Source organism: Mesocricetus auratus, unplaced genomic scaffold, assembly GCF_017639785.1.
Source record: "Mesocricetus auratus isolate SY011 unplaced genomic scaffold, BCM_Maur_2.0 Super-Scaffold_100011, whole genome shotgun sequence".
Classification (NCBI taxonomy): domain Eukaryota; kingdom Metazoa; phylum Chordata; class Mammalia; order Rodentia; family Cricetidae; genus Mesocricetus; species Mesocricetus auratus.
The window spans coordinates 13,868,922-14,001,721 of record NW_024429195.1 but is presented as its reverse complement, the minus strand read 5'-3'; the positions used below and the strand labels follow the sequence as shown (position 1 = coordinate 14,001,721).

The 132,800-nt window shown below is 42.9% G+C and overlaps 4 protein-coding genes across 5 annotated transcripts; 2 read left to right on the top strand and 2 right to left on the bottom strand.

Moving 5' to 3' along the window:
• Positions 1–14,418: 14,418 nt before the first annotated feature.
• Positions 14,419–22,036, bottom strand: LOC101828651 (mitochondria localized glutamic acid rich protein). 2 transcript variants are annotated; one of them, XM_040754444.1, is made up of 5 exons: positions 21,954–22,036; positions 21,707–21,774; positions 17,368–17,471; positions 16,977–17,070; positions 14,419–15,372 (listed from the first exon to the last, which is right to left on the bottom strand). In XM_040754444.1, the coding sequence occupies exons 3-5, from the start codon at positions 17,416–17,418 to the stop codon at positions 14,753–14,755; spliced, it is 765 nt and encodes a 254-aa protein (XP_040610378.1). In that variant the 5' UTR covers positions 17,419–17,471; positions 21,707–21,774; positions 21,954–22,036; the 3' UTR covers positions 14,419–14,752. The 2 variants fall into 2 exon arrangements, with proteins under 2 accessions (XP_040610378.1, XP_012974150.2); XM_013118696.3 differs by lacking the exon at positions 21,954–22,036 and having other exon boundaries at positions 21,707–21,934.
• Positions 22,037–28,226: 6,190 nt separating this feature from the next.
• On the bottom strand, positions 28,227–32,309 carry Ndufc1 (NADH:ubiquinone oxidoreductase subunit C1). The gene is made up of 4 exons (XM_040754443.1): positions 32,165–32,309; positions 31,446–31,549; positions 30,451–30,530; positions 28,227–28,384 (listed from the first exon to the last, which is right to left on the bottom strand). Exons 1-3 carry the CDS (start codon positions 32,229–32,231, stop codon positions 30,471–30,473), a joined length of 231 nt encoding a protein of 76 aa, XP_040610377.1. The 5' UTR covers positions 32,232–32,309; the 3' UTR covers positions 28,227–28,384; positions 30,451–30,470.
• Positions 32,310–37,750: 5,441 nt separating this feature from the next.
• Naa15 (N-alpha-acetyltransferase 15, NatA auxiliary subunit) lies at positions 37,751–101,359 on the top strand. Its single transcript, XM_040754441.1, has 20 exons — positions 37,751–38,131; positions 56,795–56,879; positions 59,696–59,800; positions 62,482–62,639; positions 64,718–64,852; positions 66,102–66,255; positions 69,959–70,078; positions 73,264–73,359; positions 73,480–73,586; positions 75,618–75,690; positions 80,822–80,991; positions 82,432–82,584; positions 83,750–83,878; positions 84,834–85,047; positions 87,744–87,937; positions 90,459–90,567; positions 93,357–93,455; positions 95,400–95,543; positions 96,972–97,069; positions 99,000–101,359. Exons 1-20 carry the CDS (start codon positions 38,078–38,080, stop codon positions 99,198–99,200), a joined length of 2,598 nt encoding a protein of 865 aa, XP_040610375.1. The 5' UTR covers positions 37,751–38,077; the 3' UTR covers positions 99,201–101,359.
• Positions 101,360–110,488: 9,129 nt separating this feature from the next.
• Positions 110,489–121,542, top strand: Rab33b (RAB33B, member RAS oncogene family). The gene is made up of 2 exons (XM_005077485.4): positions 110,489–110,836; positions 118,886–121,542. Exons 1-2 carry the CDS (start codon positions 110,588–110,590, stop codon positions 119,324–119,326), a joined length of 690 nt encoding a protein of 229 aa, XP_005077542.1. The 5' UTR covers positions 110,489–110,587; the 3' UTR covers positions 119,327–121,542.
• The last annotated feature ends 11,258 nt before the right edge of the window (positions 121,543–132,800 follow it).

The window sequence follows — 132,800 nt, the reverse complement described above, 5'->3', positions numbered from 1 at the left end:
AAGTAGATTGGCAGCTGTAAGGACCAGAGGCCCAGGAACTGGGGTTCACAGTTCTCTCTCTCTCTCTCTCTCTCTCTCTCTCTCTCTCTCTCTCTCTCTCTCTCTCTCTCTCTCTCTCCCTCCCTCCTGGTTTTTCATGACAGGATTTCTCTGTGTAACAGTCCTGGATGTTGTAGACCAGGCTGGTCTCGAACTCACAAAGAGCCTCCTGCCTCTGCCTCCCGAGTGCTGGGATTAAAGGTGTGCGCCACCACTTCCTGGCACAGCACACGCTCTTGAGGAATCTAATGGAGGGATGAAGATGTCCTAAAAGTGATTTACAGTGATGGTTGCACATGTAAAATTGTAAACATAGAGGTATAAGTCAGTGAATTGTGCAACTCACACGAGTGGACTCCATGCAGTGTCGGTCCAGCCCGGCCTCGAACTCACAGAGATCTGCCTGCCTCTGCCTCCCGAGTGCTGGGATTAAAGTTGCGTGCCACTACCTGGCTCAAAATGTGGTTTGCAGGTGAAATGTTCCCCCAAGGCTTACGTGTTTGAACACTTGGTCCCCAGGTACTGATGAAGTTTGGGAGAGCTGTTTGTAGTTGGGAAACTGTAGTTGGGGCGTTGGCAGACCAAGGACATTACTGGCGTCAGGCCTTGATGTCTTGTAGCCCAAACCCACTTCCCGTTCATTGCTCTACACTGTGATTGCTGATACAATGTGGTGAGCTGGCCTGGTGTGATAGACTGTATCTCTCTGGAACTGTATGCCAAATGAATCCTTTCTCCCTTACATTGCTTTAGTCAGAATATTTTTAATGATGTATGTATGTATGTATGTATGTATGTATGTATGTATGTATGTATAGTGTTCTGTCTGCATGTATGCCTGCAGGCCAGAAGAGGGCGCCAGATCTCATTACAGATGGTTGTGAGCCACCACGTGGTTTCTGGGAATTGAACTCAGGACCTCTGCAAGAGAAGTCAGTGCTCTTAACTGCTAGTCCTCTAGCTAGAATATTTTATTGCAACAACTGAAACCAAGACACAAGAGTATTACTTGTCCAAAATTCAGATCTTTCTTTATCCCTAGCTTATATTTTACGTTCTGATGATTAAACCGGAAATTCAAGGAAATTCCTGGGATGAAAGAGAATACATTTAAATCATTCAAAGGAATGGAATTTTTTAAAGTTAATTAAAGTTGGCCAGAGGAGGAATAGAATCAAGTAATATCTGATTCTTTAAAAAAACTCAAACAAGGAGGGGAAAGGAAATAGTTATGATTCAACTATCCATTCATCATGCCTGGACACCTTGCAGAACTATTTATTATTTGTATCTGGGAGAACAACGGGGCTTCCTCTGGCCTCCTGTGTCCAGGAGACCAATGAGAGGGAAAGCTGATGGCTTCCTGTGGTTTTTATTTTCTTAAGTGATTGAACTTAGAACCCCACGCTTGTGCTTGCTGGGAAAGCACCCGACTACTGAATCATAGCCCTGGCTCTTCATTTGCTTTTCAGTGTGGGTCTGGGTCTTACTAAATTGCTCAGGCTGGCCTTGAACTTGGAATCCTTTGGCCTCAGCCTCCTGAGTAACTGGGTTGGCAGGCGTTGTTCTTCTGTGATCAGGCTGTGGAGTCCACTTTAGCTGTCACATTCTGCTTCCAAATATCCATGCTGACTGGAGGCAGGCCTTACTGCCTTAATCTTTCCCGGATGTGGAGAGTGCAGTCCTGAAGTGTATACCAGGATAGCCTCAGATTTAAAGAGCTCGCTGGGAAGTGGTGACACATGCCTTTAGTTCCAGCACTCAGGAGGCAGAGGCAGTAGGATCTCTGTGAGTTTGAGACCAGTCTGGTCTACAAGACCTAGCTCCAGGACAACCTCCAAAGCCACAGAGAAACTCTGTCTTGGAAAAAACAAAACAAAACAAAAAACACTTTTTAGAGAGCTCTGCCTGACTCTGATGACTGCTGGGATTAAAAACATGGACTACCGCCAGGTGTTGGTGGTGCACGCCTTTAATCCCAGCACTGGGGAGGCAGAGGCAGGTGGATCTCTGTGAGTTCGAGGCCAGCCTGGTCTACAAAGCGAGTGCCAGTACAGCCTCCAAAATAATACAGAGAAACCCTATCTCGAAAAACCAAGGGAAAAAAAAAAGGAAATTTAAGGAAGTGGACTGGAGTTGTAACTTATATGGTAGAACATATATGTAGTGTGTGCAATGCCATGGGTTCAACTTTTTTTTTTTTTTTTTTTTTGGTTTTTCGAGACAGGGTTTCTCTGTATTGTTTTGGAGGCTGTCCTGGAACTCGCTCTGTAGACCAGGCTGGCCTCGAACTCACAGAGATCCGCCTGTCTCTGCCTCCCGAGTGCTGGGATTAAAGGCGTGCGCCACCAACGCCCGGCTGCCATGGGTTCAACTTTTATCACTCTTTTCCCCAAAGGAAACAGAAACACCCATGGGAATTATAGATTGTGGGTCAACAAATAAATGGCTAGTGGAAGCCATTAAGATGGCCATGGAGGGAAACTGCTGAATCCTACACGCATACTCTTCTTCATTTTGCTTTTCAATTCTAATTACACTCATTTATTTGTGTGCGTGCATGCGTGTGTGTGTGTGTGTGTGTGTGTGTGTGTGTGTGTCTGTGTCTGTGTCTGTGTGTGTGTGTGTGTGTGTGTCAGGAGACGCCTTTCAGAAGTTAGTCTTTTTCTCCCACTATGGGGATCCCAGGGGGGTCAAACTCAGGTCTTTAATCGTGGCAAGTGCGCTTCTCTGCTGGGCCATCTCATCGCCTTATATTTTCACCCACGTATTTTTAGGTAGAAAACTCTTCCACGGGGGTGGGGGGGGTGGGGGGTGGGGGGTGCAGACGGTTGAGATGATGGCCACGCTTGAGTGCTGAAAAAGAACGGGAGAGACTCTGCTTCCGATTAATAGGTACAAAGAAACAGGAAATTAACTTTTGGGGAGAAGCAGGAAATACCCTGCATCTGAAAACAGTCAACAGGCAAGTAAGAATGAAGGCAGCCTTAGGAAGCAGGCCTCATTACAGTCCTTACGAAATCCTCTTTTGAAGATGCCTACCATTGGGCAAAAACCAGTGCCCTTGCAAGAACTTACGTAAGTTCTCACGGTAACTTTATTTTACTGATTTTTCTTGAGTTTTAGGATACACTATGACGCAGGGTGTTGGTTCAACATTCAGCTTAGGGGAGAGCTAGTCACCCTGATATGAAGAGTCAGTTTTGAAAATAGCTGGGAACATCTCTTGAGGGACAGTGAGGCTAAACTAATTCGAAGCGGCAGATGCATTCACTCTGGGATGCGCCTGGCCCGAGGCAGCGACAGCTCTTACATAAGCTGATTAGGTTGAGCTGCTTGCTGGACCGTTCAGAGCTCTGCTGAACCCACGCCCTGCATTTGCCCTCTCTGGTTTAGTGAAGAGGCATCAAGGGCAGTGGACTAGGGGGAGAACGAAGTAATAATACATCAAGAAATATCACGCCTCTCGGAAACGAGTGAAAATCCCACTTAGAATAACAAGTGGGCTTTCTACTGAGAGGGAACACATAGGCTCTCTCTTTTTTCTTAAAGACTCATTTCATGTTACTGGTGTTTTGCCTGCATGTGTATATCTGTCTCAGGGTGCTAGATTCCCTAGAGAATTTCCTTAGTTGAGCACCTGTATAATCTGAGGAAAGTTTATCCTGGAAGTTACACTTATTTTAGTGAAGTTACTTTTTTCAAAATTTAACTCTTTCAAATAGGTTGAATGCCATGAAATTTCTGATTTTTTTTTACGTTAAAATTTTCTTTTACCAATCCCAGTTCCCTCTCCCTTCTGTCCTCCCATCCCCCCACCATCTCCCCATCCCATCCCCCATCCACTCCTCAGGGAGGGTGAGGCCTCTCATGGGGGATCATCATTTGGGGTGGTACTAAGGCCCTCCCCTCCTGTATCTAGGCTGAAAGAGCATCCTTCCGTAGGGAATGGACTCCCAAAGCCCATTCCTACACCAGGGATAAATACTGGTTGCCCTGCCAGCAGCCCCATAGACTGATCAGTTCCCCCAACTGACACCCACATTCAGGGGGCCTGAAACTTCTGATTTTGTAGGAAATAAACGATGACATTATTCAGTTTTCTATAGCAGACCAGAATTCTAAATTAAAGTTTTTGTTTTTGTTTTTGTTTTGATTTTCGAGGCAGGGTTTCTCCGAGGCTTTTGGAGGCTGTCCTGGAACTAGCTCTTGTAGACCAGGCTGGCCTCGAACTCACAGAGATCCGCCTGCCTCTGCCTCCCGAGTGCTGGGATTAAAGGCATGCGCCACCAACGTCCGGCTCTAAATTAAAGTTTTATAATTTTATCCAACAAACTTTATTTTCATTTTGAGGTTTTGTTTTTCGTGTTAATTTTGTTGTTTGTTTGTAGACAGAAATCTCACAAAGAAGCTCCTGCTGGCCTCAGACTTGAGTTTTCCTGGGCTGAGATTACAAGTATAGCCATTACGCCCCAATTCAACACACGTTTTTATTTGTGTCTCAGTGTCTGTGTGTCTGTATTCTTACATGTGTGCCATTGCGGATGGAGTTTCCTGTTCTGCCTGGTCCTGCTGCCATTTAGCTCCAAATAAACACACAGAGACTTAACTGATGGCTCAGACTTCTTATTGGCTAGCTCTCTCTTAATTGTTAACCCATTTCTATTAATCTAAGTATACCCACGTAGTTTTATCTTATCAGAGAAGGTCCAGACCTGTTACTCCATCCTGGGCTACAATGCCTCTCTTGAACTGCCTCTCTCTCCCTCCTTCCCCAGAATTCTCCTGGTCTGGTAGCCCTGACTATACTTCCTGCCCTGCTACTGGCCAATCAGTGTTTTATGCATCAACCAATGAGAGGCATATGCCCAGAAGGACGTCCCCCATCACTCTGTGACACATGTGTAGAGGTCAGAGGACAGCTTGAAGCAGTTGGTTCTCTTGTCCCATCGTGTGGACCCCGAGGATGGAACTCAGGCCATTGGGCTTGGAAGCAAGTGGCTTCACCCTGGGAGTCAGGTTACTTGCTCTCAGCCATCATCTCTCAGGGCCTTCCTATAGTCTTTATTCTTGGGCAATTTCCATCTTTTTAAAAGCTTTTTAAAAATATTTTATTTATTGTGTATACAGCCTTCTGCCTGCAGGCCAGCAGAAGGTACCAGATCTCATTCAAGGTGAATGTGAGGCACCATGTGGTTGCTGGGAATTGAACTCAGGACCTCTGGAAGAACAGTCAGTGCTCTTAACCGCTGAGCCATCTCTCCAGCCCGGGCAATTTCCATTTTAATGAAAACCCCAAAATGTGAGTGAGTGCAAAGCAGAATGATGAACGCAGTGGTAGAGACTCACAGTAGGAGATGTGGCAGATTTGGCTGAGGAGAAGGAAGGTTTAGCAGGGCAGACGGTGGCTAGCTGTTTGCTTTCTGTGGCGGCGATAAAACCCTGAACAAAAAGCACCTGGGGAGAAAAGTGTTCATTTAGCCTGCAGGTTGTAGCTCATCGTGAAGGGAAGCCAGCTCAGGAACTCAGGCAAGAACTTTGAGGCACGCCGGGCGTTGGTGGCGCCCGCCTTTAATCCCAGCACTTGGGAGGCAGAGGCAGGCGGATCTCTGTGAGTTCGAGGACAGCCTGGTCTACAAAGCGAGTTCCAGGACAGCCTCCAAGACAATACAGAGAAACCCTGTCTTGAAAAACCAAAAAAAAAAAAAAAAAAAAAAAAAAAGAACTTTGAGGCAGAGACTGAAACTGTAGAGGAGCCCTTCCGGCTTGTTTCCAGGCAGCTGCTTCTCTGTCTCCTTCTTCTACTTTTTTCTTCCTTTTGGCTCTTCAAGACAAGATTTCTCTGCGTAGCCCTAGCTGTCTTGGAACTCATTCTGCATACCAGGCTGACCCTGAACTCAGAGATCTGCCTGCCTCTGCCTCCCGAGTGCCACCAAGTCTGGCTTTCTGCAAGCTTTCTTTTTTTTGTTTTGGTTTGTTGAGACAGGGTTTCTCTGTGTAGCCTTGGCCGTCCCGGAACTCACTCTGTAGAACATCAGCAAGCTTTCTTACTCAGCAGGGGCCTGCCAACTGGAGTGGCTCTACCCACAGTGGCCCGGGCCCTCCCACGTAAATTAGCAATCCAGAAACCATGGGGCAATCTTTCCAGCCCCCACATATGCACAATTGAGTCATAAACAGGGTGTCAGCTTCAGAACTAATGTGAAGTCATTTAGGATGTCTGCATTGTGAGGAAGGAAAACGGCCGAGGACCGCAGGAAAGCACAATAACCGAAATAAGAGGTTTCATTTGCTTGTGTGTGTGTGTGACCCTGCTGAGAGGTGCATGTCGTGTTAACGGGGAGGGGTGAGTGTGTGCGGACCGGAAGACAGCTCGGAGGAGTCCTTCCTGTTCATGGGGAGGGGTGCATGTGTGCAGATAGGAAGACAGCTCGGTGGAGTCATTTCTGTTAACGGGGAGGGGTGCGTGTGTGCGGACCAGAAGACAGCTCGGTGGAGCTTGTTTTTTTTTTTTTTTTTTTTTTGGTATTTATGAGACAGGGTTTCTCTGTATTGTTTTGGAAGCTATCGGTCCAGCCCGGCCTCGAACTCACAGAGATCCGCCTGCCTCTGCCTCCCGAGTGCTGGGATTAAAGGCCGGCGCCACCACCGCCCGGTGGGGAGTCGGTTTTGTTAATGGGGAGGGGGAGGGGGAGGGATGCGTGTGTGTGGACCGGAAGACAGCTTGGCGGAGTCGCTTCTGTCCTACCTTTTCATGGCTTCCTGGTAATGAACTTAGGTCACCAGGCTTGCTCAGCAAGTACATTCACTTAGCTATCTTGCTGGCTCAGATAATATTTCCAGTGCTATTAAATAGGTATGGAGCCCAAAAGCCACGAAATTTTATCATTTCAATCACATAGTATGGAAGGGAAATGAGGTTTTAGCTGGAGATAGATGACCAAATCCACACTTTAGGAAGTATTTGTTGCTTTGATATATAGTCCAAATTTGTTATGTTTTGTTGTTTTTAATTTCTCTTATTTTTGAAACACTCTTATTTACATATCCATACCCCCATTCCCTCACCCTCCCATGCCCCCATGCTTCCCACCGACCCCTCACCCACTTCTCAGGGATAGTGAGGCCCCCCACGGGGGATCGTCAAAGTCCATCACATCATTTGGGGGAGGGGGCCCAGGCCCTCCTTTCCATATCAGGACTGCAATAGTATCCCTCCATAAGGAATGGGTCCAAAGTCCATTTGCAACCTAGGAATAAACACTGGCTCCACTGTTAGAGGTTCCATAGACTGCCTTGGCCTCCTAACTGGTACCCACATTCAAAGGGCCTGGTTCAGTCCAATGCTGGTTCCCCTGCTTTAGGACTAGGTTCTGCATGCTCTCATTAGGTCAGGTCAGCTGTTTCTGTGGGTTTCTCCAGCACTGTCTTAGTTCATTTGCTCATCCCTCCTCCCTCACCACAGCTGGATTCCAGGAGTATGGCTCAGTGGGTGCCTGTTTCAGCTTGGATCAGCTATGGGGTCAAGGCTCTAGGAATGGTAACCAAGGTAGTCATCAATCTCACTACAGGGGAAGAGCACCAAAGGCAGCCTCTAACCACTGCACAGATTCTTAGTTGGGGTCATCCCTGTGGATCCCCAAACATTGCCTCTGTGCCAGACCTGTCTCCAAACCTGCACTGGCTCTCTTTATCAAGGCATCTCCTTTCTTGTCTGTAGAGAGGGAAGCCTTTTCCTTGTCAGCCGATTGGTTTTTCCCCACCAGTCGCCTGGGCTCTGCCATGTTGTTGTCCCCAAATAACACGCAAGAGGCTGTATTAATTATGAAGCTGTTGGCCTTGCTTGTTTCTTACTGGCTAGCTCTAACTTAAGTATTTACCCCATAACTGTTAATCTAAGTATTTCTCTTTCCAGAGCAAAGTTTCCAGGCTTCTTACCCCTATGGGGGTTACATCTTGACTCCCTGTGTTTCTCCTACCCAGAGTCCTCCTCGACTCCTAGTCCCACCTATCTTGCTTCCCTATTGGCCAACAGTGCTTTATTGACATATACACAGGACTTCACCAACACTTGTCCTCCTCTATCTATGTTTTGTCTTTTGAGACAGGGCTTCTCTGTGTAACAGCTCTAGCTGTCCTGGAACTCACAAAGATCGGATCCACCTGCCTCTGCCTCCTGAGTGCTGGGATTACAGGCATGTGCTGTCACCATCATCCGGCTTTTTTTTTTTTTATTAGTTACTTTCCTTGTAGTTGTGACAACATAACAAATGCAACATAAGAAAAAGGGTTTGTTTGGCTTGGGGTTTGAGATTACAGTCTGGCATTTTAGGGAAGTTGGGAAGCCAGAGTTTGAGGTGACTGATCACATTGCATATACAGCCGGGAAGCAGAGCCTGGTGACCAGGAGCAGCCAGGGCTGTCAACTGCGGAGCCATCACCTCTCCAGCCCCGTAAACATCTTAATGACACAACACAGTCACTGAAAGACTGAATCAGTCCCTGCCCATCTTGGCTCAAAACAAATTTAACAATCAGGTTAATTGGTCACGCTAGTTGGTTTCTGCTTGAGATAGATGTGACCACAACCTTAATCAAATTTTCTGTTCTAATGGATGAGTGAAAACATTTCTAACATGTGAAGAGAAGTTCTGGGCAAGTGTGTGTGTGTGTGTGTGTGTGTGTGTGTGTGTTGCAGCACACATGAGGAGATCAGTGATATTTCACAGGAATGTTTGGCTCTATGCCTGACAGTGTGGCTCAGTGATAAGAGACCCAGACTGGCAGAAGTAAAGCTGTGGGTTTGATTGCCAGCACTGCAAATAATAACACAATAATTTGGAACTAGAGAGATGGCTCAGAGCTTAAGAGAACTGGCTACTCTCTGCCAGAAGTGGGTCTCTGGGAATGCGCCTCAGTGGATCTACATTTAAATGCTGCTCTTTATGCAGTGCTGGGGATTGAATGCCACCATCCCCAGCCAAACTCTCATCATTTTACATACCTAGAACCACTTTCACATTTGGCGTTAGCTACAGGCAGGGCCTAAGACAGGGTGATTGACAACAATGGGGGAAGTAGGAACAGAAGGTTTACCACGAATTTACAGTTGGTAAATTGTCACGTAGGGCGTATGAAGTTTTATTACACTCTTGTTTGAGGTTTTTCTACAATAGAGTATTGAAAAGAGAAGTCTGCACTTAAGGTTTGCTTTCTAAGGCAAGAGAACTTCTTTTTGTGACTAGTATCTGTAGCACTTTGGTGATATGTCCTGTGACTATTAGGAAAACTTGCTATGCACAGAGCACTGGCTGGCCTGGAGCTCACTATGTAGCCTAGGCTGAGCTTGAACTCAAAGAGATCCTGTAGCCTCTGTCTCCAAAGTGCTGAGATTAAGGTTGTGCACCACCATGCCTTGCTTGAGAAACATTCTTTCTTTTTTATTTCACTTATTTATTTAATTTGATTTTTTTTTTGAGACAGGATTTCTCTTTGTACCCTTGGCTGTCCTGGAACTCACTTTGTAGATCAGGCTGTTCTCAAACTCATAGAGATTCACCTGCCTCTGCTTCCCAGATGTTGGGACTGAAGGTGAGTGCCACCACCACCCAGCTTTGTATTTTATTGTTTTTGTCTATGTATGTATATGTGTATCTGTATGCATATGAGTGGGGACAGAGGGATCTCAGAGCCCTCAAAGTTGGAGTGGCAGGCAGTTGTGAGCTGCCAAATGTGGGTCCTGGAAATACAGTGAGCTCTTAACCTCTGAACCGTCTCTCCAGTCCGGTGGCAAACGTTCTTGATTGAAAGCCTGATGATAAACATCCCAGCTCTTGATGACTGGTCACAGTTGTGTGATGACAGCCTCTATCCCTGAATCATTGTCAATCAGTGTCTCTCCTTTGCAGCAGAAATTATCCCAAGTAAAATAGTGACAAAGACCTGTGCAGTGGTGGTACACACCTTTAATCCCAGCACCCCGGGGACAGAGGCAGGTGGATCTCTGAATTCAAGGCCAGCTTGGTCTACAGAGTGGATTTCAGGACAGCCAAGGCTACACAGAGAAATCCTGTCTCAAAAAACCAATATAATATAAAATGAAAGAATTAATTACAAAATAAAACAAAGATAGCATCTGTAGTGCCTCTGTGTGAGTGTGTGTGTGAGTGCACTAAGGAATGCATCTCTGTGTGAGTGCACTATGAGTGTATCTGTGTGTGTGTGAGTGCACCATGAGTGTATCTGTGTGTGTGAGTGCACTATGAGTGTATCTGTGTGAGTACACTATGAGTATATCTGTGTGAGTACACTATGAGTGTGTCTGTGTGTGTGAGTGCACTATGAGTGTGTCTGTGTGTGTGAGTGCACTATGAGTGTGTCTGTGTGTGTGAGTGCACTATGAGTGTATCTGTGTGTGTGAGTGCACTATGAGTGTATCTCTGTGTGAGTGCACTATGAGTGTATCCGTGTGTGTGTGAGTGCACTATGAGTGTATCTCTGTGTGTGAGTGCACTATGAGTGTATCCGTGTGTGTGTGAGTGCACTATGAGTGTATCCGTGTGTGAGTACACTATGAGTGTATTATGAGTATATCCGTGTGTGAGTGCACTATGAGTGTGTCTGTGTGTACACAATGAGTGTATCCGTGTGTGAGTGCACTATGAGTGTACCGTGTGGCACTATGAGGTATGTGGTACGTGTGTGTGACACAATGAGTGTATCCGTGTGTGAGTGCACTATGAGTGTATCTCTGTGTGTGAGTGCACTATGAGTGTATCCGTGTGTGAGTGCACTATGAGTGTATCTGTGTGTGAGTGCACTATGAGTGTATCTGTGTGTGAGTGCACTATGAGTGTATCTGTGAGTGCATTATGAGTGTATCTGTGTGTGAGTGCACTATGAGTGTATCTGTGTATGAGTGCACTATGAGTGTATCTGTGTGAGTGCACTATGAGTGTGTCTGTGTGTGTGAGTGCACTATGAGTGTATCTGTGTGAGTACACTATGAGTATATCTGTGTGAGTACACTATGAGTGTGTTGTGTGTGTGAGTGCACTATGAGTGTGTCTGTGTGTGTGAGTGCACTATGAGTGTATCTGTGTGTGTGAGTGCACTATGAGTGTATCTCTGTGTGAGTGCACTATGAGTGTATCTCTGTGTGAGTGCACTATGAGTGTATCCGTGTGTGTGTGAGTGCACTATGAGTGTATCTCTGTGTGTGAGTGCACTATGAGTGTATCCGTGTGTGTGTGAGTGCACTATGAGTGTATTATGAGTATATCCGTGTGTGAGTGCACTATGAGTGTGTCTGTGTGTACACAATGAGTGTATCCGTGTGTGAGTGCACTATGAGTGTATCTCTGTGTGTGAGTGCACTATGAGTGTATCCGTGTGTGAGTGCACTATGAGTGTATCTGTGTGTGAGTGCACTATGAGTGTATCTGTGTGTGAGTGCACTATGAGTGTATCTGTGTATGAGTGCACTATGAGTGTATCTGTGTGAGTGCACTATGAGTGTGTCTGTGTGTGTGAGTGCACTATGAGTGTATCTGTGTGTGTGAGTGCACTATGAGTGTGTCTGTGTGTGAGTGCACTGAGTGTATCCGTGTGTGTGTGAGTGCACTGAGTGTATCTGTGTGTGAGTGCACTATGAGTGTATCTGTGTGAGTATACTATGAGTGTATCTGTGTGAGTGCACTGAGTGTATCCGTGTGTGAGTGCACTATGAGTGTATCTGTGTGTGTGAGTGCACTATGAGTGTATCTGTGTGTGAATGCACTATGAGTGTATCTGTGTGTGAGTGCACTATGAGTGTATCCGTGTGTGAGTACACTATGAGTGTATCCGAGTGTGAGTACACTATGAGTGTATCTCTGTGTGTGAGTACACTATGAGTGTGTCTGTGTGTGAGTGCACTGTGTGTGAGTGCACTATGAGTGTGTCTGTGTGTGAGTACACTATGAGTGTATCTGTGTGTGAGTACACTATGAGTGTAACCGTGTGTGAGTGCACTATGAGTGTATCCGTGTGTGTGGACCAGGAGTGCATCCGTGTATGTGGACCAGGCGTGCCTCTGCTTCGTCCCCAGATGACGCAGCGAATGCACACCTCTCCCAGGTGACGCAGCGAATGCACACCTCTCCTCCATCACAGGTCTTAGACTTAGGGTCTCATGAAGAGTTGATGCTGAGACAAAATACCAGGTGTCTACCCTTCTGTCCCCAGAGTCGTGATTAAGCCCTGCAGTTTCTGTGTCCCTGGCTCTCTAATCCCAGGGCATTAGCTGGTTGGTCGGCCAGCTCCATCCTTCTATTCCTAATTTAGACACGCCCACCGAGGTAAAATTCCCCAGATGCAGAGGTTCCTGAGCACCGTTACTGGAGGAATGGAGAAGGGGGGGGGCAGGAAAGAGCAAGAAAACACGTTAAGCAGGATGTAGTCTCTCCTAGGAACCAGCTTCCATCCTCTGGAGCACTGTACCTGAGCTGGCCCCACCGTCTATGCTCTGGGACGTCAGTCATTGGTTCCGGGCAGCCTGGAGGGAGGGCCAGCCAGGGAGGGGCCTGGGGAAGGACGTGAATAGTCCTAGCAACTGGGAGCAAACGTTGCCAGTTAAGGGGATCAAAACAGAACATCATCCGCGGCCACATTTAACTCTAGTAATGCCCCAAATCTTGCATAACTCTGTGTTATCTAGGCCATCTCCCCCACCCCACCTGCCTTCTCTCTTGAAGCAAGGTTCTTCTATGTATGTGCCTAACGCTGACCTCGAACTCATGGAACTTCCATTCTCAGTCTCCGAGTGCTAGGGTAAACTGCGTCATCAGCGTGCCTGGGTTCACCCACTCCATTCTTCTCGGAGACAACTCCAATTACTCTCCCTTCTTACTCCTCTTCACCCACGCCGGCCACCTCAAAAGTCTGGAATATCCCAACATGCCTTGGCTGCAGATAATTTGTGCTTTTCTGTCCCTCACCTGGCATGACTTCCCCTCCAGAGTCATCAGGTTGTATGAACAGACACCTTCGTAGAAAGACTTGCCCTGGTTGGTTATGGTGGCACACATCTTTAAACGTGGCACTTGGAGAGAAGCTACTGGCCTGATTGGATGCCCTGGACGGAAGCTGGAGCTCTCTGCAATGGGAAGAGCTGATTGGACGCCCTGGACAGATGCTGGAGCTCTCTGCAATGGGAAGGCCTGATTGGACGCCCTGGACGGAAGCTGGGGCTCTCTGCAATGGGAAGAGCTGATTGGACGCCCTGGACAGATGCTGGAGCTCTCTGCAATGGGAAGGCCTGATTGGATGCCCTGGACAGAAGCTGGAGCTCTCTGCAATGGGAAGGCCTGATTGGATGCCCTGGACGGAAGCTGGGGCTCTCTGCAATGGGAAGGCCTGATTGGATGCCCTGGACAGATGCTGGAGCTCTCTGCAATGGGAAGGCCTGATTGGACGCCCTGGATGGAAGCTGGAGCTCTCTGCAATGGGAAGGCCTGATTGGATGCCCTGGACGGAAGCTAGAGCTCTCTGCAATGGGAAGGCCTGATTGGATGCCCTGGACAGATGCTGGAGCTCTCTGCAATGGGAAGGCCTGATTGCACGCCCATTTAAAGGACATACGGAGAGGGCCAGAGTCGCCAGCTGCTGAACAGATGTCAATAAAAGGTTTAGTCTTCCTGTTTAAAACAAAAACAAGCTAGCACTTGGGACACTGAGGCAGGACAATTAGAAGCTGGAGGTTAGCCTTGGGGCTATATAGTGAGTTTGAGGCAAGGGCTGTCTCATAGAATAAAATAAGACTTGTTTTTACTGTCTTATCTAAAATGACAATTTCACTCCCAACTGAAACTTGCAAACCCTACCTGATCCCTGTATCTAATTTTATTTGTCTTGTTATCTAGTCCCTCTCTAAAATATAAACTGAGGATCACTTAAAACAGTGGCTGGTAGGTAGGCTGAGGGCATTCTGTGAATATTTGCTGCATGCATACGCACATGAACGATTCCTGGCAGGAAGTGTAAATCCTCAGTAAACACTGAACTGAACCAGAAAAGCCTGCACCCTCCCTTACATAACAAACAGGGCAAGGGCAGAGCTCTCCAGAGCCCTGCTCTTCCTTCAGTAATACTACAAAGCTTGGTCTCTTCGTGTGAGGATGTATGTATGCATGGAGGTTAATATGTAACATATGTACTTCCTACATGTACATTGTAAGAATAGAAACGCCAGGCCTCATTGCGGCTCACATCTATAAGCTCAAGAGCCAGCAAGGCTGCCAGCCCAGGCTAAGAAGTGAGCTCCAGGTCAGCCTGGGCCATAGATATCCTTATCCTAATCACAAGTCCCCCTCCCCCAACAATAAGGAAGAATAGAAACACTGAAGATCTTCTAATTTTATTTAAATGAGTTCACGTCAAACTCAATTGTCCAGTCTTACATATAACAAAGAGAAAGGCAGAGCAGAAATCAAAGACATACAGGTTGCACAGATAACTCAATTTCTAAAAAGGGAAATTTAAATCCAAAGTTAATACTGTTTAAGCTCTCTACACAGCCTGATCTTAGAGGGTAGAAAACTATTCAGACATGTAAAATATCAAATCCCAACCCAAACATCTGTTAGTAAAAGCCACATTCTTTAAGGTATATTAAATTCTAGAAAGAAGGTCTAAGGCTGCTAAAAATACAAAAGGAACTATGGAATTGTACAGATCAGCCTTGGGGTGAGGCTACCTCTGCTGTGACCTCGGTTTCTTCTTGTGAATCACACTGGGCAGAGGGTTCTGAACCCAAGGGCGGGCTTTCTCCTAGTTCAGCACTCTCTTCGGAGCTCTGCTTCCCGGCGGTACCCTCACCCTCAGCGCTGGAATCAGCCTGGTCCGGAGCTGCAGCGCTCTCCACCTCGGCAGTGGGTTCCGGAGCTGCGTTCTCCACCTCGGCAGTGGGTTCCGGAGCTGCGTTCTCCACCTCGGCAGTGGGTTCGGAAGTTGCGTTCTCCACCTCGGCAGTGGGTTCCGGAGCTGTGTTCTCCACCTCGGCAGTGGGTTCCGAAGCTGCGATCTCCACCTGGGCAGTGGGTTCGGGGACTCCCTCGGTGGTGTCCCCCGGGGAAGCCTCCGTGATCTTCAGCTCAGGCTCCTCCCTCAAGATGGATGTCTCCACTAGGGCAGCCTCGCCAGGGATCAGGGAGGCCACCGAGGCGGGAGACTCTTCTGGAGGCCCAGTGGCCACCTCTGGGACTTCCTCTGCAAGTACCAATTCAGTTTCCTTTCCAGAAATTTCTCCAACTCCTGAACATGCTTTCCCAGCTTCGGCCACATGCTCCTTTTCGCCTTTAAGATTTGGTTCATTAGGCAAAGTATTAATTGGAAGAACATGGGAATAGAGTGGAATAATGCAGTCAATTTATTTTATTTTAATTCGGGGGAAGGGAACATTTTTTGAGACAACATTTAGAAGCAGCCTCGTTTAGCCATGAATCTGCCATGTGACCTGGGCTGACCTTGAACTACTGATCCTCCTGCTCCATTTTTCAAGAGTTGTGATTATCTTTATCCTCCCAAGCCATTATTCTGGCTCTAATTCTCCGTTTCCTAGTGTACTAACAAAAAATTAAAACCGAATGCCTGGCCTTGTGGTGCACACTTGTTCGTTCCAGCACTCCAGAGGGGGAGGCAGCTAGAGTTTTGTGAGACAGACCTACATAGTGAGTCTGTCTCAAAAGAACCAAACCAAACCAAGCCAAAAACCCAAACTACCACAACAAAAAACCTCTTCCCCCCAAACAAAACAAATAAAATCACAAAAGCAAAACCTGACTCCTGAGCTGCCAACATCTCTGTTCCTAGTGACCACAGTAATTGATAGTAACATCATAGCCTAGATAGAAAATAAAATATAATTTAAAGTAATTAGCTGGGCAGTGGTGGCGCATGCCTTTAATCCCAGCACTCTGGAGGCAGAGGCAGGCGGATCTCTGTGAGATCGAGACTACCCTGGTCTACAAGACCTAGTTCCAGGACAACCTCCAAAGCTACAAAGAAACCTTGTCTTGAAAAACAAAACAAAACAAAAAATTTAAAGTAATTAGCTTGGCACTGGAGAGATGGCTCAGTGTTAGGAGCTCGGGGGTGGGGGAAAGGGAGCTGCCCTTACAGAGGACCAGGGTATGCTGCCCAGCACCCACAAGGTGGCTCACAAACATCTATAATTCTGCTCTGGGGGTTCTCTCTTCTGACCTGTGGGGAGAAAGCAGGAGGGTTGCAGAAGGGACAGGACAGGGCACTGTGACAACTGGAGCTTCTGTTCCCACAGTGGCCATTTTCCAGGTCAGGGACTCAGGTTGCCGACTGGTTCAACGCACGTGAAGCACACTTTGAGAAAAACACATGGTGGGGCTGGCCACAAGTGGGAAAAAGTTAGCTTATAGTTTAAAACAATAATGGGGGAAGTGAGAGGTCAGACTGCTGAGACAGATGCTAAAATTATGCAATTGTGCTTGCATGGGTGGGTGTCTGAGTAGGTGAGATAATATTACCATACAGAAGAATGGGCAGTGCCTCCCAGAAAGCAGCACCCAGGGAAACTCGGTTCATTTATCAAATGCTCTCATCCAAAGCTAGCAACTCTAGAGGACTGTGATCTTCCTCCCCGAGTGAATCCCTACACAGAGCAATTCTCGATTAAGTTACTAAAGAAATGAAAGAAAGAACCAGGTGTGGTGGTTCATGTCTGTAATCCCAGCTTGAAAGCTCAGGCGGGAGCACCACCACCAGCGCAGGAGGGAGCACCACCACCAGCGCAGGAGGGAGCACCCCACCAGCGCAGGAGGGAACACCACCACCCGCGCAGGAGGGAGCACCACCGGTGTAGGGTCATCCTGCCTGGGATTCATGAGACCTGCTTCTGAGAAGTAAACAATAAGAAGTCACTTTACCTGGAAGTGGCTGTAAACCCACTTTTGTCTGTTCTCTCACATCTGTGACACGGTCTGTATGTCTGACTTGCTTTGATGTGACAGCCTTGTAAGTCTGAAAAGAAAATGTGTGCTTAGCTTTCTTTCTCCCTCTCTAAGATTCATCATACTCAATCCCCTATGCAACCACCACTAGACGTTTCAAGAACAATTTCAGCATAGCACAGAAGAGAAGTCAATGCCCGCTCACCACTTGGACCAACCCCCTCTTTTGGACACAGACCTGTCTCCACAAGGGCCCTTTGCTGGTCTGGAACCTGGAATGCAGACCATACTGACCGGAGTACTGGATTAAAGCCGTGAGCTAGCAAGCCAGGTACATGAATTCTTGAATAGGTCTTTAAGCACTTACATAATATCCACCAGCACTGACTGTCACACCTACAACCAGGTAATAAATCATATTGGACCCAGATGTTCCAGGGAATTTGCTGGATGACACTCGACGAAGAGATGCTGGGAAGACAAATTTTAAACATGGTTACCTTCACAAGAGTAGAGGCATCTTCAGTAATTACATCTGTTAGGCATTTTTTCCTCAGTGAACACAGTGGATTTTCACTTCAGGGAACACAGCATTAGAGGTGGGGGTAATTCCACCCAACAGCCTCTGGTCTATTTGAAGAGTGATTGTGAACCCTGCCATCTTGATGTTAGACATCAGGAAGGGCAGATGCAGATGAGGAGAAATGACAGAGGAACTAAACAAGCTTAGTGGCCAAATGAGATGCAAAAGAAATACCGTCTCCCATATGTATCCAAAACATACATGATCAGAAATAATTATTTTTCTTTTTTTCTGTTCTTTTTTCAGCTGTCCACTTGAGAAAGAAGGAAATGATAGCTTAAAAAGGTAATTAAAGGCGGGGCAGTGGTGGCGCACTCGGGAGGCAGAGGCAGGTGGATCTCTGTGAGTTTGAGACCAAGCCTGGTCTACCGAGCGAGTTCCAGGACAGGCTCCAAAACAATACAGAGAAACCCTGTCTCAAAAAAACAAACAAACAAACAAACAAAAAAGGTAATTAAGTGCTGGGCAGTGGTGGCACTTTAAGTCCAGCACTAGGGAGGCAGAGGCAGGCGGATCTCTGTGAGTTTGAGACCAGCCTGGTCTACAAGAGCTAGTTCTAGGACAGCCTCCAAAGCCACAGAGAAACCCTGTCTCGAAAAACAAATACAAAAAAGGTAATTAAGCACACTTGCACCTAAAGATAAAATTTGCACTTAATGATGGGTGGAACACATGCTTAGAATGTCCTCAACCCTAAGCTTGTCCAGACGAGATCTTGAAACTTGACTGCAGCCAGTCCAACTCTTGGCTGCTCTCCTGTCTCAGCCCCTGGAACACTGGGATCACGGCCACATGGCTGGTTTGCAGTGAGACTTTCTTCGACTTAGAAGCAACTCTGTGATCTGGATGTGCATGTCGTAAGCCTGGCTGCTGAGGAGGCTGTGGCAGAAGGATGTCTAGAATCTGCCTTTATCCCATAATGAAAGCTCACTTTTTCCTTAACTTAGCATGTGTGAGGAGGTCAGAGGACAACTTGTGGGAGTTACTTTTCTCCTTCTGTGTGGATCCTAGAGATCAGACTCTGGGTCATCAGGTTTGATGATGAGCACATGTATCTGCTGAGCCAACTCACTGACCCAAATCTCATTGATAAAAGAAACACCACCCCCAGCAAGCCCCACCCCACCTATGGTAGAGCATGAGGCCTGAGTTCCATCCCCAGGACCAAAAGTAAATAAATAAAATCAAAACAAAACAAAACAAAACACCTCACAACCTTTTGACACTTGTGTGTAACTATATGTTTCTTATTTGATCCAGGATTTCTTTTTTTAATACCAGGAATCAAACCCAGGGTTTCCTGACTGCTGGGTAAACTATACCCCATGTACTCCAGACAGATCTTATTAAATAGGGAGAAATAAAATTATCAGCAATGGCGTTGTGATGTGGTGGCCCATGACTTTAATCCCAGCATTTGGGAGGCAGAGGCAAGCAGATCTCTGACTTCAAAGCTAGCCTCATCTACAGATGGAGTTCTAGGATAGCTATGGCTACACAGAGAAAATCTGTCTTGAAAAAGGAAAAGAAAACTTCAGAAATACAAGTAGACTTAAAAACTATTTCATCTGAGTTATTTAAAATGGCAATAAGAGAACTTTCCAACAGGAATTAATTAAACATATTTTAGTAGACTTATACAATGTACAGACTAGGATTTGCTTATATGAAAAAATTATCTTTGCAGATTTATTATTTTATGTGCATGAGTGTTTTGCCTCCATGTATGTATATGCATCATGTGTATATGCCTGATGTCCTCGAAGGTCAGGGTAGGCTTCAGTTCCCAGGTACTAGAGTTACAGACTGTTCTGAGCCTCCAGGCGGGTACTGGGAATTGAACCCGGATCCTCTTCAAGAACAAGTGCTTTGGATTGCTGAGACAGCTCTCCAAACTATGAGAAAATTCTGTTCCGCATTACGTGAGAATCCACAGCAACATACCCTGTGGCGGCAGACCTTAGATGTAAGAAGAAAAAGACCCGCAGTTGTTGCCTGTGCTGGCTCACACCATAGCGCCAGTGCTTGGAGGGTGAGGCAGGGGGATTGTTTCATAGCAGTCTGGGTATCTAGACCTTGTTTCTATAAAGCAAAAACAACAAAAATCTCTAGAACTAAGTAGGTTAACCATAAAAATGATGTTTACTGAATGGGAGAATTAGAAGTGATTTATACATTATATTTTGTCCTCCTGGTATTTTCCCAATGAACTATTCTAAGCCTAAACTATTCATTAAAAAGCTATATTTTTGAGAAGCTAAAAAAGTTACATTTTGCAGCAAAAGGCAAAACACAACTTAATGATACTTAAAATGTGTCTTTCAAAAAATATGCACTGAAACAAATCTATTTTTTACCAAAGTAGGAAATACCAATAAAACATTAATCAATGCCCACAAAAGAAGACACCTTTAAGATTCCAGTCAATGCCAGACTGTGGTGCATGCCTTTAATCCCAGCCCTGGGAGGCAGAGGCCAGGGGTCCTCTGAGTTTGAGGCCAACCTGGTCTACAGAGCGAGTGCCAGGGCAGCTAGGGCTACACAGAGAAACCCTGTCTCAAATACAGATAGATAGATAGATAGATAGATAGATAGATAGATAGATAGATAGAAAAATGACTGAACAAATAAAAGTAATTATGGCTGTGGCTGTAGCTCAGTAGTCAATAGAAGCAAGTTTATCTAGTAAAGTGATGGGCCTTAGAGTCAACTCCTAGCACCATAAAAAATGAAAGCAATTAAGTGAAATTCGATCAGTATCTTTGCACCCAGGACTGCAAGTTCAGAATGCTAACACTACCTTTATTCTGATGGGGGATGGGGGGACAGGGGATGCAGAAAGGTGTGGTGCAGATGACAGGACTCTGAGGGGGAAGGTGTCTACAGCCAAGCCTAAAGACCTAGATCAGTCCCTTGGACCCATCATCGACTCTTGCAGGCGCTGGTGTGTGTGTGTGTGTGTGTGTGTGTGTGTGTGTGTGTGTGTATGACCAGTGGATTCATCTTCCTCCTTCTCCGAACATCAGAGTAGCCCCCATCATCTTTATTTAACTTAAACTAAACAGCTTCCTCCTACCTCATCAATGATGAAAATGGTAATCTTACGAGGTATACAGAGAAGGGAGGCTCTTCCAAGTAGCATTTAAGAGCAGGTGGATAGACAGATCTCCCTCTCACCCTCCACCATTAACACAGGCTTAATCAAAGCTGGGGAAACAAGTGGACAAACCAAACCAGAACAAAACCAGAAACCAAAAACCAAACCAAAACAACAACAACAAAAATCCCTGTGGCTCATGAAATTTTCTGTAGGCATTTTTATTCTGCCTCTCGCTTAAATAAATCCTCGTCTGGATGCTGCCTCGGATGCCTCAGGGAGTCGTCGGGTGAAGCACGTTCAAGAGCTGTGCCTCCCAGTGAGAGACGGACAAGGGGTGGGGTGGGGGCTCAGGGCTGGGAACAGGGCTCGGAGAGGAACTGCAAACCTATCCAGACCCACGGACGCGACACCTATTAAGCACCTACTGTGTTCCAGGCGGCATTACTCGGTGCTTTCCTCCCTTCCTCTCGCATTCCCTAATCCAAAGTTGATGAAGCTGTGAGCTTCTCAGCAACGCCAGAACAATGACCCGAGGTCACCCACTTCGGAGGGATGCTCAGGACTGGGAGATGCCAGGGCTCAGCACCACCTGTGTTCACTACACCGGGACCGCGCCTGGAGCCCACCCTGAGGGTGTCCACACCTTTCTTTACCTCTTCCGGGTGCCTAGAGATTCATTGACTAACTGACGCGGGAATCTAGGAGTGAGCCAGACCCTCTTCAAAGTGATTTTTCACTTCACATCTATTAATTACAACTCACAGTCACTGTGGTGCTCACTTAAAAAAAAATGAAGAAACCTTACTTGACGGAGATAAGGGCTGGGACCCAGGAAGTCTAATTTGGATTAAGAGGACAACCTGGAAAGTATCCCAATTCCCAAAGTTTCCAAGGACTTCGGAGCGCTTGCCTGAGCCCCTCCCTCACTGTTCCTTCACCCTGGCCCAGGCTTCTGAGACTGGTGCTGTCGGGTTCGGGGCGCTGGTTCCAGCCTGGAGCCACAGAGCTATGCGGGGCACTCACCGTCCTTCCCCAGTGGCGCAGGGCCGGGGGGCGCCCTCAGGGGCAGCGCCAGAGTCTTGGATACAGCCCTGCGGAGATACATCGTCCGACGTGCAGGGATGCAGCGGCGGAGCAAGCAGCCCAGTCTCAGAGGGTGGAGCCTCAGGAGCGCCCCGCCCCGGGGTGGAGCTCTAGATCCCGTGCCTCTCGGACCCGCGGCACGAGGGAGGGGGGTGTCCGTTAGTCCCCAGCGCCTTGGTCCCCTTACCCGGCTCTAGTAGGGCTGCTTTCCCGCGCCTCCGGCAGCCTCCTTCGGGCAGCGGCTCAAGGCTGCATCTCAGGAGAGGGAGAGGGAATTTAGAACGTGCGTGACCTGCTCTGTTCCATGGAGTAACTCTCCTCCGCAACACGCTGGACGTATTTAGGGAATCGCACCAGATTTAGGATTCAAGTGCAGACACGGTTTACCCTCCGGGCGGAAGGCCACTTTATCCCACTCACTTCGGTAGCTTTTCTAGGAAAAGGTAGCGGGAAGCTTTTACAGGTGACAGGCTTATGCCTAAATTTAGAGTAAGGTTTCCTCCTGGCGATGGCTGAGTTCTAAACTAGCCACGGTTTCCAAGACCTTAAATACAGGGTAAAGTGCTTACCTAGCACGGGATCGATACCCAGCAGCGGGTAAAACCAGGGATGCTGGCGCAAGCAGATAATCCCAGCACTCAGGAGGGGGAGGCAGGGGGACCCGGAGTTCAAGATCTTTGGCAACATAGCAAATTTAAGGAACCCGTGGGCTATTCGAGACCCTGTCTCAAACGAACAAACAAATCACTAAGGGTATTAGGTGGAAAAAAAAATAAAAGCAAACAAAACCACTAATTAGGTAAAGGGCACTCTGTAGCAGCAAGCGCTTTTAAACACCACGCCATCTCTCCAGTCAAAGTTGTGAATCTTAGTTTTCCGAGACAGGGTTTCTCTGTGTAGCTCTGGTTGTCCTGGAACTCGTTCTATAGACCAGACTGGCCTTAAAATCAGAGATCCACCTGCCTCTGCCTGGAATGAAAGATGCGAGCCACAACCCCTGGGTCAGAGTTGTAAATCTTGCCGGACTGAGTGAAGTAACCGAGGAGACGTCGGAAGCACGGTGGACGGGAAATGTGCTCAGCCAGATGGAAGAGGCAGTGCCGGCCTCAAGCTACGATTCCTCCGCACCCTTTCAGTCTGGTGTATGACAATTGGTGGTATTTGCCTCGCCTGGCCACCCCAATTGGGAGAGACAGTAGAGTCAAGTCTCAGGGCAAAGGAGGTTTCTACTTGCTCTTCAACTCTGGTGAGCTTTGGTGGGTTCGTTTCATATTTTAATGAGCTAGTTTGAAAAACCAAAACAGAACAAAAATTCAAAACCCCCATGCCCTTCGGTTGTCAAATGTGCTAAATTTCCAGCCGCTTCCCCAGAACCCCAGCGCAGCATTTTAAAGATAGTTCTTGTTGTGACTGACTGAAGGCTCACACATTTCCCTGCGGCTCGGTTTCTTCACTGCCCTTGAGAGAAGCCTTGACATTTTTCTGGTCTGTTTAGGAAAACATCTAGAGTCAGAGATGATTGGCTTAGCTCAGACGACCTCCAGCGAATCTCTGCTTGTTGGAAAAGATACTAATTTTGAAAACATTGTAAGGGTCCAGGGTCAACAACAGTTAGGATTTCATGGCTTATGTATGAGGTTCATTTTAAAATATTTCAGCTCCCTATGTATTCCAGCACTTGGGAGGTAGAGGTAAGATATTTTCCTGTGAGTTCAAGGCCAGCTTGGTCTAGATGCTACATACCGAGACCCTGTCTCAAAAAGAAAAAAAAATTTTTTTGAAAGAATGCCAGCCAGGCAGATGGGACAACCTTCAGCAGGCAAGCCTGGACTCATGTAAGGGAAGGAAAAGAACTGACTGTGATCCCCATATGCCCACCTATGGCACGTGCACCAAGCACAAACCCCACACCTAAATAAACGTACTTCAGAAAAAAATCACTCCCCTGCTGGGCATTGGTGGCGCTCGCCTTTAATGCCAGCACAGGCAGGCAGATCTCTGTGAGATCGAGGCTAGCTTGGACGACAGAGCGAGTTCCAGGACAGCCTCCAAAGCCACAGAGAAACCTTGGCTCAAAAAAAAAAAAAAAAAAAAAAAAAAAAAAAGAAAAAAAGAAAAAAAAATCATTTCTCAAACAATACAGAATGCTAGAAACGGGTTGGGGAGATGACTTAATGGATAAGAGTGTTGTTGCTCTTCCCGAGGATTAGAGGATGGTTCCCAGAACCCATCGGGTTGCTTATAACCTCTTTAACTCCTGAACACATACACACACAGAGAAACACATAAACATTAAAAAAAAAAGCTAGAAACAATTGAAAAGATTTTTGGAAGGAGGGAAAGGATTTTTTTCCTTTTCTTTTTTGAGACCAGGTGTCTGAAACCACAATATGGGTAGAACCATAATAGATCTGCTAGTTTCTGCTAGTTTCTGATGTCTCCCAGTAACTTTTGGCTTCAAGAAGGCCATTATCATCACAGGTGGATTTGTGAGAGCAAGGACAGCCTGGTTTATAAAGGAGTCTCAGGCCAGTGAGAATTAGAGCTACGCAGTAAGATTCTATCCCCCCATTTTTTTTTTCAAAAATCCTTTGACCTAAGTTCTTTTGGGAATTTAGAATCAGAATAGTTCTTGCTTCACCCATCAGCTCTTGATTTAAGGTGAAACCCTGAACTGTTTGCTTTTCCTTCCCATGTGGGTGGGGGTAGGCAGAGCACTGGGGAATGATGCGGACACATGGTTAGCATAGCTAATACTAAGAGTCTTTGTTTTTCTTTCTTTCTTTTTTTTTTGGTTTTACAAGACAGGGTTTCTCTGTATTGTTTTGGAGGCTGTCGGTCCAGCCCAGCCTCGAACTCACAGAGATCCGCCTGCCTCTGCCTCCCGAGTGCTGGGATTAAAGGCGTGCGCCACCACCGCCCGGCCGTTTTGTTTGTTTGTTTGTTTTGTTTTGTTTTTGTTTTTCTTTCTGAGGTACAGGTCTCATTGACTTCAAGTTCACAATCCTCTTGCATCAGTGTGTTCCTGTTATGGTAGAAGGTTCTACCCCCACAGCCCAGCTTATCAGGAAAGGCTCCCCCTAGAGTTAAAACGGATACACTCAAGAGAAAGGTTCATACAACGTTAACTGCAGCCTCAAAGCCTGACATGTGCAGATTCTATTCATTAAAAGTATGCTTTAAGAGGCTGGGGAGATGGCTCAGTGGTTAAGAGCATTGGCTGTTCTTCTAGAGGACCTAAGTTCAATTCCCAGCACCCACATGGTGGCTCATAACCATCTATAATGGGATCTAATGCCTCTTCTATCATGCAGATACACAGGAAGACAGAGTACTCACATACATAAATCAATCAGTCTTTTTTTTTTTTTTTTTTTTTTTTTTTGGTTTTTTGAGACAGGGTTTCTCTGTGGCTTTGGAGGCTGTCCTGGAACTAGCTCTGTAGACCAGGCTGGCCTCGAACTCACAGAGATCCACCTGCCTCTGCCTCCCAAGTGCTGGTATTAAAGGCCTGCACCACCAACGCCCGGCAGTCTTTTTTTTTTTTTTTAAGTATGCTTTAAGGGGCTGGAGAAATGGCTCAGTGGTTAAGAGCATTGCTGCTCTTCCAGAGGACCCAGGTTCAATTCCCAAAACTCACATGGCAACTCAAATTGTCTGTAACTCCAGTTCCAGGGGATCAAACACCCTCACAGACATTCATTAGGGCAAAACACCAATGCACATATAAAATAAATAAATCTTTTAAAAAAGTATGCTCTATTTCCAACTAAAACCTTCTGCTTCCAAAATTGTGGGTGTCTTAATATTTTCTGGACTCTGTAGTGATGTGAGCTTTTAAGTGCTTTTATTTTTAAGACTTATTTATTATGTACAGTGTTCTGTCTGCATGTATCCCTGCAGGCCAGAAGAGGGCGCCAGACCTCATTATAGATGGTTATGAGCCATCTGTGGTTGCTGGGAATCGAACTCAGGACCCCTGGAAGAGCAGTCAGTGCTCTTAATCTCTGTGCCATCTCTCCAGCCCCATTTTAAAGTGCTCTCTCTCTCTCTCTCTCTCTCTCTCTCTCTCTCTCTCTCTCTCTCTCTCTCTCTCTCTCTCTCTCTCTCTCTCTCTCTCTCTCTCTGTGTATGTGTGTGTAGTGCTATTAATTTGAAGTTAACTTTTTTGCCTCAATTTTTATGTGTTAGTACCAGTTTCCTATAGGTGTGCTAGCAAATAAAGCAACTTGAAACACCATGCATTTTGAAGCTTTATGGGTGTGTCTCGCTGGCCTTACATTCAATGGGAGCACTCACTTTTTTCTTGATAGTCCTTAGCTCTTACCCTCCTTCTACCATCAAACCCAGAAATGGTGGGTGGAGATGGTGCTAAGGGGTGCTTGTGGGATAGGTGCATGGCCCTAGATTTGTCACTATAGCAAACACCCCAGCAGTAGCGAGACCTGTGTGGTGACTCCTGGATACTCCAGGTAGTTTCATCTCAAGGTTGACCTACTGGCAACCCTAATTCCACCTGCCATTCTGACCCCTTGGTCACAGAGTCTAACATTTGCACATGTTCTAGGAGGACTTCTGGCAGACTGCTCTGCTCTGTTACTGCATTTGCATGGACAATCCGAACTGACACACACGCAAGCTAAGTTACTATTAACTTTGACTTTTCATGGCATCTGTGTAATTACTCTCAAATACTATAATCTTGAATTTTTGTCCATAAGTGACATCAAAAGACACTTGGCCATGCTTTTTCCAGCCCCAGACACATGAAATACCAACTATAAAGACCTTCACAGCAGAAATCATTTAAAGCTGCATCTAACTCTCTTTCTCCTTTTAACATTTTCAGGGCTTCAAGAATGCTAGGCAAGGGTTTTATTCTTGTGCTATGTGTCCAGCTGTTTTAGAAAGGACCTTGTTATGTAGTCCTGGCTAGTTTCAATGCCACCATGTAGACCCCTCTTTTACTCATTTTTAGTTTACTGCTAAGTATGTGTGTTGTGCACAGGGGACATTTCTTTGTTGTTTTTTTTTTTGTTATTGTTGTTTTTCAAGACAGGGTTTCTCTGTATTGTTTTGGAGGCTGTTCCTGGAACTCGCTCTGTAGACCAGGCTGGCCTCGAACTCACAGAGATCCGACTGCCTCTGCCTCCCGAGTGCTGGGATTAAAGGCATCTTTTCTACCTTTTTGAGGAGTCTAGAGATCCTACTCTGGTTGTCAGGCCAGCCAGTGCTTTCCCCACTGACAGTCTTGCCAGCTTAGTCCCTTCTTTTTTTTTTTTGTTTTTTTTTCGAGACAGGGTTTCTCTGTGGCTTTTTTGGAGGCTGTCCTGGAACTCACTTTGTAGACCAGGCTGGCCTCGAACTCACAGAGATCCGCCTGCCTCTGCCTCCCAAGTGCTGGGATTAAAGGCGTGCGCCACCAACGCCCGGCTAGCTTAGTCCCTTCTTAAAAATCCTATAGTGGCTGTCACTTTGCTGAAAGCCAGTGGAAAATGGCATGTGCCCACAAAGGTGAGCAGACAGTCACCATGGGCACTATGACTGGAAGTTAGGAGCACTGGTTGTTCCTGTGGAGGGCTGGAAGTTAGGAGCACTGATTGTTCCTGTGGAGGACTGGGGTTTGGTTCCTAGCACCCACACGGAGGCTCACAAACTGTAAATCCAGTTCCAGCAGATTTGATGCCCTCTTCTGAGCTTCCAGGGTACCAAGAATGCATGCAAGCACTCCTCATTGACATTACAACAGACAAACGCCCATCATGTCAACAAAGACAATTCAAATTCAAGCAAATGGAGACAGAGGCAACTCTGATAACAAGGTTATCTTTATAGTCTGACTTATCACCTCCTCATCAACAAGATATTACCTCGGCTCTTTTGTATTTTGAGTAATAAAGTAGTCTGTCTCTTTGGCATCTAAATGTTTTGACAAGAGCTGGGGAGGACTGGCCAGTGGTAATCTCTGGAGGCAGGTGGGTTCAAGACAAGCTTGGATGACACAGTGAGTTCTAGAACTGCCAGAGAGCTACAATGAGACCTTGTCTAAGAAAGCAAGCAAGCTGACAAGAGGGGTTTGGCAGCTAGAAGCACTTGGGCTTTTGCAGAGGACCCAAGTTTGGTTCCCAATATCCTTGTCAACCACCCAGAGCTCCAGCTTAGACTTCTGAGCACTTATGTACATGGTACACATACATATATACAAACACATAGAAAAATACACAGTTAAAAAGTCACACAGAGGGGGCTGGAGAGATGGCTCAGAGGTTGACAGCACTGACTGCTCTTCCAGAGGTCCTGAGTTCAATTCCCAGCAACGACATGGGGGTTCACAATGAGATCTGGTGCCCTTTTCTGGCCTGTGGACATACATGCTGACAGAATACTGTATATATAATAAATAAATCTTTAAAAAAAAAGTCAAACAGAGCCCACCAGCAGTGATTACTGAATCCATTTCTACATGTGAAGAACATAAGTATTTTTATTTGTTTAATAATGCAAAATGGACATGTGAACTTGACTGACACATGTTCACATATAACTTTCCCCTCATATCCACAACTCCACAGACTGGTGAATCCAGAAGAATGGCTACGATCATCTTATGAAGCAGACCTACAAGGGAGAAGAAGAAGAATCAATCCAAAGCAATGATCAGATAATGTTGAAACTGAACTTCTCTGAATAATTCACCTTAGGCATCAGGGAAAAAAAATCTAGAAGATATATCTATAAAATACACTCAGTACTTGAGATTATATGTTTATTATCCAGCAGATTTAACATGGAAACTGAGGTACTGTGTGTGTGGTGTGCATGCACCTGCATGTGAAAGCCTAAGGCTGATGCTGAGAGTCTTCTCAATGGCTTCCACATTATTCATCAATGTAGGGCCTCTCAACTGACCCCTGAGCTGACCAGTGGCTTTAATTACTGAGCTATCTCCTCATCCCAAAAGCTAAGGGTTTTGGTTTGTGCTTTTTTTTTTTTTTTTTTTTTTTTTTTTTTTGGCTTTTGGAGACAGGGTTTCTCTGTGATGTTTTGGAACCTGTCCTGGAACCTGCTCTGTAGACCAGGCTGGTCTCGAACTCAGAGATCCGACTGCCTCTACCTCCTGAGTGCTGGGATTAAAGGCATACGTCACCAATGCCCGGCTGTTTTTTTTTTAATATTTATTTATCATGCACACAGTCTTTTATCTGTGTACATGCTTGTATGCCAGGAGAAGGCATTAGATGGTTGTGAGCCACCATGTGGTTGCTGGGAATTGAACTCAGGACCTCTGGAAGAGCATGCAGTACTCTTAACCTCCCGCCGGGGGTGGGTGGTGGGTGGGTAGGGGTGGGTGCGGGTGTGTGTTAATGAGGTATTTTTCACTTTAAAAAGGATAGAGGGCCAGACGTTGGTGGCGCACGCCTTTAATCCCAGCACTAGGGAGGCAGAGGCAGGCGGATCTCTGTGAGTTCGAGACCAGCCTGGACTACCAAGGGAGTTCCAGGACAGCCTCCAAAGCCACAGAGAAACCCTGTCTCGAAAAACCAAAAAAAAAAAAAAAAAAAAAAAAAGGATAGAGGATTTCTTTCAAATAATTTTCAGAAATAAAGCATATATATTATATATATTTGTGTAATACACATACTACATGCATGTTATATGTGACACACACACACACACAGATCTCTCTCTTAAATTAGAGCATGTAGGGGCTGGAGAGATGGCTCAGAGGTTAAGAGCATTGACTGCTCTTCCAGAGGTCTTGAGTTCAATTCCCAGCAACCACATGGTGGCTCACAACCATCTACAATTCAATCTGGTGTATATGTAATAAATAAATAAATCTAAAAAAAATTAGAGCATGTAAAATATGTTATCTCATTAATATTAGGTTTTACCTGAATTCCTCAATTGGATGCTAGTTATAGCGACAATCATAATGAAATGGTTAAGCAGAAAAAACCTCAGAATCCTTTGCCTTTATACTTCATTTGTTCTTTGAACATTAAACTCCTAGAGTGGCTGGGTAGGTGTTCAGTGCAGCATTGAGAACAAAACATGAATCTAATACACGAGAGTTCTGCTGTTACAGAATCCACACTTAAGTATAAGACATGGTAAATACACACAAACTATGCTAATTTATCCTAAGTGCTATGAACACAATGTGTAAAGTACTGTAAAGAAGATATGATTTAAGGTGATTTTGGTTTTATTGTTGTTTTTCCTTCTTTCTTTGTTTGGGACCAGGTCTTGCTGTGCAGACCAGGCTAGCCTCAGGCTAATTATTCCCTTGCCACAGACTCTGCAGTATTAGAATTATAGGTATGTATGACCTTATCCAGTACTGAAGCTATTCTGCAGGCCAGGAGTACTGGCATACTCCTTGAATCCCAGCACGTAGGCAGAGGTAAGGGCAGGTGGACCCTGGTCTACACAGAGAGCTCAAGGGTATAGGGTGAGACCCCATCTCTCGCTCTTTTTTGAGAAAAGCTCTCTCACTTTGTCCTGGCTGTCCTGGAACTCACTATGTAGAACAACAGGCTGGCATCAGAGATCTGTATAACTCTCTGTGTGCTGGCACTAAAAAAGGCATGTGCTACTATGCCCATTGGTGAACCTGTCACAGCTACAAACAAACAGATAAATTAACTTCCACGACCTATATACTCTATAAGCATACTTACTATATTAATATCTCCAAAGGTTATTCCAATCCATTTCTTCTTTTATACTCCAAAATATCTTCATTATGTTGTTTGATGAGCTACAAGTTAATAGTTAAAACCAGAAATGTAATCTTTCTGACAGCTTAAAGAGGAGGAAACCAAGTAAAGACCCTTATGCTTCATAAGAGAAATAGGGTAGGTTATAAAACGGTTACTATTTTACTAGAAATAAAAAGATTCAAGAATCATTAGCAGAGTACACTGCTGACCACAACCTGACATTACATTTGAGAATGATACAACAGAAAGCGTCTGACAGAAGAATCATGAAACATGACATGTGTCCCAAGCTGGCTGCTATACTTTTGTGTACCTGTGTGTGTGTCTATGTACAGGTGTGTGTGCCCTGTGCATTGTCACGTGGAGGGCACAAGTCTACCTTATCCTAGTGTGCATGCTACATTCCAATTTTAGAAGTCTGACGTCATGAACGATCAACCCCATCCCTCACTTCTCTAATTAGAAATCAGAGAACAGTTACTCTCTCTCTCTCTTTTTTTTTTTTTTTTTTTTTTGGTTTTTACGAGACAGGGTTTCTCTGTATTGTTTTGGAGGCTATCGGTCCAGCCTGGCCTCGAACTCACAGAGATCCGCCTGCCTCTGCCTCCCGAGTGCTGGGATTAAAGGCGTGCGCCACCACCGCCCGGCCAGTTACTCTCTTGAAACCACCATCTGACAGACTATGAAACTGCAACAATGACTGATTCATGATGACATTCAAGGGAATTAAAGACCTCAGTTCAATCCTTAATGCTCTTGGCAGCAATTAAAGCTCCCAGCAGTAAAAGTTCTCAAGAACGAATGTAAAATTGGGGCTGATGATCTAGATGGCTTTACAGTTAAGAGCATGCTCTGCTCTCGGAGGACCCAACTTTGGTTCCCAGGACCAACAGCAGCCAGCTCACAAGTGTGTGTAGTTTCAGCTCAGGGAATCAGACAGGGAGGGTACTCACATAAACCCACAGGAAAACTGAGGTGCCCAAGGTCAGCCCAACTTTCAGCCAGTTAGGTTTGGCATTGGCCGGCTCCCGGACATAGAACTTTGACCGTGTTGGAGCTGAAAAAGGAGAATTACGTCTCTTAGTGACTTGTAGCGAGGATAACGTAACCTTTTCTAGTGTACGCACTATTGCATTAAACTCTCTCTTCTGAGATAGGGGTTCTTGTAGCCCGGGCTGGCCTTGAATTCCTGGTCGCCTGTCTGCGCCTCCCCAGGGCTGGGATTCCAGGAGAGCCCCACCATCCCTGGCTTTACATGGTCATATGTACTCTAGCCGCCACCCCCAATCTAAACACTCAGGGAAGCACAGTCCAGAGAGCTGGAGTAACTCCTCTGGGGTCACCATCGGAGCCCCAGGGCCGTCCTCGGGACTCAGGACGCCTGCAAAGCCTCGTGATGGCTCGGGCGTGGAAAGGTGAGAGGCAGCCCCGGAAGGACCTCCCTGTCTGTCGTCTCCTGGGCATATTTGAAGCGCCGGAGGCCCTGCAAGGCCAGGTGGTTAGGAGGAGGGCAGGCGGCCGATGATGCGGACGGGAGAACCCGCACCGCGGCCCGCGGAAGGTCACTGCGGGACGGCCTGCGCCGCGACCTCCTGCTACTGCGGAGGTTCCAGGACGGTTCCTGCTGGGTGGGAGTAGGCCGAGGGCCGAACGGGCCTGAAGAGACACTCACAGCAGCTCGGGAGCCGGGCGGGGGCCAGGAGCCGCGAGAACGGGCGCAGAGCAGCGGACAGCGCCATCTTGCCCCACAGACTCCGCCCCCTCTCGGCGTCAGCGTCGTGTCCGGCGGGCACCGCCTTCTCCTTGCGCGCGCATCTCCGGCAGGTGGCGCGGAGCGCAGCGCCCCCTGGCGGCAGAAGCGGAATTCGCGGGTGGGCGAATTCAGAACAATGTTTCCTAGAACCCGGATTCAGGGGTCTGTCTGTAAAACAACGGGGTGCAAAGAAGGCTGGGGCCGGGAAGGCAGTTCGTCCACTCCCAGGGCGCTCGTCTCAGAGGTTTACTAAAGTGTTGGTGAGCCAGAAAATTGAAAATGGAAGTGTCTTGCTGAAGAATAAAATTTGGGTTGAGTTTAGTGTTTCAGGTACAGTAAGTTAATTCATTGTGTGGTTTACAGTCATCATTTTATTGCTGCATTGGCTACAGGATGTCCCGTGATTATTAGCATCAACTAACAGATGGCTCAAAGACAAACTTGTCCACGAAGGAACTTTGTATTTGCAAAGGTCTCTTAGCAGTTCCTGAAATCCAATTCTGTTCAAGATCACTTCGATGCCGCTCAATCCTGCGGGATAGAATTCTGTAATTTGCCGGGGGTTGGTGGCACACGCCTTTAATCCCAGCACTTGGGAGGCAGAGGCAGGCGGGTCTCTGTGAGTTCGAGGCCAGCCTGGCCTACAAGAGCTAGTTCCAGGACAGCCTCCAAAGCCACAGAGAAACCCTGTCTCGAAAAACCAAAAAAAAAAAAAAAAAAAAGAAAAGAAAAGAAAAGAAAAGAATTCTGCAATTTACTAGGGAGGGAATACAGGACTTCTTACATCCTAAGCAAGTGCCTTACCACTGAGCTACAAATCCCCACATAACTTTTTCACATATTTGAGATAGGGGCTCACCAAGTTGCGCAGGTGACTCTCCAGGAGCTGGGATTAGAAGACCTTTGCCACCAGGCCCTAATAAAATTCTTGTAGATGTTACATGAAAGTGCCCCGACTGGTTCAGGTGGGGCATCCAGACGGCCCAGGGATCCAGGCAGCCCACCTAACGAGGTGGGACTGGATATAAGGCCATATGTCTATGCAGGACAGGTTCCAAACCATGTCTTAAGTACGATCTGTGTCCACTACATTTCAACACTATGATTTTTAGTTATTAATCTTTACCACAGTTTCACCACTGTAACATAAAACCTATCCTGTAGGGTTTGTTGGGAAGCTTAGGACTTATCTGTTTGCCTATTCAACACATTGTACTAATCAGCTGTTTCGTTTTTCACTTTTGTAATTTTTATTTGTAGGCTCACATGGTGACGTGTGTGTGAGAACAGGTGCTTGGAAGGTGACAATGAAGGTCAGAGGCATTGGCTCACCCTGACTGATCAGCTGCTTTAGACATTTTTGTTTATTTTTGGAGACTTTTTTTTTTTTTGGTTTTACGAGACAGGGTTTCTCTGTATTGTTTTGGAGGCTGTCGGTCCAGCCCGCCCTTGAACTCACAGAGATCCGCCTGCCTCTGCCTTCCGAGTGCTGGGATTAAAGGCGTGCGCCACCACCGCCCAGCCCTTTTGTTTGTTTATTTATTTATTTATTTATTTATTTATTTATTTTGGTTTTTCGAGACAGGGTTTCTCTGTATTGTCTTGGAGGCTGTCCTGGAACTCCCTTGGTAGATCAGTGGTGGAGTATATGAATGAAGCTTCCCTTCAGAGCTGGGGTTATAGATGTCTGTGAGCCCACTAAAGTGGGTGCCAGGAACCAAACTCAGGTGTTTGTTAGGGGAGTAAGCTCGCTTAACCACTGAGCCATCTCTTCAGCCTGCAGAGGCTACAAACTTACCCTTAAAAGCCATTTGTTAAAACCTAAAGCTGTTTAGGTCTACTTTAATAGCAAAATAGGTGTTAACATTTTCCTATGTATTTTTTTGCAATATTTTTTAAAAATCTTTTTGATAAAACAAAGTCATTAGCAGAGTGTGGTGGCTCATGTCTAATCCCAGGTCTTGGGAAGCAGAGGCAGGAGTGACTCAATTTTGAGAGAAGTTTGAGTTTCATAGTGAGCCCCAGACCAACCCGGGTTAGCACAAGACACCCTGTCTTAGAAAAGGAAAGAAGGGTGGGTGCAGAATCAAGGCCCTTACTGTCAAGCATGATGACTTGAGTTCTGTTGCTGCATCCCATTTAATGGAAGGAGAGAATAGGCTTCTACTAGTTTTCTTCTGACCTCCAGATGTGTGTTCTGACAAGCACACATGTGCACACAAATATACACATACAGTAAACGTATCAAAAAGGGAGGGGAAAAGAAAGTAAATTACCGACAGACGGTAAAATGATGATATTGTGCTTTGTGGCTAAACATGTTACTAATAGCGTGAGTTACTTTAGTTTGTAACCTAGTCTGAGCCTCCTGGGCTCATGCTCAAGTAAGCAAACCAGTCTGCTAATGCGCTGAGTCAGTTGCTGGCTCTCCACTTACCGGCTTCTTGTCCACTCAGCAAGCCCTCAGTTGTATACTCGTTCTACAGGACACCGCCAGAGCTTGTCCTGACACAGCTTTTGCTAGTCTTCAACAAGTTGAAACAGATGCCACCATTTGTCAGAGTGTACAGAACCAGTACGCACATTGCCAACTTCAGGATCTATGCTGGGAAAGTCCATTTTGTTTTCCAGAACTCTGATCCCTGTGTCCTTTTCCTACTGTATATTTTGGGAGAGCAACAAAGTATGTTAGAGCTCACTGGACCCCTAGAGTTGGAGGAGGCAGCTATAGAAACTCATTTTGCAAAGAACCTACCTGGGCTAATAGGTGTCTAGTTTGGTAGATATCTTTTTAAACATCTATTTAAACCATGTCCTGAATTTAAATGCTAAAACCCTGATTTGTGACCTAGGTGAAGGGAGATTTAACACCTAGAAAGTAAGTTTTAGCCCTGGATTTTTCCATGAAGAAACATCTTGACTAACATGTCCAAGGGATGGGGTAAAGAACAGAACCTGAAGATTAGTTTCTTGTATACATAAACTTTATTAAACAAACATCCCAAAACGTGACTGACTGTTATTTTGTTAAGTCTGGGTGTTTGAGTGCTGGGCTTTACGATGGTCTTGAAGTCCTTCTGCCTTAGTCTCTCAGCACCGGGATTCTGTGTGTGCACCATCACACCCAGCTGGAGGGAGCCCTGTAACCACAGTGATGGGGAAGGATGCGAGGCCCTCAGCGGCTGCAGCGCCATACAACCTTGGCTGTAACATCCCGGAAGCACAAGGAGCACTCCAAGTCCAACTCCAATTCAATTTCTATCTGCCAAGTGGTAGTGATTGGAGTCTGTAGTTTACTTATTACTGAGTTCAGGCTATCATGTCATTGACTGTGTGGTCAGACTATTCTCTGTTGCGCATTTTTAACTCAGTAACGAATCTGATCAATGTTGTAATCAGAGCAGTATTCACTGAACCTTAGAAACTTCTGTCTGGGCCTGGCTGAGCAGCTGAGAGAACTCACTGCTGTTCCAGAGGATCCAAGTGGGTGACTACAACCACTGCAATTCGAGCTTCAAGGTCTGACACCTTCTTCTGACTTCTATGGGTACCAGTATCCACACACTTGTGCATGAACACAAATAATCAAAATCTTTATATAAAAAACAAACAAAAGCTCCCCACCCAAAACCCTGCTGTTTAGACTTGGATGGGGCATTATGTCTGTAATCCTAGCATTTGAGAAGCAGAGGGGGAGGAAGTGAGTTCAGGGTGAGCCTGGGTTATTTAGCAAGACAAACCAACAAACAAAATTGCTATTTAGTCGGAAGGGGATTGCCAGCAGTAGAGGCAGACAAGAGATGGGAAGGGGGGCACGTATGTGTGAGAATAAGGTCGAAATATATTATGTGCATCTATGAAAATAATGAAAAACATCGTGCATAATTAACATGCTATTTAAGAAATTGTATGTACAATTTCAAAACACAAAAGTCGGTCTTCTAGTGCTTTGGGTGCAGCTGGCTCAGAGGTAGAAGTGTTTGTCTGGCAGGTAGGAGGCAGCAGGCAGCGCTCCAACAGCGCACACTTGAAGACAAGCCGTTTGTGTCTCTGGATGTGTTGACTTTTATTTTGTATGTCTGAGCATTTTGCCTGCATGTGTGTGTGTGTGCCCCGAGCACAGCTGGTGCCTTCAGAGGTGCTGGGACCCAACCCAGGTCCTCTGCAAGAGCAACGGGGCTCTTACTCGAAGAGCCCCATAATTTCATTTACTATTTATGTATGCCAATATGGAAAGAGAGGATAACTTTGTGGGACCCTTTTTCTTCTTCCATCTTTATGAGAGTTCAGGGTTCAAACTTAAGTGTCAGATTTGCATAGTAAGAGCCTTTATCCACCTGGACACCTCACCAACCTAGTTTTCCTAAATCTTTAGAGGGATTACAGTATTCAAGGAGACCCTAGGGTTGGACTGCTATAATCTTAGGGTTTTCGAGACAGGGTTTCTCTGGGTATAGTCCTGGATGTCCTGGAACTCATTCTGCAGACCAGGGAAGTTAAAGAACAATTCGAAAACCACAAAGTATCAGTTTAAAAAAATTAAAAAAATCAATCTCTTGTGTATTTTTATGATCCACGATGCACCGGGTACCACAGGGCCAGCACGAGATAATCGAGGGTAAAATGGCTCTTATGACTCAATGGCATGTCACTCTGGGAAGGTTTCATGAAAAGTCTGCAGGTGGGGGGGGGCCCTCTTCCACTTTCAGGCCCAATCTTGCAGAGTGGAGCTCGGTCTGAGGATTTCCGGTAACAGGTAGAGTTCAGCAGTTACGGTCCTAAGCGTGAGCTGGACGCCAACTCCGCGAGTTTCGACCCTCGACCCTACCGCATCGAGGTGACCCTACCACTGTGTGACTTCAGCAGTGAAATAAACACGCACAGCGCAGCCTTCCAGGGCTCCTTTGGCAGGGCAAACACAGCCACTTCGAAGGTGACCTCTCCCGGCTGTCTTACCCACGGTCAAACGAAACCTCCGACGCCCCGGCCAGCCAAGCCCATCTCGCAGGTCAAGCTCTTTGACGCTTTCCAGAGACGACGGAGCCCGCCCCTCCTCGGATCGGTTCCCAAGTCCCCACTGGGGCGAAGCTTTCCCTCCTCTCACCCTTCGCCCCCGCTCGAGTTTAGGCCCCTCTGAGAACCCCTCCTCCATCGGCATTCGGGCGTTTGACACCACCGGGGCGAGTCCACCCCCGTGGGCGAAAGGCCGGTTTATCGAGGAGGCGGCGGGAGACAGCGCCGTTGGCTGCACTCCCGGGAGCTCGGCACTGGAAGGACCGGCAGAGCCGCCCCGGACTCGGCCGCCCGCCCCGCCCTCCCCGCCGCCCGGCTCGCCCGCCCTCCCCGCCGCCCGGCTCGCCGCCCTCTCCTCCGCCCGCCCCGCCGCCCGGCTCGCCCGCCCGCCCGGCCTCCGCGATCCCGGCAGGCTCCGGTGCAGCGAGGGTGGGGAGCGCGGGTCACCGCGCCTGCGCGCTGGGAGGTGTGACCCGGGTGGGAAAGCCCTCGGCGTCCGCCATTTTGGCTGCCTCTGTCGGTCTTTTCAGTTACCACGTGAACCGCCGACGGAGACCCGCGAGGGGGGGAGGCGGCGGCGGCGGCGGCGTGAAGTGAGAAAGGGGGGGAAAGAGGAGGAGGAGAGAGAGAGAGAGGGAGAGAAAAAAAAAAAAGGAGAGACGGGTGTCAGGGCCGGGCGGCGCGGCGACACCCGAGGCCTAGTGGCGGCCGAGCGGACTCCAGGCTGAGGCGAGCTTGGGAACGGCGGCGGCGGCGGGCGGCGGACAAACGGACTGAGCGAGCCGGGCGGTGGCGGGAGCCGCGGGAGGAGCCGGAACCATGCCGGCCGTGAGCCTCCCGCCCAAGGAGAACGCGCTCTTCAAGCGGATCCTGGTGAGTGTGGGGCGGCGGGCGGCGGGGAGCGGGGAGCGGGGAGCCGGGCCTGTCACTCCCCAGCCCGGCGTGCGGGCGGGCGGGCGGGCGGGCGGGCGCCGGGCCACCCCGCGGGGACCCCGCCTCGGCAGCGCCGGCCGCCAGAGCGCGCTCCCCGGCTCGCCCCGGCGGTGCCCGGCCGGGGCCGCGCGCGCGGGCTGCGGAGGCCTGCGTTCCGGACTAGGCCCCGGGCTCCCGGGCTGCCACACGCACGGCCGCCGTCTGCCCTCCGAGGGCGAAGGGAGGAGCGGCCTGGCCTTGAGCGGGGCCGCGGGCCGCGCGGGTCCCCCCCCCGATTCGGGCCCGGCCTTCCCGCCGCTGGCCCCCGTCGGGGTGGCCCCCTCGGGAGGAACAGGTGGCGCGGCCGAGGCCCGGCTCATTCATTGCTCGGACGCGCTTCTCCTTCCGCGGCCCGTCCCTCCCTCTGCCTCCCCACCTGGGACTCACCTGTCCCCGCCGCCCGGCCCGGGGTCACTGTGACTCCGGGGAAAGGGGAGGGGGAGGGATGGAAGAGCGAAGGGAGCTTTGCAGTCTGCCACCTCCGTGGAGTCCCTCGCATCCTTGACCCCCGCAGCCCCTGGGCCTCTTTTTAGGAATGGGGTGGGGGACGACGATGACACATTTCTTAGTTGAGAGCGATCCAGTCTCACCCCGCCACCCTTCTCCGGAGGTGGGACTCATGTCTAGCGGGCGGTCCGGTAGGAAGTTCTGGTACAGACTTGACTTAACACTGGGAAGTTTTAAAAAAAAACACCGATGCACAAAAACTTAGCAGAAGATGGTATAGGCATCTTCTGAGATGGATCTTGTTGACGCTAGCTCTGTGTTTCAGATATTTGCAGGTTGCATTTAAAAAAATGCATGCCCTGATACTTACTGGTATTGGATTGAACCTGTTAACATTGTAAACTATGCCCAGTAGTCTTGGCGCTGCCATTAATACATTGTAGCACCGTTGTTGTTGTTGTTTGGTATTTAGTGTGGGAGTCGCTTCTTTTACACAGACATTTCTTTATGAAAGAACTGTATTTGTCAAATGTAAGACTTGAATGGCGGTGGTGTCGCTCACCTTTAGTCGCAGTACTGGGGAGGAAGAGGCAGGTGGGTCTCTCAATGAGTTCGAGACCAGCTTGGTCTAAGATTCCAGGACAGCCAGGGCTATACAGAGTAAAAACCGGGGAGAGGTAGAGATTGACTTGGGCGCGCGTGTGTCTTAGCCTTTTAGCTTGCAGTTATAATTCACTTGCTCGACAAAGAAATATGGAGATCTAGGGTTTGTTTGTTTGTTTGTTCTTCCTCTAAATAACCCAGCAGTTGAGAACACTTGGGCTGCTCTTCCAGAGGTCTTGAGTTTAATTCCCAGCAACCACATGGTGGCTCACAGCCATCTGTAGTGGGATCTGATGCCCTCTTATGGCATGCAGGCACACATGCAAATAGAGCACTCAAATACATAAAATACATAAATCCTAAATAACCATTTGTGTCGAGGCAGTTGATTTTACAGAAAATGCCCATGTTGTTGATTAATCAATTGGTGCTGAAAAATGATAGTCACATACTCCTTAATGGTATTTTGTTTTCATTTCAGTCGGGAATTGTAGCATAGTACCCACCCACCCCCTTGTTCCTTTCTTTTTCTTTTTTTTTTTAAGATTTTATTTATTGTGTATACAGTGTTCTAGAAGGCACCAGATATCATTAAAGGTGGTTGTGAGCTACCATGTGGTTGCTGGGAATTGAACTCAGTACCTCTGGAAAAACAGCCAGTGCTCTTAACCTCCAGCCCCCCCCCCTTTATTTTTCTTTATCCTTTTTATAATGCTGGAGGTTGGACCCTGTGCTAAATACAAGCAGAGCTATGTTCCCAACTCCCTGTGTTTATACTGACTGGAGGGGGTCACTCTGAAAAACGAGAGTAGCAAAAAACACTTAAGTCTTTTACCTATATATAACAAATTGCCAAGATTACTGTTTCTTTCCATACATAGAGGAAAAAAAACTGTACTTATGTGTCACTCCTTAGGAATAAAGACATTGCCCTGTATAGTTGTAATACCATTAACAGTTTCTTTTTAATAATTCAAGTTTTTCAACCTTTTCATTGTTTTTTGTTTTTGGAGACAGGGTTTCTCTGTGTAGCTTTGGTGTCTGTCCTGGAACTCTATTTGTAGACCATGCTGGCCTTGAATGCACAAGAGATTAAAGGCATGGGCCACCACACCAGGCTGAGTCTTTCTCTGTAGTTCAGGCAGGCCTCCTTTTCTTAGTATTCCTCGTGCTTCAGCTTTCCAGTACTTGGATAGCAGGTGTGAACCACCATGCAGCACAAAATCAACTGTGTGTCTCTGTGTAATATGCACATGTTGGGGTTGACTCCATCCATTTCCTCCCTAAAATTACTAGAGAGTCACAAAGTCAATTGTAGATTGGGATGTTCTTTGTATATTTTACCTACTTTTCCAAATATTATATCTTAAAATCTTATAGCTGATTGTAACATTGACAGTGTCTACCAATTTTATTCATATTTCGCAAGTTTTATTTGTAGTTGTATGTGTGTTTAGTTCTGTGAGTGCTATTACATGTGTAAGTGCTGTCTCTGCCGTCAAGAAATGATAGTTCTACAGTAACAAAGGAGCCCTGCGTTGTCCTTCTAAGACCACGACCACCTACATCCTTCCCATCCTTTCCTCTCACCCTCCAGCAACTATGACTAGTGTCTCCTATTGGAGTAATTTTTAAAGACTGTTTACTGAAGAGACTCATAAAGTGTATATAGCTTACAGGTCGGCATTTCTTTAGTGCAGCAAAATTTCCTTGTGGTTCATCCAAGTTTTCGCTTGTATCAGTAGTCTGTCTGTTCTATCTTATTGCAAAGTAATATTCTGCAAGATAGACTTAGAGTTTGTTTAACCTTTTATAGAATTATTACAGTTCTTGGTTGTGATGGTGGGACAAAACCTCTAATTTCATTGATAAAATCACAGTCCAAAAGGATTAATTATTGTAAAGTAATTTTATTGCATGCTTGTGTGAATGTGTGCATGTGCGCCTTCATGCCAACACACACGTAAGGGTCAGAGAACAGTTTTCCAGAATTGGTTCTCTTTCTACCATGTGGGTCCCAGGGATGAAACTCAGATCTTTAGGTGGCAAGCACTTTTATTCACTGCATGGTTTTGCTAGCCAATTAAAGGATTTATTGTGATAAGGCTTAAACAAGAAAAATGTGTAAATCTCTAAATGGAAGAAGAAAAAAAGAGATACAATGTTTTTATTGACAGACATTAGGAATGAAGAAAATGTTACCAAGCAGAATAATAGTTTTGTTTCACAATTGCAGCTTTTATAGTGTTAGCTCTGGGTTTTGTTCTTTTTTGTTTTGGTTTTTGTCTCTTTTTTTTTTTTTGTGAGACAGGAGAGGGATGGGATGGGGAGTCTTTTATGTAGTTCTCAGTGTCCTGGAATCTCTCTTGATTTTTAAGGTTTCTCTTCCCCCACTTTTTGTTGTCTGATAAAGGAAAAGTTGGTTATACTCTAGTGCTAAAATCAAGTGTTGGTAGGTTGGTGACAGTAGCATGTGGTGTTCCATACTTAGTAAACTTACATAGGGCCAGTTCATATTTCACAGAGTGATGAACTGTTTCTGGCTCAGTATTTTTTTTAAGACATATTTACTTATTATATGTACATTGTTCTGTCTGCTTGTATCCCTGCAGGCCAGAAGAGGGCGCCAGATCTCATTACAGATGGTTGTGAGCCACCATGTGGTTGCTGGGAATTGAACTCAGGAGCTCTGGAAGAGCAGCCAGTGCTCCTAACTTCTGAGCCGTCTCTCCAGCCCCTGGCTCAGTATTTTAATGAAAACTCATGTAGTAGTTTCTCTTTGCACAATTTCATAATTTCTACAGTGGATTTACTTGGCTTAGTTTATTTTGTTTGATGCCTGCAATAACATTTGTTGCATATTTGCTCCTCCCTTTCTCCACAGTGCTGTTTTCTAAGCATTGTTACAAATTGATAAAGATATGTGCAAAGTATTTCTTGTCTCTAGTTCATCTAGAGAGAAAGATTGAAAGATTAATTGATGTTCTGTTATGAGATTTTGCTTTGTTGCCTATCAGTCCTTTTAAAATTTCATATCATTTTAATATATTTAAAAAATTACGTCATTAGAGAATTGTGACATCTAGATACCTTCTAAATCAGTGGTTCTCAATCTTCTAATGCTTCAACCCTTTTTGTTCATATTGTAGTGCTCCCCAACCATAAAACTTTTCCTTCATAACTGTAATTTTGCTGCTGTTAGGAATTGTAATGTAGATATCTGTGTTTCCGATGGTCTTATGCAATATCTGTGAAAGGGTCATTCAATCCTCAAAGGGGTCATGATCCACAGGTTGAGAAATATAGTTTTAGAATTGCCCTAGAGCATCATTCTCTTTGAACACTGAATGCTGAAGCGAGTGTGGTGACAGAGGCACTTTGTGGGAGCTGCTTCTCTGTTTCCACCATGTAGGCTCTGGGGATCAAACTCAGGTCATCAGGCTTGGCAGCAAGCACCTTTACCCGGTGAGTTATCCTCCTGGACTTTTTCCCCCCAAGACAGGGTTTCTCTGTATGTAGCTTTGGAGCATATCCTGGAACTTGCTCTGTAGACCAGGCTGGCCTCTACAGATTGCCGGCCTCTGCCTCCCAAGTGCTGGGATTAAAGGTGTGGGCCCCCATCACCCAGCTTCGGGCAGACAGAAGTTAAATTAGGGTTCACACGTAGAGCTTGGAGTCAGGAATCAGGCTTTATTTTTTCAGGGTAATTGAATCATACCCATCTAGTATTTACTATTTGGGGGAGAACTGTGAGAGGAGAGAATAAAAAAAGTGTCCTTATAATTTGGAATTATTAACAAGTAGACTTCCATATACACAGAAAAGGTCACCTGCCTTTTTATATTAGGTCTGCCCAAGTTAGAAATCAAAACCTTGACACACACGCCAGGCTCACCTATCATTTAAATTCAGAGGGACATTCTAGTTTTACAGTTGGGTCTAGGCAGTTACTTTGAGATTGGTTTCCTTTTTCCTTGTGAAATTAGTTTTAATATATTTCTGCCTCCCTGTGCTACATGCATGTAAACCAGGCCTGCTAAAATCTTTTCCACTTGTGACATCCTTTTGCCTGAGGAAATTTGTACAAGTTCTTAATGGAGATACATAAAGTACATACTCAGATCATACTGATCATAAACACATTTATTTATTAAAAAATTTAATGTCAGAACTGGAGAGATAGCTCAGTGGTTAAGAGCACTGGCTGCTGTTCCAGAGGATCCAGATTCAATCCCCAGCACCCCTATGGCAGCTCACTGCTGTCTATAACTCCAGTTCCAGGGTATCTGACACTTTCACACCAATGCACATAAAATAAAAAAGTTAATGTCTTTATTAGCACATCTTAGTTATACAAGGTAATGAATCTCATTAAAATAATTTAAGAACTATCTAAAAAATTTTACATTTATTTTTTTGCATGTTGGGGGTACATATCACAACACTCATGTGGAACCAGAGGACAACTTTCAAGTGTGTGTTCTTTACTATGTGGGTCCCAGGGTTCCTATTCAGGCCTTTTGGCTTGGTGTGGTAAGTACGTGTATCTGGCCTTAAGGTTGTTTTTATTTTTGAGACAAGGTCTCGTTATGTAGCCTAGAATTTGCTATGCAGACCAAGCTGGCCTTGAACTCACCGAGATCTGCCTGTCTTTGTGCAGTCAAGAAAATTAAGACAGTTCTTTGATACACATTAATCTTACCTGTTAGTAAAGAGGAAAGCAGATTGTAAACTGCGATGGCTGCTTTCTCGTTGTTTTTAATGTTTATTTATTTCATATACAGTGTCCTGCCTACATGCCAGAAGAGGGCACCAGATTGAATTGTAAATGGTTTTGAGTCACCATGTAGTTTCTGGGAACTGAACTCAGGACCTCTGGAAGAGCAGTCAGTGCTTTTCATCTCTGAGCCATCTCTCCAGCCCTGTGATGGCTGGTTTTTAATAGTGAGCATGACAACTAGAATTACCTGGGAAAGAGACTCAATGAGAAATTGTCTAGTCCCAGCACTTGGGAGACTGAGGCAGGTTGATCTCTGAGTTTAGGGTCAGCTGTAGGCAAAAGTTTTTGTCCTACCAGCAGCTCCCAAATAAACACACTGAGGCTTATATTAATTATAAAACCTGACTTGATAGCTCAGGCTTATTACTAACTAGCTCTTACAACTTAGATGAACCCATTTCTGTTAATCTGTGTGCTGCCCCAAGGCTCCTGGCATTGACTTCTCTGGAATGTCTTGCTTACTTTCCACCCTGCTGGCAGCTTCTCTGACTCCACCTTTCTTCATCTCAGCATCCTTAGTTTGGTGTCGTCCCACCTATGGCTCCTGCAATACATGAGAGCAGCGCATATTTACAGTGAACACAGATTGTTCCACAGCAGCCAGCCTAGTCTACAGAGTTACAAGTCAGCCAGAGGAACCCTTTCTTTAAAAGCAAACAAGTAAGGGGGTGGGAAGGAGGGGGCTCATCTAGATTAAGTTGGCATGTGGGCAGCAAGTGGGAGATAATGCTTGGGAGTATCTGTCCAAAGTGGTGCATCATTATCTAGGCAGGGTTAACTCCAATTGAATGCAAACATGAAATCTAATTCATTGCTCTATTCCTGTTTATGGGTATAATGTCACCATAGCTCTGTGTTGGCTAGGTCTGTGTCAGCGTAATCCAATGTAGAGTCATTTTGGAAGAGAGAATCTCAGTTGAGAAAATGCCCCTAGAAGATTGACTTGCGGGCAATCCTGTGGTACTTTTTTTGATTAATGATTGATGTGAGAGGACCTGGATCACTGGGGGCTGTATCACCCATGAGCAGCTGGTTCTGAGTGCTATGAGAAAGCAGACTGAGCAAGCCAAGCCAGAAGGAAAAAGCCAGAAAGAAGGACTCCTCCCTGGGCATCTGCTACTGCCTCCAGGTTCCTGCTCTAACTTCCCTGGGTCATGAATTGACATTATTCAGGGAAAAAAGGTGAAATAAACCCTTTCCTCCCCAAGTTGTTTATTGTCAAGGTGTTTTATCAAAGCAGTACAAGCCTTAACTAAGATAGTACTTGCTGTGACTCCTGCAGTAATGTACTATAACCCAGAATTGTTCTAAGTTGCTTTTATCATATTAGAGCAAAAGGAAATAACATTAAGATATACACTAATGGGGGCTGGAGAGATGGCTCAGAGGTTAAGAGCACTCACTGTTCTTCCAGAGGTCCTGAGTTCAATTCCCGGCAACCACATGGTGGCTCACAACCACCTTGAATGAGATCTGGTGCCCTCTGCTGGCAAGCAGGCAGAAGATTGTATACATAATAAATAAATAAAATATTTTTTAAAAAGCCTTCGTAGACCAGGCTGGCCTTGAACTCACGGAGATCTACTTACCTCTGCCTCCTGAGTGCTGGGATAAAAGTGTGCACCACCGTGCCCAGCTCTGTTTTGGATACTGATAGACAATACTGTATTCTTACAGAAGCAGACAAAATCTTTATAGGAACTGAAATTACAGTTACATTACATAGATACAGCAAAGCCATACAGTCCAGGTTCATTTGAGGTGCTCACATAGTCTCATTTGATAATAGAACTGCCACCCCAGCTATTGTGAAGCACTGGCTAGAATTTTCCAGAGGGAAACACTTGGCACCCTGCAGGGTTGGAGATCTGGAGCGCTGCTGACCAAGTGGTCTCAACTGGATGGGTTACTTTCTAGTGCACTGTCTTATTTCCTTTAATATTTCTGCTTTTGAGAATGTGCATATGATAGAGGATTGATTCAAATATATATTTTTCTGCTCATAAAAGTGTGTGTGTACACAAAAAGCTCATGTTGTATGAGAGAGCATAAACAGCTGGGTGTTGGGAGCTTTGACTTCCAGGAAAATGCATGGTTCCGTTCTCACATTTCTCTTGGGCCTGTGTTTAGCTGGAGTCCTTTAAATGTTGTTCAAGCCTCCCCTCCCCCTCCCCCTCTCCCCCTCCTCTTTCCCTCCCCCTCCCCTCCCTCCCCCTCCCTCCCTCCCCTCCCCTCCCCTCCCCTCAAGACAGGCTAGCATCAGATTTGCAGCAATCCAATCCTCCAGCTTCATCTGTCCTCCTTTTTTTTTTTTTTTTTGAGACAGGGTTTCTCTGTATTGTTTTGGAGGCTGTCCTGGAACTCACTCTTGTAGACTAGGTTGGCCTCAAACTCACAGAGATCCACCTGCCTCTGCCTCCCAAGTGCTGGGATTAAAGGCATGGGCCACCAATGCTCAGCCAGCTTCATCTTTCTGAGTGCTGGAGTTATAGTGTTTGCCATTATGCCTGACTGTGGCTAGTTCCCTCCCATATTCTCTACTGTCATTGTCTTTTTGTTAGTATAAAATAAACAAAACTTTAGCTTAGGTAATTTGGGATATCTATTATGTTTCCTGAGGAAACTGTAAAGGTGTTTGAATTTTTTGGGGTTTTATATTGTTTGGAGTAAAGGAGTAATGAAAGTTTGCTTTTTTATGAAGGCAGAACATACTCTGAAGAAGATGGATTTTCTACTTTCAAATATGTTGCTGTACCAAGTAACTAAATAGCAATCTTCGTTCCCTTCTCCATGATAATAGGTCTGCTTAAAATGGTACTGTTTGTTTTCAGAGAGATTTCATTGGCTATTACAAGATCTCCTTTGCTTATCAATGTTTGAGAACCACATCAAAGTGAATGAAATAAACTAGTATTATTGAATATCTGTTTTGAGCCAGGATAGCTTTGTTTTTCAATATGTTGATGGCTCCAAATCTTGTAACAGTCCTTTAAAAATTTGTAAGATAGGTAGGTTTGGGTTTTTTGTTTTTGTTTTGTTTTGTTTTGTTTTCATTTTTCCTCCCCAGACAAGGTTTCTCTGTATAACAGCCCTGTCTGTCCTGAAACTCACTCTGTAGACCAGGCTGGCTTTGAACTCACAGAGATCCTTCTGCCTCTCGAGTACTGGGACTAAAGGCATGCACCACCACTGCCCAGCAAGATAGGTAGTGCTTACAATTAGACTGTTAAAGGTATCTTCCTCATTGCTTTGTATTTGTTCTGTCTGTACCAGGGCATACATGTTCCTAAAAGACATTATATTGTGCAAATTTGGAATAAAAACTACAGGGTATGTGGGGAGAATGGATCTGGCACAGCATCACAAATATAAGCAAGGTAGTATTTGCCAATAATCTCAGCAATACATTCTGGAAGCCAAGTTCCAGACTAGTCTGAGCTACATAGAAAGATGGTGTTTCAAATCAAGTCCCCAGTAACAGCAAAATAGGACTTTAATAAAAATAAAACATGGGACTGAAGAGATAGCTCAGTGGACCTGAATTCGCCATTTCAGGTAGCTAACAAATTGCCTATAACTCCAAGGAACTGTAATAATCATACAAGGCCACACACACATGAAAAATAAAACAAATCCTTTTAAAAGGCTGTGCAGATTTACATATGTAAAATAACTAACAGATACATACATACTGTAAAGGTGTATTTTTTCATGGAAAAACACTTGGAGCTAGCTTGTTTCAGAAGTGAGCATCCAAAGGACTATAGTTTGCTAATTACCACGAAGTGGTAGGTATTTTGAAATCTGATACAAGATGGTATCAGATGTGGGTAGATGTGGCATAGATTGGCTCAGAGCTCACAGGGTGAACTGAGGTAGCTGATAGATGCTTGATGTCTTTGCACCAATAAGCTGTGCATGGCCTCAGGACTTGTCTCAACTGCCCATTTCTGTATTCACTTAGTTTTCTGGCAGAAGCAAACACAAGGTTTGAAGAGATTAAAACATCCCCTAATAGATTAATTCTAGTGGAGCAAATGTGAATATTGAAAATGAGCATTACTACAGAGTTTGCTGTTCCCTGCCTAACAGCATTGTAGAGACCATGCATGATCTTTGTGTGAGCTCTTCTGTCTAAGCTTGGCCCTCTGTGCATAGCACCTGAGGCACCTTCATGATTTTGCTATTTTAGTTGTCACTGCCAATGTGTGATAAGGCATTTCTTTCCACCCCTCCCCCCCCAGTTTTAGAAAGGAGGCCCCCCCCTTTGTTGTTTTGAGACAAGGTTTTTCTGTGTAGCCCTGGCTGTCCTGGAACTCATTCTGTAGACCAGGCTCTGGCCTCAAACTTTTTTCCCCCCCGAGACAGGGTTTCTCTGTATTGTTTGGAGGTTGTCCTGGAACTCGCTCTGTAGACCAGGCTGGCCTCGAACTCAGAGATCCGCCTGCCTCTGCCTCTGCCTCTGCCTCCCAAGTGCTGGGATTAAAGGCGTGTGCCACCAACGCCCAACTAGGCCTCAAACTTTTAAGAGACCTGCCTGCTTTTACCTCCTGAGTGCTGGGATCAAAGGCAGTTGTGGCCTGCCCACTCAAGCCTTCCTTTTAAGTAAGGTACCTCCTTTTCTCCCTGAAGCTATGTGTTGCTAAAAAACTGTAACTTTATCTTAACAGGCCGGGCGTTGGTGGCGCACGCCTTTAATCCCAGCACTCGGGAGGCAGAGGCAGGCGGATCTCTGTGAGTTCGAGGCCAGCCTGGTCTACAGAGTGAGTTCCAGGACAGCCTCCAAAGCCACAAAGAAACCCTGTCTCGAAAAACAAAAAACAAAAAAACAAAACAAAAAAAAAACTTTATCTTAACAGATGTTCGAAGTCCTTTGTGACTCCCCAGTAGCCAAAGCTAACACAGTTGTATGTTAGATCTGTCAATTCTTCTCTTAAGGGACTAGATTACAATAAGGCAGAGATCCACCTGCCTCTGCCTCCCGAGTGCTGGGACTAAAGGCATGCATCACCAATGCCTGGCCTTTTTTTTTTTCAATTTTAAGTACTGCTTTTTATTTTTTCCTTTATGTGCATTCTGGTTTTGCCTGCATTCATGTATATGTTGAGGGTGTTGTATCCCTTGGAGTTGGAGTTACAGACAGTTGTGAGCTGCCATGTGGGTGCGGATCCTCTTAACCACTGAGCCATCTCTCCAGCCCCTACTTGTGTATGTACTAAATACATATGGGTGTTTTGTTTGTATGTACCTATACACCAAAAGAGGGCATCTGATTCCATGGGACTACAGTTATAGACAGTTGTGAGCCACCGTATGAGTGCTGGGAATTGAACTCAGGACCTCTGGAAGAGTAGCCAGTGCTCTTAACTGCAGAGCCTCCAGCCTCCTTTTCCTCCTCTTCCTACATCACCTTCTCTTTATTCCTTCTTTCATCTTCGTTTGACTCTTCAAATAACATAATTTAATGCCAAAAAAGAAAGGAAGACCTGGTGAAGTCTGGCGTGCTTTATGATACATGAGCAGGACTGTAGTGCCAGAAAGCCCGTGGTAGCTGTCACCTCAGTTCTGCTGCTAATAAGATTGAATCTGTAGTTTTTCAGTTTTGAGCTCCTAACCTACAGAGACAAAAAAAACAAAAAACAAAAAAACCTCCCTAAGGCCATCATTCATCATTCTACAAAAGTGTTGGTACAAATTTCCCATGGATCTTTCTATACTATCCTGGGACTATACACTTGTTGCTTTAAAAATGTGAAGATTTGCCCATCATAGTGGTGCACATCTAGTTCCAGGGCTAGGGAGGCAAAGGCAGATGGATCTCTGTGTTGAAGTCAGTCTGGTCTAAATATTAAGTACTAGGTCAGCTCCATAGTGAGACTGTCTCCGAAAATATGTTTATTTTAAGGTGCATTTTGTTTTATGTAATGATAATAACATTTTTATAAGACATACTTAGAAAAATTAGAAGATGTATTTCAGTTCTTCTAAAAGTATGGGAACTTTGCGTGGGCCTCAGAGAATTAAGGAGAGAGACTTGAAGCTTTCATATAAGGAACAGCTAAAAGAATAAAGATGTTTGGTTGAAATAAGCAGGGTGGGAGAGGAGAAACTCTAACACCTTATAGAGCTAGACTTAATTATGAAGTTAAAAGGAGGTATAGTTTAGCTCATTTCCTAAAATTATTTTGCTAAATGCTGGCATCAGGCATGAGCTGTGGTCACTTCCAACAGATTTAAGGTTTTTTTTAGATTTTTTAAGGTTTCTTTAGATTAAGGGATACTGTAAAATACTTGACTTGTTAAATCTTACTTTAGTGGGACTTTTCTTTTGGGGGGCAAGGTTTCACTATGTGACTGTAGCTGTGGCTGGCCTGGAACTCAGGGAGACCTGCCTTCCTCTGTCTCTTGAGTGCTGAGATTAAAGGCATGTACCTCCATACTTAGCCTAAATTTTCCCACCTCCACCCCTGAGACAGAGTTTCTCTGTGTGGGTGTCCTGGAACTTGCAAAACAGATTGACTTTGTATTCACAGAGATTTGCCTGCCTCTGCCTCCCAAGTGCTGGAATGAAAGGCATGAGCTAACATGCCCGGCTTTTAAGACTTATTTTGGTTATATATGCAGGAGTGCTTTGCCTGAATATATATATAAGTACATGTAGTGCCAGTAGAGGCCAGAAGAGGAACTTCAAATCCTCAGAAACTGGGTTGTGCTAGGAACTGAACTTACATCTTGTGTTGGAACAGAAAGTATCTTAACCACTGAGCCATCTTTCCAGCCCACATTGTGGGTTTTGATGTCCTGTTTTCAAGGCACCATACTGCTCTTTGGTTCAGTCCGTGGCATAAAAGTTGGCTACCCTTTGTAAGTCATTCTTCTTACTACCTTTTTATAGCCAAGTTGAGATTTCCCTGATTTTGAATGGCACTTTCATGCTGAGTCTTGTTGGTGTCCTGTGGAGGATGTTGATTGATGATTTTGTTCAGCAGGTCAGTTAGGCTCAAACTGCATGTCCTAACTCTAATAGGGTGCAATTCTAATGTCAGTTCCTTTTTGAAAACCCTCGTATTTCGGCTTGGGTCTACCTTTCATATGCCCCTCTTTGCCTCATGGCCGTACTTTTCTTCCAGCTCAAATTCTTTAATGTGAATAGGATTAGATCCAGGCATGCAGAGTGTAGGGGTGAGCCCACAAATTCTTTGTATGGTTGCTTTTCCCAGTTCTCTTGTTATGTTTTTTTCTGAGTGGTTGGTGCTTCCTCTGGGTAGAAAGCTTGGCCTTTAATTACTCTATGGTGTACTTTTGAGAATATGCTTTTGGCCAGAGGTTAATTCTTTTTTGTTGTTGTTATCAAAGAAGTAGCTTTTGATTTCTCTTTTTTAAAATGATTTTATTCTCATATTATGTATACAGTGTTCTGTCTGCATGTATCTCTGCAGGCCAGAAGAGGGTGCCAGATCTCATTACAGATGGTTATGAGCCATCATGTGGTTGCTGGGAATTGAACTCAGGACCTCTGGAAGACCAGCTAGTATTCTTAACCACTGAGCCATCTCTCCAGCCCCAGCTTTTGATTTCTGATATTTCCCTTTTCATTTCACTGGCTGAATTCTGAATTGCCTTTATTATTTTGTTGTGTTTGGTCTATAACTTAACTGTGTAGACAAGACTGGCCTCAAACTCAGAGATCCAACCATTTTTGCCACCTGAGTGCTTGGGACTAAAGGCATGCAACTGCTACACTTAGCTCTCTGAGTTTAATTTGCTTTTATTTTTCTAATTTCTTAAGGTATGAATTAATTAAAACTTTTGGTAATAGACTTTTCCCCCTCCCTGATTGCTCTTATAATTTTTTGAGACAGTGTTTCTCTGTAGTTCTGATTGTTCTGGAACTCACTATAGACCAAACTCACTTAGAGATAAGGATTAAAGGCATGTGCTACCACACCCAGTGTTTTTACAGTTTTTTTTTGTTTTGTTTTTACTTTCCAGTGGTCGGATTGCAGTAGAACATTTGTTTGCTTTCTGTTTTTCTTTTCTCTCTTTTTTTTGGGTGGGGGGGCAGAGTTTCATGTAGCCTACACTGGCCTCAGACTCTGTCAGCTAGGATTATAAACATGTATTACCATGCCTGGTTTCAGTATTTTTTCATTCATTTTTGGTCTTTATTTTCTCTGGTACATGTGTTATACTTGATATTGTTGTTGGAACTCTATTTTTCATTTACTTTGAACTATTTACGCATCCATTTAGATTCTGTGACCGTGGCTTCAAGTTTTTGTAGTGTTTCTATAATCACAATGGCTTTAACATCACTGTGATGTCTGGTAACATTTTTAGTTGCTGTAAGTAACCTTATTTTTGGTAGCTTCCATTCTAGGATTTCCATTTTCTATTGAAGTTTTTTTTTTTAAGATTTATTTATTTATTATGAACACCACACCCTGCCCCCATGTACGTCTACACACCAGCAGAGGGCACCAGATCTCATTACAGATGGTTGTGAGCCATCATGTGGTTGCTGGGAATTGAACTCATGACCTCTGGAAGAGCAGTCAGTGCTCTTAACCTCTGAGCCATCTCTCCATCCCCTCTATTGAAGTTTTTAAGTCTTTGCTGTCTCCATCATTATTTCTGAGTGTGAAATTTGTTACTCCTGTAGGCTATGGGTCACTTTTCTGTGTTCTTCTATTTCTAGTAGTACTGTCTTCTCTTCATAATTTAAGATGTGAAAGACAGACAGTTGAATGTGTGGATCCTGTTGCATTTATTAATAGCATTTTGTTTTGGCAGGCAGTTCTTTTTGGGGAGAGGGAGTGTGCATTATTTTGCTTTTCATGATTGTCTTTTTTTTTTTTAATTTTATTTTCTCCCAGACAGGGTTTCTTGGTAGTCAGGTGGGCTTTGTAGGCTTGTACTGCTTTGTAGTTGTCCTTTCCCTGGCCTAAGTGTGGCATGGAACTGCAAAGATTCCTAAGGAAGTTTCTAAAGCTTATATCTGTCGACTTCTGTGCTGCCCTTCCCTAGACAGTCTAGCTGTTCAGCAGTTTCTCACTCTATAACTGCTCAGATTGTGACACTGCTGAACATTTTTTTTCCACCCCTAATCTGCAATCAGGAAAATGCCTTTAGGCAGAAAAGGGGATTTACCTCACTCCTGAGATCACAGTCCTTTGCTGTTTTTTTTTTTTTTTTGTTCAACAGCTGCTAACAGATATTTTCAAATTTGCTGTACACTTTTATGCTTGGCATATGTCTAAGCTGATGGCAGCTATCTTATACATTTGGAGGCACCTATCTCAAGAGTGTTGTATGGGTGCCAGAGATGAGGCTTTATTATCTACTAGAGTAGTTCATTCTGGCTCTTTCCCATTTTCTGAGGAGGCAGGCCACTGTCTCTCTGTCTCTGTTTCTCTTTCTCTCTTCTCTCTCTCTCTCTCTTTCTCTCTTCTCTCTCTCTCTCTCTCTCTCCCTCTCTCCCTCTCTCTCTCTCTCTCTCTCTCTCTCTCTCTCTCTCTCTCTCTCTCTCTCTCTCTCTCTCTCTCTCTCTCTCTCTCTCCCTCTCTCTCTCTCTCTCTCTCCCTCTCTCTCTCTCTCTCCCTCTCCTTCCCTTACTCCCCAACCTTCTTTCTTTCAATAAACTTTCCACATAAGTTATGTCTAGAAAAAGAGTAGTTTATTCTTGCTTTATTGTGCCTTTTTTTCTCTCTCTAGCACAGGTTTTGTTTGGGGTGAGTGGGCAAGGTTTCACTGTGTCACAGCCATAGCTGTCTTGGAACTTGGTTTGTAGACCAGGCTGAGTGAGAACTCACAGAGATCTACCTGCCTCTGTCTTCTGTTGCCACCACCTCCCACTGGCTCTCAGTCTTTTACTAGCATACTAACGAGAGTGAGGTGGTCTCTGTTCTATTTGATTTGCATTTTCCTTTTCTTTTTTTCTTTCTTGTTTTGGTTCTTCAAGACAGGGTTTCTCTGTATTGTTTTGGAGCCTATCCTGAAACTTGCTCTGTAGACTAGCCTGGCCTGGACCTCACAGAGATCTGCCTGCCTCTGCCTCCCGAGTGCTGGGATTAAAGGTGTTCACCACTAACTCCTGGCTTGTTCACTGTATTTTCATAGTAGACTCTTTTGGTTGTGTGTTTATGTCAGAAAAATAGTATTGTATTCTCAAAGGAATACTAGAGAGCAAAACCTAGTGCATTGTCTGTGAGCTGACAGGCTTAGTTGTGTGAGCTGCACTTCCAATCTAGAGGGGAGGAACTCTGCCTTATTATAATCTAGTCCCTCTTGAATATTGCAAATACTTCTACTGAAACAACATTTCGATTAAGTAAAAATTCCAGCCAACCACCATATTTCACTGTAGAGACATATGAAACATGGAAAATTAGAACATAAGACTACAATTACTTATTCTACAGTAGTGTACTCTTTGAGAGTAAGGTGGAATCCCAAATAATTCAGAAGAACGATTGTAAGACTAGACAGTAGCCGGGTGGTGTTGGCGCACACCTTTAATCCCAGCTCTTGAGAGGCATTCGGACCTTTGTGAGTTCAAGACTGGTCTGGTCTACAAGAGCTAGTTCCAGGACAGCCTCTAAAGCCACAGAGAAAACCTCTCTTGAGACAAAACAAAACAAGAAAAAAACTAGACAGTAAAATCAAAGAGTACACAGATTTCTGAATGAATTCAAAAAGAGCAGAAGCAGACAGATAAGGATAACACAGTATAAAAGTGGAATTTAACAGAGAAATACTTAAAAAAAGTAGGAATTTTGGAAGTGAAAAAGTAAATTGAGTAAAAAATTCTAGAAAGCCTCATATATAGAGTAAATAAATTAAGACTATGAGGACATGCCCAGGAGTGGTGGCGCTCACTTTTAATCCCAGCACTCAGGTAGATCTGATTTTGAAGTTTCCATAGTAAGTTCCAGGATAGCTAGGGCTACACAGAAAAACCTTTTCCAGGAAAAAAGAAAAGCAAAACAAAAGAATATGATGACTTGAAGACACGGAAAATTCATTAGTTCAGACAGTGCACAGATAAAATAGAGTATGGGTGTGGGGCACCATCTAGGCACTGTGGGCATAGATGAGAGAAGTTCAAGTTAAAAGACAGAACACATACTCAGTAAAATCACTACACAAAATTAATAAAATCCAGGGGAGGAGGTGACTATCTAGATGAGTTACCCGAACAGAAAGGACCTGAAAAGAGCTTCCTTACATTATGTTCTGAGTGTTGAAAGCTAGCCTGGCGGTGGTGACTCATGCCTTTGATCCTAGCATTCAGGAGGGAGAAGCCAGTCTGGTCTATAGAGCGAGTTTCAGGGCAGCCAGAGCTACACAGAGAAACCTGTCTCAAAAAACCAGGGGGAGGGGGAATAATTAAATAAAGAAGCTTGGAAGCTGCAAGCGACTAGCTAAAGGCAAATCCATCAGAATATCAGTGTGTTTCACAACAGAAGCTCTGAAAATATAGAGGGCACAAACCAATATATTTCAAGGTCTGAAACAGAGTAACTGCTGATGTTGCAAAGCCAGCCTTCATAATTGGTGATAAACACAAACTAAAGGAATTTACTTAAGACCACTTTTAGTAGCAACACAGAAACTATTTAAAGGACCCTAAACATTGGAGAGAAACAAGAAGAGTAAGTAAAGCACTGCTAGAAGGTAAGTAAGTAGGCATACGATTAGGAGACTATCAGACAGTACACATGCAACAATGGCAGGTACTAACACAGCTCTGAGTGCTAATGGTTACCGTACTTAAAGGCACACGAGAAAACCAGGTTATGAGACAGAATCAATCTGTTTGTTGTCTAGGAAAAAGTTTACCGAGGAGGAGAAACACACTGTCTTAGTGTAAAAAGATAGAAAAAGATACTTTGGGGGTGGGGTGGGGTTTCAAGTCAGTTTCTCAGACCTCAGACTCACAGAGCTCTGTTTACCGCTGTCTCCTGGTTGCTAGAATTAAAGGTGTGGGCCATCGCCAGCCTGCTGGAAAAAGGAACTAGAAATCAAGCAGGTGTAGCAGTGTTTATTTCTGACAAAATAGAGTTGGAATCAAAATCCTTTTCCTGTGACTTTTTTTCTTTCTCTCTCCTGCCCCCTTTCCAACTTTGTTTTCCTCTCCCTCACCCTTCTGTCTATGATAACCAATATGCTGAGGCGCAGGTTCTTTTTACTAGTTCTTTTGCATGCATATATTTAGTCAATTAAGCTTAAAAGACTGCCATAGCTAGAAAAGTATAATTTTAAAATATAATTCGTTTCTTTTTCATTTTTTTGTTGTTGGTTTTTTGATAGAATCTCTATTGATAGAGTCTCTCTCTATCAGGCTGGCCTCAAACTCAGAACATCCTGAGTGTGGGCACTAAAGGCATTCTCCCTTTGCCTAGTCTGTACCTTTTAAATCATATTTTCACTTTTCCTATGACTCAGTTACTAGATTTTTAAAAATGAGCTCATGATTTTTCAAATCTAAATCTTTCACTTTGTCTTGCTTTAATGTTTGTACTTACGCCTTTCAGCTTTTGGAGATTGAGCGTTGGGTGTATGAGGCAAGTGCTCTGTCGCTCATTACATCCTCACCCCCTTTGGTGACTGTTTAGTTGGACGTAGAAGAATCTGAAAATGGCATTCTGTTTAATAGCATAAAAACTTCATAATGAAGTTGGAAAGTTTCTGCATTTATTGATAAACTGACATACTTTCTTTTTTTTTGACAGAGATGTTATGAACATAAACAATATAGAAATGGATTGAAGTTCTGTAAACAAATCCTTTCCAATCCCAAATTTGCAGAGCATGGAGGTAAGGACATACTATGCACCATTAATTAGCTTTGGTATTATTGAATAACTGGCTTCCCTTATTTTGCTTTGTTATTCAGCTATCTTTATTTTCCAGAATAAACCTTTAACGCCCCGCTGAGAATGACAGTTTTATCATTCCTTCTCCTCATGTATTATGTTTCCCTGTGCTTGAAGTTTTACTTATGCTGCAGTTTGGAGGTGAAAGCAATGAGAATAAAAATACTTAACTTGGCCGGGCGTTGGTGGCGCACGCCTTTAATCCCAGCACTCGGGAGGCAGAGGCAGGCGGATCTCTGTGAGTTCGAGACCAGCCTGGACTACCAAGCGAGTTCCAGGACAGCCTCCAAAGCCACAGAGAAACCCTGTCTTGAAAACCCAAAAACAACAACAACAACAACAACAAAAAACCAAACAAACAAACAAAAAAAAAACCAAAAACTTGATTTCCTTTCTTGTTGAAAACCCATCTTCAGTTGTTATCTGGATAGTAGGTTCTTTTCCATTTCTGAAGTACGCGTTCTGGTAAAGGAACTTCTAAGTTAATCATGGTAGTTTCATTATCAGAAAGTGTCATAACTCCTAATTTTAGAGTAGTTTTCCATCTTTTTCTAAAACATTTTAGGAAGAAAGAATATCTTCCTTGTATTTTAACAGTCTGAAATTAAATTGATAATCAAGTACCACATACTTACTGGAGAAATTTTTAACAGATAACATCTTAGGACTTTATTTTGTTAGTTTGTGAGAACTGCCATCTTCTTCTAAGTCCAAGGGTTACCTGTGCACACAACATCTGGGCCCATACATATCTTTATTCTTCCTGTAGTTTTAAATGTTTTTCTTTTTTGGTTTTTCGAGACAGGGTTTCTCTGGGTAGCCCTGGTTGTTCTGGAGTTTGCTTTGTAAACCAGGCTGGTCTTGAACTCAAAGAGACCCACATCCTTCTATTAGGATTGAAGACTTGTGCCGCCACCACCATTCATCTTTAGTTCTAAAATTTGATTTTAAAAATTAGGCAAGTCAAAATATTTTTATTTTAACTCATAGGATTTTACATTACAAAAATCATGATTACTTATTTGAATAGCTACTATTTCTCACAATACTCTTTATTTTAAAATAATCTACTTTTAAAGTTTAGTTTTACTTTATGTGCGTTGGTGTTTTGCCTGTGTGTATGTGTTTGAGAGTGTCGTAGCCCTGGGACTGGAGTTACAGATAGGTGTGAACTCAATGTGGGTGCTCTTAGCCATTGAATCATCTCTCCAGACTTACCCTATCCACTCTTAAACTGGTGTTTGGAAATGGTGAGCTTCTGACATCTTTAACTGTGTGTTTCATCATAGTAATCAAAAATAAATTTCTGAAAATCAGAAATGCAGGGGATATGTAGATGACTAAAGAACATGAGGGTCTGAATTTGAATTCCTCTAAACCGCAAGAAAAGCCAGACAAGGCAGAGTGCACCCTTGTAACCCCAGCATACTTACAGGGAGAGAAGAAGCAGGGACAGGAGAATCTCAAGAAGCTGGGAAGCCAACTATTTTGGTACACAGCTGCAAATAACAATGAGGCTTTGCCTCAAATGGGATGGAAAGTAAGGACAGAAATCCAAGGTTTTTTGACCCCAGCATGTTCTGGTATGTTCAAGTGCCTGCACATACAAATACACAAGTCATAAACACACTCAAGATCAGAACTGTAGATAATTTATATGTATCTTAATGAAGAATTGATTTAGTTGTAATATAGCTTAGGTTCATAGAAATGGCTCAGCAGTTTAAGAGCACTGACTGCTCTTCCAGAGAACCCAGGTTCAAATCCCAGCACCCACATGGCAGCTCACAACTGTCTGTAACTTCAAGATCTGACATCCTCACACAGACATGTAGACAAAACACAGATGCACATAAAATATTAAAATTAAATAAATTTAAAAATTAAGTCTGTCTTCAATATAGTGTTTTCTCTTTTAAAGGAATAGGCATATAGTCAAGCTCATGAATTTCCCTCACAATGCCAATAGAGTGATTATTACTAGATAGTTTGCCTAGTCAGATGTTGGTGCATTTTGTGTGTGTGTGTGTTTTTTTTTTTTTAAAGATAGGGTTTCTCTATGTATCCTTGACTGTTCTGGAACTTGCTTAGTGGACCAGGCTAGTCTCAAACTCACAGAGATCTGCCTGCCTCTGCCTCTCAAGTGATGGGATTGGATTAAGGAGTAGTATGCCACCAGCTGGGCGGTGGTGGCGCACGCCTTTAATCCCAGCACTTGGGAGGCAGAAGCAGGCGGATCTCTGTGAGTTCGAGACCAAGCCTGGTCTACCGAGCGAGTTCCAGGACAGGCTCCTAAGCAATACAGAGAAACCCTGTCTGGAAAAACAAAAAACAAAAAACAAAAAACAAAAAAAAAAAAAAAGGAGTATGCCACCACGGCCTGGTGCATTTTGCGATTTTTATTTTGTTGAGACAGGGTTTCACTATGTTGTCCTGGTCAACCTACAATTTTGTATGTAGGTCAGGCTGGACTCAAAATTATAAGAGTTATGTCTGTTACTGCTTACAAGATAAATGCTACCATGCTTGCTTAGGTTTTATCTCACATTACTCATTTAAAAAACAAAACAAAATCTATGAGAATCTGCAAGAACAGAATCTAGAAGTTGTTGCTTACTTGACTTGTTGGTTTTTGAAAATATTTTAATTCAGTACAAACCTTATTAATCCGAAATGTTTTTACTCTTTGCTTTTGAGTTTATAGTTATTTCTTATTGATTACTTTCTTCTGTATATTTTTCTTTGTTATTAAACCAGAAACCCTGGCTATGAAAGGATTAACGTTGAACTGTCTGGGAAAAAAGGAAGAAGCTTATGAATTGGTTCGAAGAGGTTTGAGAAATGACTTGAAGAGTCATGTGTGTATCCTTTTGAAATGTCTTTAAGGTTAAGTGGACTGTTCCCTCCTAGCATGAGGGGAAGTACTTTTTTTCTTAAACTGAAAGCAGCAACTGTCATCATTAAGGGAACCTTCCCCCCCACCCCCATGTACCCACTGCATTTTAACAATACATGTTAGATAAACTGTAATCTATGGAAGTTCTTCTCACTTTGGGAGGGGATATTGTTATGACTTGAGTATTTATATTCCTCTAAATTCACACGTTGAAGCCTGGTCACCAGAGTGATGGTATTAGGAGGTAGGGTTGTCTGAAAAGTGATTAGGGTGTGGGGATAGAACCTTCAGAAATAAACTTGTATAACAGGCCACATGAGGATACAGAGTTATGCCATCTGTGAAGGAGAGAGACAGACTCACTAGGTAATGGATCTGTAGAAGTAGCATGAGCAGCATATTCTTTCGTTTATAAATTACCCAGTTTAAGTAAAGTGTTTTGTTATGACAGACTAAATGGCCCAAGGCAGATTCATGCTGATTTCATTCATGTGTGATCATAAGTTTAGAGAAGCCACACTATAAATCATTCATTCATTCATTCATTCATTCATTCATTCATTCATTCATGTTCTATCTGCATGTGTGCCTGCATGCCAGAAGAGGGCGCCAGATCTCATTATAAATGGTTGTGAACCCAGGTCCTCTGGCAGAACAACCAGTGCTCTTAATCCCTGAGCCATCTCTCCAGCCCCTATTATAAGGAATATTAAAGAATCATATCCTATATTGAGTAAGACCAGAGCCTGTGAAGTACAGGTTTTGCATGTAATGAACTTCATTTACATTGGAAGCCTTACTCAGACTTTTTCTGTTATCTTAGGACTCATTTTCCTCATTTGTGAAATGGGGATATTCATACTCTACTGGTTGTAGTGACTTAATGTTGAAATACGTTAACAAAATTTGTTTTGTTAAGCGATTGATAAGGGCTGTATTTGAGTATGAGGGAAAACATAAAACAAAACTTCTTTGGTAGTTTTCACTCTCTAACAAGGATACCTGTAACTGTTTTGTGGCTAGCATAATTTAAGAGCTGAGTCATTTAGCACATTTTCAAGTGTTTAGCCTTAGGACAGTACAGGTGAAGCCAATAGTCTGGTAAACATAAGTTCTAGATACTATATAGAACTTTTTGGTTTTTCGAGACAAGGTTTCTCTGTGACTTTGGAGGCTGAACTCACAGAGATCCACCTGCCTCTGCCTTCCGAGTGCTGGGATCAAAGGCGTATGCCACCACCGCCTGGACTATATAGAACATTTTGAGTATATATCAAATATGGCTTGTTCAAAGAAGTACCACTCATTGTGCAAAGCAGAAGTGTGTTAAGAGCGATCAGAGGGCTGGTTGTGGTGGCACAAACCAGTAGGATTTGCTGAAGGAGGCAGAGACAGGAGGATTACGAGTTAGAGGCCAGCCTGGGCTACACATTTTAGCCGGATGTTGGTGGTGCACTCCTTTAATCCCAGCACTCGGGAGGTAGAGGCCTGTGGATCTCTGTGAGTTTGAGACCAGCCTGGTCTACAGAGTGAGTTCCAGGACAGCCTCCAAAACAATACAGAGAAACCCTGTCTCAAAAAACAAGAGTGATCTGAGGACTAGATCAGAGGGCTCAACAGTGTAATTGTAGAAACCCTCCTACTTTGAATGTTGATATATCAGCATTCTGCTCTGGATTTACTTGCCCATAGTAGATGTAGCTAACTTAAATTATTTTAGATTCATTTTATGAGTGTGAGTCTTTTGCCTGCATATAATCATTTATGCCATGTGCCTCCCTGGTGCTCTTGGAGGCCAGAGAGGTTGTCAGATCCTCTGGAACTGGAGTTACTGATGGATGAGCCGCTGCGTAAGCGCTGAGGATGAACCTGGGTCCACTGCAAGATCACCAAGTGCTCCGAATCACTGAGCTGCCTCCCTAGTCCTTGAAGATGATAGGCTGTTGAGGAGAAACACTATCTTGGTTTTCATCTTTTGGGTTTAAAAAAAAAAAGGCCAAAGGGGCAGTAGGGTTGGCTCTCTTTTAATGCTAAAGATTACTCCTTACATTTATATTTACCAAAGGGGCAGTAGGATTGGCTCTCTTGTAATGCTAAAGATTATTCCTTACATTTACATTTACCAAAGGGGCAGTAGGATTGGCTCTCTTGTAATGCTAAAGGTTATTCCTTCCAGTTACTTGATGTTTGTTTTGTGTTAGCCAGTGAGCGCTTTCATGAATGTTATTTCAGTTACCATTGCTTTGTAGGTATTTTTATTTATGTTTTATAAATAGGAATGAAGTAAAGCTAATTTGTTTGAGGTTATAGCATTTAAAGCAGGTTAGATCTAATTGTCTGAGGCTTCAAATGCTGTCTTTTCTGTTCATTAAATTCTCTTTTATCTTTGTATTCTTTCTCAGTGTTCCTGTTTACATTCAGAAATTTGCAAATGTTAGCTTTCTAAGTTTTTAGGAACATTGTTTGGTGTGTACGTGTAAACATTTTTGTTTTGAGACAAGGTTTCACTGTGTATCCCTGATTCAACTTTAAAACTGAGAGAAGTCTGTCTGTTTCTCTGTTTCCTGAGTGCTGAAGGCATCTGCTACGGTACCTGGCTGGGAATAGGCTTGACATACAGGTTATATCCTTAACTAAGTTCCTTTAGGTTGGCATGTTTATGGCCTTCTTCAGAGGTCAGACAAGAAATATGACGAAGCCATTAAGTGTTACCGAAATGCACTGAAATGGGACAAAGACAATCTTCAGATCTTAAGGGATCTTTCCTTACTACAGATTCAAATGCGAGATCTTGAGGGTTATAGGGTAAGTAAAATGCATATGTTTTATTTTACCATAAGAGAAAAATCCTGGTAGAACTTTTAATGTATTCTGGGAAAGAAATTTTTCTTTGCATTGTTTTGAAAGAAATTTACCTGACTGCCCCCTGTAGTGAATATGCCTGTGTTTGGAACAGTTAGGTCTTAAAAACAAATTGTTTTGTTGTGAGATAGAGTAGGAGTACTGGGTAGGTCGTTACTCATTTTGTGAAACGTTAATACTCAGGTAAAATGTTGCTATTAATATTTTGTAACTCTAGTCTTGTCATTTTCTGTAAAGTAAGTTTTTAAGTTTTGTGTTTGTCTCTTCATATTAATACAGTTTAGTAGCTTTTGTTTAATCCTTAAATTAGTCTTGGGTTTATTATTTCCTCTTCAATATTCTATTTCTTCATGTTAGTTCCTGCCATGGTGTTTTCTCTTTTTTTCTTAAATTTTTTAAAAATTTAAATTAGGGGGGCTGGAGAGATGGCTCAGAGGTTAAGAGCACTGACTGCTCTTCCTGAGGTCTTGAGTTCAATTCCCAGCAACCACATGGTGGCTGACAACCATCTACAATTCAATCTGGTGTATATGTAATAAATAAATAATTAGAAACAGGCTTGCTTCACATGTCAATCCAAACTACTTCTCCCTATCCTCCTCCCCTGCCCCCCTTCTGCCCTTCCAGTCCTCCACCCAATCTCCACTCTGTTCCCCAGGGAGGGTGAAGTCCTCCATGGGGGATCTCCAGAGTCCTCCCCCAAGAGTCCAGGCTAAGGGAGCATCCCTCATTGTGGGATGGGCACGCAAAGTCCATTTGTATGCCAGGGATAAATACTGATCTACTACCCAAGGCCCCATAGATTGCCTAGGCCTCCTCACTGACACTCACATATGGGGTCTGGATCAGTCCGATGCTGGCCACACAAAGACACAACTAAGAAAGAGAACTTCAGACCAATATCCCTCATGAACATTGATGCAAAAATACTCAATGAAATACTGACAGATCGCATCTAAGAACACATCAAAACAATCATCTACCATGATCAAGTAGATTTCACTCCCAGGGATTTAATAATGGTTCAACACATGAAAATCCATCAATGTAATCCATCATATAAACAATCTGAAAAAGAAAAACTACATGATATCTCACTAGATGCTGAAAAAGCCTTTGACAAAATCCAACACCCCTTCATGATGAAGGTCTTGGAGAGATCAGGGATAACAGGAACATACCTAAACATAATAAAAGCTATATACAGCAAACCAACAGCCAGCATCAAACTAAATGGACAGAAGCTCAACATGACTTCTGTAAAATCAGGAACAAGACAAGGCTGTCCACTATCTCCGTATCTCTTCAATATTGTACTTGAAGTTCTAGCTAGAACAATAAGACAACAAAAGGAGATCAAGAGGATACAAATTGGAAAGGAAGAGAAACTTTCACTATTTGCAGATGATACAATAGTTTATATATAAGTAAACCAAAAAAACTCTACCAGGGAACTGGTAAATACCTTCAGCAAAGTGGCAGGATACAAGATCAACTCAAGAAAATCAGTAGCCCTACTATATACAGACGATAAAAGGGCTGAGAAAGAAATCAGAGAAACATCACCCTTTACAATCGCCACAAACACATAAAATACCTTGGGATAACGTTAACCAAACAAGTGAAAGACCTGTATTGCAAGAACTTTGAGTCTTTAAAGAAGACACCAGAAAATGGAAATATCACCCATGTTCTTGGATAGTTAATATCAATGTTGTAAAACTGCAAAAGCAGTCCACAGTGTTTTCTTTACATGCCTTAATTAAATGTTTGGGGTGTACTTTCTAAACAGTTTCATTTACTATAAGATTAACACTGGAGGCTTCAAAGTATTTCTTTGTCTCTGTACAGCTACATAATGCTGAATGTTGTGTTACAGAATGCGTGATTGTGAAGCAAATTAATGTGATCTTTTGTTTTCTTTTTCCTTGAGAATTAAATCCAGGGCCTTGTGTGCTAGTCAGTAGATTTGCTTTAACTGTAAACCTAAGTGTAAGGATTTTTTTTTCTGTCCCTTCAAGGAAACAAGATATCAGTTGCTTCAGCTTCGACCTGCACAGAGAGCATCATGGATTGGTTATGCTATTGCTTATCATTTACTAGAAGATTATGAAATGGCAGCAAAAATTTTAGAAGAATTTAGGAAAACACAGCAGGTAATAACAAGCCTGTTTATTGTGTCTGACTTTATGTATAACTGAAAGAAAGAAACTTACATAGTTGAGCCAACACTTTATTTAGAAAATAGCTTCAAACTTGTTCACAATTGAAAGAGTAGTAGAAAAAAAAACTCTATAGGAATTACCTATATTATCTAATGGTAAACCTGTGGTACATGTACTTTAAAAATCTTTGTGCTTAATCTGTGCTTACATTTTCTTCCTTAAAAGATTGCAGACATGTTCTTTTACATACTTCATGCTCCTAAGAATTACTGTAATTGTTATAATTACAGATGGTATCACAGATTATCAACATTAAAACTTATTTATAAGCTTATATTACATGGTGAAAATTATCTTAATTTTTTTCTCTACCAAGTTTGTTTTCAATACCACTGTCTGGTTTTGAAGCATACCTATCGTGTGATCATTTCTCGGATATCTATCTGAATTAATTTTAAAGAGTTTATATTTTCTGGGGCTGCAGAGATGCCTCTGTGGTTAAGAACACTGTCTACTCCCAGAGGACCTGAGTTCAATTCCCAGCACCCATGTGGCAGGTTACAGTTGTCTGTAATTTAAATGTCCAGTTCCAGGGGATCGAACACCAGTGGCAAAACACCAGTGTGCGAACACACACACGAACACAGTTTGTATTTTCTGTTATTAATTATTTTGCTGATCATACATTAATGTTGTTGGAATGTTCCTGACTTTGGATTTGTTTGCCTTTCCTCATTGTTAAACTGCCCTCTTCACAGAAATCCACAGACTAATGATGGTTGCTTCTCAGTTCAGCACATCAACTGGTACATAATTTATCCATTGCATTTTATTACTGTGTTAGGGTTGTATTTGCACCTGTAAACTAGTTTAGTTAACCTAAGACCAAACAGCTCATCTGCATCACATTTTGACACCAGCCTTCAGCATTCACTACCTGGCTCAGCTGTTAAAATGGCAACTTTGAAGTAGGGATTCTCTCACTCCCATTTTTTTTTAGATTTCTTATTTGCATTCTGTCGATAGCAGATTTCCCTTTCCATTTATTGTGTATCAGAACTTTTGGATTATTTTATTCACTTTATTATAAGCCGTTCTTTAAAATTTCATAACCAGATTTAGGAATTTTGAAAGTATTGCTATTAACCAGGTATTATCTTTTTGTTTGGGGGGTGTGCAGATAATTTTCTAATACAAAAATAAAATTCTTATGGTTAATACTCTTTGTGTCTACATGCAGACATCTCCTGATAAAGTGGATTATGAGTATAGTGAGCTCCTTTTATATCAAAATCAAGTTCTTCGGGAAGCGGGTCTCTATAGAGAAGCCTTGGAACATCTTTGTACCTATGAAAAGCAGATTTGTGATAAACTTGCTGTAGAAGAAACCAAAGGTATTTAAAAATATGTGTGTGTGTGTGTGTGTGTGTATATATATATATATATATATATATATATATATATATATATATATATATGTAACTTAATTATAGCCAAGAATTTGCTGAAATTTCATGGTTGCTGGTGACAGTTGCATATAATTCAGCTTCAGTTGTACATTTTGAATAACCTGTGATGTAGCAAAATATACATTAAATGATGAGCATTGTTGATTGAGGAGAAAAGGTCACAAAATTCATTTAATAAAACAACTTTGGTAAAGTGTTTGTTTTGATTTTTTTTTTAAATTGTCTTTAAAGGGGGCTGTGATCCGGCCTCTTCACTGGTCTCAAACCCCTGTGCTCATTGGTTATTATTCTATAGCAGGGAGTAATTGAGACTACAGAATTAAACTAACACCTAGTTTAAGTATCCACTCTGTAAAAGTGTCCCTGTCTTTGAAAATACAGGGCTGGGGCTATATCTCAATTGTGGAGCAGTAGCCTAGCATGTGTGAGCCCTTGAGCTGTAATTTTATAAAACAAGGTTAACTATTTTAGAAATAGCTCATTGGAAAATTAGTGTAAGTACTGTACTGTATTGCAGATTTTATTACCAGTAGTATATATTTATATATTAGTCCTTAGCAACCTATGTAGAGGAAGCTGAATGTAGTGGTTCATTCCTACAGTACTACAGTGAAAGTACTAAAGTAGGGTCAGAAGTTTGAGGCCGGCCTGAATTCTAGAGCAAGATGTTGTCTTAACCCCCAAATGGCCAAGAAACAAATAAGGAAATAACAACAGCAAAAACAAACTAAAAGAATTCCCAGATCTCTCTATGATTTATCTGAGTTTCTTTGAGAAAATGTGAAGACCCTAAGTTCTAGATGAAAAGAAACAACATTTGGGTTCTTTTGTGATAGGAGAGGTGGGTCCTTAAATGTCTCCAGTGCTGCCATTTATTCCTAGGCTGAGCAAAAGAGAGCTTTGTAGCTCCTATTCATTTGTTAGTTGATTGATTTGAGACCAGGTCCTTTTGTGTTTGTGTAGTTTAGCCTTTCCAGGTGTTCTGTTGATGTTCTGGCCAGGCTTATTAAGACACACCTATTGTGTGCATTGTGGGATGTTTTACAGTATTCAGAGATTTTTCTGTAAGGAACATTCTTCCTGCCAGCCTTGTCCTAGAGCCGCAACAATCCCACATAACACACTCTATTAGTTACAATGCTGTTCGCCAATGCCCATGGCTTCTCATTGGCTAGTTCTGTCTTAAGTATTAACCCATAACTACTAATATATATATTTCTATAAGGTTTTATCTTACTGAGGATGCCAGCCTCATGCATCCTCTCTCCTGGAATCACATGGTGACCTTCTACCCTTGGCTACATTTTATGGAATCCTCCTTGGCTTCTAGTACTTGCTTCCATATTGGCCCAAGTGCTTTATTTATCAGCCAACAAGACAAACATATACACAGAAGGACATCCCCCATCATCTCCTCTTTTCTGTCTAAATAAAAAGAAAGATTTTAACTTTAACATAGTCAAATTATGTGTAACAGAACAATTATCAAGTAAGAACTGTAGTTACAATATTTAGTCCATTAGCATTTAGTAAGATTTAAAGAAAGTATTTTATCATCTATCCTATCTGTGTGAGTGTAAAGTCTTATGTAGCTTATCTTTTATCATAACTAAGGAAAACTATAATTATAACTATCTGTCTTCAACTCAGTCAAAGACTACAGAGGGTTATATATATATGTACTAGAATTGAGAATGACAGCTCGATACCTGGACAGTCATCTGTAACATTGAAGCATCCATCTTCAGCCCATAGGCCACGGTGTGTCTGGCAGACTTCTTAGCAAAGCAGGAAATTTTAAACTGTCTGTCTGCATTGGCAGTTTGTCAGGTGTGTGTGTGTGTGTGTGTGTGTGTTTGTGTTTGTTTGTTTTGTCTGGCAGACTGTCCCATCAAGTTCAGCAGTCACTTTCCTGTGGGTCCTGCATGTCCAGTCTATCAAGTAGTAAAGGCAAGAGCAGTTTCTTGCCCAAGTGGCTAATCTTGCCATGTTGAAAGCAAAGTCCATAATGAGTTTCTTCGATGCCCATCTTCCTCTTAGGTGTAATTGGTGTGCCAGGAGTAGTTGTGTCTCACTATCATGAAAAACCATTTAAATACCATATATTCTGTAGGTCTTAGAAAGGTTTTTTAGAAAACCTATCCATTTCAAATACATCTCTGAATATCTAGAAAACCTAACTAACCCAACTATAAGTTGTATTATAGGTGGCTATGTACAATCTGTATTTAATTAATTATGTGTTACTTTTTTTGTTTGTTTGTTTGTTTGTTTTTGGTTTTGGTTTTTTGGTTTTTACGAGACAGGGTTTCTCTGTATTGTTTTGGAGGCTGTCGGTCCAGCCTGGCCTTGAACTCACAGAGATCCGCCTGCCTCTGCCTCCCGAGTGCTGGGACTAAAGGCGTGTACCACCACCGCCCGACTATGCATTACATTTTAAAAGATCAGTATAAACACAATACTGTTTGAACAAGTATAAACAAGAGAAACATATCATGAAATTGACCTTCAATTTGTATCAATAATTGAAAATCCATACCAATACAAAGTATTCATTTCTATATCATATTTCCTTTTTCCCTTTTAGAAAGAGATTTGTGATCATTACCATTTATAATCAACCTTGTATAAATGAAAACAAACATTTATAAACAACATTTGGGAATGTGGGTGCCAGTCTCTCCAAGCTACTTCCTGCTGTTGGGGGTGCTGTCTTGTGAATCCTAAGATGACCCAGAAATCCTGGCTCTAGTGGTCTATAACTACATAATCTCAGCTGTTTTGGGATGTTGGATCACCTTGGCCAATGCTTCAAGGGGTCTTGCTTCATCAAACCATATAAGTCTGGGGAAGGAATCCACAGCTTTTTCTGTGGAAACACAAGCAAAGACTCTTCTCCCAAGTATCCTGTCCTTATATTTAGAAGTCAAAGCATTTTTGACATATATAAGTTAGATTAATTCAGCAGCATTTATAGTCAAGTGTATTTTAGCAGTTGTTGTTCCTTCTGTAGCAATTGAACAACTGAAAGAAAACACAATAACATACAGTATCCGGACTCTGTGTATTTTCCATCTTTTTTATTACTCTATATCTTTTAATTTTACTTTGTCTCTAGCAAAACAGAGCCCACCCGAGAAAAAACACTGCCACCAAGAAGCCATGCTTCTTTCTGTTCTGTTTTTAAAAATCCCTTTTTAAGCTTTTGTTAAGTGGAAATTTGTGTCCCAAATCTGGGCGCCATTAGGTAACAAGTATTCTTCCCGCCAGCCTGGTCCCAGATCCTCATTGACTCCAAATAACACACAGAAGGACTTCCCCCATCATTTGTCCTGTTATAAGAGCAAGCAAATGTTTTTAAATATTGTCAAATGTACTTTGGTTGAGAGCCCAACCATAGGTTGGGGTTCAAAGTCTTATTTTTATAACACCCTGAAGCTCAAGTTATGTCTGCCTTAAGATACTAAATAATAATGACTAGTTTGATAACTCTAAGCACCATAGGGAAGCTGGGACCTCAGGAGAACACTATCCACTGTTAAACATTAATTCAAAATGAGACTGTGATGAGAATTTGTGAGGTTCAGTTTTCCTTGGATATTTTAATTATTGTGTTTTTGTTAAATAGGAGAACTTCTGTTGCAGTTGTGTCGTTTGGAAGATGCTGCTGATGTTTATAGAGGATTACAAGAGAGGAACCCTGAAAATTGGGCCTATTACAAAGGTTTAGAAAAAGCACTGAAACCAGGTAGTGTCACTGTTTTCATCCCCCCCTCTCTCCCTCTCCCCTCGTCCTTTTCTCCCTCTCTCCCTCTTTTAGTTTTTTTAAGACAGCGTTTCTCGGTGTAGCCCTGGTTGTCCTGGAACTTGGTCTATAGAACAGGCCAGACTCAACCTCACAAGAGATCTGTATGCCTCTGCCTCCTAAGTGCTGGGATTAAAGGTGTGCACCACCACAGCCTGGCTTTGCTTTTTTTTTTTTTCTTCATCCTTTTCTTAATGTTTGTTTTATTAACTCCTTGTAAATTGCAGTCAGAAAATAATGGTGAAGATTGTGTAAAATCTAGAGCCAGGCACACATTTAATCAGCATCTAGGAGATAAATTCTAGACCAGCCAGGGCTACATAGTGAGACTATGTCTCAAGAAAACTAATCAAACAAGCAAAAAGAAACCAGAATTGGTTCAAAGTCTAACATGCTAAATTTTGTTAGTTCATGCTTATAAATTATAAGCTCTGTACTTGAGATGAAGTAGGAGAATCTTGAGTTTAAAGTTTGCCTGAGTTGAAAAAATAGATTCAAGGCCAGATTTTACTCATATATAATGGAATGCAAATGCATATGTATGCACATACCACTCCACATCACACTCAAATAATTAAATTTTTTATGTATATGCATGGTTGCCTGTATTTATGTGTGTGCACCATTCACACCACCACCACCACCAGGTTTCTCTGTAGCTTTGGAGCTGGTATTGGAACTCACTCTGTAGACCAGGCTGGCCTCGAACTCACAGAGATTCACCTGCCTCTGCCTCCTGACTGTTGGGTTTAAAGGCATGCACCACTACTGCCCAGCAATGTGTGCTCTGCTTTTAACATGCCTGATACTCATGGTGACCAGAGAAGGCATCAGACCTCCTTGGATTTGGATTACAATTGGTTGTGAGCTGTGTTCGGGATCAAGGCCAGATATTCTGGAAGGGCATCCAGTGCTCTTAACCATAAAGCCATTCTCCAGCCCCATAAATTTTTTTAGTTATAAAAAAGAAAGAAAAGAAAAGAAAAGAAAAAACTGCCAGGAACAGTAACACTTATCTTTAACCCCCGTATTTAGGAAGCAGAGGCTGACAGATCTCTGCAGATTTGAGGATAGGTTGTCTACAATAGTGATTTTTAGACCAGCAAGGATGATGTAGTGAAGCCCTGTCTTCCAAAAAACATACAAACAAACAAACACGTGATTTGAAATAATGTTTTTCTTGAAAAACGATCTTAATGTTTCTCCCTGGCTGGCCTCAGGCCTGCCCCTGCATTCAGAGTACTGATACATTAAAGGCATACATTGTCATACCCAGCCAGAAATAACTTCTGAAAAAAAAATGATAAATGCATAGTAGCTTTGAAATCTTGAAAGGGACATGTCCTTACTGTAATGGGCCTATCTCTGAGGGAAGAAACCAGTAGAATCTCTGGTCAGCTGTAGCAGGCAGGAAAGCCCCTACAGCCTTAGGAATGTTGCCTTGCTCCACATGCAGAGTGGTTTTGTGAGACGATGTGTTAAAATCCCATCTCTTGCTCTCTCCCATAAATGGGATAAAAAAGCAAGAGAAATCACTACATCAGCAACAGCTTTGCATAACCTACACTTATTAAGTAGAAGCTGACACACGGGGAAGAAAACAGGTGAAGTCTTTAAAAAGTACACAGAGGAAGAAAGGTCTAGTAGCATCTAAACTGCAAGCTGGAAAGACTCAGTGTGTACTGTTGAGTACAGGTGATAGAGAACCAGTTGTTGCAAACATCAGCAGAATGTGATTGCACACGCCTTAAATCCCAGACAGCCAGAGCTACACAGAGAAATCCTCTTGAAAAATCAAACCAACAAACACCACACCAGAAAACTTCACCCACATTATCTAGTTTGACTCAATTCCTCTTAAGACTATTATAGTGGGCTATTCCTGGTGTCATTGATACATACAAGAGAACCCTTGCTGTTACTACTTTAACCAGGGACTTACTCTTTCATACGAACGTCATCATCCTGTGTTATATAATGGAGGAATCTAAGATAGAGACAGTTACAGCCACAAAACATAGCTAAGAGGAAACACTAATTAGAAATCTGAGAATGAAAACCCTACTTACCGAAATAAAAATCCTTGAATGTTATATTTACTGCTATTTAATACTTATTTATATACATATATGTGTATGTGGGCGAAAGAATGCTGGTGGATCCAGAAGAGGGCTTTGAATTTCCTGGACCTGGACTTATGGACAGCTCTGAGCTGCCTGGAGTGTGTGCTGGATATCTCAATATGACATCCCAATTTGGAGAATTCTAGATCATACACTATCTCTTTGCTCCTGAAACGAAGATCTGAACAGATGGGTTAAGACAGAGACCATGGGGCTGGAGGGATGGCTCAGAGGTTAAAGAGCAGTGGCTGCTCTTCTAGAGGTCCTGAGTTCAATTCCCAGCAACCACATGGTGGCTCACAACCATCTGTAATGAGATCTGGTGCCCTCTTCTGGCCTGCAGACGTACATGGAGGCAGGATGTTGTATTCATAATAAATCTTTAAAAATTAAAAAAAAAAGACAGAGACCACACCAGACAAAGGGGAGTTGGGGAAATGAAAGATTAAATTGAGGAATGGCTTTGTGCTGAGAGTAAAAGAAGACATAAAATATGAAGGCATGGAAATAAGGAGAGATCCAAAGGTTCCAAAGAAATCAAAGGAGAGCTAGAGTGGAGAAGCTCAGGACAGAGAAGCCCTGTACAGTAACTAAGGTTCTTACAAGAGTGCTGTGGCTTTAGATTACTTTGGGTAACTAATGGGTATTTAAAATATGAAATTATTTGGAAATACTTTAAACTGATTGTTGATATATTTAATTGGCAAGGCTACACAATTTTCTTGTAAAACTTGCCCTTTTACTTTTTTGTTTGTGTGTGTGTTTGTTTGTTTGAGACAGAGTCTTGCTATGTAGCTCTGATTGGCTTGAAATTTGCTATGTAGACCATCCTGGCCTCAAATTCACAGAGATCCACCTGCATCTGATACATTAATTGTAATTTTTTTTGTAATTGTAATTTTTTATTTAGATTATAATTGTTTTTATTTAGTAAACTTGTAATTGGGTAGAAACATGTAATTTGTAATTGCATATAAAAAGAAATAATGCCCCTTTTGTCTACAGCTAATATGTTAGAACGGCTAAACATCTATGAGGAAGCCTGGACTAAATACCCCAGGGGACTGGTTCCAAGAAGGCTGCCGTTAAACTTTTTATCTGGTAAGTAAGTAGAGTAATTGCAAAGGAAAGAAAAAGCCATTGCGATTTTAAGTATGAATATGTGTTTGAAAGTATAATGTATGCATTGTATGAGTTGTCAGCAGAGTCTTTCTCTTCCAGGAGAGAAGTTTAAGGAGTGTTTGGATAAATTCCTAAGGATGAATTTCAGTAAGGGTTGTCCACCTGTCTTCAATACATTGAGGTCTTTATACCGAGATAAGGAAAAGGTAAGGTCAATCACCATATCCTCTGTTCTCAGAATCTGCCTGGCTAGTTCTCCATTACCTGGGCCCAGCACTACCTCTTTTGTGAACCACTGTTAGTCTCCTGGCTTCCAGTGGGAATGCTTCTATACCCTTTTCCTTTGTAATCTATTTGCTCTTTGGGCTTTAGTGACATCAGTATATGCTTTGCTTCATTTCCTTTAGCTCATACTAACATTTTTTCTAACCCTCTTTTATTGTTAGAAGTCAGAAGTGATTTTTTTTCTTTTCCTTAAACTAAATTTTAGCCTTGTAATCCTCCATTTTTATTTAGTAAAAAAGTGCTGTCAGAAGAATTTTTTTTCCTTCTCTTTTTCTTTTTTTGGTTTTTCAAGACAGGGTTTCTCTGTGTAACAGCTCTGACTGTCCTGCAGACCAGGCTGGCCTCGAACTCACAGAGATCTGCCTGCCTCTTCTGCCTCCCGAATGCTGAGATTACAGGTGTGTGCCACCACCTCCCAACCTTCGAGTACTTTTTAAAAATGGTATTTTAATCTTTGTGTTGATTGTTTCCTTGCAAGAACAATGTCATCAAGATACATTGGGATAAAAACACGAAAGATCATTGAAAAGAACTAGAAAGGCGGGAGAGATTAAGCATGTATAATACTTTAAGTATATAATCCTATATTTTTATAATTTATTCTGTTATATTCATAGTATTTTTTAGAAATAAATTTTTCTTTTACTAAGTTTACATGATATTGGATTAAATGCTGCGTTATGATAGTCTTTCTGTTGTTATTAAACGCACCTAACTGGAACAGTTTGCGAATGTCACATTGCACCATGGTGTAATTGTGTAGCCTAACATGTGTGGAGAGCACAGGTCTACCATAATAAACCGGCTGTGACAATTCTGTGCTTATAGTCCACTCACAAGAAAAGCTGCAGTAATCTGTTTGGTCATTTAAGCAAGTTTCTATAGTAACAGAAATCATTAAGGATGAGCTGGTCAAATATGTAAATCGTGTTTTTTAAATTTTGATTTTAGATTTGGTGCGAGTATTGTACTATGTTGCCCAAGCTGGCTAGAATTTCTGGGCTCTGTTGATCCTCTTGCCTCAGACACTTGAATAGGACTACAAACACCTGCCACTGTGCTCTGCTTAAATTAGGAAATTAATGAAATAAAAGTACTCCATGCCTCTGAGGAAGCCAGAGTGTAGTTAAAATTTCTGAGAAAGTACAACCTGGACAGACAGATATTTCCTTGGACTTTCAGCACCCCACTTTGCTGGAATTCAGGGGTAATGATGTTTTTCTTCTGGATTATGACAAGAGTTCATTTATGAGACACTTAGAAAAATGCCCTTTTCACATAACATTTAGTTCCTTTTATTTATTTGAGGCCAGACTTCATGTCTCAAGTTCTGGGCTTGCTGCGTAGTTGGAGCTGACCTTCGTGGCACTCTTGTCTTCTGCCTCTGCCACTTCCTGTGTGCTGGCTTACATGCATGTGTCACCATGCTAGGGCATGGTATTGAACTCTTGATCATCAAGAGCAAGTGGTCACTGTTGCAATCCTTTATATGTTTTAAGATAAAAATTAATTTAGATGTTAGTTATTCATAACATTGCTGTCCAACATTCATACACTACTGGTTTATTTGATGCTTTAATTTCTGTTAGACAAACCAAAGGTTTTCAGAGATTGAGTATTAGTATGTGCCTTCATTTTTATAATTCCTTTTTCCTTTTTTTAAAGACAGGGTTTCTCAGTGTAGCCTTAGCTGTTCTGGAACTCAAATCTGTAGACCAGGCTGCCTTAAACTCATAAAGATCCACTTGCCCCTGCCTCCCTAGTTCTGGGATTAAAGCTGTGTGCCACCACTGCCCAGCTATGACTTTGTAGGTTATTGTCTAGAGAGTAAAATACTCATAAAGGGAGGGGACATGTGTGGGAATGTTTATTTAATCCTTTACTATAAGAACACATTTTGCCTAAGAGCAGTAAATTACTTTCTTTAAATTGTGCTTGTGTTTGTACTCTAGGTGGCAATCGTAGAAGAACTAGTAGTTGGTTATGAAACCTCTCTAAAAAGTTGTCGCTTATTTAACCCCAACGGTACGTACATGCATTTTTAGTAGATTACGAAATTAACATTCATTCTTCATTTTTTTGCTAGCAAGTATGGTTCATTTACTTCCTTTTTCTACTATGAAGTTCAATGTTATGTTTTATTAAGAACCACATCAATTTATTGGGAAGCTATGTCATTTAAAGGATCTATAAACTTGATTTAATAATACGATGGTCCTCCATTTACTCATCACTTGGCTGCAGTAATTTTAAATTGATGTCCAAAAATTTCATCATAACCTTAACTTCTTGCCTCTATTCTTTACTGTTTCTTTTTTTTTGGTTTTCAAGACAGGGTTTCTCTGTAGCCCTGGCTATCTTGGAACTCCATCTGTAGACCATGCTGTCCTGGCAGAGATCCCCTGCCTCTGCCTCTATTTCAGGAGTGCTAGGATTAACAGCATGGGCCATTATGCCTGGCTTTCCTCTAATCTTAAATCGCAAACTTTACATTATTTCAGCATGTCTTAGAGAAGAGTTCATTTCAAACAAAACTATAACCTACTGCTAGTGGCATGGGCGCTCATAATACCGTCTATTCAGAGTATTTGAAGCAGGGAAATTTAACTGTAAACTGTTTGGCTTAGGCTTCTTACTGGCTAGCTCTCTCTACCCGTAGTTATTCATCTGTGTATTTCCACATGGCCTTATCTTACTTTAGAATGCCCAGGCATCCTACCTTCCCAGTAGCTGCATGGCATCTCCAGTGAATGCCTCTCTGCCTTTCCTCTTCCCAGAATTCATTTTTTTAATCAACCAATAAGAGAAACATATTCACAGCATACAGAAAGACATCCCCTGTAATTTCCTCTTTTTCTAAATAAAAAGGAAGGTTTTAACTTTAACATAGTAAAATTATATATAACAAAACAGTTACCAAGTAAGAATTATAGCTAACAACATTTATAGTTCATTAACATTTGGCAAAATTTAAAGAAAATTTTTTTTTTATTTTTCGAGACAGGGTTTCTCTGTGTTGTTTTGGAGGCCGTCCTGCTGTCCTGGTACTCACTCTGAAGACCAGGCTGGCCTTGAACTCACAGAGATCCACCTGTGTCTGCCTCCCGAGTGCTGGGATTAAAGGTGTGAACCACCAATGCCCAGCTTACATTACATTTTTAAATGAGCTGTATTAACACAATGCCTAAACAAGAGTAGAAATATACATATAACAAAATTGACCTTAAATTTATATCAATAAACCAAAATCCATACTAATGCAAAGTATTCACTTCCAACCTTGTCTCAAAATTTTGAAAAAGAGGGTTGCTGATACAGCTCAGTGGTTTTTGCTTGGTGTGTCTTAATACACCATGGGGTTCAATCTCAAGTATTCCTTGCCCCCCAAAACACACACACACACACACACACACACACACACACACACACACACACAATGATACTATGTAAATCAGTGCTTTCATGGATACAGAGTTAGCTCAGTCTATAAAATGTTTGCTGGCAAGTGTAAGAACCTCCAAGTTTGATTTCAATGCTCACATTAAAAAAAAAAAGCCGGGTGGTGGTATGAGCCACCCTGCCCAGCCTAAATAAATCTTTAAAAAATAAAAATGAGCTGGGCTTTGGTGGTGCACGCCTTTAATCCCAGCACTCGGGAGGCAGAAGCAGGCAGATCTCTGTGAGTTTGAGGCCGGGCTGGACCGACAGTCTCCAAAACAATACAGAGAAACCCTGTCTCATAAAACAAAACAAAACAAAACAAAAAAAAGACGAAAACAAGGGCTGGAGAGATGGTTCAGAGGTTAAGAGCACTGACTTCTCATCTAGAGGTTCTGAGTTCAATCCTCAGCGCCCATATGGTGACTCATAACAATCTGTAATGAGATATGGTGCCCTTTTTTTGGCATGCAGGGATACATGCAGACAGAACATTGTATACATAATAAATAAATACATCTTAAAAAGAAGAGCTCTCATCATTTAAAAAGAAAAAAGCAAGGCCTGGTGGCGTGTGTTTATATTTCCAGTGCTGGGAAGGATTTGATAGATAGCCAGCCCAGCCTAGTTTGCAAGCCTTGGTTCCCAATCAGAGACCCTATCTTAAAAACAAGGTACATTGCAACTGAGAAGTAACACTTGCTATTGTCCTCTACCCTCCACATACTTATTCACTGTGTGACACACAAACAGGTGCACATCACACAAAATAAATGTCTATAATACTTAATAACCAGTTTACACTCACATTTTCCATTGTATTATATTTTGTCTTTCCCTCCCTTCTAATTCAGTCCCTTTGTGCTTCCTCTCCTTTCCTTCCTTTTTCTCTTTGTTTTTCTTTCGTCCAGATTTTGAGACAGGGTCTGTCTTAGTTGGGATTTCTATTGCTGTGATAAACACCATGACCAGAAGTAACTTGAGGAGAGAAGGATTTGTTGCAGATTACAACTCAGGTGACTGAGGGAAGTCAGGAAGGAGTAGGGTAAGAAACATTTTGAAGACAGGAACTGAAGTAGAGGTCATGAAGGGGTGCTCTTACTTACTGGCCCGCTTCCTAAGGCTCAGCCTGATCTCTTATGCACCATGGACAGTGCGCTGGGCCCTCCCACGTCAATCTCTAATTTAAAAGATGCATTACAGGCTGCCCACCAGCCAGTCTGGTAGGTGGGAGCATTGTCTTACTTGACGCTTCCTCTTCCCAAATCACTCATTTGGTGCCAAGTTGACGTTAGATAAGCCAGCTCAGCAATACTCCTTTACCACACCCAGCCCTTTCCTTTATTAGAAGATCCAAGTAACCCTTAATAGAAAAAAATTGGTTGTTGTCTTTTTAAATTCATGTTTCTCTGTCATCTCTTGAACCCGTGGTTTATTATTCAAGAGTCAGTTTTCTTAGTCTAGATTTTGATGAATATATTGTTACGTATACTATTTTTTGTTTTTTTGATTGGTAGTTAGATGAAGAAATGGATATTCTTCTTTGCTTAGCATTAGTCCCATGGAAAGAAGTCTGGTTCCATAGTTCTCAATCTTCCTAATGCGCTGTGACCTTTCAATACAGTTCCTTATGTTGTGGTGGCCTTGATCAATACATAAAATTACTTTGTTGCTAACAATAATTATGCTACTGTTATGAATTATAATGTAAATATCTTGTTTCATAATGGTCTTAGGCAACCCTTAGGGACCGTTCCCACTGCCTGAGAACTGACAATCGAGTTCTTCAATTATAGAACAGTAGCCACATGTATATAGCTAACATCTGTGCTACTAAACAGGGCAGACGAGCAACAAATGGTTTGATGAAGGTTGATTATTTGGGCTCTCTCTCTCTCTCTCTCTCTCTCTCTCTCTCTCTCTCTCTCTCTCTCTCTCTCTCTCTCTCTCTCTCTCTCTCTCCTCTCCCTCTCCCTCTCCCTCTCCCTCTCCCTCTCCCCCCTCTCTCTCCCTAAAACAGAAGCTGAGTGAGCCAAAATGATCTTCTACCAGTAGGCAAATACTGTTAGTTTGAAAGCTAAATTTTATTTCACTTACAATTTGATTTCCAAAACTTTCAGCTTGTATGGAGAAAGACACAATAATTTTTCCTATGCTGTACTTTGGTCCTTTACCAACTTTCAAAAGATTAGGCTGATTCTTTGCATCCTCAGTCTTGGCAAGTAAATTTTATTGAAAAAAAAAATGAATTCAGGACCTCGTGAGTTTAGTTAGATTTCTGAGTTTAGTCCCTGGATCCCACATGGTAAAAGAACTGAACTTAGTTGAGTAAATTGTCCTTGACCTTTATGTACCCTGTATGCACCCAGACACATACACTCACAACAAATACAATAAATATTTTCCAAGAAATAATTTATCCTTAAGCTTTCCTGATATTTATTTAATTTTACATAACTCCGTCTTTCAAGAGCTGTGGTAGTAGATGATAACTTACTCTCTGACAAGAACTCAAGCATTTGTCTTATGTACTACCACTGAAGATCTGTGATCATTTTTCCCCAGAGTTCTGGCTTCAGTAGTGGACTAACCCACCATGGGATCTGGGGTACACATTGCTAGTAAGCTGGCCATTGTTTCTAGGTCTCAGATTAATTTTAGGAGTACTTTTTAAAAAGGCATACAGTGGTTTCATTGGTTAATTGTCGTGATATCCCTTTGATTATCAGCATTTTTCTGCATATTTTCAAATGTGGAAGAGGCTCAATGACATACCCATGACTATGCAGCACTTTTGTTACAGCTCTATCAGATGGGGGTTGGTGAGCTCCACTCCTACTATTTGTCCACTAGCCACCCTGTTTTGTTTTGTTGTTTTTTGTTTTTCGAGACAGGTTCTTTCTGTATTGTTTGGGAGCCTTTCCTGGCACTCTGTACACCAGGTTGACCTCGAACCAGAGATCCACCTGCCTCTGCCTCCCTAGTGCTGGGATTAAAGGCGTATCCCAATGTCGCCCAGCCACCCTGTTCTTATTACGGAAAAGATAAGCAAATAGAATTTGAAAGCAAATATGGTTCTCGGGTTATAGAGATTTATATATTTGTTGTATGAATTGTATGTTTAAATTTTATATGCTATTAAAATTACATCTTAAAAATATTACATCTTGAACTAATATATAGAAGAAATGTTTTTCTCTTATTTTCTTTGGATATCACTCTTATTCAGTCTATATAGTTGATCTTTACATGTTCAGCATAATATTAAGACCTAATATGTCACCAAAAATAAAAATGTTTACATCACAAATATACTTAGAAACTTAGGCAGTCACACTTTTCCTTTTAAAATCTTACTATGTGCAAGGTATTATGCTAAGATGCACTTAAGATACAGAATAGAAAATGTGCTTAGCTGTAGATTTTATCTACACACATGCATAAACTGCTTTAAAACTACTTTCCTGGGGCTGGAGAGATGGCTCAGTGGTTACGAGCACTGACTGCTTTACAGAGGACCCAGGTTCAATTCCCAGCACCCATATGACAGCTCACAACTGTCTGTAACTCCAATTCCAGTGGATCTGATAACTTCATACCAATGCACATATAATAAAGTTAACTAAATTATAAAAACAAAAATCAAAACTAGTTTCCTTAGATAGTCTCTTAATGTTTGCAATGTCTAATCTTGATTTCTTCTTTCTGCCCTTTCAAGATGATGGAAAGGAGGAGCCACCCACCACATTACTTTGGGTCCAATACTATTTGGCACAACATTATGATAAGATTGGTCAGCCATCTATTGCTCTGGAATACATAAATACTGCTATTGAAAGTACACCAACATTAATAGAACTCTTTCTTGTAAAAGCTAAAATCTATAAGGTAAAATCTTTATCCCCTTTTCTCTTTTAACATAATGATAACTATACAAACAATTCATAAGAGAAATATATGTGTGTGTGTGTATGGGTGTGTTTGCGTGTGTGTGCACTCCTTCCAGGACTCACATTCTCCTACTCAAATTGTTACCAAATGTTTAATAGTTATTTACTGTAAATTGTGTGTTTCTGCTAACAGTTAAGTATGATCACATGGAGGGATACTCTCTCAGCCTAGATACACGGGGAGGGCCTAGTCCCGGCCCCAAATGATGTGACAGACTTCGATGATCCCGCATGGAAGGCCTTACTCTTTCTCCTTGGGGAGTGGATGTAGGGTGGGATGGAGGGTTGGTGCCGGGGCAAGGGAGGATGGAAGGGAGATGGTAGTGGGATTGATATGTAAAATAAGATTGTTTCTAATTTAAATTTTTTAGTTAAAAAAAAGTATGATCACATGTAAGCATCTGATGCTATTTAAGTGAAACAGAAGTTGATTTTGAATGTACATGTTACGATCTCTTGACTCAGTTACTGAGCTATGCATGAGACTCTCCTGTTACATGTTCTGAAGTCCTAAAAGTTTCCACTTCTCTGTCTTATTAGCCAGTATATCCAGTAATAGGACCTTTTAACGGAGTTATTGTAATATATTTAGAAAGAAATATAAGCATATAAGAAAACAATGGAATTAAATACTGCTTCCCCCTCTTTTGCTTGTACTGGGTTTTAAATGCAGAGCTATATAGACATTGACACTATAGACTATATAGACATTGACACCAACTTGCCCCCATCCGCAAATTTTGTTTATTTATTACTATATTTTATTTGAGGCACTGCCTTGAAGGTGGGGCTTCTCCTGATTCAACCTATAAGTGATGGTATTGCCAATGTGTACCACTGTGTCCGAGAACTTTACAAACTTTTCTAAAATTAGATTTACTTATTTTAATGGTGGTGGCATGTGTTCTATACTATAGCATGTGTGTGTTAAGTCAGAGGACAACTTACGAGAATTAGTTTCCTTTCTATCATGTGGGTAGAAACATTTGAACAGGTCAACAAGTTTGGCAGCAGTTTCTCTTTAACTGCTGAGTGAGCCATCTGGTTTACTACCTCAAATGTTTTAAAGCCAAGTTTTCCAGCTTACTAGATGAACTAGATAAATGAGTTATGACTAGGATAGTGGGGCAATGTCCATTAATAGTTGTCTGACCTAGCCCTTGACTATTCTGCAAGGCTATCTTGATGGTGGGTTCCAGGACTATTCCTGTCTTAACCTCTCCCAGTAATAGGATGAAGCCTCAAACTACTATAACTGGCTTTCTTACATGGGTGCTGGGACCCAAACCAATGTCTTGAGATTTATTTTAATTACTATCATAAATAACACAATAACATTTTCATATTTACTGATGAATTTTGTTTTTGTACCTTCAAGCATGCTGGGAACATTAAAGAAGCTGCCAGGTGGATGGATGAAGCCCAGGCCCTGGATACAGCAGACAGATTTATTAATTCCAAGTGTGCAAAGTACATGTTAAAAGCCAATCTGATTAAAGAGGCTGAAGAAATGTGCTCCAAGTTTACAAGGGTTTGTATGGCTAATGTTCTGGAATGTAAATAGAACATAGTTGACTTTGTACTCATACCTTTTTCTTTCAAAGTTAGGTTTTTATGAGTATAGATATTTTATCTTCGTGTGTGTCTGTGAACCCTGTGCATATCTGGTGCCCACTGAGGCCAGACTTGGGTATTGTATTTCCTTTAACTGAGTTTAAGACAGTCATGAACAGCTATGTCAATGCTGAGAATTGAACCTGAATCTTCTGGAAGAGCACTCAGTTTTCTAACCACTGAGCCGTTTCCTAGCCCCTAAAGTTTGTTGTCAGTATCGCAGTTGTCCAGATATTAAATTATTAGAGAAAGAATGGTCAACAATAGGTAAAATGGAGCCGGGCGTTGGTGGCGCACGCCTTTAATCCCAGCACTCAGAGGCAGAGGCAGGCAGATCTCTGTGAGTTCCAGGACAGCCTGGTCTACAAAGTGAGTTCCAGGACAGCCTCCAAAGCTACAGAGAACCCCTGTCTCGAAAAACCAAAAAAAAAAAAAAAAAAGGTAAAATGTTTTCTTTTTATATTGTTGGACATTGTTTTTAAAACTAATTTGTCACTGACTGTCTTAGCACATGCCTTTAGTCCCAGCACTCTTAGGAGGCAGAGACAGGCAGATCTCTTTGTTCTACGGAGTTCCAGGACAGCCAAGGTTACACAGAGAAGCCCTGTCTCAAAAAAAAATCAAAACAAAAAACAACAAAGACCTCCTCCCCCCCCCAAAAAAGACTGGCTTGTAATGATTAATGTTGAGAAGAATGTTTTAGGATTTAAGGGAATTTGTATTACTTATCTGAAATATGCTATTATTTATTTTGTTAATCCCTGCTACACAGTTATTGTAGACCTTTTGTGGAGTCATTTGCAAAATTAGTATCTCTGTTGGTTAGAAAAACAACCTAAGCCAGGTGATCGTAGCATACACCTTTAATCTTGGTACTCAGGAGGTAGAGGCAGGCAGATGTCTGAGGCCAACCTGGTCTACAGATCGAGTTCCAGGATTGCCAAGACTGTTACACAGAGATACCCTGTCTCAAAATTTTTTTCCAGAAATGTGATGGATTGAGCATTAGTCCTCTTTCAATTTCACGGTTCCGTGATGTGTCTGGTGGGGCTTGTCTGCAATCACTGTGTGCTTTTTACCAGGAAGGGACATCCGCAGTAGAGAACCTGAATGAGATGCAGTGCATGTGGTTCCAGACAGAGTGTGCCCAGGCATACAAAGCAATGAACAGATTTGGTGACGCACTCAAGAAATGTCATGAAATTGAGAGAGTAAGTATCGAACATATGTGAACTTCTAACTTTGTTTGCTTAGATCTTGAAGCCTTTGGGAAAGCCATCATATCCCCCGCCACTCCTCCCTACATTTATAATTCCCAGCATGTGATTTTAGAATGAGTATGCCTTATTGAGGTTTCAAAAATGAAAATATCTTCTATTATCTTTTATTCCTTTAAGAGTCCTTTTCTGAAAACAATACAGAGAAATCCTGTCTCGTAAAAACCAAAAAAAAATAATAACTGGGCTTATGAAAATACTTCAGGAAACCTTTGTGTCCTGATGATGTTTTTAATGCAGTTCTAACTTTTGAATTGCTGCTGCTTATTCCCTAATATGTGAAAGCTAATTAATTTCCAAGTCCTTTTCATTGTGGTTTGATTCATGCTGTTTACCCTTGATAAAGATTTGCTGTCTTTCTATATGCAGTGCAGGTAATAATTTTCTTAAAATCATTTTTCAACCCGGGTATGGTCAGAATAATTTTACTTAAGTATGACTTAAGAAGGAAATATGTATGAGCATAGGTGAAGCATTATTATCCCCTTTCACTTAAATTGTTCTTTGTTTGGTAGAAGCCAACTGTATTTTTTAATGTTATTCATTCATTCATTCATTTTAGTTTTATGTTCATTGGTGTTTGGCCTGCATTTATATTTGTGTGAGGGTGTTGGATCCTCTGAAACTGGGCACACAGAAGTCGTGAGCTTCCATGTGGATATTGGGAATTGAACCTGGGTCCTCTGCAAGAGCAGCCAGTACTATTAACCACTGAGCCATTTTTCCAACCCCTGCCAACCGTATTTTTTATTTAGTATTCCAAATATATCAAATGATTATAATTTTCATTTTTTAAAATAATTTTTCATGCTAAAAAAGCAAGTAATCACAAGGTTTTGTTTTTATGGTTTTCTTAGACAATGTGATAATAAAATGATAATTTTGTTAGCATTTTATAGAAATCACCGATGACCAGTTTGACTTTCATACATACTGTATGAGGAAGATCACCCTTAGATCATATGTGGACTTACTAAAGCTAGAAGATGTGCTTCGGCAGCATCCATTTTACTTTAAAGCAGCCAGAATTGCCATCGAGATCTATTTGAAGCTTCATGACAACCCTCTTACAGATGAGAATAAAGAACACGAGGCTGATACAGGTATAACATTCAAAGATTTATGAGTGTTTTGTGAATTTGTCTAAGCAATAGAGGGAAAACACCACTTTTATGCTTCCAAAATAATGTAGACTTAATTTGATGTTTGATTTTTGTTTGTTTGTTATTTTGATAGTTTTGTTTGGATATTTGGTTGGTGTCTAAGGATCCAATCCAGTGCCTTTTCCACCAGGCATTCTATTTTTGAGTTATTTTCCCAACCAGGGGTTTTAATTCGTGATTAGATGTTTTTACCCAACAAGCTTGAATCCTAAGTTTCACATTTAATGTAAGATTTACTCAGCTAACTATAATACTGTGATTGTTACCAAACTCTGTATTAGTGTTGACTCTTTAGTATAAGTTAGTACTCCTTAGGGGGTAAATCTAGTTACATTTATTTGGTTTATGCATTTGTCCATGAGTTGGTTCTGCCTTTCCACGATGTGAGTTCTAAGAATCTAACCTAGGTTGTAAGACTTGGCAGCAAGTTCCTTTATCAGTGAGCTACCTCACTTGCTCTAGTCATTGCTTTTTTAGTAACAATTTGTAATTAACCGCATAAAAGATGCATTTTGCTTGAACATTAGAATGTAGCTTAGAGTTAAACTAGAAAAATTTATCAGGAAAGATAGCTAACTTCTGCAATCCAAGTACTCAGGTAGTAAAAATATGAGAGTCTAGCTAGTCAGTGGTGGCACATGTCTTTAATCCCAGCACTCAGGAGACAGAGGCAGTCAAATCCCTTGTGTTGCTGGTTTCTCTTTCCCACTAGGTTGGTCCCACAGCTGCTCAGCCCAACTAAGCACGCGGATGCTATATTAGTTATAAAACTTTTGGCCAATGATAGGGCTTCTTATTGGCAAGCTCTGTCTTAATTATTAACCCATTTCTATTAATTTATGTAATTTCACGTTTTATCTTAGTGGAGAATGCCTGGTGTGTCCTTTCTTCCCAGTCCTTACATGGCAACTGTTTCTGCCTACCTTTCCCAGAATTCTCGTCTCCTATTCCCACCTATCTTTTTGCCTTATTCTTCAGTAAGAGAAACATACATACAGAAGGACATCCCCCATCATCATTGAGACTTTGAGGCCAGCCTGTTATACAGAGCAAGTTCCAGGATAACCAAATCTACACAGAGAAACCCTGTCTCCAAAAAGCAAAACAAAACAAAAATAAAAAACCTGAGAACATGGTTCTTTTGCTTTTCAGAATATGGTGGCTATTTCTGTGAAGTTTGTTGTTAGAGTCCACGCATACCTTTACCGTATTTAGCAACTCCTTTTTGTTGTTTTCTTCAGGGTTAATGTTACTCTTAGGCACCATCTTTCTGAGTTCTGGATTTTGTGTCCAACTTTTTGCTTTTGTTCAGTTCTTGGTACTTCGTTAGATTGTTTCTCTTGAATTTTCAATTATATCAAGAAGAAACAGGTGTTAATTACACTCAGTGCTTTGATTCGTAAATCACTTTAGCTAAGTCACTTAGTTTATTTGATATGTTTTATAGCACTGTTGATAATTCCCCCCCATGGTCACTTAAGCCTGCCCTTCCTCAAGGCCTTTTTTTCTTTTTCTCTTCACCTCTCCCTATTTTTCTTTCTTTTCTCTTTTTCCCTTTATGTTGGATCTCACTATATAGCCCGTGGTAGCCTGGTACACTGTGTAGACAAGCTAGTCTTGAATTTACTGAGGGTGCCTACTTCTTCTGACTTCCAAGTGCTAGGATTATAGGCATGTGCCATTGCTCTCTGCTAAAAAAACAAAAACAAAAAAACCCAAACCAAAAATTTTTATATGATCACTCTATTACAGTATGTTTTTGGGGGGGGAGGGTTGTTTTTTCTTTTTTGAAAGGGTTCTCTGGATGTCCTGGAACTTGCTCTGTTGACCAGGCTGGCCTTGAATCCATAGAGATCCTTTTGCCTCTGCCTCCTGAGTGCTAGGATTAAAGGAGTGTTCCACCACTGCCCAACTACAGTGTTGTTTAATATGTAAACAATATTACTATACACAAAATAGTTGGCTTAGAATAAATAAAAGTAATTAAGAGCAGGGAGTGGTTAAGATCATGTCCTGCTCTTGGGAGAGGACCCAAGTTTGACTCCCAGCACCCATGCCCGTGTTTGACATTGTCTTTTGGTTTTTGTAGGTACTGCATTCACATGCCCCTCACCCCTTAAATATATAGTTAAACAACTAAAGCCTTGGGGGGGGGGTAAAAATTTGAGCCTGGTAAGATAACTCAGCAGTTAAGAGCACTTGCTACTCCAGCAAATGATCAGAGATTAGTTCCTATGCCCACTCCTGGTCTCCTGATTTATGGTACTCATAACACAAAAATAGACACTTCATCCTATCTTAGTCATTGTTTTATTGCTGTGAAGAGACAACCATCATCAAGATAAGTATTATAAACATTTAAGTGCTAGCAGTTTGTGTGGCAGGCATGGTAGTGAAGTAGGTGAAAACTATCCACTCAGGAGAGGCTCAAAGGCCCATCCCCAGTGATGCATTTCCTTCAGTAAGGCTCTACCTCCTAATCTTTCTCAAATGTACCTCTGATGACTGAGCATTCAAATGTATGTGCTGTTCTTATTTAAACCACCACACACCTATACCAATAAAAATTTGAAAGTTTCTTAGGTAGTTACAATGACTTATTAATATGTTTATGATTCTGTTAACACTTCCTACAGCAAACATGTCTGACAAAGAGTTAAAGAAACTACGTAATAAACAAAGAAGAGCACAAAAGAAAGCCCAGATAGAAGAAGAGAAAAAAAATGCAGAGAAAGAAAAGCAGCAGAGGAATCAGAAAAAGAAAAAGGATGATGATGATGAGGAAATTGGAGGCCCCAAAGAAGAACTTATCCCAGAGAAATTGGCCAAGGTATTTCATGGTCCTGCCTAGCACAGTGAGTGAGTGAGTGAGTGAGTGAGTGAGTGAGTGAGTGAGGCCACGGCAGACTATTGGCACTGAAAATTTTAACTATCTTTCCTTTTTTTTTTTTTTTTTTGGTTTTACGAGACAGAGTTTCTCTGTATTGTTTTGGAGGCTGTCGGTCCAGCCTGGCCTCGAACTCAGAGATCCTCCTGCCTCTGCCTCCCGAGTGCTGGGATTAAACTCATTAAACTCCGCCGCCCGGCCCATCTTTCCTTATTTGTTTGTTTTGTGCAGGGGTGTGTGTATGTGGGGCTGTGCTTATAGAAATTAGAGGACAGTTTGTGGGAGTCAGGCTCGGTGTGTGTGTGTGTGTGTGTGTCCTTATAGAAATTAGAGGACAGCTTGTGGGAGTCAGGCTCGTGCAGGTGTGTGTGTGTGTGTGTGTGTGTGTGTGTGTGTGTGTGTGTGTGTGTCCTTATAGAAATTAGAGGACAGCTTGTGGGAGTCAGGCTCACCTAGGCTGTCTAATCAAGACCTTTTTTGAAAAAAATTTTTTTTGAAAGTCTCCAATTTTTTTTTTAATAAACCAGACTCTGACTGGGCAGTTGACTTGTGAGTTCAAGGCCAGCCTGGTCTACAGAGCAAGCTCCAGTACTGGCTCCAAAGCTTTTAGCATCATTTATCATTTGAAATCTGAAATCATTTTCCTCAATGCCTTATGTAAGATAATCAGGATATGAATGGAACATTTGGAGAATACATGTATCTGCTCTTAGACATAGCAGTAGTGGTATAAGAAAGAGCAATGTGGTTTGATGATCACATGAATATTTGCATGTTTTATTTTGGGTTTTTTTGTTTGTTTTTTATATTTATTTTTTGAGACAGGGTTTCTCTGTGTGGCTTTGGAGGCTGTCCTGGAACTCGCTCTTGTAGACCAGGCTGGTCTTGAACTCACAGAGATCCGCCTGCCTCTGCCTCCCAAGTGTTGGGATTAAACGTGTACGCCACCATTGCCTGACTATTTGCATGTTTTTATAGTATATAACTACTAGGACAACCTGGGATGCAGAGGCAGGCAGATCTCTGTGAGTTTGAGGCCAGCCTGGTTTACAGAGGGAGTTCCAGGACAGCTTCTACAACAATACGGAGAAACCCTGTCTTCAAAAACAAAACAAAACAAACAAACAAAACTACTAGGACAGAAGTGTTTTCTGAGCTCCCTGCACAGCAGAACTGCTAAACCAGGCCTCCTTTAGAAGGTTTTCCTGAGTCTGAGCTGCAGTGTTGTTTTTGTGCCAATATGGTCTAATGATTATTAATAGGTAGGGTTGTAGATTTTCAGAACTAAGTGTTTCTGAGTGCATTGAGAACATAGAAGGAACCCCACTCATAGTTTGTTTCTGACTTCATAGAATTACTGCCTGCTTGGAGCATAAGGACCCCTTTTGGCCTGTGTGTGTGTGTGTGTGTGTGTGTGTGTATCATCTCAAGATATGTGTGACATAAAACAAAACCATTAAATCATCAGTAATTCTATCCATAGAGAAATGGAAATGCTGTAGGTTTAGTACTCAGTCAGCTAAAGATAAATCTGAAGTTGAAAACTTATTTCTTTTGAGCAGTGGCTCACCCTAGCCCATGCTCCTTCCCAAAACTCAAGTGCTAGGATTATAGGCATGAGCCACCATTCCCAGCATATGATCTTCAAGTTACAAATTGCCTTGAATCTTTTTGAGACAGAGATATACTGTATAGCAGTGTATCTTTCTGTCTCCCAGCATAGCAACAAAAAAAGTTTAAATTGTTTCTCCAATTTAGCATGGGGTAGTAGTTTATATTCATGAATTCTTCATGTAGTACTCGTATTTCTTTTTATCTGCTTTCCAAGAGCCTTCAAACTGTAGTATTCTTTCTACGCGAGTAAATCATTTCTTTTAGATTTGCTTTATTTTATGCGTATGTGTATTTTTCTCGTGTGTACGTCTGCACCACAGCAGTGCCTGGTGCCAGCAGAGGTAAGAAGACAGTGTTGGATCCCCAGACCTAGAGTTAACACATGATTGTAAGTCCTCATGTGAGTGCTGGAAACCAAACCTGGGTCTTCTGCACGAATAGCAATTGCTCTGAACTACTGAGCCATCTCTCCAGTTCCTAGTCAAGTACTTTAAAACTGTTCTTCTAGAAGACCAGCACCCAATTTGTGACTTAACTCCACTCCCAGGATACCCACACTCTTCTGGCCTCTCAGGACCCTGCATGCATGCGATGTATAGGAACACATGCAGACAACACCAATATTCCTAGACATAGTAGATTAAAAAAATTATTCAAGAATTCTAGAGTTTAAAATTGTCTTTGTGTAGATTGTGAAATGTTAGAATTTGAATTTGAAAGTGTATTTCTGACCAACTGGTAAGTGCCCCCTCCTTTTTAACTTTTGGCAAATCAAAAACAGGAGTTTAAATCAAGTTCATATTCCTGAAGAATCTGACTTCCTTTTGTATAATGTCTTTTATTTTGTTAGGTTGAGACTCCATTGGAAGAAGCTATTAAGTTTTTAACACCGTTGAAGAATTTGGTGAAGAACAAGATAGAAACTCATCTTTTTGCGTTTGAGATTTACTTTAGGAAAGGTAGGATATTAGGTTACAGTGGCCCTGATATAACTATCACTCCATTTTTTAGAATTAGTGTCACCTACCACTGTTTGCATTTCTTGGCAGATGCCAATATAGATTTCTTGTAGAAATGCATGCTATGCTCACAATGTTGTAGGAAAATACAGTAATATTGTTTGACTTCTTGAAGTACACAGAGCCCAATAGTAGATGTGCATACCTCGAATTAAGTCAGAAATAGTGATCACCTCATGTGTGATTCAAGGAAAGAATTTTAAGATTTTGTGGATAAAAATACTTAATATAAATGTTAAGCTTAGCCGGGCTGTAGTGGTGCATGCCTTTAATCCCAGCATTTTGGAGGCAAAGGCAGGTGGATCTCTGTGAGTTCGAGGGCATCCTGGTCTACAGAGTGAGTTCCAGACAGCCAAGACTGCACAGGGAAACCCTGTCTCAGAAAAAAGAAAGAAAGAATAGAATAGTGGGTGCTGCAGTTAAGCATCAGAGAACTTTTAGCTGTTATGAACTGATAACATAAATGGAAACTAGTCTCTGAGCTGGATCTGTAGTGTTCATGATTGGGAAAGAGAGTGTAGACTAAAAACTCTAGAAAATGCCAGCACTGGTTGGTGTTTGCATTTTTCGAGGGGCCAGAAGAATGGGCTTGTCTTTCACATTTAGAATGCTTGTGTGTAACGTACATATGTACGTATACACATACATACACACACAGTTTCAAAGTATTGAATTTATGTAATAGGTAGTTCATTGGAAAAGTTTATTATGTTAGTATGAATTGAAGTGAAAAGCAGATTATTACTAAGATCAGAATAAGGCTGTTAAATCAATAAGTAGTTGTGGAAGTCACTGGGAAGTTGAGGCAGGAGGAGTGTTGTGGCCCATGAGTTCAAGGCTATCATGAACAATACAGATAGACTGTAATGTAACTTTTATTTTGAAATAGGATGCAAAACAGTATTAATTGAATGTTTAATTGTTGATTAAGACAAGTCCCTGTGTTTCTAGTTAGCCTGGAACTCAGTGTGTAGATCAGGCTAAACTTGAACTTGTCAGCAATCCTCCTACTTTTTCTTCCTCAGTCTGGGATCATGGATGTGTGTCAGTGTGCCCAGCTATTAGTATATTTATATAAATACGTAATACAGAAGTGGCTAAGAAGAAATGGATCAAAAGATAACAATTGTTTCTTGATGGATTTTTTAAGTAGTTAAAGTTAATCTTAACTATATTTTCTATTTTTCACAATTAGAACTTTGAAAATAGGGCTGGAGAGATGGCTCAGAGGTTAGGAGCATTGGCTGATCTTCCAAAGGTTCGGAGTTCAATTCCCAGCAACCACATGGTGGTTCACAGCCATTTGTAATGAGATCTGGCGCCCTCTTCTGGCATGCATTTATACATAATATTTTTTTTTAACTTTGAATATATAGGTTATTTTTTCCTTTTTTAACATTTAACCCCCATTTTGGGGTGGAGCAGGGGTATAAGATTTCACTATGAGCAGTAGCCAGCCTAAAATTCATAGTAGTCCTACTTGCTTTTGCCTCCTGGGTGCTGGATTTTAAAGGGGTGCACCACCATGCCTGGCTAACCCAGTTAGTTTATAAATTATTCTTAGGGGGCCAGCAAGATGGCTCATCAGATACCCCCAAGCTGGATATTTTGAGTTCCAACCCCAGAAACCATTTGGAAAAAGGAGAAAACTGACTCCTACAATTCAGTGACCTACACGAGCACACACAAAATCAGTCAGTCAATACAATTCTTAGTGCAATAGTACAGTGTAGCAACTGCTCCTGTATGTCAGCAGGAGCCACATGAGTTCTAGGCCAGCCAAAACATGTGAGATCCTCGTTTAAAATGTAAATTAGAAAACAAAAGCGTTTCTAGGTGAAACCCTCAGAAACATGGTTAGCATCCAAGGAGAGGGTGTCAGGAGGTCCCCTCTATTTATGCCCTCTCCCTCACTTACTGTAGCCATGCCTGTTGGGGTGTAGCCAAAACTGCAGGTATGTCTCTCCCTAGGTACTCTAAAGTTGCCCTGCTTAAAGGGACAGTGAAGGGCTCTGTTGAATTTGCTTCTTGGCTGTTTTCTAATCTTAAAGGTCACTCAGTATCTTGCACTGGTGTCTCATAGATGATGATTAAAGAGCATGGCAGGAATTTTAATGTTTTCTGAGTTTTGGGGCCATGGGGACGGAATTTTCTCAGAATAACTTAGGTTTTTATACGTTGATATTTGAAACATGATACCAGATTAGGAAAGTCTCTAAGAGGTGACTATCAAGAAGACTCAGTGTAAGTTTCTGTTTAACAGGTGGAGGCCCCGCTGAGACTTGGGACAGGTAAGCAGTGGGATAGGGATAGTGTAGAGCAATTAGAAAATGTAGCCTGGGTAGCTGCATCCAGAGGTGGCAGAGGAGTCTAGAGATGGACAGTCAGATGGAAGGGACTGTGTGTCAGTGAACACCGGAAAGGAGAGAGTTTTTCTAAGGAATGATTAAAGGAAACTAGAAACAAAGTTATGTTTCTCTGTTGATGTGATACTAGTTCATATGTCACAGAATGCTGTGTAAGTTCTTTTTCGTGGAACCACTTGAAGACTGACATATGAGCATAACTGACATGTAGCCAATTAGAAGGAAAGTATTTGCTTCAGAGGTGTTATAGCTCGAATGTGATTGAATCTAAATTCCCTTTTTGTGTTTCTAAGGTCCTTGGCCCTTCCAGGAAGGATAACTTATTTTATCAAATTCTCAAAATATTATTTTTTCTTTTTATAGAAAAGTTTCTTTTGATGCTACAATCAGTAAAGCGGGCATTTGCTATTGATTCTAGTCATCCTTGGCTTCATGAATGCATGATTCGACTCTTTAATTCTGGTAGGTTTTTATTCCCATACTACGTATGTTTGAGTAGTAGCTACGTATGTTTGAGTAGTAGCTGGTATTGATTGTAGGACTGTAGGTCACTAGGTCAGAGATTTTGCTGTTTGTCCAGAGGGTTTGAGTTTGATTTACAGGACCAACATTAGACAAATACCTCTAACTTCAGCTCTGGGCTACTAGTGCCATTTTTAGGCTCCCAGCGACACCTAAAGACATGGCATACACATACATAAGTAAAAGAAAATAGTAGATATTTAAAAAAAAAAACAATCTGGGGGCTGGAGAGGTTAAGAGCACTGACTGCTCTTCCAGAGGTCCTGATTTCAATTCCCAGCAACTATATGGTGGCTCACAACCATCTGTAATGAGATCTGGTGCCCTCTTCTGGCATGCAGCCATACATGCAGACAGCACTGTATACATACTGAATAAATCTTGTTTTGTTTTGTTTTTCTTGACTGGAACCTGTCCTGGAACTCACACGTAGATCAGGCTGGCTTCGAGCTCGCAGAGATCTTCTTGCCTTTGCCTCCCAAGTGCTGGGACTAAAGGTATGAGCCACCCTGCCCAGCCTAAATAAATCTTTAAAAAATAAAAATAAGCCAGACGTTGGTGGTGCACTCCTTTAATCCCAGCACTCGGGAAGCAGAGGCAGGCTGGATCTCTGTGACTTCGATGCCAGCATGGTCTACAGAGTGAGTTCCAGGACAGCCTCCAAAGCAATACAGAGAAACCCTGTCTCGAAAAACCAAAATAAAAAAATTAAATTAAAAAAATGAAAAGAATCTGAACTAAACTCAGTCATTTTAAAGGTATTGCGTATTCAGTTAGCAAAGGCCGTAAATGCTATATAGTGTTGGTATAGAATTGTTTGGTTCGCGTATTTGAGAATCATGTTTGACTCTCTTTCTCTGTTGCTGTAGTGGGGTTGGACCTACACCCCGTACTTGGTAGGCAAAACTTGCTTCTGCTAAATTACAACAAATCTATAAGTAAATTTTGTTACTTTAAAATAATCATCTAAAAAACAGTCATGTGCTTTTTCAGTTGTTTTGACAAGCAGATCAATACATTAATGTCTGTGTATTAGAAACTTAGAATAAACACTGTTTTCAATCTCTTTCCCTCCATCTGGGTTAGAAATGTTAGGGTTACTGATGTGTCTGACTGTATCTGACTTTTTTTTTTTTTTTGGTTTTTTTTGTTTGTTTGTTTGTTTTTTGTTTTTGTTTTTTCGAGCCAGGGCTTCTCTGTGGCTTTGGAGGCTGTCCTGGAACTCGCTTGGTAGTCCAGGCTGGTCTCAAACTCACAGAGATCCGCCTGCCTCTGCCTCCCGAGTGCTGGGATTAAAGGTGTGCGCCACCAACGCACGGCTGTATCTGACTTTTTAACCCAAGGTTCAGGAATTGAGCTCAGGTTCACAAGCTTGTTTGGGAAGTGCTTTTACCTGCTAAGCCATCTCCCTGGACCTTTTTTGCTCTTTTTTACTTTATTTTATTTATTTATTTTTTAGGGGGGCAAGTTCTTTCCACATTGTCATGACTGTCCTAGAACTCAGTGTATAGATCAGGCTGACTTTAAACTCGCCTGCTTCTGCCTACTGAGTGCTGGGATTAAAGACATGAAGGAAAATATACATACTGTTTTCAGAAGTATAATAAGTATGATATTGAATACCAAGAATACCAATTACATAATTGTAGAGCTTTGACATACAGTAGCTTTTCCTTAAGGCATCTTTTAGGTTGCTTCTCGCCCTCTTTCAAATTTAAAGTGAATAGCTCCATCCACAGTTCCTGAAGATAAAGGTTAGTGACGTGGTCATACTACATTTTTGCTTTAAGTAGAAGGCTCCTTGGGTGTAGAGAAGGATGAACTGTTATAAGCTTTATCACAGCATTAAGCTGCTAAGAGTTGTCTTTTTAACTTATTCAACAGTGTGTGAAAGTAAAGACTTGCCTGAAACAGTTAGAACAGTATTAAAACAAGAAATGAATCGTCTTTTTGGAGCAACAAATCCAAAGAATTTTAATGAAACTTTTCTGAAGAGGAATTCTGATTCATTGCCACATAGATTATCAGGTAATTGCTTTATTTGGTCCTTTCAGTTGCCTTCTTGAGCAACTTTAGTACGTTAATGAATTATTGTCGAGGTAAGGTATATATTTTGCTCAAAATGGCAATATGCACTATACTTTTTAGTAGTAGGAAAATAAGCAGCATATAGTTGCTTCTATATTTCAAATATTTGTAAAGCAGAATTATTACAGTAAAATGATAATATGTTTCTGCTGGTTCAGAACATTATAAACAAATTAGTACAGCTGATTTTTGGTGTGGGGGGCTAAGTTCTCACTGTGTTCCCCCTGACTGATCTGAAAGTCATTGTGTAAAGAAGGCTAGCCTCTGATTCACAAAGATCTGACTGCTTCCAAGTTCTGGGAGTAAGCATATGCCATCTCACCCAGAAGTACAACTGAATTAAGTGGGTTTTATCTCCAGTACACACCCACCCCAGGGTGAATTTGTACATATTATAAAACTGTGCAGGTAGAGCTTATGTTCTTCTCATGCTTCCATTATTGTGATTATAAAATTAAATGTGATTTTGATTTCTCATGCTTATGTATTTATCAAACTTGGTAAGCTAAACACCTGAAAACATCTTAGATTTCAGAAAGTTTGAGGCAAAAAGAGTCAGTCTGGGCTTTATTACTGTGCTCTTAAAAGATTGTTGGCGGTGCTGGAGATGGAGAGATGGCTCAGAGGTTAAGAGCACCGACTGCTTTTCCAGAGGTCCTGAGTTCAATTCCCAGCAACCACATGGTGGCTCACAACCATCCGTAATGAGATCTGGTGCCCTCTTCTGGCGTGCAGGCATACATGGAGGCAAGGTGTTGCATTCATAATAAATAAATAAATCTTAGGGAAAAAAAAAAGATTGTTGGCAAACTCTATTAACCCCAGAACTCTGGAGGTGGAGGTGGATGGATCTTGTGCCTGCCTGGTCTATCTACCAAATTTCAGGCCAGAGCTACACAGTGAGCTCTGCCTCAGATAAAACAAAACAAACCTGGCTAACGCCTAGAGCTTTGTAAGCCATTGTAGGAAGATGAATGCAAGCCATCATCTTAAGCCTTTCAGCTCAAGGCTGTTGTTCTTCTCGTTGCCTTTTCCCAAAAGAAATTAGTGAACCATTTGAAAATGATTTACAGTCTCCTTACACCAAGACAGGTATTAGAGTATTTGTATTGCTTCATGTTTTTTGATTATGTTTGGTTTAACTAACATTCTGTTCCATTGGGTGGATCTGTTACGTACCTTATTCCTTTCTGTAACTGTAGACAATCCAATCCTCTTAGGGTGTTATTGTAATAACAGTGTCTCTCTCCCAAGGCTATAACATGTAGCACTGCTTGAGCATGTGTTCTATTTGAAATCAAGATGAGTTGTTGCCAAGACTGTTTAAGGTTCCCAAACTAAGGCACCTCTCCTTTCCCTCCCACTTAGCTGCCAAAATGGTGTATTATTTAGATTCTTCTAGTCAGAAACGAGCAATAGAGCTGGCAACAACACTTGATGGATCCCTCACCAACAGAAACCTTCAGGTAACAGGGTCTACTTATTATTTATTTTAAGTAATCACTCTGTAAGAGAAACTAACTACTCTTTTACTATTCATAAAACGTTTTGACGGGCTATGTATGCATACATGTGTTTGTGTTCTTGTGTACAAGTATGTCAGGTTAGTTGGTACATAGTAAATAGTTTTATGTATATGGCATGAAATAACTTAAAATATGTTATGATAAAATTACATGTACTCAGGCTAGAGAGATGGCTCAGCAGGTAAGAGCACTGGATGTTCTTCCAGGATACCTGGGTTCAATTCCCAGCACCCACATGGTACCGTGTTCTGGCCTGCAGGCATACTTCCAGACAGAACACTGTATATAAATAAATCTTTAGAAGAAGAAGGGGGGAGGAATATTCGCATGTAATGTGAAACAGTTTAAAATGCAGAAACAAATATTGAAGATATTGAAAGAAGTGTGTGTTTGTATGAGAGGGGGAATTCAGAGAGGACCTGTTTTTCTAAACACTTTGTACTGGACGTTTTCTGCTTATTGGGGTTGTTTCTCTGTGCAACAAGGATTGCTATTTTTAAAAAATAGATTTTGCCTCAAACAATACAGAGAAACCTTATCTCAAAAAACAAAATAGATTTCTGTGTCTGAGTGTTTTGCCTGCATGTATGGATATGCACCATATGTATGTTTGTTGTTTTTAATGTTCTGAAGAGGGCTTTGGATCACCTAGAACTCAAGTTAGGGATTGTTGTGAACCACCGTGTGGATGATGAGAACCAAACTTGAGACCTCTGCAAAATCAGTAAGTGCTTTCAAGTGCTGAGCCACCTCTCTAGCCTCAAGGTTCCTTGATTTGAATTTGGAGTTTAATGAAACAGGAGTAGATTTTGTTGCTTGTTAACAGTGGCCCTGGCTGGAACAGAACTCCTGTACATAACATACAACCACGCTGGCCTTGAACTCATAAAGGGCTACCTGCTTCTGCCTCACAAGTGCTGGGGTTAAACATGGGCCACCATGTCCTGGCCAGTATTTGATTTTGCTGGCTCATTGCTTCCCCCAAAAGAAGGAAAGTTAATGTCCTATGTGCTGAGACTGGTGTTGACATTGTAAGTTTAACATTTATATATAGGGCCAAGCTAAGCTGACTTAATGTCATTTCATAAGGTTGTGTACTTGCTCAAAGTAGCCCTGTGCTGGTGGCATATGTCTTTAATCCAAGAGGCAGGTAGATGTCTGAGTTCTTTGAAGTAAGCCTGTTCTACAAAGTGAGTTCCAGGATAGTCAGGGCTATACAGAGAAATCCTTTCTCGAGACCCCCCCCACACACACACACACAAACAGACAACAACAACAAAAAACTATGGTGCTTTTTTAAATGCCTTGTGTGTCTCATCAAATGTACATATACTTGTCTTTGTTTAATTTTGGTATAAACCCTCCATTTCTGAAGAAATGGTTGATTTAATCATTAAAAAGACCATCTTAATAGGACTTATAAACAGGAGGAAATGTTTTTTGTTTTCCTTAAAAATGTCTTATTCTGGGGCTGGAGAGAAGACTCAAGAGTTTAAGAGCACTGGCTGCTCTTCCAGAGGTCTTGAGTTCAATTCCCAGCAACCACTTGGTGGCTCACAACCATCTACAATTCAATCTGGTGCCCTCTTCTGGCATGTAGGCAGAACACTGTGTATGTAATAAATAAATCTTTTTTTTTTTTTTTTTTTTTTGGTTTTTCGAGACAGGGTTTCTCTGTGGCTTTGGAGGGTGTCCTAGAACTCACTTTGTAGACCAGGCTGGCCTGGAACTCACAGAGATCCGCCTGCCTCTGCCTCCCGAGTGTAAATAAATCTTTTTTTTAAAAATTTTTTAATGTCTTATAGTTGAAATGTCTCATTATAAGGCATGTTTTGTGCTGAATTCTAACATGGCCTTTTCTTTTCTTTAGACTTGCATGGAGGTATTGGAAGCCTTGTGTGATGGTAGCCTAGGAGACTGTAAAGAAGCTGCTGAAGCTTATAGAGCAAATTGTCACAAGCTTTTCCCTTATGCTTTGGCTTTCATGCCCCCTGGATATGAAGAGGATATGAAGATCACAGTTAATGGAGATAGTTCTGCAGAACCTGAAGAACTGGCCAATGAAATTTGAACATCATTAAACAGCAAATGGAATGACTTTGGACCATATCTAGTGTATAATATTTTTGTCACGCACCTGCTGCATTGCTCTAACTTACACAGAATGAGAGGAGTAAATGTTCTTGCCTTCAAATAGTCTTTTACGTTTTTTATCCTGCTGAAAACTATATATAAAATATCTAACATTACAGGATATAGGTTCAGTTTCTTAAAAATTAAAAGCTGCTAAAATTGAGGGGTTAAAAAAATTCCATATCCTACCTTCCCTGCCCATGTTTTTAAACTAATTTATAAAATCTGGAGGCTATTACAGCTTAACATAGCAGGTGTGTGGCAGAAATATTACTTTAAATTCGTCTTGTGAGATTTTACTATATCTCAGACAGCATAAATGCTGTTTTAGCACTGGATTCTTTCACTGAGCACAAAGAGTTGTTGGGGCTTTAGCATCTGACTGATTTTGTTACGGGGTTGATTCTTGACCATAGGAAGTATGCAATGTGAATCACTATGTACAGAGCCATCTACAACAGACGTTGTAGAGTCGGGGACACATAGCTACCAAGCAGATTATACGAAACCTAGAAGGTGTTCAGTACGCGTGTTGTGTTTCCAAAATTTGCTGTACATGATCAGTTTGGTGTTCTTGTACCACAGTTTTTAACCGAAGGAACCAGTTGGAACAATCTCAATTTTAACAAAAACTTGAAGAACTAAAATAACAATGCAAACCTTTAGCATTGTTTTGGCCAAACTTGTTAAAACTGTAATGCAAGAACCAAATGCACTGTGATGTGGCACCAACTAATTAGCAAGCATGAATTTTTCACCTGAGAGTGAAAAAAAGAAAATCTACCATGGCGTGAAGTTAAAGAGCAGAACTCCTGACTACCATTCTATGACTGATCAAGAGACTAATAGCTAAAAACCTCAGCAGGCCTTGTTCACGATATGCAGAAAAAAGTGCTGCAGTTTAGATACCTCTGGAACTTTTCCACAGTGTCACAGGTTTGTAATACTTGAAGCCCTTCATTTCTAAGAATATATTTCTTGCTCAGTTGTTTCAGGCAAGCCCAAGACTTTGTAATTTTTAAAGGGCCCAAGATTTTTTTTTCAACAACAGACCAGCTTCTTTTTCCTGCAGTTACAAATGTAATTTCTTTTTTGTTGTCAAACATAAGGTACCAAATATGATGCAATAAATTGTTTTGAAAAACAGTTGTGTGAATATTTCCACTAATCCGAGTTGGGCTTCTGTGGAATACACAGGTGGAAACAGGCTGCAAGCCAGAGGCAATGAATGCACTGTAGAGCTAGCGCAAGTGGAGCTTTCTAACGTGACTAGATGGTGGTGTCAGCGGAGTTCCAGCATGAAGTAGAATGCTGCTCCTTTGTTCAGATTTCACTGAGTGCTAGGATTGTGGCAGGTCCTATGAATGTAATTCATAATCTGATAGGAAAACTAAACACTATTTTGATTGGGAAAATGAGCCTTAAACACGTCAAACCTGTACACTGAGAACTAGCCTCAGGCTCAATATTCTCTTTATGTTTGCAAGGTCTGAGCAATTTAAGTTTAAGTAAAATGAATTAAGTGTATATAAAATTGAACTTTTGTAGTATTTTAGTTATAGATAGTTCATATGCTAAAGGGAATTTTCAGAAGATCAAATTCTTTTATTTCATAGTACATGATCTGCATTCCACATCCCAGTCTAACAGGTTAGTGATGCAAAGATAATTGTAGTCTGAACTCCAGTGCTTTATTTTAACAGGCCCTGTCTCAGGAACATCTTTACAGATGGCAAAAAAAAAAAAAAGTAAACTTAAAAAAATTATCTCCTATGAGTGGCAATTGAGGCTCTTATTCTATTGAAAAAACACTAGTGCCAACTCTGCCACTAATTCAGTGTTGGAGGAGGCACCAGCCATATAGTAGGCTTGTATGTGTAGATTTGTTTAAACTCTACTGTATATCACAATGAAAGCCGTCTATTTGTTTTGACAATGTTCAAACAATGTAGATTGTCTTAGGATGAATACTCAGAAGTACTGAGAACTCTAATGCAGATGCCACCCAAGAGGAGCTAAATTCCTATCATGTATATTGTATTCCAACCCAATTTTACTGGAACTATTGAATAAATCTTTTATTTTCTTTCAGGTTTACTTGATAGTGTATACATTGTCTGGTGTCAAAGGACCTTGACTGGGTTCACCTAAAACATTGTACTGTGCTCTCTGAGTATATCAACTGGATCATTTCACATTGACCCCATCCATATTCAGTTAAAATCAGTGATACTGTGGGGGAAACAGGGTTAGATAAACAAGTTGGAAAAATGCAGTGTGATGTTGTAATCTAAACAAGTGCCTTATGTTTATTGCTAAGAACTGGTGTTATCAACCCTTTAATAAGAAGGGGTTCTCTCGGCCTGTATTAATATAGGAAAGTAAAGATCCTTTTGTTTTTCTTTATATTTACTTATTGTCATTTCTCATTGAAAAGCTAAACTCTGACTAGCTTAGTTTACTTAGCTTTAATTAGATAGTTGAGTCATACATTTTCACTATTTTTTCTGTATTTATTATGCACAACAATAAAATGATCTCTAATAGCATGACTAAAAGTAGTGCCGATGTCACTGGAAAGCTTTCTGGGTCTTATTAGGCCCTGTTTTTTCACCATGATTGTACTGCATGCTCTTGCTCTTGGAGCTGTGAAATGAAAGCTGTGATTGTATGAAGAGCTCAGAGAACTATGGTCCAGAATCAGGTGGGTTGTAACAAACTCAGAGAAATCCCTTTTGATCACTTGGGAAGACTTTCCATTGCCGTGCATAGCATCCATTTGGGGAAAGCGTAAAAAGTAGATTATTGAATACGGTAGTTGTTTCTTTTAGGTAATTACTGTCCTTGAATTCTGAAGATAATGATGCTAAAAGAATTCAGACCAACCTTTCTGATGGAAGGAGTCTTCCTTTTCTGCCTCATACTTCTGATTTTTTTAATTGAAAGATTCTTAATACCATTTTGCTATTGTCTAAGCTTTGCTGAACCAGTTGTTAAGTCCAAGACACCAACTCTACAAAATAGCAATGTCATACCACAGGAAACAGAAGTGGTTTCAGTTCTTGCCGATTAGAAACTATAGTTTGTAGCAATAAAAAATTCTTGGAAAAGGTTATTATCAAGTTTCACTTTTCCCTTCTACAGCTGTGAGATGCATATGGAAAGTCTTTGTAGTGTGTAGGAGGTTCTGGAGAACGCTGTATTTAACAAAGAAGAATAGTCTCTGTATATTCTAGTTCATACAGTAAAATGACTACTTCCATGAAGACGTGCTCATGGAAATACCAGAAACAAGCAAAGGATGCTGTGTGTGAGGTTGCATTCCTGCAACCCCAGCACTTGGGAGTTGAGGGCCAGTCTGGAAGGAAAGAAAGAAAGCTTAGGGGAAAGCTATAAAAGGAAAGTGTCTAAAAGTCTGCAGTTTGTTATTCATGCAGTTGGCTCTGAGGCATCATCATTTTGGGATGGTATCTAGAAGGGAAGATTAGTATAATGTAAACTGGAGCTTAATGACATTATAACCTCAGTGTTGTGTGTACCTAAACCGGACTGTGGCCTTTGTTTCAAGATTGCTTATACCATATGTAAGGATGTTACTAGCAGTGCCACAAAACCATTCTGAAGTCTGTCATAGTTTTTGAGACAGTATTTCACTCTGCTTGCCTCGAACATAGAGGTCTGACTCCCCCTCCCTCCTTAGTGCTGGGATTAAATGTACCACCATGCCTAGCTATGAAGGTTTAAAAAGATAAGTGGGGAGCCGGGCGTTGGTGGCGCACGCCTTTAATCCCAGCACTCGGGAGGCAGAGGCAGGCGGATCTCTGTGAGTTCGAGACCAGCCTGGACTACCAAGCGAGTTCCAGGACAGCCTCCAAAGCCACAGAGAAACCCTGTCTCGAAAAACCAAAAAAAAAAAAAAAAATTAGTGTGGGGGGGTGCATATTTGTGTGAAAATGTTCACGTGGAGGTCAGGACAATTTAGGAATCTCAGCATCCACCCTTACATGTATTTCAGGGATCAAACTCAGGTTACGGGGCTTGATGGCATCTTAACCTGCTGAGACATTTCACTGGCCCCTAAGTGAGGCTTTGGTCTTTAGTTCAAGGACCTTTATTTCATGCAGATGGTTTATTTCTACATGTTGGTAATCTCGTATTGTGATGATGCCTGACTTCTCTAAGAACACTCTGCCTTCTCGTTTAGGAATAACAGAAAGGGAAGTGATTCTGAGAGTGTGTTCTAGATCTCGATTTGACTTCAACTAATGATGCTTGTCTTCTATGTTTTACATGTACATGACTGGCACAGGGGCCCTCTGTGCTGTCTCTGGTTTTCCATTGTTTGGTCCTGAGTGAATTTGCCACCTGTTTGCGTTGTAATTGGAATTTTTCAGGACACACTCATGGCTACATCGTTCTTCCAAACTGGCTTTTCTTAGGAGCTCTGTCAATCTGCCCTCAAGAAAAAATTGCTGCTTTGTATCTTTTAAAATGAAAAAGTTGCCATTTAAAGTAGATGGTAACAAGACTATCCCCTGGATTCTGGAACACCAAATACTCATAACTCTTCCGTTGGTTAACTTAGTTTAAAAAGTAAGAGTAATAGACATATTTTAGGAACATGTATTCAGCATTACTTGTTCAGAAGTTCATTAAAAAGGACCTAAGAATAAGCCAATTGCTTCACTTGTTTTTTGTTTTTAGGGTTGAAAGAAATTTTAAGTACTTCATTGAACATAGCATTTTCAGCTTACCAGCTAGAACTATGTGAGTGAAATGTCCAATTGTAGCATGAAATTACATGACCACTGCTTTGGCCCAAATTCCTGTAAGTTCACACACACCTTTAATCCCAGCACTTGGGAGGCAGAGGCAGGTGGATCTTTGAGTTCCAGGCCAGCCTGGTCTACAAAGTAAGTTCCAGGATGGCCAGGGCTGTTACATACAGAAACAATGTCCCCCCCCCAAAAAAAAACAAACCCGAAAGTCCATTTTAAAATTTGCTTTTATTATATATTGTGTGTGAACTTGGAGGTCAAAGAACAATTTACAGGGGTCAGTTCTCTTCCACCACGTTAGGTCGCAGGATTTGTACTCTAGATTGTCAGGTTTGGTGGCAAGTGCCTTTACCCACTTTAGTCATCTCTCCAGCCTGTAAATCCATAAAATCTTAAAATTAAGACAGCCAGCCGAGCCGGGCATTGGTGGTGCATGCCTTTAATCCCAGCACTCGGGAGGCAGAGGCAGGCGGATCTCTTTGAGTTCGAGACCAGCCTGGTCTACAATAGCTAGTTCCAAGACAGCCTCCAAAGCCACAGACAAACCCTGTATTGAAAAAAAAAAAATGAAGATAGCCTGGTGTAGTGGCACATGCCCTTGATTCTAGCACTCTGGAGACAGAGGCAGGTGAATATCAATGAGTTCAAGGCCAGCCTGGTCTACAGAGCGAGTTCCAGGAAAGTCAGGACTGTTACACGGAGAAACCCTGTCTCAGGAAAAAATAAATAAATCTTTAAAAGACATAGCAATGAGAGCAATGCCTAATAGATATTCAATCTTGTTGAGGGTGGTGTGAATAATGTAGGATGTAACAATGACAGTGCCATCTGCATAACCTTAAATTTCCTATCCCTTTATCTGTGGTCATAGAATATTCATCTTGGTCCTATCTGTTAGCCATAAGGAATCATCTCAACATATTGCAGACACTATGTACTGATGTTATCAGTGTTTCCACATATAATCTTTGCTCTTTTTTGCAGTTTGTCAGAAATGGTTGTGGCTTCCTTTGTAGGACACAGGTGCCGGAAGCACCATCTGTTTAATCTTCTCCACTGTCTGTTGTGATGCTGGCTGGCAGAGAATGGGCTCCTCTTGGATCTTTAGCATGCTCTTTTGTACTGCCCTGCCTACTGGAAGTGACTGACTCCAAAGGATACCACTTCAAAGAATATAAGGATATTAGTGACAGACATACTACATACCTAGACTTTTAATGGCCTAGCATCTTTAATTTTCTAGCTTCCTCATACCAGTCAATGACAGCCATCAGCTCTAGTCTGCCGGTTTGTGGAGGAGATGGTTCAGTCCTTGAAATTGTAAGCTTAACACTGGCTCTGTATTCAAGCCCCAGGAGAAATCTGAAAACACCTGAATTTCCCAGGCCCTCTAGGAAACTTGATTAAAATGATCGGCAGTTAGTATTAATCAGTATTGACAGCTGCCTGACCCTGACCTTTCCAAGAGATTGTAAGGTACATCCAAAGTTAAGAGGCAGTCTCAGCCAAGTGTGTGCATGCCTTTAATCCTAGCACTGAGGACTCAGAAGTAGGTGGGTCTCTTGACTTTGAGGATAACCTGTTCTACAGAATGAATTCCAGGACAGTCAAGAGTATTCAGAGAAACCCTATCTCTAAAAATAAAAGGAAAACTATGGAAGTACAGAGATTGTGACTTCTCTTATACTGAGTAAATGAGCCCAGAATTTTAACTCTGTTAAGAGCTTCCTGGTTGGTTTCCCATCCACACTGTCCTAACACTTCAGTCATGTCCACTATACTGAGATATGAGTAGAGAACAAAGCCAACTTGTTAGTTTACTTCATTGAAACAACTTTAAATTTTCTCTAGACACAGCACTTGTAACTGAACGCTGCGTAAATCCTTGAGCTTTTAAATAGGTAGATCTAGTACTTCCTGAAAACAACTGAATCTAACCATTGTTTTCCCTACAAGGTTGCATTTGCCATATGAACCCTTTTTACAAGTGTTAGTTGTGACAGGAACTTTGGTAGTAGAGTGTTTGGTAAGAAGGTTGACAGGCTCCAAAGTCATAAAGTAAACTTACATTTTGAGGGTGTTTGCTCAACACCCTCAGATATAGCTAGTATTTTTAGTTAATAAAAGGAAGATAATTTTGTCACCAAGCCCCAGTTGTGTCTGGAGTGTTTTCTGCTGGTTAATTGTTATTGGACAAGTATAGGATTAATGCTATCCCTTGCCATTCTCGGGTTTATGTCTTTTGTTCCTCACTTTGACACATCTGAAAGTCTAAACTTTCCATCTGTCTTCACAGAAGGTCCTCCATTAGTAGGTAAATCTCTTTGATCTTGTGACTAAACTGTCAAGTACCAGCACAAACCCTCTGAGATTTAGTCTCTCCCCGCCCCCAGCAGTATAATGGAGTTAGGACAGCTTTTAGATGAGTTAGAATCATGTTACAGACCGATTTAGATCTCTCAGACACTACCAAAAATTGCTAGATCAAATAGTTAGAAGGGTTAATGTAGATGGATGTTTTTGCCTCAAATAAACACACAAACATATTAATTATAAACTGTTTGGCCAATGGCCTTAGGCTTCTTACAGTATTTCAGGAAGTAGTTTATTTTCTGATGCATTTCCATTTTTAACTATTAAAATATATTTGTATAAAATACAAGAATATCTAAATAGGAATGGATAATTAAACCAATTAGGCTGTAGGTTCAGTAGCTAAAATGAATGGATTGACAGAAGGTAATTGAGAATTACCTTCCATAGAGCTAGGGGATGGTTTCATTGGTAAAACCTTGCCATGCAGGCATGAGGACCTGAGCTCACACTCCTGCCTCTAAATGAAAAAATTTTTTTTTTGTTTTTTTGAGACAGGGTTTCTCTGTATTGTTTTGGAGGCTGTCCTGGAACTCGCTTTGTAGAACTGGCTGGCCTCGAACTCACAGAGAACCGCCTGCCTCTGCCTCCCGAGTGCTGGGATTAAAGGCATGTGCCACCAACGCCTGGCTCTACATGAAAAAGTTGGCTTACTTGTAATCCCAACATTTGGGATTTAGAGATGGAAGGATCACTGGGGCCTGCTGGCCAGCCAGGCTATAATTGGCTGATTACCGGGTTCAGTGAGGGACCTTGTCTCAAACTCTAAGGCTGGTGAGGTGGCTACAGGTGAACATATCAAGACTGGGGACCTCCATAATATGTGTGTTGTGATGTGATAGCCCACATGCACACAACATGTGATTAAAAAGATGAGATGGAGGCGGAGGCAGGAGGATCTGCGATTCAAGGCTACCCTGGTCTACATAGTGAGCTCCAGAACAGTCAGGACCCTGTAACAAAAAACAAATGGCAGTAAGGCAGAAAATTGGTGTGTAGTGTGGGACATCAATTCCAACAGAAGCAGGCCTAGTCAACATAGCAAGATCCAGGCCAGCCAATGATGCATATAGTTAGAGACTGTCTCAAAAAAAGAAAAAAAAAAGTCCCCTCAAAAAAGAAAGAGAATGATAGAGGATACCTGACATTGATCTCTGGCCCCACATCTAGGTACACACACACACACACACACACACACACACACACACACCACACACACACACACACACACACACCACACACACACACACACACACACCATGTATACTCCTACACATGCGCCTAGGCATTCCAATTCTGGAAATATTCCTGGATATGCAACTAGAGAAAATACCAAAGGTTTTTTTGAATCCTATCTGCATTGCCAAGACAGTGGTAGAACATAGGCTTGGCATATAAAAGGCATGGGTTCAATACATCGTGTTAAAAGAAGAAAATGGTTGAAGTTTGTCAGTGAGGTGAGGCGGCACATAGCTGGGAACCTTGGGAGGGTTAGGCAGGAGGATGCCAAGTTCAGAGTCAATCTGCTGAATTTAGCAATATCTGCTCTCAACAGTGTACCCAACAGTGTCTACATAATAACAGTATACCTAATGTGTTCCCATAATGTCACTTTGAGTTCAGAGTTTGACTAAGAGATCCTGCCTCAGGCTGGGGTGATGGTTCAGAGGTTAAGAGCACTGGCTGCTCTTCCAGAGGTCCTGAGTTCAATTCCCAGCAACCACATGGTAGCTCACAGCCATCTATAAGGAGATCTGGTGCCCTCTTCTGGCCTGCAGGCATACATGCAGACAGAACACTGGATAAAAAAATAAATAAATAAAGCTTACAAAATTCTGCCCCAGAGAGTAAGGGGAAAGAGTAGGCATGTATGTGCCCACAGCCTCTGCAAACATGTATTACATACCTACCACACACACACAGGAAGAGGAGTGAAAAGGGAAGAATTGAGTCACCGAAGGGACAAAGAAGTGAATGTGAGGAAAAACCATTCGTTTCATTTTGTTTTTAATGGCAGCACCCGTTTGGACCTGGGTGTCTTGGGACTCTATGGAGATGAGGAGAGTGTCAAAATTCAAGAGATCCTCCCGCCTCTGCTTCCCAAATACTGGGATTAAAGGCCTGTGCCACCTGGACCAGTCCAAACCAGTGGTTTTTTAAAATTTTGTTTCGTTTTGTTTTAAAAAGAAACAAATTTAGCTGGGTGTAGTAATGCACAGTTTTCATCCCAGCACCTGGGAGGTAAAGACAGAAGGTTCTCTGTGAGTTCGAAGCTAGCCTGGTCTCTGCAGAGTGCCAGGACAGCCAGGACTACACAGAGAAAGACCTTGTTTAAAAAAAAAAAGTAATTTTATTGATTTATACTTGTTTGCATTGTTTATCCTCTGTGTGAGAGGTTTTCGTTTTCAAGATAGGATCTCTCTGATTTTTGTGTTTGTTTTTCCAATACAGGCTTTCTCCTTGTAGCCCTTCCTGCCACTTACTCTGTAGACCAGGCTAGCCTTGAACTCAGAGATCCACCTGCTGGGATTAAAGGCATATGCCACTAGGCTTGGTGAGGCAGAATCTCTTATAGCCAAGGCTAGCCCTGTATTTTGCAAAATTTCCCCCATATATTTTAAGGCCCATTTTATTATTTTCAAGCAAGTTTATTCTTTCTTCTAAATTCAGTCTTTCATCATTAGGTAATTCCTTTCTTCTTCTAGTAACCTGTTTTTCTGCCACCAGGACAAGCTAGTTGTCAACTCTGAGTACACCTGTTTTGTTGTTGTTTTTCTCTGTGGCTTTGGAGGCTGTCCTGGAACTAGCTCTTGTAGACCAGGTTGGTCTAAACTCACAGAGATCCACCTGCCTCTGGAGTGCTGGGATTAAAGGCGTTCGCCATCACTGCCTGGCGAGTAAACCTGCTTTTTGTTTTGTTATGGTGCTGGGATTTGAAACTGGGCTTCGTGTAAGCAAGGAAAGCACTCCAGCAAACGAACTACATAGCTAACCCTGTCTGTTTTTTGAAGACAGGGTCTCTATAGTCGTGGGCATAGGTTCAAGCAAATAGAAACTCTATCTGGGACCCCCGTACAGTCCCAAGCCTATCTCAGGGTGAGTTTTTAATCTCCTGGGTTAAAAACACTTCAGCTAACAAGAACCGTTATCCAGAAGCAGAGCTACAGAAGCCCAAAAATTAGTACTTTCTCAGAACTATGGATGTTAATGGATTAGCGCGCTCTCTCCCCCCCCACGGCAGATATTGCTGCCTAAGTCTAAGTGCTAGGCTCCAAGGCCGGAAAGATACTTCTATCATGCTGTCTGCTGTGCTAAGGTGTGGGAGCCTACTGAGCTCTGCGGGCCTGTTAAAGTCTTGGCTGTCCTGGAGCTCACAATGTAGCCCAGGCTGGCCTTGAATTCAGAGGGATTCTCCTGCCTCTGCCTTTCAAGTGCAGGATTAACACCTAGGCTCCCAACCCTGAGGACTCGGGACGTGACACTGCCACTGCCCAAGCTAGCAGACATTCTAACCGTGGAGCTGCGTCCAGGGTTTGGATTTCCCAAGAGACCCACAGCGATCTCTGCGGGATCGGGGAGATCTAAAGCAAACAAGGCTTGGGTGCCAAGATCCGAGGATAACCGCAAGAGCCTACGGCGGCGCCGGGGCAGGTTCGGGCCTCGGGGCGGCGCCCGGCCCCGCAGAGGCCGGAGTCTGGAGGAGGCGGTGAGCGCGGGCGATGCGCGGGCTCCGGCCGGGTTGCGGGCACTGGCCCGCGGCCTCCACCACGGCACGGCCGCCTCTCGCGAGACAGGGTCCGGGCCGCACCTCCTTCCTCTCTGCCGTCCCTCTCTCTTCTCCCCGCCCCTGAGCGGCGGCGCCGCTTCCTCCTGAGCCGGGGAACCTCGGACGTGGCGGGGCCGCTCCAAGCCCGGAGTGCCTCACACACAAGTTCCCCCGGGCGGAATTTCCGCGCTGCACTCCATCCAGGGCGCGCCGACCCGTCTTTCCAGGTACACAGCGCCGGCGGGCCGGGGAAGGCCGGAGCGGGGCGCCACACCTGGGAGGGCAGGGGCGGGCGGGGCTCGCGCACGCGCGCTGAGGGGGCCTGCGGGGCCCTGGGGGAGCGGGGCGTCGCGTAGCGCCGCCCGGGAGGCTCCCGTCCTCCGCCTCAGCTCGGAGAGAGCCGGGAGGATGGCTTCGGAGATGGAGTCGTCGCTGGAGGTCAGCTTCTCGTCCAGCTGCGCCGTGTCGGGGGCGTCCGGGTGTCTGCCTCCCGCCCGCTCCCGCATCTTCAAGATCATCGTGATCGGCGACTCGAACGTGGGCAAGACGTGCCTGACCTACCGCTTCTGCGCCGGCCGCTTCCCCGACCGCACCGAGGCCACGATCGGGGTGGACTTCCGAGAGCGAGCGGTGGAGATCGACGGCGAGCGCATCAAGGTGAGCCGGTGGAGGGGGCGCTGGGGTGGGGGCGGTGGCTGCCCGGGCTTTGCGTCTGTCTGGACCCGCACCGTGGCTCCGTGCGCCCCGCGTGCTGCCACGCTGGCGTGCAAAGTGCTTTTGTTGGTAGCAAACTTCCGAGGCGGTGTCCCCTCCTCACCCCTAAGGTGCATCAACTTTACCTGGGGCATCTTGTCTTCAAAAGAGAAGCACGTATGATTTATGATTTGGTAAGTTCCCAAATGACGCACAGGCAACGTGGGGGTGTCAGTGGTGTAGGGGACAGTCTTTAATCCCCGCCCCCATTGCCCGAGTTAAGTGCCGGGAAATATTTTCAAGCATAGAAAACTCAGGTTATTTCTTTTCATTTGAACATTACATCAATGCTAAATATATTGTGGAAATAAAGCCTGTTGCGTTTGAGGCAGTTTCTTTATGATAACCAATATGATAATCTATTTTCCTATTGAAGCATTATGTGTGTGATGGTTCGTAAGTCTTGATGCAAGCGTAGACCGTCTCCCAGGTGGCTTCTGAGACGTCAGACACTGTAATCATAGTAGGGAAAGCCAAGACAGCCAGGACTGGGATTCTGAAGGGTTGAATTCCTGGGACTGCAGAATAAGGACCCTTGTCGAGTCAGGGACCTCCTGATGGTGTAAACCTTGACACTCTATTGCAAAACCACTAAGTTTACTTAATACTACTCCTTAAAACCTGTGAAGTCGGGGTGGGGGACTACAGTGAGACCCCATCTCAAAATACGAAAACAAATCAAAACCTGCACAGGAAACCTAGGAACTACCCTGACTTCTTTGGCAGCTGCTTTTACTCTGCTTTACTTGGGTCCTCTACCTCAGTCTACTTAGAAGAGCTTTGATTTGCCCCTCCTACCTTCTATCCTTGAGGCACTGAGTTTCTGTTTTTTGTTTTGTTTGTTTGTTTGCTTTTTGAGACAGGGTTTCTCTGTGTAGCTTTGGAGCCTGTCATGGCACTCACTCTGTAGACTAGGCTGGCCTCAAACTCACGGAGATCCGCCTGCCTCGGCCTCCTGGGAGCTCTGGGATTCAAGGCATGCGCCCCCACTTCCTGGCCAAAGTTTCTGTTTCTTTGCTCCCCACCCCTCCCTGCCCTCAAAGAGCTTTTACTCCTAGCAATGAAAAGGGGAAGTCATCCGAGTCAAGAGACCACCTTCTCTAGGCCCTTGTCTTTTCCATTCCCATTTATTTTTATGTGTGGGGGTGCACATGTGTGCATAAGAGTGTGTGTGTGTGGGGTTAAGTCTAGACTCTATATGTTCACGCCAGTCTTCTGAAGTTGCTCTCCATGTTACATTTCTGAGGCAGTCTCCTAATGAATCTGGAGCTCAATGACTAGCAAGCCCCAGGGATCCTCCTGATTCTGGCCCCCTAGGTCTGGGATTGCAGGTGTTGAGGTCCAAATTTAGCTTGGTCAATACTTTCTTCTTCTTTTTTTGGGGGGTGGAGGGAAGGCAAGTTTCTCTGTGTAGTTTTGGAGACTGTCCTGGAAATCTCTCTGTAGATCAGGTTGGTCTCGAACTCACAGAGATCCGCCTGCCTCTGCCTCCCAAGTGCTGGCATTAAAGGTGTGCACCACAGCAGCAAATACTTCCTTGACTGGGACTGATCATCTTGTTCAGGCTGCCAGTGCTGCTCATCTGGGTACACTGCAGTATAAAGGAGATTCATGAGAACAGGGTGTGATTCAGTGGTAGGGGCTTACTAGCATATGCAGGGCCAGGTGTTTTATCCTTAGCGGGAGCCGAGGAAGGAGGTTTGTATACTTGGCAAGGAGAGAGAGTTGGGTGGAGGTGATTTTTTTTTTAAACAAAACTGGGTTAGGTATAGACATTGGTGGCGGGAGAAAAGATGGAGGCTTCTGGTGAGTTCTTGCTAGCCTGGGGTGAGCAGCTGTGGGGAAGTTGCTCAGGCTTTGGAGCCTGACTCAGGTGGAGTGTGCGCTGCTGAGAAGCTTTGGGTTGTGGTGTAGCTTGAATTTGTCTCCTGAGCTCACATGTTGGAAACTTAATTCCCAAGTTCCTAAATTAATGAGACTTGGAGGTGGGACATATGGGAGGTGACTGGGTCCTTTGGATTTATGAATGGGTTAATCCCTTCGTAGATTAATTAGACTAATCTGTTGATGGGGTAAGTTCATTCATAAATTAGTGGATTAATCTCATTTATGGATTAAAGGGATATTGGGAATGGCTTGTCTGCCTGTAAAGCCATGAACCAAATAAAAGTCTCTGTTCTTTAGTCAGCCCTGGAAAGTTTTGTTATAGCATCAGAAAACAGGCTAATGTATATGGGCTGTCAGGCTTTTTGCTTTTCTGGCTTTTTTTTTTTCAGTTATATTTTTTGTATATTTATTTGAGTCTTCTTTTAAATTAAAATTTATTTATATTTCTTGTGCATTAGTGTTTGCCTATATGCATGTCTAAACTGGGTGCTGCCGTGTGGGTGCTGGGAATTGAACCTGGGTCCTGTTGAAGGGCAGCCAGTGCTCTTTTGTTTGTTTCAAGACAGGGTTTCTGGATGAAGGCTCTGCGATGGCATTTAAGGTAGTCTTCAATCTCATTATAGGGGAAGGGCATTTAAGGCAGCCTCTCACTATTGCTTAGATTCTTAGTTGGGGTCATCCTTGTGGATTCCTGGGAACTTCCCTAGTGCTGGATTTCTTGTTAAGCCCATAGAGGCTCTCTCTATTAAGCTGTCTCTTTCCTTGCTCTCCTTCTCTGTTCTTCCTCCACTGGACCTTCCTGATCCCTAATCTTCTCCTCCCCTCTCATCCTCTCCCCTCCTCTTTTTCCTCCCTCTGTCCTCCTTTCCCCCATGCTCCCAATTTACTCAGCAGATCTTGTCCCTTTCCCCTTCTCGGGGAGTCCATGTGTCTCTCTTAGGGTCCTCCTTGTTCATCCAGTAGCTGATGGAAGCAGAAGCAGAGATTCACAGCTAAGCACTGAGCCAAACTCCTGGAGTCCAGTTGTGGAGAGGGAGGAGTGATGAGCAAAGGGGTCAAGACCATGTTGGGGAAACTCACAGAAACAGCTGGCCTGAGCAAGTTTGGCAGCTCACAGACCCCAGACTGACAGCTGGGGACCTGCATGAGACAGAACCAGGCCCCCTGAATGTGGGTGTCAGTTGGGGGGCTTGGGCAGTCTATGGGACCGCTGACGGTGGAATCAGTGTATCTATCCCTAGTGCATGAATGGGCTTTCGGAACCCATCCCCTATGGAGGGAGACTCTCTCAGTCTAGATACAGAGGGGAGGGTCTTGGTCCTGCCCCAAATGATGTGACAGACTTTGATGATCCACCACGGGAGGCCTCACCCCACCCCCCAGTGGATGGGGCATGGAATGGGGAGATGGAGGGGGGAATGGGAGGACGGAGAGAGAGGGATTTGTATGTGAAATAAGATTGTTTTAATATATATATATATTTTTAAGATTCATTTATTTATTACATATACAGTGTTCTGCCTACATGCCAGAAGAGGACACCAGATTTAATTGTAGATGGTTGTGAGCCACCATGTGGTTTCTGGGAATTGAACTCAGGACCCCCGGAAGAGCAGTCAGTGCTCTTAGCCTCTGAGCCATCTCTCCAGCCCCCTTAATTTATATTTTTGGTTGTGAGCCTACCCTTTAATGTCTGAGCCATCTCTCCAGCCCAGTTTTTAATTTAAATTAAAAAAGACAGGGCTTCTCTGTGTAACAGCCTGGCTGTCCTCAAACTCAATTTGTAGACCAGGCTGGCCTCCTGAGTGCTGGGATTAAAGGCACTTTAACCACTGAGCCATGTCTACCCTGAGGCAGTCTTCCTATGTAGCCCTAACTGTCTGGAACCCTCTTTGCAGACCAGGCTGCTCTCTAACTCACCTAGATTCACTGCCTTTACCTTTATTCCCAGCACTTGGGAGGCAGAGGTAGACAGATCTCTGAATTCTCAGCTAGCCTGGTCTACATTAAGTGCAGTGACTCTTTTTGTTTGTTTTTTGAGACAGGGTTTCTCTGTGTAACAGTACTGGCTGTCCTGGAACTTGCTCTGTAGACCAGGCTGGCCTTGAACTCACTGTGATCCGCCTGCCTCTGCTCCCGAGTGCTGGGATTAAAGGTGTGCACTGCTCTGCCTGACTAGCGCAGCCGTTCTTAACCCGTGGGGAGGGGGTGTCGAATGACCCTTTCACAGGAGTTGCTGAAGACTGTCAGGAAACACAATCTTTACATTAGGATCACTAACAGTAGCAGAATTACAGTTGTGAAGCAGCAATGAAAAAATTCATGATTGGGGGTCACCACCACATGAAGAGCTGTATTAAAGGGTTGCAGCATTAGGAAGGTTGGGAACCACTGACATAGTGAGTTCCAGAAAAAAGAAAATTCACAGGTATGAGGAATAGTTTCTTAAACCTAGGATCTGTTTAAGTCAGTCATTGGCTTAGAATGAAGAATGTACTTACTTTTCTGAAAAACAAAAAAATCTCACCAGCCGGGCGTTGGTGGCACACGCCTTTAATCCCAGCACTCAGGAGGCAGAGGCAGGCGGATCTCTGTGAGTTCGAGGCCAGCCTGGTCTACAGAGCGAGTTCCAGGACAGCCTCCAAAGCCACAGAGAAACCCTGTCTCGGAAAAAAAAAAAAAACCAACAAAAAAAAATCTTACCAAGTTATGGAGCCATGGGTGGGTGTGGTAGTGTCCATCTTTAATCCTAACACAGGAAGCAGAGGCAAGCAGATCTGAGTTTGAGGTCAGCCTGGTCTACATGGCAAGTTCCAGGACAGTCAGGGAACAGTGAGACCCTGTCTCAAACACCTGCCTGCACAAGAGTGCGTGCACACACACATGCACACACACACACACACACACACACACACACACACACACACACACACACACACACACACACACACACACACACACGTCCTCTTCGTCTGTCTACCTGTTCGGGGCATCTGACAGATCACCTTAGTCTCATCTGCTAGAGAAGCATGCATTGGTTATGGTGGTGGTGGTGTTAGGGCTTGGATCCAAACCCTGCCTGTTAGGTGAGTGCTCTACCACCTCTACAGCTAAGCTACACCCCAGGCACCTAAAAATATTTTTTGTATCATGTGTACTGGTGCTTCCTGCATGCATGTTTGTGTACTGTGTGTGTGCAGTGCCTACAGTGGCATTAGCTTCTTCTGGAACTGGAATTACAGATGATTTTAAGCCACCATGTGGGTGCTGGGAATCCACTCCTGGTCTTTCGGGAGAGCAGCCAGTGTTCTTAACCTCTGAGCCATCACTAAAGCTCTCTATGCCTTTAAAAAAAAAGGGGTCTCATGTACCCAAAGCTGACTTCAAAGTCTGTATAATCAAGGATGACTTTGAACTCTGTGTGTGTGTGTGTGTGTGTGTGTGGCCAGAGGATGGTGTCAGATGTTTCTTTCAGTTTCTCCATTGCTGTGTTTTTTGAGACAGGGTTTCATTTCCCATACCTAACCTTGAACTTGTAAATCTCCTGTCTTTACCTCCTGGGTCCTGGGATTACAGGCAAGCACACATGGTTTATGCAGTGCTGGGGATTGAATCCAGGGCTGTGTGTGATGGGCAAGCATTCTGTGGACTAAGCTCTGTCCCCATCCCTTTGTGTATAAAATCTTTGTAAACCTTTCCTTAAGCTAGGTGTGGCGGCACATGTCTTTACTCTCAGCACTCCTGAAGCAGAGGTGGATAGATGTATGAGTGACAGGCCTGCCAGAGATCCATAATGTGAAGTTGAGCCAGGAGGATGGCCTGAAATTCAAGGCTAACCTGACTACTTCATGAATCGCAGGCCTCCTTGTCTCAAAAAAACAAAAAACAGAAAAACTGAGCCAGACATGAAAGCACACCTTTAATTCCAGCACTCACAGATCAATCTACAGAAGGCTCCTCAGACTATGCAGCTACGTAGTTGAGCTGTGTGTCAATGGTCACCAAGCCTTAAAAAGAGTCTCCCTTTCTAATTCCAGGACAGCCAGCGCTACACAGTGAGAGCCTGTCTAAACATACACAATATAAAAGAAAGAAAACAAAACCCCAGAAAGTCTGTACTTGCTAATTGATTTCTGAGTGCTGTATGTATATGCTTGAAAGAGGGAAATCTTGTTCACAGAATTTTGGCAGATGAATAAAAATGAATTCCTTAAATAAAAATGCATTTGACTTTCAAACTGGCTGTCTTAATCCGTCTTAATCCATATGTTTCCTCCTTGGCTGTTTAGCGGTGTTCCTCTCTCAACAGACACGTTGCCCTGACAGGTGCTTCAGTAAAGCCTGGTGTGTTGAGATTTAATCCAGTCCTCCATCAGGGATCAGCAGTCACTACTCAAATATGTCAGTTGTTTCTAGCGGGAGAAGAGAGATTTTGCCATGTTAAAGACAAGATGTTAATATTAGCTAACGAGAAACAACTGAGATATCTCCTCCCCATAAATCAAATATATTAAGCATACAGAATGCTGGTACAGTGTAAGGAGTAGGAAACTGTGACAGTCAAATGCTCTACTTCCTGTTTTTGTGTGACATGTAATCTAAGAATGAGCTTTGTATGATTTTCTGTGCTGGGGATTGAACTCAGGGTTTCTTCATTACCTGCTACATAGCCAGTATCTAATCCCTAAGCTGTACCCCCAGCCATGTTTTTGTATGGTTGGAGAAAATGAAAATTATATAAAATTCAGAATCTACCAGATCATCCTGATGTAATCATTATCCTTTACTCCCTAAATCCACCTGGCTTCCTACTGCAGTTTTTCCAGTAGGAAACTCCTCTCATGAAAATCCTAGCTGCAGTATCCTTTTAAGCCTCCCTTGGAGGTGATGGAGCACTTGTCTGGCATGTTCAAGACAATGGATTTCATCCTCCGTACTGGGAAAAACTTCAGACCTGCCTTTGAACTTTGTGCAGCTCAGCTGATCTCATTTAGGAACAGCTAATACAAGCCTCCCTTTGCCGGGTGCCTGCTGCCTCTTCCTCCAGTCCTGGAGGTCAGCCAGGTTGTTTGCTGGTTCTCGCTGTGTGCTTGGAGTATCCCTCCTGCCTGTATTTTCCTGAGAGATTTTCCTTCTATGGAAACCTCCATAGCACTCCCATCAAACGGGATCATCTTACTGTATTGTGCATCTGTCTTCCCTGTTAGGGCAGGATCTGGGTCTGATAATGCCCCTATTTGTGGGTTAGAGCTCAGGGCCTAAGTGTTGAGTTATGCAAACAGGTCAGTTGACAAAGCGACAAAGAAAGCTAATGAGAAGACAGGCGACAAAGCACAAAATACCAGGTGATTGTTGAGGCTACAGCCAAAGGTTTCAGTCACAGTCTTTCGTTGATGAAGGGCGCCCACCTAGGCAGGTGGTGGTAACTGGAGGCGATAACTCCAGCAGCAAAGGTCTGAGAGTGAGGCGGAGCATCCACTTTAGGGTTTTAAAGAAAGATTTCGTTTATTTTTATTTTATGTGTATGAGTGAATATGCATCATGTGTGTGCCTGGTGCCCACAACGGGGCCAGAAGAAGATGTTGGGTTCCCACAATGAGGGCGATGAGGCCCAGAGTGGATGGCCCAATGGCGAGACGCCCTTGACACTTGACACCCTGCGTCCCTCAAGTGTCTCCCTGACCTGCATGTGCTCATCACGGCTTGTGTGCACCTGTATGCAGGCATGTGTGTGCTTGCAGGATAAAATAAAAACCACTCAGTACATTTGACTCAGTGTTGGCCTTTCATAGCTCCAGCCCACAAATTTCTGAGTGTTTTGTAACTTTTCCCCTCAATTTTCTTTAAAAAAATAAAACATTATTTTTAAGACCATACTTTTCAGATTTTATCATCTGTATTTCTAGTCACATGGTGACTAGACTAGAATCATGATGTCTAGACCCCACAGGTAAGACAAGCTGGAAAGTGGCGAGGTGTTAGGGAGTAGGGAGAGGTGGTTAAGTTGCTTGGTACCTGTCACGGGACTCAACTTGTTGACTTTGCCTTCTGCTTGCCACGCCTCAGATCCAGCTGTGGGACACCGCAGGACAGGAGCGGTTCAGGAAGAGCATGGTCCAGCACTACTACAGGAACGTGCACGCTGTCGTCTTTGTGTATGACATGACCAACATGGCCAGCTTCCACAGCCTGCCATCTTGGATAGAGGAATGCAAGCAACACTTGCTGGCAAATGACATACCTCGCATTCTGGTTGGAAATAAATGTGACTTGAGAAGTGCCATTCAGGTGCCCACGGACTTGGCACAGAAGTTTGCTGACACACACAGCATGCCTTTGTTTGAGACCTCTGCCAAAAACCCCAATGATAACGACCACGTAGAAGCTATATTTATGACATTGGCTCATAAGCTGAAGAGCCACAAGCCACTGATGCTCAGCCAGCCTCCCGATAACAGAATTTACCTGAAACCTGAAGCAAAGCCTGCCGTGACGTGCTGGTGTTAAGTCATAGGGATGTCTGGCGTGGGTCTGACTGAGTCTGAAGGGACACTTCCGAGTAAGAGTAATTAAGTTTGTAAGATTCATTTTATTTTTTTATTTTTTTTTATTTTTTGGGTTTTTTGAGACAGGGTTTCCCTGTGGCTTTGGAGGCTGTCCTGGAACTCGCTCGGTAGACCAGGCTGGTCTCGAACTCACAGTGATCCGCCTGCCTCTGCCTCCCAAGTGCTGGGATTAAAGGCGTGCGCCACCAACGCCCGGCAAGATTCATTTTAAAGGCAATGGATCCTCCCACTGTTACCGTTGTTGCTCTGCCTTTTGTATCCCGCATTCTCTTAATAAGTTTGTCACTGTGACAACACAAAGAAAAGGCCAGTTTACAGTTGGGATTGAAGCAAAGATAGGAGGACCCAGGCTGTCTTTCCAGTGCCAGCCCGGGGAAAGCAGCCTCCGGTGAGCAAGATGGGCTCAGGCCTGGTTCCACCCCATGTCCCTGGACCATGAAGGAAGTGTGTGTAGGGCAGGCACACTTACTGAGCAGAGCTAAAGGCAAGTGACAAGTTAATAAGGTGCTTTTCGTTTCCTGTGGCATCTAAGCACTAAGAAACTAATCAAAAGAACCCACTTGGAGTTTATTTTACCCATGACTTTTAATTGAAATGTCAAAGCAGGCTCCTGGGTCCCTTGCCCTCTGCTCCTAGTCGGTTGGGAGACTCAGGGCTGATTCTGTCGACGTCCATTTGGCTGAGGGCTCTGAGGGCATGCCTCAAGTTGCTGAGTCTACATGTTTTCCTGTAATAGTATTGTTGGGTCAGTTTTTTTTTTTTTAATGTTTGAATTTTATGGCCATAAACTGCTCCTTGGTATAGAAAATGAGTTAAATATTGAAAATTATCTTATCTGCCCCTCACTGGTGAAAGAAATTGTTTTAAGAAATTTTGTTTTGCTCTAAATACTTTCAGTTTGAATTTAAGACTTTGCACAAAGAAAGTAACACATTTGCATATGAAGCTGTTTGCAGAATGGGTGTAAATCGTGCTTGGCCTCATTCTGACATCGTACAGCCCTGGGCAATTTTACAGGAAATTAGGAAATTAAGCCAAAATAGGCACTCAAACCTAGTTTCGGATTTTTTGTTTCATTATTCTGAAGGTCCCAGTTGGAAACTTTAGTTACAAAAGCAAGTTTATTCTATTTAATGAACTAAGTGTAAGTAAGACTTTTAAGAGATGGGTGTACAATTTTAAATATTAGGGCCCAGGTTGGCTCTATTTGCACTTAGAGAGATTTTCTTTTTTTAAGTATGGGGTCTCACTTTGTAGGCCTGATTGGCCTGGGACCAGGGTAGTCTGAGACCACCTGCCTCATCCTCCAACTGCAGGGGATTAAAGGCTTGTGCTCCAGAACTAGCCTGTTAACACTTTTCTTAATCATGCTAGAATTAAAGATTAAAAATTGTCTTACCTAAATTAATACTGATCGTGAACTATTTTTCTAGTGAAACATGGCTGTAGTAGCTGGCGCTGTAGAAGGATTTACAGAAGGGAGTCTGTTCCTTGTTTTTCCCACTCTGTCCAACTGGGGAAAGAACAGGTAGGATTCCCGCACATCTGTACGGTCCTCAGTATGCCTTTTAAAGTAACAGACCGTTTCTTTTTGTAAGGCGTTAATGAGCATTCTTTACAATTCTGTGAAAAGCCTCATTTCTTCCCTTAGTATTTATTAATTAAAACATTTGTATCTTATTTGTAACAACCTACCACCTTAGCAGTTTCTTCTTTTAAAAAGATACTTATCACAAAACAATACAGAGAAACCCTGTCTCGGGAAAAACAACAACAACAACAAAAAAAGATACTTATCAGGAGAGCAAGATTCTCTTTAGATGTATTCCAAAGTGTTTGTGAATGAATGGCTGTTGACATCACTTCCAGAATAATGGTGAGCTGACATGTAGTTACTAATTTTTAAGCACAAATCACACATTTTGTATCTCTGTGAATTTATTTTATCTGACATTTAATTGGAAGTATCAGATGCTTTAGAAAAATCTTAGTTTGAGAACCCAAAGCAAACTACTGTAGAATGTGTTGAGGTTGGCTGTAGACTGCTTGATTGTACTGCTCTTTCATGTTTCTTCAACAAGTTCAGTAGTTTGCTGTACGAAACAGTGTCACGCTTACATTTCTCCTATGAAGTAAATAAATCATCTTTGCCATGAAGAAATCGTGTTCTGTTTTCCTTGTTTTCTGTGTTGAACATAAAGAAGAACATACCTCCTTCCCTGTCTGCTGTAGTTTTTAGAAAATATATATAGCCTGTAGTTCCTTAATTTGAAAAATACAAAATCTGGTATTTATTTCATTTAGAAACTTTCAGATTTTGGATTGGGATATTTTTAGATTGGGTATTCTGAACCGATGAAGTTGATGTAGATAACTAAAAACAAATCCAAAGTCTAACACATAAGGGGGTTCTCAAGAATGCTTAGTGCAGACAACCCAGGTTCTAAAATGGCTGGTGTGTTTTTAGCAGAGTGAACGAGTACTAGAGATGGAGAAGGCAGAGTGTGTCAGGCACACGTCTAACCTAGTGTGGCGGTGGGCTTTCAGGGGACCCTGCTCCTGCTGCTCAGCTGCGTTACCTTAGTTACTCTTGCGTTCCAGTGCTGGTCTACATCCAGACAGCTGTCTTCATCTGATCCTGGGCTCATCAGTTGGCCATGTCCTTCAGACATGTGTGTGCAGGTGTCTGTGGAGCCCAGAAGACAGGATCAGATCACCTGGAGCTGTAGTTACAGACGCCTCAGGCACCTAGCATGGGCACTGGGGACTTAACTTGGGTCTTCTCAGTCATGGATTGGCATGTCCTAGATTTGCTAGAACTAGCATACGCTAATTTACTTGGTGTACTGAACTAATCTTGTCTATCCATTGTTTACCAAATTCCAACTATGTATTCTCCAGCGACGGTAGGCTGTGGAGTTATGGAAACAAATAGGATTGTCTTTGAATAGCTTACAGTGTACATAAGGGACTAGAGATGGCTCAGTGGTTAAGAGTGCTGGGCGTCTCACAGCCACCTATAACTGCAGCTCCAGGTGATCTGATACCTTCTTCTGGGCTCCACAGGCACTTGCGTACACGTGGCATACACTGACACACACACATACATACAATAAATGATAGGTGAGTGCATGGATGTCACACTTAGGAACAAATCAGACTTCCTCTTGGAATAGTTTGACCAAGAGTGAGTGTAAATGTGACTTCCCCCTTTCTCTCCCAGTGTCTCCATCTGTAGTTGGTGGTTTCTGACCTGTCTGTAGCCCCTGGGTTGTGGGTCTGATCTATTCTCATTGCCTGCCTGTGTTTCCTGTGTGTTATGCCTGCCCTAGCAAAGGGCTCTGTTCTGTATTTATTGACCAGCACAGGAAACATAGTATGGGGAAGAAATGAGGGTTTCTTTACAGAACTCTTCAACAGGTTTACATGGGAAGGAACCACTGACCTCAGCTGACCCACAATAACACTCAAAACCTCACACAGCCTATCAACCGATACCACTACCTTCTAACATTTATGGTGGGTATTCATATTGTTCACTTTCAACCCACTGGCTGCTTTCAGTAAACACACACACAGGCATACATGCACACTCATACACACACACACACACACACACACCACGCACTATTCTGGTTCATGGAAGAGTACATAATTTTTAAGAATAAAGCTAGGTTGTAAAAGCTGATTGCATGGAAAATCCAAAGCATATTAAGAGTGGTTACATTGTGTTGGAGAGATGGATGGCTCAGAGGTTAAGAGCACTGGCTGTTCTTCCAGAGCTCCTGAGTTCAATTCCCAGCAACCACATGGCGGTTCACAACCATCTATAATGAGATCTGGTGCTCTCTTTGGGTGTATAGGCAGAATATTGTGTACACAATAAATAAACAAATCTTAAGAAAAAAAAGATTGATTACATTGTTCTCTTAAAGACAGATTAAACAGGCTGAGTACACAGTAGGACAGCAGGTGAAGCGCATAGTCTTTTTGTTTTGTTTTGTTTTTCGAGACAAGGTTTCTCTGTAACAGCCCTGACTGTCCTAGAGCTTGCTTTGTAGACCAGGCTGGCTTCGAACCACAGAGATCCACTTGCCTCTGCCTCCCAAGTACCAGGATTAAAGGTGTGCACCACCACTGCCTGGCAAAGCACATAGTCTTAAATGGCCTCTAGGTATATTATTAACTTGGCTTTGAGGTCTAGCAAAAGTTCACATGTAGCCCAGGCCCGGATGTAGCTGACAGAAAGCTTGCCTAATGTGCTCAGACCCCTGGGTAGGAGAGCCAGTAACACACCCAATAAGCATGGTAGGTCCTCTGGAATCCCAGCTCTCTGGAGGTAGGGCCAGGAGGATCAGGAGTTCTGTGTTACTATTGGCAACCTAGTGAGTTCAATACCAACCTAGACAACATGAGAGCCTCCCTAAAAAACAAAGATTAAAAAGAAAAAAAGGTGAAAAGCATTTCAGAAGGAGTTTGTAGGAATCTGACTCCTCTCTTGGACTCACTGGGGAGCTGAGGTTGACCTTGACTTTCTGACCAAGTCCCACGCTGAATGTTTTCCATTTTTCTGGCTCAGTAGGGAGGAAAACATGGTCACTGACCATTTCTGATGCTGGGTACTGTAACCTTCTAGACAGAAATGAACTGATTGTCAAGCAGTTTCTAGAATGGACTGTTGATTGGCCTGGCCAGTCAGATGCTTGCCCAAGGCTGTCATCTTAAGATGAATAAATAAATAAACAAATAAGGCAGTGTTCACATTTTAGGAGAGAAGAAATTTGGGGTAAGGGAATAAAAAAAGAAGCAGCTGTGACGACCTCACAAAACCATTTGAGCTTTACTGTAAATGGGTAATAAATGAGACCATTTAGCAGGCTAGGGACATGGTCACACTTATTCTGGGAATTCTGTGGCAATGAAGGGTATGTGGAAATGAGGTCATGGTGACAGTTGACTCACTGTAATGGGCTAGAAGACCGAGCTCTAACTGAGGTGCTGGCAGAATGTGCCGTTCACCTATAATCCCAGCGCTAGGGAGATGGAGGCAGGAGGAGCACACTTTAAAGGTCATTCTCGCCTACACAGTGAGTTGAGACCAGCCTGGGTCGAGATTCTGTCTCAAAACTGGATGGGTGAACGAATGATTAATAAAAATCTAGAAGGTTGATAGTACTGTGCCATGTTAGGGCACTTGCTTGAGGCCCTAGGTTCAATACCCTGTGCCCAACACAATAAATACATAAAGTAAAAGGGACCGAGGGTTTGGGGTAGCTTTCGTAATCACTAGGTGGACCCAGGAAAGAAGTGGATGTGACAAACACAGCAACGGCAGCACCCAAGAGAAGATTCACTCGAGTCCCCTGCCACTACGGCTCTCCTCAGCACCTGTGACGACCAGGGCCTGCCATCGGCGTGTCCCCAGAGTTGCTGCTGAGTACTAAATAAAGCCTCCAACATTGCGCTGCCCAAGAGGTCCGTTCGCCCTGTTACCACATCCCTGCCTGCATACCCTGACAGCTGGCCTATAATTTATTTTTTTTAAAAGATTTATTTATTTATTACAAACACAACACCCTGTCTCCATCTACACACCAGAAGAGGGCACCAGATCTCATTACAGATGGTTGTGAGCCACCATGTGGTTGCTGGGAATTGAACTCATGACCTCTGGAAGAGCAGTCAGTGCTCTTAACCTCTGAGCCATCTCTCCAGCCCTGGCCTATAATTTATTGCATCGAGTATCACGAGCACAGACCAGCAGACGTGTGTATCCGTGTGGAGCGAAATCTCTATTTTAATATTTGGGATTACTGTTTTACTCAGTGCTGAGGGCAGAAGCTCATGCCTTGTCCATGCTAGGCAGACTTGCAGCCTCGTTCAACTTCACCCCCCTGGCCAGCATGCCTGCCAACATACGTACATGGCTCTGTCCACATTTCTACCGTCTAAACATGGCAATATTTGTTAAGCCCAGGGAAGGTGACCCGAGAGACCACAAACCGAGCTGATTGTCCTGTGTTTCCTGTCTGCCTTGATACCTCGAGCTCTGCTAGCGACAGGCTTGCTTGTGCAGTTTTTTAATCTCATTTGTTATCAGTGGGTGAGCGTGTGTGTGTGTGTGTGTGTGTGTGTGTGTGTGTGTGTGTGTGCTGAGGAGCAGTGTGGTGGTCAGAGGACAAGCCGGTAGAGTCAGTCAGAGTTTTCTCCTTCCGCATTTGTGAGTCCTGGGACCCAATTTAGATTGCCAGGTTTGCACAGTACACCTACCAAGCCATCCCACTCTCTCTGGCCTCCAGTCTCCTCATTTTATTTTTTATCATTTATTTATTTATTTTTAAAGATTTATTTCATATACACTGTTCTACATGCCAGAAGAGGGCACCAGATTGAATTGTACATGTTTGTGAGCCACCATGAGGTTGCTGGGAATTGAACTCAGGACCCCTGGAAGAGCAGTCAGCGCTCCTAACCTCTGAGCCATCTCTCCAGCCCCTCCTCATTTTATTTTATTTTTTGGTTTTTCCAGACAGGGTTTCTTTGTGTAGCCCTGACTGTCCTGGAACTCGCTCTGTAGACCAGGCTGGCCTCAAATTCACAGAGATCCGCCTGCCTCTGCCTCCCGAGTGCTGAGATCAAAGGTATGAGGCACCACAGCCAGCAACCCCTCATTTTAGAGAAGAGACTCTTGGGGTTATTGTGACAATTAATAACTTAATATACATATGTCACATGTATTGTCGTCTAGCAAATTTCCTAGAAGCTTAGTTGATAAAACAGTTATGTATTGTCCCTCAGTTGTGGTGGGGAGGGGAGAGCTAGGCATTTTCGGTTTGGGTGTCCAGGACATTGTCACCTGAAGGGTAGTCGGGAAAGGTCGGAAGGACATCTGGGGTGATGCAGCCATCTCTCAAGGTTGGTTTTCCTGTCATTTGTACCCTCTCCGCATGGCAGCATCAAGTCAGGCGGACTTCCCGTTCTGTAACTGGACAACCCCGGAGCAAGTGGCTCACGGTAAATCTTCAGGGTCCTAATGCCGCTTCTAAGTAGGCACAAATGTCTCTCTGAAGAGAAGCTGGAACAGCTTCCTCTGGCTTATGTGGGTTAGCTCTGCCGGAATGGGAGGCCGGGCATAAACGGTGACCTTTTAACTTTTCCACATGGGGACTGTGGGCAGTTACTGCTCACAGTGGTCTCATCCGTGCCAAGCCAGAGCCAATTAAAAGTCTTGTAAAGGGGAAAGTTATGCCACGCTGCTGCAGAGTGCACATGTACCAAGGAATATGTTACCTTAACGGTTCTTCTTTTCTTTTTTTGAGACAGGGTTTCTCTGTGTAACAGCTGACTATCCTGGAATTCGCTCTGTAAATCAGGCTCGAACTCATAGAGATTCGCCTGCCTCTGCCTCCTGAGAGCTGGGATTAAAGGTGTGCGCCACCACTGCCAGCTTCTACACATATTCTCTCTCTCTCTCTCTGTCTTTCTCTCTCTCTCTCTCAAATCAAGGATCCTCTTGTGAGAGAAGACATAAGGTATTTGTCTTTCTGAGTCTGACTTATTTCACTCAGTATAATATCCCTAGTTCTACATATTGTCTTGTAAATGTCATGTTACTTAAAAAAAAAGATGTATGCAGAAATAAATATTAAGCTACACAAAAGGGGATATCCTAAGATATTTATTGAAAGAGAAATCACTTACTTGAACACCAAGAAATCCGAGAACCAAAGATCACGGCTGCTCCCCAGTCAAAACCGAAACCCAAAAAGAGGAGTCCACTCCCCCTAGCCCTATTTACCAACGTACATTCTTTGTACCCGTGAACACACCCACAGGTGAATGGTCAGCGCTTACGGATACGTAAAATCACTCCCTGCAATTTCCCTTTTAGTCTAAAGAAAAGATTTAAACTTGATACAAAGCTTAAACATATCTAACATATATACATAGAAGGTGACAAGTTATAATCTACTTATATCCTAAACTAAACGTATCTATCCCATCTAAATCCTAAACCTTTCTGAAAGGGATGCCCACGTCTGATCACCTCCTTTCAGATGTATGTATGTTTGTATGTATGAATGTGGGTGTTTTGCCTGCATGTATGTCTGTGTACCGTGTGTGTCTGATGAGAGTGTTGGGTCCCCTGGAACTGGAGTCACGGGCACTTGTGAGCTGCCGTGTGGGTGCTGGGAACTGAACCCCCGTCCTCTGGAAGAGCAGCCAGTGCTCTTAGCCACTGAGCCATCTTTAGCACCACATTCTTCTTTTAAAAATGCTCACTGTGTCCTTCCTAATGCTTCCCCCGTCCAACTTCCTGTCCTCTTTTGTGTGTGTGAGCCTGCAGGTGAGTGTTGAGGGCTGCACCCAGGTCCTCAGCTGCTGAACCATCCCTCCAGCCCCTATGTAGCCCACGAAGTCTGGCTATTGCTGCCAATATGTGCACAGGCCTCTCACGGGCCACATTCAGAGAAAACCGACCCCCACCCCAGCCGTCAATTGCCAATAGCGCCTCAGCTACAGATGTTTTTTGTGAACCCTTCTTGAATCTATGCTGGCATTCTGGCTGGCTTGACCTCCTGTATGCAATCACAGCTACCGTGAGTTCATGTGCACGCGACAGCCCCATCATGCCTGTGGAAACACTGACTCTGGCACGTAACAGTCTTCTGCCTTACTTTCTGAGATGACCCCTGAGTATCAAGGGGAGGGATTGTGAGAGAGATGTCCCATTTAGGATTTAGGGCCTGAATACTTTACGGTTGAATAGAATTCCACAACCCTGCATCGAGTTTATCCATTCACTTTTTTTTTTTTTGGTTTTTCGAGACAGGGTTTCTCTGTATTGTTTTGGAAGCTGTTCTGGAACTCGCTCTGTAGACCAGGCTGGTCTCGAACTCACAGAGATCCGCCTGCCTCTGCCTCCCGAGTGCTGGGATTAAAGGCGTGCGCCACCACCGCCTGGCTTCCATTCACCTTTTGATGGATAAAACAAAACACCTACTCCGTCGGTGGTGGCACACACCTGCACACTTTGAATCACAGTACTTAGTAGATCTCTGTGAGTTCGAGGCCAGCCTGGTCTACAGAGTGAGTTCTGGGACAGCCAGAACTGCGCAGAGAAACCCTGTCTTAGAAAAAAAATGAAAAGAAAGAACAGGCAAACAAACACTTAAGCCATCCCTTCCTCAGGGAGGTCTGGTCTGATGGGCTTTTGTATCTGAAGTCTGTGCCATGTGGAAAAATGTACCCATGTTGATCTTGGCGTTTTAAAAATTAGAATTTTCTATCTTGTTGAAAATCCTTCCAAATTTAGGCTTGCATTAGACTCCACACCCATTTGTTAAGAAGACAAATGTGACACCTAATTAGTGTGCAAGAGCACGTTGCGAGAGAGGCCAATGGAGCAAATGATGAGTTCCAGTAAAGACACTTTTACTCAGCTTATGGCAGAACAGAAAACCCAGAAACAGGGCTAAGCCTAGCCTGGGACGGATGCAAGCCGAGGAAGCCATGAGTGGCAAGCAGCCTTCCTTAACGGCCCCTGCTCCAGTTCCTGCCTTCATTGCCCTCAGCGAATGGGGATGTGTACGCCAAATGAGCCCTTTCCTCCCCATGTCCTTTTGTACTGAGTATGGGCACACGTAGAAGTCAGAGGGTAGCTTTTGGGAATTCAAGTCCCTCTCTGATGTGTGCTCCTGGAATTGAACTCAGTTCTCTGGGCTTGGCAGCAAACACCATTACTCATAGCCGTCTTGCCGAGAATATGTGACCTGAAGAGTTTGAAGACCATGGACAAACTGCTTTGCTAGTGGTTTGTAAACCGGCCTTTTCAGGTGCTGTCTTTTTAGCTTACAGCTCTGTGACCTTGTGATGCTGTGGCCTTGTGCACCGTGCCTCCTCGCAGGGGGAGGCCGTCAAGGGTTTCTGCTTGCAGGTTCATATCAAGTCCCTCCCCTGGCTCTTCATGGCTGGAAGGAGAAGCGGTCTCGTCGATTGTGTTTGTAATAGCCTTGATTGTAACAGTTCCCACATGTTGAGGCCAGGATCCTGGATTTGATTGCCACACAATCATCATTTGTCCCCAAAGCATTTGACATTCGAAAATCACTGCTTAAATGGTTCCTCTTGACTCTACCAATTTAGCGCCAAGAGCTGTACAAGAGGAAATGTTTCCCGATGTGATGGTTGAATCACACTTTGTGAAAATGAGCACTTTCTGCCCAGCACAATCAATGCTCTGGCTTTATTGCCTTGGGATTTTGCTGGGAACATGTGCCCCCGAGAGTTTCATTACAGGAAAAGCGAACACAGAGGCATTCTGCTTTTGACTTCTCTGCTACGCTGAGTGAGATAGTAGCATCCCTTCCTTTTAGAAGGTGATGGAGGGAGGCGTGGCTCACACACCCGGAACCTCAACCCTCAGAGGGCTGAGGGAGAACAGCGAGTGTGAGGCTAGCATGGGCTACATGATAAGACCCTGTCTCAGAAGGAGGGGGAATGAGAATAAACTAATTTCTTCACCTCCTTCCCATGGATTTGGAAAACCAGCAGGGGCAGCTTCTGCTTGTTAAATCTCCGTGAGATCCCTGTGGGAACACCCTCTCCGTCTCAGCCTTCCTGTCTGGGGACAGGTACCCCACCCGCCTCTGTAATTCTCAAGATCCTTATTCTTTATTGGGCTGACCTTTATTAATTCTAGTCTCTTAGACACATAAACAGAATTTCGTTCTTCTGTAACTCATAAGATCGTTTCTAACATAAACACATCCTAAGGTGAGCACTTCAACGTAGAGCTCTTCTTTTAATTTTTAATTTTATGTTTCAAAGCAGGAGCTCACTAAGTTGTTCAGGCTGACCTTGAACCCACTTTGTAGTCGAGGTAGGCCTTGAAATCATGCACCTCCAGCCTCAGTCTCTGCAGCAGGTGAGACAGAGGAACCAGAGAGGGAGGCAGGCACTGAGCTGTGCAGTGTGGGCCTAGTCAGCTATTTCTGCCCAGGAGAGAAGACAGAGAGGTGGGCTCTGGAGAGGCCCTGCTAGCTTCTCACAGATATTCCCACCATAAGTAATTCATTTTCATTAGTGGTTTTGCTTGCATGTATGTCCGTGGGAGAGAAGACAGAGAGGTGGGCTCTGGAGAGGCCCTGCTAGCTTCTCACAGATATTCCCACCATAAGTAATTCATTTTCATTAGTGGTTTTGCTTGCATGTATGTCCGTGGGAGGGTGTTGGATCCTGGAGTTACCGACAGTTGTGAGCTGTCATGTGGGTGCTGGGAATTGAACCCGGGTCCTCTGGAAGAGCAGTCAGCACTCCTAGACACTGAGCCATCTCTCCAGGCCCAGCTGGTGTTTTGTGGAAGAGCTTTAGCTTCTGGTCCTGCTTCTCTCGTCCTTGTCCTCACGGCCTTGGGTCATCTTACTTCTACTTTGATTCAGTTTTGGAGCTCGTGGATAGCAGCTGCCTGATGGAGGTGACTCTGGCCTCCAGCTGGTGTCTATTTTTGCACTGAGCTGCCTTCTCACTCCTGACCTCTGCGAGGCCTCTTTAGTCATTAGTTTTGAAAGACCAGGGAGCTTTCAGACGGCCTATGAAAATGTAGATGACTCAGAAGAAAACAAAAAGGATTGACCCCAAAATATGAATCTGAAAATAAAGTGAATATAAGAAACTAAGCATTTAAATATCTACAAACTAAAATTTACACTGACATTATTAATTGATCAATGCTAGCATACCCTTAATATACACTAGGCTGGGAATATGTAGCTCAGTGGTAGACCACAAGAAAGCTAGTATTCATGAAAATAGTGATTATATTTAGAGACAGAGAATGATGCATTATATTATCACTTTTCGAAAGATTGACAGGTATTCATCGTGCATGCTGAGAAACTGACTACAAATTAAAAGGTTTACTTGTAACTAAATCATTTTAGAGGCAAACGTATTTTAAAAGTCAGGCTTGCATGGTGATGGGGGAAGTCCTTCTGTGTGTATGTTGTCCTACTGGTTGATTAATAAAGCACTGTTGGCCAATAGGGAAGCAAGATAGGTGGGACTAGGAGTCGAGGAGGATTCTGGGAAACAGAGGCACAGTGAGTCACCATGTAGGACACCAGAGGAGTAAGAGGTCTGGACCCTTTCTCTGGTAAGAGAAGACTACGTGGAAATACTCAGATTAGCAGTTACAGGTTAATAATTAAGTCAGAGCTAGCCAATAAGAAACCAAGCAAATGGCCAACAGCTTCATAATTAGTATAGCCTCCTGTGTGTTCATTTGGGACTGAAGCAACTCTGGGACCAGGTTGGTGGGAAGAGTACATTACAGCATGAAAATGCCTTTACCCATGCCAGCCCACAGTGGAAAATAAATAAATAAAAATGTTAAGAAAAGATTCACAATAGCATGGGTACCTGATAATAAAGTTAGATCCTTCTGCCCAAGAATGTAAAAAATCTATTTAGCTTTTCTTTAATTTCTTTCTTTCTTTTTTTTCCAAGACAGGGTTTCTCTGTGTAACAGCTCTGGCTGTCCTGGAACTAGCTCTGTAGACCAGGCTGGCCTTGGACTCACAGAGATCCACCTGTCTCTGCCTCCCAAGTGCTGGGATTAAAGGCATGCGCCACCACTGCCCAGCGATTTTTAATTTTCTAATTGCTTGTTGTTAATGTATGGAAGCAAAATTGATGTTAGCATATTGATAAAAGTACCAAGGAGCTAAATGGAACATTTATTAATTCTGCAAATTTACTTGTCCATTCTTTATGGTGCTATATATTTACAGGAATTAACAGCTTTAAACATCCTTCCCAATTCCCATACATTTTAATGTTTGTAGTTTTGGGAAAGGGTCTTCCTACATAGTCCAGGCTAACCCCAGGCTCTCAGTCCTTCTGCCTCAGCTTCCTGAATGCTGGCATTACAGTCACCGTGTGCATGCAGCTTCCTGTGCATTGTTGCTTTGTCACAGCTTTGTTCCTCATCATGGTTATTAGTGTGTATGCATGGTGTGTGTGTGTTTGTGTGTCTGTGGACATATGCCAGGGTGAGCGTGTGGCTGTCAGAGGACAGATGTGTGCAGGGTGTGTGTGTGTGTGTGTGTGTGTGAGTGTGTCTGTGGACATATGCCAGGGTGAGTGTGTGGAGGTCAGAGGACAGATGTGTGCAGGGTGTGTGTGTGTGTGTGTGTGTGTGTGTGTGTGTGTGTGTGTGTGTGTGAGTGTGTCTGTGGACATATGCCAGGGTGAGTGTGTGGAGGTCAGAGGACAGATGTGTGCAGGGTGTGTGTGTGTGTGTCTGTGGACATGCTCCAGGGTGAGTGTGTGTCTGTTAGAGGACAGATGTGTGCATGGTGTGTGTGTGTGTGTGTGTGTGTGTGTCTGTCAGAGGACAGCTTTGCACTGAAGGT

Bases quoted from the DNA above. Each gene is read 5' to 3' on its own strand.
- LOC101828651 (XM_013118696.3), bottom strand. From the start codon at position 21,788: ATGTATCTCCGCAGGGCTGTATCCAAGACTCTGGCGCTGCCCCTGAGG. The intron at 17,071-17,367 runs GTAAGTGCTTAA...TTTTCTTTTCAG, and splicing joins TCAGTGCTGGTGGATATTAT to ACTTACAAGGCTGTCACATC. The intron at 15,373-16,976 runs GTAAAGTGACTT...CAAATCTTAAAG, and splicing joins GGGTTTACAGCCACTTCCAG to GCGAAAAGGAGCATGTGGCC.
- Naa15 (XM_040754441.1), top strand. From the start codon at position 38,078: ATGCCGGCCGTGAGCCTCCCGCCCAAGGAGAACGCGCTCTTCAAGCGG. The intron at 56,880-59,695 runs GTAAGGACATAC...TTATTAAACCAG, and splicing joins CAAATTTGCAGAGCATGGAG to AAACCCTGGCTATGAAAGGA. The intron at 64,853-66,101 runs GTAATAACAAGC...GTCTACATGCAG, and splicing joins AATTTAGGAAAACACAGCAG to ACATCTCCTGATAAAGTGGA.
- Rab33b (XM_005077485.4), top strand. From the start codon at position 110,588: ATGGCTTCGGAGATGGAGTCGTCGCTGGAGGTCAGCTTCTCGTCCAGC. The intron at 110,837-118,885 runs GTGAGCCGGTGG...GCCACGCCTCAG, and splicing joins TCGACGGCGAGCGCATCAAG to ATCCAGCTGTGGGACACCGC.
- Ndufc1 (XM_040754443.1), bottom strand. From the start codon at position 32,231: ATGGCGCTGTCCGCTGCTCTGCGCCCGTTCTCGCGGCTCCTGGCCCCC. The intron at 31,550-32,164 runs GTGAGTGTCTCT...CTCCTTTTTCAG, and splicing joins CGCCCGGCTCCCGAGCTGCT to CTCCAACACGGTCAAAGTTC. The intron at 30,531-31,445 runs GTGAGTACCCTC...ATTAACTTGTAG, and splicing joins CAGTTTTCCTGTGGGTTTAT to CTCATCAAACAACATAATGA.